The 121,896-nt window shown below is 39.9% G+C and overlaps 2 protein-coding genes across 4 annotated transcripts; both read right to left on the bottom strand.

Annotated features, from left to right (window-relative positions):
- Positions 1-44,672: 44,672 nt before the first annotated feature.
- LOC133558748 (cystatin-C-like) lies at positions 44,673-46,940 on the bottom strand. Of its 2 annotated transcripts, XM_061909907.1 has the most exons (4): positions 46,801-46,940; positions 46,525-46,678; positions 44,948-45,046; positions 44,673-44,863 (listed from the first exon to the last, which is right to left on the bottom strand). In XM_061909907.1, exons 2-4 carry the CDS (start codon positions 46,666-46,668, stop codon positions 44,774-44,776), a joined length of 333 nt encoding a protein of 110 aa, XP_061765891.1. In that variant the 5' UTR covers positions 46,669-46,678; positions 46,801-46,940; the 3' UTR covers positions 44,673-44,773. The 2 variants fall into 2 exon arrangements, with proteins under 2 accessions (XP_061765891.1, XP_061765890.1); XM_061909906.1 differs by lacking the exon at positions 46,801-46,940 and having other exon boundaries at positions 46,525-46,790.
- A 10,318-nt stretch (positions 46,941-57,258) lies between these two features.
- LOC133558915 (exportin-5-like) lies at positions 57,259-117,500 on the bottom strand. 2 transcript variants are annotated; one of them, XM_061910077.1, is made up of 34 exons: positions 117,246-117,500; positions 110,291-110,412; positions 110,151-110,223; positions 107,541-107,678; positions 105,923-106,105; positions 105,759-105,785; positions 103,442-103,627; positions 103,245-103,321; positions 103,145-103,177; positions 102,978-103,068; positions 96,175-96,258; positions 95,895-96,020; positions 95,734-95,824; positions 95,533-95,649; positions 93,518-93,633; positions 91,276-91,431; positions 85,489-85,530; positions 85,314-85,403; positions 85,027-85,226; positions 84,856-84,958; positions 84,598-84,779; positions 84,411-84,511; positions 82,197-82,421; positions 74,788-74,884; positions 74,573-74,709; positions 71,748-71,845; positions 71,627-71,673; positions 71,445-71,551; positions 65,837-65,896; positions 61,609-61,703; positions 61,416-61,523; positions 58,798-58,935; positions 58,570-58,734; positions 57,259-58,417 (listed from the first exon to the last, which is right to left on the bottom strand). In XM_061910077.1, exons 1-34 carry the CDS (start codon positions 117,345-117,347, stop codon positions 58,268-58,270), a joined length of 3,867 nt encoding a protein of 1,288 aa, XP_061766061.1. In that variant the 5' UTR covers positions 117,348-117,500; the 3' UTR covers positions 57,259-58,267. The 2 variants fall into 2 exon arrangements, with proteins under 2 accessions (XP_061766061.1, XP_061766062.1); XM_061910078.1 differs by lacking the exon at positions 82,197-82,421 and having other exon boundaries at positions 117,246-117,499.
- Between the last annotated feature and the right edge of the window lie 4,396 nt (positions 117,501-121,896).

The raw sequence follows: 121,896 nt of genomic DNA on the forward strand, positions 1-121,896 counted from the left end.
AGTTCGGCACAGCTAGAGCTAAATGCCATCTGTCCCAAAATCATGAACGCCCCCTTAGTCCCACCCCCCCCACACAAACTGTCTCTTCACACAGTTTAGCATAGAAATCATGTAAAACTGGAATCAAGAAAGTGGAGCACTGGTGGTTTACATCACTGAATAATCTTCTGAGTTGCGCAGACAAAGTCTTATGTGCGGTGAGATTGAACAGTCGGTAGGGGAAGAAAACTATCTCGAAAAGTTGGTAAATGTAAAGTTCATTTTTGATTTCACAGCCGCGGCCCGCTTGTCGCCCATGTGCCACACAAGCTTCAATGACGGTGGATAGTGAAGCGTGATGAGCATGTACAGTCCTCCAAAATACACTTCAAATATTGCGATTACTCTAAAGCAGGGGTCGGGAACCTTTTTGGCGGAGAGAGCCAAATATTTCAAAATGTATTTCCGTGAGAGCCATATAATATTTTTTAACACTGAATACAACTAAATGTGTGCATTTTTAAGCAAGACCAACATTTTTAGAGTGTAATAAGTCTCTTATTCTTTTTAATAACATTGTTATTATAAAGTTAACCAATAATAAATATAATACTTCTTACCAATAATGCGACACCTTGAACAGGTGCGATAGAAAACGGATGGTTGGATTAAAATGCATGAGAATGTTTTATAATTTGAACGTTATTTTTAACACTGTGATTACAAGTGGAATTAAAGCTGCAAGCAGCGTTGGTCGGGTCCGCCGTTGGCCGCCGCCGCCGCCGCCGTGTCCCGAGTCCCGATCTTAGTCCGACCAACATAGAGGTCTTTGTTTCATGTCTCTACGACATTCCTAACAGAAGTTACAAGCAGTTTTGTCTGGAAAAAGGTGACGGCTTTTTACAAAACTTTTATTTTGAAGGGGTGATTGCCAACTTCCTGTTGATTTTAACTGAAAGATGCCACCTATCAAAATGTAGGTCTAAATGAGACCTACATAGAGGTTTTTGTTTCATGTCTGTCCGACATTCCTACCAGAAGTTACAAGCAGTTTTATCCGTTTCCTCTTCCTAGGAGCAGTTTTTTCTGTGTTTTTTTTCAAAAATTGCAATAGAGCGCAATTTTGAGTTTTAAGGTTTGGTTTTTTCACTAGATTGCAATTTCTGCCAGTCCTGATGTGTGTGCCAAGTTTTGTGAGTTTTGAAGCATTTTAAGGGGGTCAAATTACAGCTCAAAGAGGCAAAAATAGCATTTTTTGCATAAATGTTGCTTTGAATGAGTTTTTGCAAAATTTCTGTTGATTTTGGGTATAGACGTTTTTTATTGGAAATGTAGGTCTAAGTCAGACCTACACAGAAGTTTTTGTTTCATGTCTTTACGACATTCCTAACGGACGTTACAAGGAGACCAAAGCAATCAGACAGAGCATGTGGTTTAGTATCGTGGCCACTGATTGGCTCAGCCTCAGACAGCATTACGATATTGGATTAGTAGAGTTTAAAAGTGACCAAAGGGTGTGATGCCATGTCTAGACCAGTGGTTCTCAAATGGGGGTACTTGAAGGTATGCCAAGGGGTACGTGAGATTTTTTCTTTAAATATTCTGAAAATAGCAACAATTCAAAAATCCTTTCTAAATATATGTATTGAATAATACTTCAACAAAATATGAATGTAAGTTATATATTCAGTATTGACAGCTAGATTTTTTGTGGACATGTTCCATAAATATTGATGTTAAAGATTTCTTTTTTTGTGTGAAGATGTGTAGAAATCTTTATTTATAATTGAATCACTTGTTTATTTTTCAACAAATTTAGTTATTTTTATATCTTTTTTTCCCCCAATAGTTGAAGAAAGACCACTACAAATGAGCAATATTTTGCACTGTTATATAATTTAATAAATCAGAAACCGATGACATAATGCTGTGTTTTACTCCTTTATCTCTTTCTTTCAACCAAAAATGCTTTGCTCTGATTAAATAAAATAAATGGGTTGTACTCGTATAGCGCTTTTCTACCTTCAAGGTACTCAAAGCGCTTTGACACTACTTCCACATTCACACACACATTCACACACTGATGGAGGGAGCTGCCATGCAAGGCGCTAACCAGCACCCATCAGGAGCAAGGGTGAAGTGTCTTGCTCAGGACACAACGGACGTGGCGAGGTTGGTACTCGGTGGGGATTGAACCAGGGACCCTCGGGTTGCGCACGACCGCTCTCCCACTGTGCCACGCCGTCCCTAATCCTTTATAAATATATGTATTGAATAATACTTCAACAAAATATGAATGTAAGTTCATAAAGTGTGAAAAGAAATTACAACAATGCAATATTCAGTGTTGACAGCTAGATTTTTTGTGGACATGTTCCATAAATATTGATGTTAAAGATTTCTTTTTTTGTGAAGATGTGTAGAAATCTTTATTTATAATTGAATCACTTGTTTATTTTTCAACAAATTTAGTTATTTTTATATCTTTTTTTCCCCAATAGTTCAAGAAAGACCACTACAAATGAGCAATATTTTGCACTGTTATATAATTTAATAAATCAGAAACCGATGACATAATGCTGTGTTTTACTCCTTTATCTCTTTCTTTCAACCAAAAATGCTTTGCTCTGATTAAATAAAATAAATGGGTTGTACTTGTATAGCGCTTTTCTACCTTCAAGGTACTCAAAGCGCTTTGACACTACTTCCACATTCACACACACATTCACACACTGATGGAGGGAGCTGCCATGCAAGGCGCTAACCAGCACCCATCAGGAGCAAGGGTGAAGTGTCTTGCTCAGGACACAACGGACGTGACGAGGTTGGTTCTAGGTGGGGATTGAACCAGGGACCCTCGGGTTGCGCACGACCACTCTCCCACTGTGCCACGCCGTCCCTAATCCTTTATAAATATATTTATTGAATAATACTTCAACAAAATATGAATGTAAGTTCATAAAGTGTGAAAAGAAATACAACAATGCAATATTCAGTGTTGACAGCTAGATTTTTTGTGGACATGTTCCATAAATATTGATGTTAAAGATTTCTTTTTTTTTGTGAAGATGTGTAGAAATCTTTATTTATAATTGAATCACTTGTTTATTTTTCGACAAATTTAGTTATTTTTATATCTTTTTCCCCCCAATAGTTCAAGAACACCTCAGTCACCTTGGACGTATCCTCGCTCATCCATGCAGACTGGACACTGGCCAAAAGTGGAGTCGGCTGTCTTGGTTGCTTTGTTGGGTCTGCTCCTGTCTCTGACCATGGTCCCTCCACCCCAGCGGACGATGGCGTGGAACACCGCAGAGGCCACCACAGTGGATATGTTTCTTTTACTTTTTATTCATAGCTGTATGTAGAAGTGTCTGCTTGTATCTGCTGCTTTAATGTCCTCTGTGTTGTTTGATGTTTGATGTTTCCCTCTTACATGTGTGCTATGGCTATGAGTTGTTGTTTTTTTCCCTTGGCCTCAGTCTGCACCCCCACTCCAGGGCCCAGGCTAAGACCGATTTTTTTTTATTTTATTTTAATCTGCTATTTTTTTCTCCCATTCCCCCCACCCCTTGTTCACCTGTATATCATATTTTTTTGTAAGGGGCGCTGGAAGCCGGCAGACCCGTCAGCGATCCTGTTCTGTCTCCCTTTAATGTTTGTCTGATCTTGAATGGGATTGTGCTGAAAATTGTAATTTTCCTGAAGGAACTCTCCTGACGGAATAAATAAAGTACTATCTAATCTAATCTAAGAAAGACCACTACAAATGAGCAATATTTTGCACTGTTATATAATTTAATAAATCAGAAAACTGATGACATAGTGCTGTATTTTACTCCTTTATCTCTTTTTTTCAACCAAAAATGCTTTGCTCTGATTAGGGGGTACTTGAATTGATAAAATTTTCACAGGGGGTACATCACTGAAAAAAGCTTGAGAACCACTGGTCTAAACGACAGGTAAAACATGTTTTTCGAAGTTTGTAGGCATTTTCCAAGTTGTAATGATTATTAATGATTCCTTCTTTGCCAATATCGATCATGGGGACCAATTAACAGCAATAAACGAGGGATTATTGTGTACCAAACAGTGGTGTACATTGGGTTCGAACAAAAAGATATGCCTCGGTATAGGGGCGGTATAGCTCGGTTGGTAGAGTGGCCGTGTCAGCAACTTGAGGGTTGCAGGTTCGATTCCCTCTTCTCCCATCCTAGTCACTGCCGTTGTGTCCTTGGGCAAGACACTTTACTCACCTGCTCCCAGTGCTTCCCACACTGGTTTAAATGTAACATTGATATTGGGTTTCACTATGTAAAGCGCTTTGAGTCACTAGAGAAAATCGCTATATAAATATAATTCACTAATTCACTTCATAAGTCAGATGAAACATGAACACCACACCAGAGTACCAGCGATGATAATCATAGAACATAAATACACTTCCAAAGCATTTGAACTGCAGCCATACCTATAAACAAGTTGCTTTTAACTCACCGTTATCTTTCTGTCAAAGCCTGAGTAGTTTTACTATATTGCAGTTTTATTACACACCCTGGACCTTTACTTATACTACTGGGAGAAGTGCCATGTTCCTTAAAACACTGGCTGGGACGTTTTATGATGGCGAGAGGTTGAATTGATACGATTGACATCATTTCCTGTGAAATTACTGTTTAAGAAATAGAAATGAAAAAGAGTTCAATGTTAGCTAAAAGAAAAACAAAGCTGTAGCCATAAACCGGGCTCTGGTTGGAATTGTTTTTTTAAGGTCTTAGCTTGTATTTTATTCTGTTTTATAATAGTATATTGATTGATTGTATGGTTTGGTAGATAATGTTATTTATTTAAAAGTTCCACTTGGGATGATAAATAAGCAATAGCTATAAACCAGGCGTGTCAAGCTGTTTTTCATTGAGGGCCACATCGCAGTTGGAGGGCCACTTTTAACAGTGAATAATGTACAGTATGAATATAAATGGGAACGCCTCGGGATCCCCCGGGAAGAGCTAGACGAAGTGGCTGGGGAGAGGGAAGTCTGGGTTTCCCTGCTTAGGCTGTTGCCCCCGTGACCCGACCTTGGATAAGCGGAAGATGATAGATGGATGGATGGATGAATACAAATGTGTATATATAAAACATGTGTATAATTGTGTGTTTTTTTTACGTACGCTGTACAAAACCAAATCTTTAGACAGTCGCCATAATTTTATCGTAATATTTGCAGGTTTTTGGAATTATTATTTTTTCGCAGCATATACAATAAAAAAACATATGGTATTAAAGTAAATGGAATGGATAAACGGTACCGCTGTTTGTTTGTTTTTATGTAAAAATGCATGCAAGTTTTTATACTGTAAAATCTATAGTTATGTTTTATAGCAGTGGTCCCCAACCACCGGGCCGCGGGGCCATGGCCTGATTAGTACCGGGCCGGGGCTCAATTGGTACCGGGCCGCAGAACAATTTTTGATTAAAAAAATAAATAAATAAAAAAATAAATTTTTTACTTTTTTTTATTTTTTATTAAATCAACATAAAAAACACAATATACACTTACAATTAGTGCACCAACCACAAAAACCTCCCTTTTTCATGACAAAAACGTCCCTTTTTCATGACAAAGAAGAAAAAAAAGAAAAAAAAAGGAATAGTATTGTAGTCTGCTAATTACAGTGGTAAGTAAAGTGTTTTTATATTATTTTTTACATTATTTACAGTCATTGAGTGAATAGTATTTTAGTCCGTTAATTACAGTGGTAAGTAAAGTGTTTTTATATTATTTTTTACATTATTTACAGTCATTGAATGAATAGTATTTTAGTCCGCTAATTACAGTGGTAAGGAAAGTGTTTTTATATTATTTTTTACATTATTTACAGTCATTGAATGAGTAGTATTTTAGTCCAGTAATTACAGTAGTAAGTAAAGTGTTTTTATATTAATTTTTACATTATTTACAGTCATTGAATGAATAGTATTTTAGTCCAGTTATTACAGTGGTAAGTAAAGTGTTTTTATATTATTTTTTACATTATTTACAGTCATTGAATGAATAGTATTTTAGTCCAGTAATTACAGTGGTAAGTAAAGTGTTTTTATATTATTTTTTACATTATTTACAGTCATTGAATGAATAGTATTTTAGTCCGCTAATTACAGTGGTAAGTAAAGTGTTTTTATATTATTTTTTACATTATTTACACTCATTGAATGAGTAGTATTTTAGTCCGCTAATTACAGTGGTAAGTAAAGTGTTTTTATATTATTTTTACATTATTTACAGTCATTGAATGAATAGTATTTTAGTCCGCTAATTACAGTGGTAAGTGTTTTTATATTATTTTTTACATTATTTACAGTCATTGAATGAATAGTATTTTAGTCCGCTAATTACAGTGGTAAGTGTTTTTATATTATTTTTTACATTATTTACAGTCATTGAATGAATAGTATTTTAGTCCACCAGTTACAGTGGTAAGTAAAGTGTTTTTATATCATTTACAGTCATTGAATGAATAGTACTTTAGTCCGGCAATTACAGTGGTAAGTAAAGTGTTTTTATATTATTTTTTACATTATTTACAGTCATTGAATGAGTAGTATTTTAGTCCAGTAATAACAGTGGTAAGTAAAGTGTTTTTGTATTATTTTTTACATTATTTACAGTCATTGAATGAATAGTATTTTAGTCCGCTAATTACAGTGGTAAGTAAAGTGTTTTTACATAATTTTTTACATTATTTACAGTCATTGAATGAATAGTATTTTAGTCCGGTTATTACAGTGGTAAGTAAAGTGTTTTTATATTATTTTTTACATTATTTACAGTCATTGAATGAATAGTATTTTAGTCCGGTTATTACAGTGGTAAGTAAAGTGTTTTTATAGTATTTTTTACATTATTTACAGTCATTGAATGAATAGTATTTTAGTCCGGTTATTACAGTGGTAAGTAAAGTGTTTTTATATTATTTTTTACATTATTTACAGTCAGTGAATGAATAGTATTTTAGTCCACTAATTACAGTGGTAAGTAAAGTGTTTTTATATTATTTTTTACATTATTTACAGTCATTGAATGAATAGTATTTTAGTCCGCTAATTACAGTGGTAAGTAAAGTGTTTTTATATTATTTTTTACATTATTTACACTCATTGAATGAATAGTATTTTAGTCCACTAATTACAGTGGTAAGTAAAGTGTTTTTATATTATTTTTTACATTATTTACAGTCATTGAATGAATAGTATTGTAGTCCGCTAATTACAGTGGTAAGTAAAGTGATCTTGTGCGTGCGGTTTTGTGCAATTGTGATGAGTGTCAATATAGCGATTTCACACATATTCAATTGATCGTTAAGAATTCTGTCAATGGTGTGTGTTATCACCTGTGTTGCTAATAGCAAAATGACTTGCTGCCACCATCAGAGGCACCGTTATTTAGCCACTATCTTGCAGCCTTGAAAAGACATGTCCGCTATGTTATTTCTACGTAGTTGCTTGTTCAAACGATTACAATGTCTTGCAATATATATCCAATAAATCATGCATTCCTTCAACCCCCAGTTATTCAAGAAAATGAAAACATTCCTAAAGTAGGGCGAACGCAAGCTATGAATGAACAAGTTCAAGTGTTGTTTGGAGAGGGCGCAGCTCCTGTAACTCATTCACCGACCCGTTCACATCATTGTCTCTTTCAGTATTTTTGGGACGAGTTCATTTACGCTTTGCTGACCTGGACGTACAGAGCTGAAACAATGCAATAACGATATCATCGTATGACGCGTTCATTCAAGAGCGGTGTCCGATCCGTTAGCTGTCATTTGACGTTAAGAGCAAAAAATGACCCTGGGTGCCCTGTGGGCAATGTGTGTGCTTTTAGCACTTCATTAAGACCTCCGCTGCACAAGCAATTGTCTCGCCCGAACAAAAAGACTGACGCATTGTATCAGCTGGAGGTAGATTTATCAAAGCGGGCCGATACAATGGACAGACCGGCCCGGATTATGAAACAGGTCTGTAAGGGGCCTCCTGGGGAGCCATATTGTGCTGTTTGTTGACGGTCCAGTTGTGGGCCGACATTCAGATGGACGGCTCATGTGAGAATATCCTAGACACTCCACGTCACAATGTATACATGCAGCTCTCGCCCCCCCCCCGGACTGAGTGGTGTGGCGTTTTAGCCAGACCCTGCTCAGACTCTGCGAGGTGCACGCTGGCTAAAAACAATCGGGATCTCCGTGAACCGATGTGACATTTGTATTAGCCTCGGACTCTACCGTTACGAGTACTGCTGCAGGAGTGAAAGGAGGAGGGGGGGGGGGAATGAATGGAGAAAGGGAGGGAAAGCAGGGCAAACTGAGTCTGACAGAAGAATTCCTCCGTGGGTTCACAAAGTTCCCTCTTCTATGTGTGAATGACTGGTGCAAACACCAATTATGCGCATAGGAGCACAGGTAGTCTGATCAGTGGTAGCACTCAACGTCTATATCAGGGACGTCTACACTTTTTCCACCGGGGGCCGCGTACAGAAATTTCAAAGCAGGCTATTTTTTTTTATTTTTGTTTAAAAAAAAAAAAGACATATGTATTTAAGGACAAAACGTTGTGTCAATGTAGCGTTAAAGACGATAAAGCCCATTCCATCCATCCATTTTCTACCACTTATTCCCTTTTTTGGGGTCGCTGGCGCCTATCTCAGCTACAATCGGGCGGAAGGCGGGGTACACCCTGGACAAGTCGCCACCTCATTGCAGGGCCAACACAGATAGACAGACAACATTCACACACTAGGGCCAATTTAGTGTTGCCAATCAACCTATCCCCAGGTGCATGTCTTTGGAAGTGGGAGGAAGCCGGAGTACCCGGAGGGAACCCACGCAGTCACGGGGAGAACATGCAAACTCCACACAGAAAGATCCCGAGCCTGGATTTGAACCCAGGACTGCAGGAACTTCGTATTGTGAGGCAGACGCACTAACCCCTCTGCCACCGTGAAGCCCAGACGATAAAGCAAATGTTTAATATCAGTATAAAAAAAAAAAAGTAGCTCTGTCTCAAACTTTATTGATCCACAAAGAAAATTGTTCCACACAGTACCTCAGTTACAAGTGAATTATATTTATATAGCGCTTTTCTCAAGTGACTCAAAGCGCTTTACATAGTGAAACCCAATATCTAATTTTTACATTTAAACCAGTGTGGGTGGCACTGGGAGCAGGTGGGTAAAGTGTCTTGCCCAAGGACACAACGACAGTAACTAGGATGGCGGAAGCGGGAATCGAACCTGCAACCCTCAAGTTGCTGGCACGGCCACTCTACCAACCGAGCTATGCCGCCCCCAAAAGATGGAAAGGGTAAGGATGGAAAGGATAATGCACACAAATGCACAAAAAGAGGGCGAAAACTAAAAGGTATGAAGTAGACTAAAAATGTACCATAGTAGCAATATAAAATATTTACATATTTTATATACAGTATATAATATATACTGATATATTATATTACAATACAGTGGTTCTCAACCTTTTTTCAGTGATGTACCCCCTGTGAACATTTTTTTTTTAATTCAAGTACCCCCTATTCAGAGCAAAGTATTTTTGGTTGAAAAAAAGAGATAAAGAAGTGAAATACAGCACTATGTCATCAGTTTATGATTTATTAAATTGGATAACACTGCAAAATATTGCTCATTTGTAGTGGTCTTTGTTCAACTATTTGGAAAAAAAGATATACAAATAACTAAAAACTTGTTGAAAAATTAACAAGTGATTCAATTATAAATAAATCTTTCTACACATAATCATCAACTTAAAGTGCCCTCTTTGGGGATTGTAATAGAGATCCATCTTTAACATCAATATTTATGGAACATGTCCACAAAAAGTCTAGCTGTCAACACTGAATATTGCATTGTTGCATTTCTTTTCAGTTTATGAACTTACTTTCATATTTTGTTGATGTATTATTCAATAAATGTATTTATAAAAGGACTTTTGAATTGTTGCTATTTTTAGAATATTTAAAAAAACAAAAACAACTCACGTACCCCTTGGCATACCTTCAAGTACCCCCATTTGAGAACCACTGTTATAATATATACAATATATAACAAATCTAAATTAGAATGTACAATATTACAGCATATGTAACAGCTGCAGCAAAAAAACAAAAGTAAAGAGTAGATCCAACAGCAAATATACATTACAAACAAAGAGGTAGCTAACATAAAAGGGGTCAAGTAATAAACAGAAATCATCTACTGCTATATGGTGAGTAGACTGTTTATTAGATGACATTGTTCTCTTACATTTTCACTGTTTTGTGTTTGATTTCATTCCAACAATTTCAGGCCAATAAAACTGGGCCGCAAATGGCCAGCGAGCCACACTTTAGACGCCCGTAAACACACCTGATTGCCGCATGCTCTGTATCCACATTCTCAACTCAAATATGCAGATGTTGACACATTGCCATCTTATTATCTGTAAATATATACTATATCCTACAGTTATGTACATGCAGTTGCACCTGTACATATTCCTACATTTGTATATACAGTAATACCTGTATATATTCCTACATTTATATTTACAGTTATACCTGTACATAGTCTTACATTGCTTGTATGTACAGTTATATCTGTATATACAGTATTCCAAGATTTTTTGTACATAGTTACATTGGTACATATTCCTACAATTGTATATAAGTGTTATACCTGTACATATTCTTACATTTGTATATACAGTAATATCTCTACATATTCTTACATTTGTATATACAGTTAAACCTGTACATATTCCTACATTTGTATATACAGTAATACCTGTACATATTCTTACATTTGTATATACAGTACTACCTGTACATATTCCTACAATTGTATATAAGTGTTATACCTGTACATATTCTTACATTTGTATATACAGTAATATCTCTACATATTCTTACATTTGTATATACAGTTAAACCTGTACATATTCCTACATTTGTATATACAGTAATACCTGTACATATTCTTACATTTGTATATACAGTAATACCTGTACATATTCTTACATTTGTATATACAGTAATACCTGTACATATTCTTACATTTGTATATACAGTAATACCTGTACATATTCTTACATTTGTATATACAGTAATACCTGTACATATTCTTACATTTGTATATACAGTAATACCTGTACATATTCTTACATTTGTATATACAGTAATACCTCTACATATTCTTACATTTGTATATACAGTTAAACCTGTACATATTCCTACATTTGTATATACAGTAATACCTGTACATATTCCTACATTTGTATATACAGTACTACCTGTACATGTTCTTACATTTGTATATACAGTAATACCTGTACATATTCTTACATTTGTATATACAGTACTACCTCTACATATTCCTACATTTGTATATACAGTAATACCTCTACATATTCCTACATTTGTATATACAGTACTACCTGTACATGTTCTTACATTTGTATATACAGTACTACCTGTACATATTCCTACATTTGTATATACAGTAATACCTGTACATATTCCTACATTTGTATATACAGTTATACCTGTACATATTCCTACATTTGTATATACAGTACTACCTCTACATATTCCTACATTTGTATATACAGTAATACCTGTACATATTCCTACATTTGCACCTCTGGTTAGTATTTGTATATACAGTAATATCTGTACATATTCCTACATTTGTATATACAGTTATACCTGTACATATTCCTACATTTGTATATACAGTTATACCTGTACATATTCCTACATTTGTATATACAGTAATACCTCTACATATTCCTACATTTGTATATACAGTAATACCTGTACATATTCTTACATTTGCACCTCTGGTTAGCTGCAAAACGCCTTCCGTTGGCCGTGTATACTGTACACAGACAGAGCACGATGACTCGACTATTACTGTACTTGTGGGCCGGGGTCCAACAAATTATAGTGAACCCCATTCTGGGACAGCTTGTCAGAAATTACATTTGAATATTTAATACACTGGTATGTACAATTATTTTCAAACTAAAATATTTGGATATTTTCCTCCTCAAATATACACAAATATGGGTCAAATATGTATTTTTGCACTTTTAATTAAAAGTGAATTTTACTTACATTTTAAGCATGCGGTATTTTAATCACATTCTTCCTCATTTTCTCAATAATGTGCTGTAAAATGGACATTGAGCATGTAAATATGTGTTTTTAAATGTGGGACCGTCTTTATTTTGCATCTCAAAAAATAGAGAAAAAGTAAACCTATACTTAAAATAAAAGGCTACCGTGCATCCTGTCGTCCGTTTGATTGAAAAGTTAAGAATGCGACGTACACTTTTACTAAAACCGGAGCAAGAACTCCAATGAAAAATCTAGTCTGTTGGCATAAGCCAAACTGCGTGGCCTGCAGCAATGACTCGTTAGTTCTCGCACTAATGGACGTGGCGCTGGACAGTGGCGAACATAAAACTTGAAGTAGAAGGACAAAAGTTAATGTGTGGAGTGGCTGCTATTTAGAACTTTGCATGTTTACGTCCCATCTCGGGTATCGACAACACATCATTTTGCGGCGTAATCTTGTATCGCCCGCACGGACAACCGCAATTAAGACTCCGTACGAACCAGTCCATCAGCCAAAGGGGCAATTTTGTGCCGTTTAAAATCAGAATTTATGTACGTCCATGCAAATGAGCGGGGCGTTCGAGTTTGGCCCGTCGGCAGGCTGGCCTTTTGTGTTGAAGGCTTGTGGTCATCTCAAGGTCTCTCTTTCTCAACGACTGCGTGAGTGAGGCCTCGCCATACAATCACCAGGAAAATCACAGCGTCTATAAGACTTAGGCTTCCTTTTATTGTCATTCAAATTTGAACTTTGCAGTACAGGTAAGAACACAATTGTGTTGCATTAGTAGGATAAAAGAGAACATTACTGCACACATCGTGATAAGAAGAACAATAAATGTGTATGCATTTCTTAAAAAGGCCGTCAAATGTGAAGTTTCACCATCTCAACAGAGAGGAAAAGCGTTCACAAACGTGCGCAAGCGCTTCCAGACAAAGGCAGTCCTATTCCTTCCACGTCTACGCCAGAGAGCACGTGGCTGGCCCGCTGCAGGCTGGCAGGAATCCCCAGCGTCATCGGAGGGCTGAGCGTTGTTTGATATTAACACGGCTTTTATTCCACATTGAATTAGTGCCGTTTGACGGGACCGGTCAAATGGCCGTTTTATTGGGCCCGAGCAGTAACTGCGTGACCTTTCCAAAGAGCATTTCTCCACCACAACGCGGGCTATATCACTTCAGCGAGCCGCCATTAAAAGGAGAGGACAACATATTGTCGAGGAAGGTCGACATTTTCCTTCGCATAAAGAGAGAAAAGACTGGCGTTTCTGGTCGGTGCGTTTAGATAGCTTTTTATCACTTTTTGGGCACTTTTTCCACGCTAAACGGAGTAGATAAAGTGAACCTCTCAGCTGCTCAAACTAAGTTGGAAAGACCTTGACCACACCATCCATCACCGAGCGCTCTTATCACGATATCGGCCCCACCTGCCGTTCATCGCACGCCCTCTTCTCGCCTCGCGACATTACGTGACGCCCCGACTCGGCAGCTCTACCTCATTCTCTTCTTATCCAAGGTTTTGACACGCACTTTCAGAACCAGATGGTCTTTACCCATAACGTTTACTGGGGGTGTCCAAAGTGCGGCCCGGGGGCCATTTGCAGCACATCGTTTTTTTTATTTTATTTACTGGCCTCTGGCATATTCTGCTTGGAAAACTAAACCTGGGCTGTATTAGAATGCTATGGAACAGAAAGATAAAAAAAAAAAAATGCATTTTGGGGAAATGCAAAAACTTAAAACCTAGAGGTTTTTCATATGAATAACAATTTTTTGCAGAACAATATATTTTGGACTAATTTGAGCTATAAAACATTACTTATTAGTCAACATTTGAGCTTTCTTCTTACATTGTTCTGCATTTGTTTAGTTGCACACCCCCGTCTTGGGAAATAGGGGCTCAAATCTGCAAACATTCCCTTAAAATGAGCAAACGAAACGGAAAGTTTGATTTGACAAACTTAAGTCATGCTAACTGGCCAAAGTGAGTCAAACTTTCTTGAATTGGTGGAAGATTATTTTGCTTATCTTTACAATTATAGCTCAGATTTGACAACAAATAAATTAAGCATATTAGTCCAAAACATAAAAAAAACATGGCAAGACTAAATATTAATCACTTTGGAGCATAATTTGAGGTATTTAATATATTAAACTGCTTTGCATATACTAACTTATAATGGATTGTTTTAACATGTGTAAAATATAAGGTAAATAAAGTCAAATTGAACCTTAAATCCTCCCATTTTCCTGTAAAAAAGGCTTCAGTGGGGAAAATATTTGGATTTGATTGCCATTACCAATTATGTGACCCCTTCCTTATCCAATTATGAAATGTTTTTATTAACGATGCCCGCCGATTGTGCGACTTATCTGTGTTGCTCTTTGTCTACGATTGAATCACATTTCATCGTTCGGTTTTATCTTTTGTCTTAGGAGTGGAGTCTAAACAAAACGAAAACGCAAGCTTTGCAGGTTAAGTGTGGTTTGAATCCCGCCATGAGAAACTACTTAGGGGGAACGGCGATTTTGTTTGTTTGATTGATGGTCTCTGTCTGCACAAATGCTGACTGGGCAAACACCAACATGCCTTTTTTAAGGCATGGCATACAGTGAGCTCAGCCTCCAAAAGACAGTATGGAGCATCACAAGCCCATTTAAGTGCATGTGGTGCTCACTTGGTGGTGGGCAAACATACCGTTTAGTGATGACATCCCGCGCTGGGGAGTAGGGGGGGGGTGACACTTCCATCTTGGCTCCTCTCCATGTACACACTGTTGAATCACACACAAAAAATCCAAATTAATGCCTAAGAACACGAGATCCGCAACACTTTAACGTCGAATCCCTCGATCTCGTGTTTCTCGTGGTCGAACGCCGGGATGACCGCCGTCGTTCCGGTCTGGCTTTCGGCCACATGGGCAGACGCAGCCAAGCTTAATGCTGACACACCGCTAACAGCGGCCAAGGAGGGGAGACCTCTGGAGACGCTGTAACATCAGCACAACAACACTTTCGGATGGGAGAGAGATATACTGTACTTCTGCAGTAAGAGGAGGCGTGTGTGTTGAAAATGAATCTTAACTGGAGGAAAACTGTACTCAAATAAGGCCCGAGCATTAAAACTAAACAAAATGATTGATACTTTCTTCCACCAGTGTGATCGGAGTTAGGAGCAGCTCATGTTTTTGAGGGGTTCCCTTTCAATGCACCATGCCACTGAAAAAAAAGGTGTGGCTTGTAAGATCTGCAAAAACAATCTCCATGTTGGACGCCTTTGGCATTTGGCATCATCTCAACACTATAAGACCATTTTGAACGCATATAAACCCTTTCACGCAGGCCGGACCGGTGCTAAAAGTCAACCCCCGAGCCTTTTTTTTTTTGTCCATATCATAACGTAGTGTTTAGCAAGTCATGCAAACGAGAGGTGCTTCGTCGATATATAAGCAGCAGGGGCCGACTGATTGATGATGCAAACGTTCTCCCTCTACAGCCCTGTTTGTGACCTTTGACTCCCTCGTCCCTCCAGGGGTTAAACTTATTACCCTTTGACTCGCCCGGCTCTCTGCTGTAAAAGAACAAGATTGAAGGATGACCGCAGCTCCGGCCCGTGTCCAGAGGGGGGCTTGACCGTCCAAAACCCAAGAGGGATGTGACCCCACTGATGCCACACACTCTGTGGATAACACCGTTAGCGGGTCGATACAGAGGGGGGTGTTTTTTTATTCAAGCTAGAATCTTGTTTGATACAGACAATCATCAGCGAAGTTCATGTAAAAAGCTGAACTTTGGAGAAATGGTCAAACTATTCCAAATATAAAGCCGCAGTAACTAATGCGAGAAAAAGACAGGTGGCATGCTGCATTGTAGTAGTAGGCATGTGTAGTAACCCAGTTTCTAATCTGGAGTAAGAGAGGGTGTGTTGGATGCTGGCCAATACAGCACGTTGGAGGCAGCTCAAAAAAAACAAAAAACACTCAAGCCATTGAAGGTCGTGTTTTTCAGCCAATTTCGGAATTGCAAACATGAAAGTACACTAAGACTGGGGATTATAACAAGTATTTTGTATTACCAAATATCCTGCAGTGAGCCACACATAATGACTATCACTACCATGAAGAAAGTATGTGAGGAATGCAACAAAGCACATATATATATACTGTAGTACATGTATTAGTACAATACTAGGATGTAGGTTCAAGAAAGTTAACAACCCACACAAACACATCGGCAGCGTTGGCGCATGGATTAGTCGAAGGAAGAAATCCCCAACAATCCCAGAAACGGGGGAGGCAAACTTTAAGGACGGAGTAGAATGGAAATGAGAAAGAGGATAGTACCGTCTTAAAGCATCCAAGAGGGCGGGACACCTGCAGAAGCTGGCGTGCTCTGGTCAGCAGATGCTCCCGCGTGGAGCAGAGCGCATGTATGAAGGCAGAAAGAGTGGATGTATGTGTGGTCGGCCGGGCTGAGGGAGGGGAATCTGACCCCTCCTCCGTCTTCTTCTTCTTCTTCTCCTTAGGACTGCCTCCTGAGCGGGGTGGAGGGGTAGGTGGGGCCACTGCAATAAAGCAAACACACACACAGAATTTTTCAATGCTTCATTTCCCCAATATTTCCTGCCTCTTTCAGGACTTCCTTCCAGACCCCCCCCCCTCTCTGCAATTTTAACACACTCTTAATAATCTGGAGTAAGACATATGTCGTTGCGTCTCGTCGGTGTCGTGATTCAGTAAAAGGGGAGTGGGTCGGGTCGGAGGGATGAATAGGGGAAAAAGATGGAAGTGAGATGCCGGGATGTACGGCGGCAAAAGCTTTTAGTAGTTCTGCAAGGGTCACACAGTGCCAACCTTCCCCCCACTGATTTTTTTTTCCCCCTCCACCCCGACATTAATCATTCCCCATATTCCGCGGCTACTCGTTACATTCAAAATATTGATTTTTCCCTCCCCTACCGCAGAGCTGATTGCAAGGAAACCCTTTCACAACGGTCACAAACAGGAAGTAGGTGAGGGGGGGGAACTAACCGCGGGGGTGTTTTTTTTGTCGGACCGCAATAATGGCGGACTTGGAAGCTTTCGGTGACAACATGGAGATGTCAAAGCATCAGCATCTCTGATCAGATTAATCACAGGTTTGCTGCGGATTGATTTTAATTAATCACAAGTATCCATCCATCTTCTTCCGCTTATCCGAGGGCGGGTCGCGGGGGCAGCAGCCTAAGCAGGGAAGCCCAGACTTCCCTCTCCACAGCCACTTCGTCTAGCTCTTCCCGGGGAATCCCGAGGCGTTCCCAAGACATAGTCTTCCCAACGTGTCCTGGGTCTTCCCCGTGGCCTCCAACCGGTTGGACGTGCCCTAAACACCTCCCTTGGGAGGCGTTCTGGTGGCATCCTGACCAGATGCCCGAACCACCTCATCTGGCTCCTCTCCATGTGGAGGAGCAGCGGCTTTACTTTGAGTTCCTCCCGGATGGCAGAGCTTCTCACCCTATCTCTAAGGGAGAGACCTGGAAACTCATTTGGGCCGCTTGTACCCGTGATCTTATCCTTTCGGTCATGACCCAAAGCTCATGACCATAGGTGAGGATGGGAACATAGATCGACCGGTAAATTTAGAGCTTTGCCTTCCGGCTCAGCTCCTTCTTCACCACAACGGATCGGTACAACGTCCGCATTACTGAAGACGCCGCACCGATCCGCCTGTCGATCTCACGATCCACTCTTCCCCCACTGGTGAACAAGACTCCTAGGTACTTGAACTCCTCCACTTGGGGCAGGGTCTCCTCCCCAACTCGGAGATGGCACTCCACCCTTTTCCGGGCGAGAACCATGGAGTCGGATTTGGAGGTGCTGATTGTCATTCCGGCCGCTTCACACTCGGCTGCGAACCGATCCAGTGAGAGCTGAAGATCCCGTTCAGATGTGTCAAGGCCAGAACAGGACTCTGAACACAGATGCAGGATTTTAAGAAAATATATTTATTTGGATAAGGGAAAGAGTCCAAAAGGGGAGAAACTAAACAGGCTATCAAAACAGAGCTTACCTAACCTCTAAACTAACAAAAATCTCAATAAACTCAAAACGCTCCAGCAGCGGAGGGAAAAAAGGTGCTAAGAATACCAGATGCAAAATACAACAAAAAGCGCTCCAACGGAGGCAATGCGAAGAAGCTAATCTTACCTGACAAAAGGTTTACAAACAAATAAACTCCCGTGGATCAAAAGGGTACAAAAACGTGGCAATGGACCGCTGGAGGTACGCACAAAAGATAGGAAAACACTCTGGCACAGGACAAGAGGAGGAAGAGACATTTACACACATGAGGGAGGGTGACACAGGTGGGCACAGGTGGGCAATCAGGAAGGACGTCAGACCAGTGAAACAGGAGGAAGGGCAAGTGATCTGAAACGAGAGGCAGAGTCAGCATTTCAAAATAAAAGAGGAAATGAAAAAACATGAAACCAGACGAAACCCAGACAAGACTTCACCCAGGTGTGACAAGATGAAGCCATCAGGACCACATCATCTGCAAAAAGCAGAGACCTAATCCTGCGGTCACCAAACCGGAACCCCTCAACGCCTTGACTGCGCCTAGAAATTCTGTCCATGAAAGTTATGAACAGAATGGGTGACAAAGGACAGCCTTGGCGGAGTCCAACCCTCACTGGAAATGTGTTCGACTTACTGCCGGCAATGCGGACCAAGTTCTGACACTGATCATACAGGGAGTGGACCGCCACAATAAGACAGTCCGATACCCCATACTCTCTGAGCACTCCCCACAGGACTTCCCGAGGGACACGGTCCAATGCCTTCTCCAAGTCCACAAAGCACATGTAGACTGGTTGGGCAAACTCCCATGCACCCTCAAGAACCCTCACAAGTAGTCTTTTGTTTTAATTTTGCATGACCAAAGAGGGGCTTCACGGTGGCAGAGGGGTTAGTGCGTCTGCCTCACAATACGAAGGTCCTGCAGTCCTGGGTTCAAATCCAGGCTCGGGATCTTTCTGTGTGGAGTTTGCATGTTCTCCCCGTGACTGCGTGGGTTCCCTCTGGGTACTCCGGCTTCCTCCCACTTCCAAAGACATGCACCTGGGGATAGGTTGATTGGCAACACTAAATGGTCCCTAGTGTGTGAATGTTGTCTGTCTATCTGTGTTGGCCCTGCGATGAGGTGGCGACTTGTCCAGGGTGTACCCCGCCTTCCGCCCGATTGTAGCTGAGATAGGCGCCAGCGCCCCCCGCGACCCCGAAAGGGAATAAGTGGTAGAAAATGGATGGATGACCAAAGAGACTCGAGAAAATAGGGAATATAAATCCACTTACCAAAACCCTTAATGTTAACAGTGAAGTGAAGTGAATTATATTTATATAGCGCTTTTCTCTAGTGACTCAAAGCGCTTTACATAGTGAAACCCAATATCAATCAATCAATCAATGTTTACTTATATAGCCCTAAATCACTAGTGTCTCAAAGGGCTGCACAAACCACTACGACATCCTCGGTAGGCCCACATAAGGGCAAGGAAAACTCACACCCAGTGGGACGTCGGTGACAATGATGACTATGAGAACCTTGGAGAGGAGGAAAGCAATGGATGTCGAGCGGGTCTAACATGATACTGTGAAAGTTCAATCCATAATGGATCCAACACAGTCGCGAGAGTCCAGTCCAAAGCGGATCCAACACAGCAGCGAGAGTCCCGTTCACAGCGGAGCCAGCAGGAAACCATCCCAAGCGGAGGCGGATCAGCAGCGCAGAGATGTCCCCAGCCGATACACAGGCAAGCAGTACATGGCCACCAGATCGGACCGGACCCCCTCCACAGGGGAGAGTGGGACATAGAAGAAATCTAAGTTACATTTAAACCAGTGTGGGTGGCACTGGGAGCAGGTGGGTAAAGTGTCTTGCCCAAGGACACAACGGCAGTGACTAGGATGGCGGAAGCGGGAATCGAACCTGCAACCCTCAAGTTGCTGGCACGGCCACTCTACCAACCGAGCTATACCGTACAAAAGTAAGTAATCTTCAACTATACGGATGAGTACAATATTTTTTGTGATTAATCACACAAGTTAAATGTTTATTTGCCACAGCCCAAGACATTTATTTGCCATTTTAAGATGCAAGTGCTTCTCTTGTAAGTGTGCACAACACTTTAGGTCGGGTGACTGTTGCATCGTGGGTTATTTGTACACACATTTCCTATCAAGAGGGAAAATGTGATGTTTAGCGTCCTCCATAGCCTGTCACTACGGCCTCAACTGCCCATTTATGCAAAACACTACTTTTGTCAGGCTTGTGTATTAGTTTTTCCTCGGTGTGTTTAGTATTTCCTGTCCTTAGTTCCTGTCAGCACTCTTATTTTGGTTCTGCTTCCTGTTTGTCTCCCTGAGTGCTTTGTTTCCCCTCAGCTGCGGCTGATTGGCACCTGGCCACACCTGGTGTCAATCAGCCCGCTCCCATTTCTACCTGCTCTGTCTTCCAATCAGTGGTGGATATTTGATTTGTCGATGTCACCTATTGCATGTCGCTTCTGTATTGTCGTTGCAGCGTAGCGGTAAGCTATAATTCATTAGATGTTTGTAGCTCACTGTTTTTTATTCCCTGCTTCCTATTTTGTCTTTGTACAACACATAATGACTTCTGTTCACTGTTTTGGGGCGGTATAGCTCGGTTGGTAGAGTGGCCGTGCCAGCAACTTGAGGGTTGCGGGTTCGATTTCCGCTTCCGCCATCCTAGTCACTGCCGTTGTGTCCTTGGGCAAGACACTTTACACACCTGCTCCCAGTGAAGTGAATTGTGAAGTGAATTATATTTATATAGCGCTTTTTCTCTAGTGACTCAAAGCGCTTTACAGAGTGAAACCCAATATCTAAGTTACATTCAAACCAGTGTGGGTGGCACTGGGAGCAGGTGGGTCAAGTGTCTTGCCCAAGGACACAACGGCAGTGACTAGGTTGGCAGAAGCGGGGATTGAACCTGCAACCCTCAAGTTGCTGGCACAGCCGCTCTACCACCCGAGCTAAACCGCCCACACTGGTTTGAATGTAACTTAAATATTGGGTTTCACTATGTAAAGCGCTTTGAGTCACTAGAGAAAAGCGCTATATAAATATAATTCACTTCACTTTTGTTTATGCTAGCCTCCATGCTAAGCCTTTTGTTTTTGCTAGCTTCCATGCTAAGCTCCTTTTGTTTGTTATCCGCCTAGTGCGCGCTTTTTGTTGTACCCCTTTTGTTTGTTTTTGTTTAGTTTTAATTAAATCCTGTTTTCTTACTCAATGCCTGCCTCCTTCTCTTCATCTTGGGGTTCGTCACAAACAAACTTTGACGAACTGGCCGAAAACGTCATTAAAGATGTTTCGATGATTTGCAGTTATTCTGCAGGGTGAAATGTTTTTAAAGAAATTAATGATTATTCTGCATTAATGAGTGGATTTTGAAAACTGACCAGTAGAGCACATTCTTATGCAACAATCTCAACAAGTAACTTCAGAGCACAGCAAGAGATACTTTAACAAGAAAATTAAACCTGTGTTTGAAAAAGCCCAAAAAAAAGGTGGTCACTGTCCTGAGATCTCAACTGACCATCAGAGTGATGAGCAACCGCTGCCGTTGCCATGACAGCACAGCTGAGGATACTTTGAACTCTGACCTTGGTCCGGCGCATGTGCTCTCAAGCGGTGAGCAAATCAGGGTCAATTAAAACCAAGGTCAGCAGAGGGCAAATGTTAATGACCCCTCTCTCTGGTTACGCAACCAAATGGTATCAAAGTCCCCCAAGACGCAGATCATTCATCCTAATCAGAGCGCTGCACCTTGCAGGAATAAGGGCGGCGCTCCCCTGCGTGCGTGCGATGGGCGAGTGACACTTTAGAAGACGTGGGAAAAGATAAATGGTGGAGGAATTGGAAGTGGATTGACAAACTCATCGAGAAGATAGTCCAACGTGGAACAACCGCTTTCAAAGGAGCGGTCTCAGATTCATTTTAACTTGGCATTGACAAAGATGGCTGATGTTTTTTTAGGACACATAGGAAGAGATATCAATCATCAATCAATGTTTACTTATATAGCCCTAAATCACTAGTGTCTCAAAGGGCTGCACAAACCACCACGACATCCTCGGTAGGCCCACATAAGGGCAAGGAAAACTCACACCCAGTGGGACGTCGGTGACAATGATGACTATGAGAACCTTGGAGAGGAGGAAAGCAATGGATGTCGAGCGGGTCTAACATGATACTGTGAAAGTTCAATCCATAATGGATACAACACAGTCGTGAGAGTCCAGTCCAAAGAGGATCCAAGACACAGCAGCGAGAGTCCCGTTCACAGCGGAGCCAGCAGGAAACCATCCCAAGCGGAGGCGGACCAGCAGCGCAGAGATGTCCCCAGCCGATACACAGGCGAGCAGTACATGGCCACCGGATCGGACCGGACCCCCTCCACAAGGGAGAGTGGGACATAGAAGAAAAAGAAAAGAAACGGCAGATCAACTGGTCTAAAAAGGGAGTCTATTTAAAGGCTAGAGTATACAAATGAGTTTTAAGGTGAGACTTAAATGCTTCTACTGAGGTGGCATCTCGAACTGTTACCGGGAGGGCATTCCAGAGTACTGGAGCCCGAACGGAAAATGCTCTATAGCCCGCAGACTTTTTTTGGGCTTTGGGAATCACTAATAAGCCGGAGTCCTTTGAAGGCAGATTTCTTGCCGGGACATATGGTACAATACAATCGGCTAGATAGGATGGAGCTAGACCGTGTAGTATTTTATACGTAAGTAGTAAAACCTTAAAGTCACATCTTAAGTGCACAGGAAGCCAGTGCAGGTGAGCCAGTATAGGTATATATGTATGTATATATGTATATAAAGGTATATACAGTATAGGTATATATGTATGTATATATGTATATAAAGGTATATACAGTATAGGTATATATGTATGTATATATGTATATAAAGGTATATACAGTACAGGTATATATGTATGTATATATGTATATAAAGGTATATACAGTACAGGTATATACTGTATGTATGTATATATGTATATAAAGGTATATACAGTACAGGTATATATGTATGTATATATGTATATAAAGGTATATACAGTATAGGTATATATGTATATAAAGGTATATACAGTACAGGCGTAATGTGATCAAACTTTCTTGTTCTTGTCAAAAGTCTAGCAGCCACATTTTGTACCAACTGTAATCTTTTAATGCTAGACATGGGGAGATGTCACCTATGACATCATATATAAAGTTTTTCTAATGATAGTTTTTCAACAAATAACATACACAGGTCCATAGAATTCAATTTCTTAAGAGGGAAGTATAAAGAATATAGAATGAGCGAGTTGAATGCCTATGAAAAACTATATTTTGAATTATATTCACGGGCTTCACGGTGGCAGAGGGGTTAGTGCGTCTGCCTCACAATGCGAAGGTCCTGCAGTCCTGGGTTCAAATCCAGGCTCGGGATCTTTCTGTGTGGAGTTTGCATGTTCTCCCCGTGAGTGCGTGGGTTCCCTCCGGGTACTCCGGCTTCCTCCCACTTCCAAAGACATGCACCTGGGGATAGGTTGATTGGCAACACTAAATGGGCCCTAGTGTGTGAATGTTGTCTGTCTATCTGTGTTGGCCCTGCGATGAGGTGGCGATTTGTCCAGGGTGTACCCCGCCTTCCGCTAGATTGTAGCTGAGATAGGCGCCAAAAGGGAATAAGCGGTAGAAAGTAGATGGAATTATATTCAGCCACTCTCTTACAAAAGCATTCATATCTGTCATACTGTTTAACAACACAACAGGGCGGGAAAAGTAAGTGTCAGGTGTTAAATGTTGATGTCTGATGTAAACGTTGACGTCTTGCCCCAGTTATGGATGCTCAGGTGTGTTTGTGCTCATTATTGTGTTGCAGTTCCCCATTGGAGGTAATCATTCTAGTGTTGCCCCAAAACCAATATCTTGGGGCGGCAGGGGTGCCCACACTTTTTCTGCAGGCGAGCTACTTTTCAATTGACCAACTCGAGGGGATCTACCTCATTTATATATATCATTTATATTTATTTATTTATGAAAGAGACATTTTTGTAAACAAGTTAAATGTGTTTAATGATAATACAAGCATGTGTAACACATATAGATGTCTTTCTTTCACAAAGACAAGAATATAAGTTGGTGTATTACCTGATTCTGATGACTTGCATTGATTGGAATCAGACAGTAATGATGATAACGCCCACATTTTCAAATGGAGGAGAAAAAAAGTTGTCCTTTCTGTACAATACCACATGAAAGTGGTTGGTTTTTGGCATCTAATTCATCCAGCTTCCATACACTTTACAAGAAAAACATTGGCGGCAAATTCCGTAGCTTGCTTGATTGACATTCACGGCACCCGAGGGTCTTGTGAGATGACGCTGGCTGCTGCCAGTTCATTATTATGAAAAAATGACAGAGAGGAAGGCGAGAAACACTTTTTATTTCAACAGACTTTCGCGCCGTCCCTTCCGTCAAAACTCTAAAGGCCGACTGCACATTTCCTATCTTCACAATAAAAGCCCTGCTTCATGCTGCCTGCGCTAACAAAATAAGAGTCTCGGAAAGCTGGCGTGCACAAGTGATGTGCACGCCAGCTTTCTGAGGGATCGCTTGTGCACGCCAGTTTTCCGAGACTCTGTATTTAGTTAGCGCAGGCAGCATGAAGCAGGGCTTTTATTGTGAAGATAGGAAATGTGCAGTCGGACTTTAGAGTTTTGACGGAAGGTACGGCGCGAGAGTCTGTTGAAATAAAAAGTGTTTCTCGCCTTCCTCTCGGTCATATTTTCATAATAATGATCTTGCAGCAGCCAGCGTCATCTCACAAGACCCTCCGGTACCGTGAATGTCATTTAAGTGACGTCTTGGTGAAGATTGATGATCACTCATTTTTAGGTCTATTTTTTTTAAAAGCCTGGCTGGAGATCGACTGACACACCCCCCGCGGTCGACTGGTAGCTCGCCATCGACGTAATGGGCACCCCTGGCGTAGTGGGTAGAGCGGCCGTGCCAGAAACCTGAGGTTTGCAGGTTCGCTTCCCACCTATTGACATCAACGTTGCTGCCGTTGTGTCCTTCAGCAGGACACTTCACCCTTTGCCCCCGGTGCCGCTCACACTGGTGAATGAATGATTGGTGGTGGTCGGAGGGCGCAAACTGGCAGCCACGCTTCCGTCAGTCTACCCCAGGGCAGCTGTGGCTACAGATGTAGCTTACCACCACCAGGTGTGAATGAATGATTGGTTCCCACTTCTCTGTGAGCGCTTTGAGTATCTAACAATAGAAAAGCGCGATGTAAATCTAATCCATTATTATTATTATTATTACTGGTACCAAAATGTATTTTGATAATTTACCGTACTTTGATACTTTTCTAAATAAAGGGGACCGCAAATTTGCATTGTTGGCTTTATTTCAACAACAACAACAACAAAAATAGTTAACATACAAGACAACTTGCCTTTTAGTAGTAAGTAAGCAAACAAAGGCTCCTAATTAGTCTGCTGACATATGCAGTTACATATTGTGTCATTTTCCATTCTATTATTTTGTCAAAATTATTAAGGACAAGTAGAACAAAATTAATTATTAGTCTACTTGTTCATTTACTGTTAAGATCTCCATACTTTCTCTTTTAACATGTTCTATCTTTGTGGTCTTTGATGTTTGATATTTCCCTCTGTGTACTATGACTATGAGTTTTTTCCCCTTGGCCTCAGTCTGGACCCCCTCTCCAGGGCCCAGGCTTAGACCGATTTTTTTTAAATTTTATTTTAATCAATTTTTTCTCCCATTGCCCCCCACTTGTTTACATGTATTTCACCTTTTTTTGTAAGGGGCGCTGGAAGCCGGCAGACCCGTCAGCCATCCTGTTCTGTCTCCCTGTAATGTTTGTCTGATCTTGAATGGGACTGTGCTGAGAATTTTAATTTTCCTGAAGAAACTGTCCTGACGGAATAAATAAAGTACTAATCTAATCTAATCTATCGACACTTCTGTTAAAAGTAATACAATGTAATAACTAATTACTTAATAACTTATGATGTGGTCCTGATGGCTTCATCTGGCCGGGATCTTCAGCTCGCGCTGGATCGGTTCGCAGCCGAGTGTGAAGCGACCGGAATGAGAATCAGCACCTCCAAGTCCGAGTCCATGGTTCTCGCCCGGAAAAGGGTGGAGTGCCATCTCCGGGTTGGGGAGGAGACCCTGCCCCAAGTGGAGGAGTTCAAGTACCTAGGAGTCTTGTTCACGAGTGAGGGAAGAGTGGATCGTGAGATCGACAGGCGGATCGGTGCGGCGTCTTCAGTAATGCGGACGTTGTACCGATCCGTTGTGGTGAAGAAGGAGCTGAGCCGGAAGGCAAATCTCTCAATTTACCGGTCGATCTACGTTCCCATCCTCACCTATGGTCATGAGCTTTGGGTCATGACCGAAAGGATAAGATCACGGGTACAAGCGGCCGAAATGAGTTTCCTCCGCCGGGTGGCGGGGCTCTCCCTTAGAGATAGGGTGAGAAGCTCTGCCATCCGGGAGGAACTCAAAGTAAATTCGCTGCTCCTCCACATGGAGAGGATCCAGATGAGGTGGTTCGGGCATCTGGTCAGGATGCCACCCGAACGCCTCCCTAGGGAGGAGTTTCGGGCACGTCCGACTGGTAGGAGGCCACAGGGAAGACCCAGGACACGTTGGGAAGACTATGTCTCCCGGCTGGCCTGGGAACTTCTCGGGATCCCCCGGGAAGAGCTAGACGAAGTGGCTGAGGAGAGGGAAGTCTGGGCTTCCCTGCGACCCGACCTCGGATAAGCAGAAGAAGATAGATGGATGGATTTTGTGACGCTAAAAAATATTGATGTAATCATAGTAGTATCGACTAGATACGCTCATGTACTTGGTATCATTACAGTGGATGTCAAGTGTAGATCCACCAATGGCATGTGTTTACATTGTGACACAGGTGAGCTACAGCCAGGTAGGGAAGCACGTTTAGCTATTCCTCGTCCTGCAGGGAAGATACTCGTAAGAAACTTTGTCGCCATGGAGGCGAGGATTAGTGATTTAGAAGTAGCTAAAACACTGCAGACTGCGGATGGAGTTTAGCCATGAATTGATTTACGTGGACCCCGACTTAAACAAGTTGAAAAACTACCATTTAGTTTTCAATTTTACGGAATATCTACCGTACTGTACAATCTACTAATAAAAGAGTCAATCAATCAATCAAAGCAGCTAGCTGGCTAGCCATGTCTTAAAGCACCGTAGGAGTTCCTCTGAACCACAGCTCCACAGTACTGGCAGCACTCGTGTAGCCACAGACCGAGACTCTGCCACCAGGTAAAAGGGGTCACCTGTACTGTGAAGTGAAGTGAAGTGTATTTATATAGCACTTGGTCCTGTAGTTACTCAAAGTGCTTTACATCGAGAAATCCATTTTCTACATTAAGCTACTGACATCAGAGGGTGGCACTGGGGGGAAAGGTGGGTGAAGTGCCTTGCCTAAAGACACAATGGAAGTGATTAGGATTGTGGAAGCTGGATTCGAACCAAGAACCTTCAAGTTTCTGGCCGGCCGCTCTATTATCTGAGTCAGGCTGCTCTGTAAAGTATGAACATTTTTTTTTTTCCTGCCATTTAAATATGAAATGTATTTCCAAAAAGCTTCATAAACATTAATATAAAACAGATATAGCTGTGGAAGTTTAGTAATAAGGTTGCTTGAATTCAATTAAAAATGGCAAATTTTACCTATCAAAAAAAATGTTAAATAGTTTGTTCCATTTCGCTCAACACCGACATCAAAGCTCACCTTTAAATGTTCACACACAGCACGAACATTTAGGAACAAGGAGAGGCGATAGGTAAAAATATATTAAATCCATCATTGTCATCAAAAGAGAAAGATATTTTGCAATTAATTGCCCATAACTGTTGGGCCTTAAAAGACCTTTGATTTAAGTTAGAAACAGAGATGTGGCTCGTTTTTAAAGACATGGGGAGACAACGCCAAAGACATAGTACTTTGATTCCTTCAGGAGAGATCCTTCAGGAAAATACATGCACTAATAATAATAATAATAATAATCATGATGTATTATGGTATCATATTTCTATTTGACACTTTGAAGTAAAGGAGAACTTGACATATTATAATCATATTTACGGTAGGTGAATAATGGTAGGTTTAAATTCATATTCTGGCCTTTTGATATTGGATTTTTTGGCAATTTTTGTAAAAAAAAAAAATACAATATATTTTTAAAAAGCCTAAAAAAAAAAATCAGATTTTTTTTTTTTTTTAACTTCTTATTTAGGGAGTTTTATCTAGTTATGTTCCAGATATGAAAATTACAAAACTATTTTTACATGTATTCTACATAGCTGCATGATTTCAACTGTGCTATTTCCCTCCACACTTGTGTTGCCAGTCATTTTAGGTGGATAGTAAAACTATACTGCTGTACAAGCTGTACACTGACTAATTTAACTGACTGTCACTTAGGAAGATATACTGTAATAAAAATTATTTTATTGAATGTAAATCTTGTATCAACTTCACCGTGCACCTGCTCTGTTCACAACTGATTTCATCAACAGAAAAGCACAAAAAAATTTGATTTTTCAAAATCTTATTTAGGGGTTTATCTAGGTATGTTCTAGATATGTTAATATTATCTTTAAAAAGTCCAAAACTATTGTTACATAGCTGCATGATTTCAACCAAATCCTGTGCTATTTCCCTCCACACTTGTGTTGCCAGTTGTTTGCCCAAAATGGCTGTCATTTTAGGTGGATAGTAAAACTATACTGCTATACAAGCTGTACACTGACTAATCTAACTGTCACTTGGGAAGATATACTGTAATAAAAAATATTATTTTATTGGATGTAAATCTTCTATCAACTTCAACGTGCACCTACTCTGTTCACAACTGATTTCATCAACAGAAAAGCACAAAAATATATTTAAAAAAAAATCTTATTTAGGGGTTTATCTAGGTATGTTCTAGATATGTTAATATCATCTTTAAAAAGTTCAAAACTATTTTTACATAGCTGCATGATTTCAACCAAATCCATGCAATAACTTTGCTATTTCCCTCCACACTTGTGTTGCCAGTTGTTTGCCCAAAAATGTCTGTCATTTTAGGTGGATAGTAAAACTATACTGCTGTACAAGCTGTACACTGACTAATCTAACCGACTGTCACTTGGGAAGATATACTGTAATAAACATAACTATTTTATTGGATGTAAATTTTGTATCAAATTCAACATGCACCTACTCTGTTCACAACTGATATCATCAACAGAAAAGCTTAAGAAATATGGATTTAAAAAAAAAAAAATCTCATTTAAGGGTTCATCTAGGTATGTTCTAAATATGTTAATACCATCTTTAAAAAGTCCAAAACATTTTTTACATAGCTGCATGATTTCAACCAACTTTGCTATTTCCCTCCACACGTCTGTTGCCAGCCAACAATGGCTGTCATTTTAGGTGGATAGTAAAACTATACTGCTGTACACTGACTAATCTAACTGTCACTTGGGAAGATATACTGTAATAAAAAATATTATTTTATTGGATGTAAATCTTGTATCAACTTCAACATGCACCTACTCTGTTCACGACTTTCACAGAAAAGCACAATAATTTTATTTTTATTTTTTATATTTTAAATCTTTTATACGGGTTTATCTAGGTATGTTCTAGATATGTTAATATCATCTTTAAAAAGTCCAAAACTATTGTTACATAGCTGCATGATTTCAACCAAATCCATGCAATAACTGTGCTATTTCCCTCCACACTTGTGTTGCCAGTTGTTTGCCCAAAAACGGCTGTCATTTTAGGTGGATAGTAAAACTATACTGCTGTACAAGCTGTACACTGACTAATCTAACTGACTGTGACTTGGGAAGATATACTGTAATAAACATTATAATTATTTTATTGTATTAAATTCAACATGCACCTACTCCGTTCACAACTGATTTCATCATCAGAAAAGCTTAAGAAATAGGGATTTTTAAAAAAAATCTCATTTAGGAGTTCATCTATGTATGTTTGTAGATATGTTAATACCATCTTTAAAAATCCTAAACTATTTTTACATAGCTGCATGATTTCAACTAAATCCATGCAATAACTGCTATTTCCCTCCACACTTGTGTTGCCAGTTGTTTGCCCAAAAATTTCTGTCATTTTAGGTGGATAGTAAAACTATACTGCTGTACACTGACTAATCTAACTAACTGTCACCTGGGAAGATATACTGTAATAAAAAATATTTTATTGGATGTAAATCTTGTATCAAATTCAACATGCACCTACTCTGTTCACAACTGATTTCATCAACAGAAAAGCACAAAAACTTTTTTTTTTTTTTAAATCTTATTTAGAGGTTTATGTAGGTATGTTCTAAATATGTTAATACCATCTTTAAAAATCCTAAACTATTTTTACATAGCTGCATGATTTCAACCAAATCCATGCAATAACTGTGCTATTTCCCTCCACACTTGTGTTGCCAGTTGTTTGCCCAAAAATGTCTGTCGTTTTAGGTGGATAGTAAAACTATACTGCTGTACAAGATGTACACTGACTAATCCAACTAACTGTCACTTGGGAAGATATACTGTATTAAAAAATATTATTTTATTGGATGTAAATCTTGTATCAACTTCACCGTGCACCTACTCTGTTCACAACTGATTTCATCAATAGAAAAGCACAAAAAAATTGGATTTTTCAAAATCTTATTTAGGGGTTTATCTAGGTATGTTCTAGATATGTTAATATCATCTTTAAAAAGTTCAAAACTATTTTACATAGCTGCATGATTTCAACCAAATCCATGCAATAACTGCTATTTCCCTCCACACTTGTGTTGCCAGTCATTTTAGGTGGATAGTAAAACTATACTGCTGTACAAGCACTAATATAACTGTCATTTGGGAAGATATACTGTATTAAAAAATATTATTTTATTGGATGTAAATCTTGTATCAAATTCAACATGCACCTACTCCGTTCACAACTGATTTCATCAGCAGAAAAGCTTAAGAAATATGGATTAAAAAAAAAAAATCTCATTTAGGGGTTTATTTAGGTATGTTCTAGATATGTTAATACCATCTTTAAAAATCCAAAACTATTTTTACAAACTGCATGTTTTCAAGCAATTCCATGCAATAACTGCTATTTCCTTTCACACTTGTGTTGTCAGTTGTTTGCCCAAAAACGGCTGTCATTTTAGGTGAATAGTAAAACTATACTGCTGTACAAGCTGTACACTGACTAATCTAACTGACTGTCAATTGGGAAGATATACTATAATAAAAAATATTTTATTGGATGTATATCTTGTATTAAATTCAACATGCACCTACTCTGTTCACAACTGATTTCATCAACAGAAAAGCACAAAAACTTTTTTTTTTTTTTAAATCTTATTTAGAGGTTAAAAATCCTAAACTATTTTTACATAGCTGCATGATTTCAACCAAATCCTGTGCTATTTCCCTCCACACTTGTGTTGCCAGTTTTTTGCCCAAAAACGGCTGTCATTTTAGGTGGATAGTAAAACTATACTGCTATACAAGCTGTACACTGACTAATCTAACTGATTGTGACTTGGGAAGATATACTGTAATAAACATAACTATTTTATTGGATGTAAATCTTGTATCAACTTCAACATGCACCTACTCCGTTCACAACTGATTTCATCAACAGAAAAGCTTAAGAAATATGGATTTTTAAAAAAAATCTCATTTAGGAGTTCATCTAGGTATGTTCTAGATATGTTAATACTATCTTTAAAAAGTCCAAAACGTTTTTTACATAGCTGCATGATTTCAACCAACTTTGCTATTTGCCTCCACACTTGTGTTGCCAGTTGTTTGCCCAAAAATGTTTGTCATTTTAGGTGGATAGTAAAACTATACTGCTGAACAAGCTGTACACTGACTAATCTAATTGACTGTGACTTGGGAAGATATACTGTATTAAAAAATATTTTATTGGATGTAAATCTTGCATCAAATTCAACATGCACCTACTCTGTTCACAACTGATTTCATCAACAGAAAAGCACAAAATATATATACGTTTTATTTTATCTTAATTAGGGGTTTATCTAGGTATGTTCTAGATATGTTAATATCATCTTTAAAAAGTCCAAAACTATTTTTACATAGCTGCATGATTTCAACCAAATCCATGCAATAACTGTGCTATTTCCCTCCACACACGTGTTGCCAGTTGTTTGCCCAAAAATGTCTGTCATTTTAGGTGGATAGTAAAACTATACTGCTGTACAAGCTGAACACTGACTAATCTGACTGACTGTGACTTGGGAAGATATACTGTAATAAAAGTAACTATTTTATTGGATGTAAATCTTGTATCAACTTCAACATGCACCTACTCTGTTCACAACTTCATCAACAGAAAAGCACAATAATTTATTTTTTATTTTTTTATTTTAAATCTTATTCATGGGTTTATCTAGGTATGTTCTAGATATGTTAATATCATCTTTAAAAAGTCCAAAACTATTTTTACATAGCTGCATGATTTCAACCAAATCCATGCAATAACTGTGCTATTTCCCTCCACACTTGTGTTGCCAGTTGTTTGCCCAAAAATGTCTGTCATTTTAGGTGGATAGTAAAACTATACTGCTGTACAAGTTGTACACTGACTAATCTGACTGACTGTCACTTGGGAAGATATACTGTAATAAAAGTAACTATTTTATTGGATGTAAATCTTGTATCAAATTTAACATGCACCTACTCCGTTCACAACTGATTTCATCAACAGAAAAGCACAACATACGTTTTGTTTTGTTTTTTAATCTTATTTAGGGGTTTATCTAGGTATGTTCAAGATATGTTAATACCGTCTTTAAAAAGTCCAAAACTATTGTTACATAGCTGCATGATTTCAACCAAATCCATGCAATAACTGTGTTACTTCCCTCCACACTTGTGTTGCCAGTTGTTTGCCCAAAAATGGCTGTCATTTTAGGTGGATAGTAAAACTATACTGCTGTACAAGCTGTACACTGACTAATCTAACTGACTGTCACTTGGGAAGATATACTGTAATAAAAGTAACTATTTTATTGGATGTAAATCTTGTATCAACGTCAACATGCACCTACTCTGTTCACAACTGATTGCATCAACAGAAAAGCTTAAGAAATATGGATTAAAAAAAAAAAATCTCATTTAGGGGTTCATCTAGGTATGTTCTAGATATTTTAATACCATCTTTAAAAAGTCCAAAACATTTTTTACATAGCTGCATGATTTCAACCAAGTTTGCTATTTCCCTCCACACTTGTGTTGCCAGTTGTTTGCCCAAAAATGGCTGTCATTTTAGGTGGATAGTAAAACTATACTGCTGTACACTGACTAATCTAACTGTCACTCTGGGAATATATACTGTAATAAAAAATATTATTTTATTGGATGTAAATCTTGTATCAACTTCAACATGCACCTACTCCGTTCACAACTGATTTCATCAACAGAAAAGCACAAAATACGTTTTTGGTTTTTTAAATCTTATTTAGGGGTTTATCTAGGTATGTTCTAGATATGTTAATATCATCTTTTAAAAGTTCAAAACTATTTTTACATAGCTGCATGATTTCAACCAAATCCATGCAATAACTGTGCTATTTCCCTCCACACTTGTGTTGCCAGTTGTTTGCCCAAAAACGTCTGTCATTTTAGGTGAATAGTAAAACTATACTGCTGTACAAGCTGTACACTGACTAATCTAACTAACTGTCACTTGGGAAGATATACTGTAACAAACTATTTTATTGAATGTAAATCTTGTATCAAATTCAACATGCACCTACTCCGTTCACAACTGATTTCATCAGCAGAAAAGCTTAAGAAATATGGATTTAAAAAAAAAAAAATCTCATTTAGGGGTTTATTTAGGTATGTTATAGATATGTTAATAGCATCTTTAAAAAGTCCAAAACTATTATAACATAGCTGCATGATTTCAACCAAATCCTGTGCTATTTGCCTCCACACTTGCGTTGCCAGTTGTTTGCCCAAAAACGGCTGTCATTTTAGGTGAATAGTAAAACTATACTGCTGTACAAGGACTTGACTGTCACTTGGGAATATCTACTGTAATAAACGTAATTATTTTATTGGATGTAAATTTTGTATCAACTTCAACATGCACCTACTCCGTTCAACAAAAAAGTAGGACATCTGTGTTTAAAAAAAAGACAAAAATGGATTTGACCGAAACAGGAATGATCCCATGATGAGTAAGACAGGCTGCATTTTTTTAAGAAACGATGACAGCGTCTTGCGAGTAGAGAAACTAGGTTGGGATGGATGGTAGGGGTAAGGACAGATGAAGGGGTGGAGGGAGCGATCAGAGGGGTGCCAGACACAAAGAGGCCAGGCCGTGGCCGGTGGCACGCGATGGGCAGATTAACCAGCGTTTCCGCCCCTAACTGAAGCATTAGGACACCTGACTGAGTCCCGCCAATGGCAGCCAGCCAAGGGTTTATATGAGTGTTTGAGAGTATGGGGGGGAGCTGGGGTTCGCCTTTCAGCAGCACTCTTCAACAACACAAAGAAGGGTGGGGAAGCTGTAGTCTTCGAGAGTGGGGAGGGGAGGAAAAAAAGGGGTAGCTTGGAGTAGAGAGGTGGGGGCTCCAAGCCTTACCCCCTTCACCATCTGCTGCCCAGGCTAAGTGAGGACAAGGGCAGGGCCCGGCGTGAGTGGCGAAAACACACACCCGTACTGTAGGAGCACCTGTTAGTGTGTCGGTGGGTGGGTGGGTGGGCCTACGCGGCAGATGGACCGGGCGCGGATGGACCTGGCACCCATCAACATCACATATTAAAGAGGGAGTATCCCCACCCCCTTCACCCACATTCCTAACCCGTGCCAGCCAATGCCAGCCAATTCTTTACGTTTTGACCCGTTTGATTAAGACGTCCATGATTAGAGACATTAGGGGCTGACTTGGAGGAGGAGGGAGGAAGGGTGTGTGTGTGTGTGTGTGTGTGTGAGATCACTTATCCATAAGGCTTTTACTGTAAACAAACACCAGCCCTTTTTCACTAATGCCACTTAGCGAGCCAACATGTTATCTAATTCAGACACAACTGATACCATATAATGTACATGCACTTGTCCGCAAAAAAAAAAAAAAAAAAAATTTGCATACCTGCACAATTTATCAATTAAAAAGATTAACTGTAAGCATGTTATGTGTAATATTAGTAATTATGGAGTTGGGTTTGATATCATATATCAGGAGTCACCGACGCAGTGCCCGCAGACACCAGGTCGCCCGTAAGGACCAGATGAGTCGCCCGCAGGCATCTTCTAAAAATAGGTCAAATAGCAGCACTTACCAGTGAGCTGCCTCTATTTTATTAATTTTTTTACGAGCAAGCTGGTCTCGCTTTGCTCCATCCATCCATCCATTTTCTACCGCTTATTCCCTTTTGGGGTCGCGGGGGGCGCTGGTGCCTATCTCAGCTACAATCGGGCGGAAGGCGGGGTACACCCTGGACAAGTCGCCACCTCATGCTCGACATTTTTAATTCTAAGAGAGACAAAACTCAAAAAGAATTTGAAAATCCAAGAAAATATTTCAAAGACTTGGTTTTCACTTGTTTAAATAAATTCTTTTTTTTTTTTTATCTTTGCTTCTTATAACTTTCAGAAAGACAGTTTTAGAGAAAAAAATACAACCTTAAAAATGATTTTTAGGATTTTTAAACACATATACCTTCTTATCTTTTCAATTCCTTCCTCTTCTTTCCTGACAATTTAAATCAATGTTCAAGTAAATGTATTGTTTTTGTATTGTAAAGAATAACAAATGCATTTAATTAATTAATTTAAATCTTCATTTTAGCTTCTGTTTTTTCGCCGAAGAATATTTGTGAAATATTTCTTCAAACTTGTGATTATAATTCAAAAAAAGGATTCTGGCATATCTAGAAAACCTTTAGAATCAAATTTAAATCTTATTTCAAAGTCTTTTGAATTTCTTTTTGGGGCGGTTTAGCTCGGTTGGTAGAGTGGCCGTGCCAAGCAACTTGAGGGTTGCAGGTTCGATTCCCGCTTCCGCCATCCTAGTCACTGCCATTGTGTCCTTGGGCAAGACACTTTACCCACCTGCTCCCAGTGCCACCCACACTGGTTTGAATGTAACTTAGATATTGGGTTTCACTATGTAAAGCGCTTTGAGTCACTAGAGAAAAGCGCTATATAAATATAATTCACTTCACTTCTTTTGAAATATTTGTTCTGGAAAATATAGAAGAAATAATGATTTGTCTTTGTTAGAAATAAATCTTGATCCAATTAGTTATATATTCTAACAAAATGCAGATTGGATTTTAACCTTTTTTAAAACATGTCATCAAAATTGTAAAATTAATTTTAATCAGGAAAAATTATTAATGATGTTCCATAAATTCGTTCTTTTAATTTTTTAAAAAAGATTCGAATTAGCTAGTTTTTCTCTTCATTGTTTCGGTTGAATTTTGAATTTTAAAGAGTCGAAATTGAAGAGGAACTATGTTTCAAAGTTAAATTTTCATTGTTTTCCTGTTTTCTCCTCTTTTAAACCGTTCAATTAAGTGGGTTTTTTTTCATCATTTATTCATTACAAAAAACTTTCCGTAAAAGGAAAAAAAATGTACGCCGAAATGACAGACAGAAATACCCATTTTTGTATATATAAATATAGATTTATTTATTAAAAGGTAAATTGAGCAAATTGGCTATTTCTGGCAATTTATTCAAGTGTGTATCAAACTGGTAGCCCTTGGCATTAATCAGTACCCAAGAAGTAGCTTTTGCTTTCAAAAAGGTTGCTGACCCCTGGTATATACTGTTCATGCACTTTTATTTTGTATACATACCTGCACAACTTATCAATTAAAAAGATGTACTGTAAGCATGTTATGTGTAATATTAGTAATTATGGAGTTGGGTTTGATATCATATATTGATAACTAATTATCTATTTTCCAAACTATCAGTATCTGCTTTGTCTTCTGTGTTGTACTGATACAGTATACTGGTAGGAAGATTTGGGGTTTCATGCATGACTTCTTGAGACCCAAATGAAAAATGTTGCACCCAAATTTACGAAGAGAGGTCATTTATTGGCGCAAAATGAACAAATAGTGTATATAAAGCACGGATGGTAAAGAACAGACTAAAATAACTAAGGATATCACCTGGTCTGGTTTTGGTCAACATGCTGATTGCCAAAATTAATTGGTTTATTGCAGTGGTTCTCAACCTTTTTTCAGTGATGTACCCGCTGTGAAATTGTTTTTAATTCCAGTACCCCCTAATCAGAGCAAAGCATTTTTGGTTGAAAAAAAGAGATAAAGAAGTAAAATACAGCACTATGTCATCAGTTTCTGATTTATTAAATTGTATAACAGCGCAAAATATTGCTCATTTGTAGTGGTCTTTCTTGAACTATTTGGGGAAAAAAAAGATATAAAAATAACTAAGAACTTGTTGAAAAATAAACAAGTGATTCAATTATGAGTAAAGATTTCTACACATAGAAGTAATCATCAACTTAAAGTGCCCTCTTTGGGGATTGTAATAGAGATCCATCTGGATTCATCAACTTCATTCTAAACATTTCTTCTCAAAAAACGAAATCTTTAACATCAATATTTAAAAAATATAGCTGTCACCACTGACTATTGCATTGTTGCATTTATTTTCATAGTTTATGAACTTACATTCATATTTTGTTGGAGTATTATCCAATAAATATTTATAAAGGATTTTTGAATTGTTGCTGCTCCTAGGAAGAAAACACAAACAAAACTGCCTGTAACTTCCGGTAGGAATGTTGGAGAGACCTGAAACAAAAAATTCTATGTAGGTCTCACTTAGACCTACATTTTAATAATTAACATCCTTCAGCAAAAATCAACAGGAAGTTGGCAATTACCCCTTCAAAACAAAAGTTTTGTAAAAACCCGTCACCTTTCTTCAAACGTTATCTCCTCTGAGCCCGTTTGTCGTTTCGGCTTCGAACTCGCACAGGAGAGAGTTTAAACCCTTCTGATTAAAAGTTATAGAAAGAGTTTTGATTACTGCTCCGGTTTTGATTTTATGACCCTTCAAAGATCAACTGCGCTGATGCTGCTGCGCTGCTGTTGTCTCAAGATGGCTACTACCACTGGATAAAAGTATTGGGACACTTATGGCTAACAGTAGACAATGACAATGTAAAATGGAATTAAATCTTTTTTGTCCTCAAAATTCTACACACAATACCCTATAATAATAATAGTAGCTACTATCCATGCTTCTACTGCTTATCCGGGTTTGGGTCGCGGGGGCAGCAGCCAAAGGTGGGCCCGACCAACGCTGCTTGTTAGAATATTTTTTTTAAATCTCACGTACCCCTTGGCATACCTTCAAGTACCCCCAGAGGTACGCGTACCCCCATTTGAGAACCACTGGTTTATTGTGTAACTTCATGTCTTATGTTACAGTACGTGTGTCGTTGTAATGGCCATACATTTCATATTTTCATTCACCGACCTATTTAGAGTAGACCCAAGCCTGATTTTTGACAGCCACCCGCCAAAGGATAATCAGAAGTTTGAGCTCTAGAACTAGGTGTAGTACGGACAAATGGGACGAATTACTGTATTTTCAATGTGTTTTTATTTTTGTACTTGTCTTAATCCTTTTGTATGTGTATTACACTTCTCTCATCTTTTTTTAAAAAGCCTAACCAGGTACAAGGGTTGCAAATTAGCCTGTGGCTAGAAGTCCTGTGTGCTTTGACATCGGCTACCTGTGGATAGCCACGTTTAATTGTACTGTCCCTGTCAAATAAATACAATAAATCAGGGGTAGGGAACCTATGGCTCCAGAGCCAGATGTGGCTCTTTTGATGACTGCACCCGGCTCTCAGATAAATCTTAGCTGACATTGCGTAACACGATAAGTAATGAATAATTCCGCTGGTAATCGCAGTGTCAAAAATAACGGTCAAAATATAAAACATTCTCATATATTTTAATCCATCCATCCGTCCGGTTTCTACCGCACCTGTTCAAGATTTCGCATTAATGGTAAGAAGTGTTTTATTTATTGTTGGTTAGCTTCAGAATAACAATGTTATTCAAAATAATAAGAGACTTATTATTCTCTAAAAATGTTGGTCTTACTTAAAAATGCAAACATTTGTGTTCAGTCTTAAAAAAATATTATATGGCTCTCACGGAAATACTTTTTACAATATTTGGCTTGTATGGCTCCCTCAGCCAAAAAGGTTCCCGACCCCTGCAATAAATGTTTTCATTGTTATACTTTATCATTATTGTATGACCAGCACATGTCAATATTATGGCCCAAAAAATACATATTTTCAGTTTGAGATCTAATTTTTTAAAAATCATGACTGATGCAACATTATTATGTGTTTATTAATTCATCCATCCATTTCCTACCGCTTATTCCCTTTTTTGGGGTCGGGGGGGGGCGCTGGCGCCTATCTCAGCTACAATCGGGCGGAAGGCGGGGTAGACCCTGGACAAGTCGCAGGGCCAACACAGATAGACAGACAACATTCACACACTAGGGCCAATTTAGTGTTGCCAATCAACCTATCCCCAGGTGCATGTCTTTGGAAGTGGGAGGGGCCTATCCCCAGGTGCATGTCTTTGGAAGTGGGAGGAAGCCGGAGTACCCGGAGGGAACCCATGCATTCACGGGGAGAACATGCAAACTCCACACAGAAAGATCCCGAGCCTGGATTTGAACCCAGGACTGCAGGACCTTCGTATTGTGAGGCAGACGCACTAACCCCTCTGCCACCGTGAAGCCCTTATTAATTCATGCAATGTATATTTAAATGTTATGGTAACATGAATACAAACTTATATTTGTGTATGTCTTGGTGCCAAAGTTCAAATAGAAATAAAAAACAAGCGGTAGCTCATTTTGGGTCAGTTTAGGAACCTTTTGTGTACTTTTGTTGTATTATGGTTACCCCGCCTTCCGCCCAAATGCAGCTCCAGCGACCCCGAAAGGGACAAGCGGTAGAAAATGAATGGATGGATGGTTATATATTTATTTATTTTTGGTAATTGTGAAACCAAGGGGAGAACCGCTATCCATTCCGGCCATGAACCCGATAGTAAACCTGGCACCATAAAATGGACATTTACTTAAGCATATTCTGCAGCATTTAAGCAAGATTTGCTTTTTATTAGGGAAGCTATTATGTCTGTCTTTTTCTAAAAAAAAAAAAAAAAAAAAAAAGGGGGTCAGAGCAGCAGACAGTTCAGTCTTGCTGAGCAGTAATCTGAAAATACCAGTAATCCTCCATACACACACACACACATCCCTTCTGGAGGGTGAGGTGGTACAGTATAGCGTGGAGAGGAGCGGCCTGGTCTCCGTTTTAGCAGAGCCATGTGTGTGTGCAGACTTGACACGCAAGCGGAGCCTTACAGCTGCCAGGACTCACACTGAGAGATGAAGCACAGTAAAGCTGCCCCCCGGTCACTCGCTGGAATAATTGCCACTTTTTTTTTTTCTTTCTTTTTTTGGGCAAGGCGCATACAATGCAGACTTTAGAGTGCAGGTCACTGGGCTATTGTTGATGCTCGAAGGCAGAGGTGGAAAGCAACACATGACTGTACATTTAGTGGAGTTACAGTATTTTTGTGTCTGTATGTGAAGGCCTACTTTTACTGATTTAAAGTATGTTTTCTTTACGTTATTGTACTTTACTAACTTTTTCGGGGTGGAATAGGGAACATTTAAAATGGAAGAATGACGTGTAGGACAATAGGCCAGCGATTCATCCAGTAATGGTTACTATAAGTACATTTCAAGTATCCCAGATCCACTGTACATTGAAGCTAGGACATGTGCACCATGAAACTTGTCTTGAGCTGTGTGGTGTTGGTTACACTTGTTGTAAAGATTTATTAATAGGGATGTCAAAAATAACAGTTAACTAATGTGATTTACCACATTTTCCACTTTGAATCAGTCCATCTTAGGTGGCGTTCCTGGGTGTTGTTGATAAATGGGTTTTGCTTTGCATAGTAGTTTTAACTTGCGCTTACAGATGTAGCGACCAACTGTAGTTGCTGACGGTGGTTTTATGAAGAGTTCCTGAGCCCATGTGGTGATATCCTTTACACATTGATGTCGTGGATCCACTGTACATTGAAGCTAGGACATGTGCACCATGAAACTTGTCTTGAGCTGTGTGGTGTTGGTTACACTTATTGTAGAGCTTTATTAATAGGGATGTCAAAAATAACAGTTAACTAATGTGATTTACCACTTTGCATCAGTCCATCTTAGATGAGCTCGGGCCCAGCGAAGCCGGCGGCGTTCCTTGGTGTTGTTGATAAATGGGTTTTGCTTTGCATAGCAGAGTTTTAACTTTGCACTTACAGATGTAGCGACCAACTGTAGTTGCTGACAGTGGTTTTATGAAGTGGTCCTGAGCGCATGTGGTGATATCCTTTACACACTGATGTCAGTTTTTGATGCAGTACCGCCTGAGGGGATCAAAGATCTGTAATATCGCTTACGTGCAGTGATTTCTCCAGAATCTCTGAACCTTTTGATGATTTTACGGACCGTAGATGGTAAAATCCCTAAATTCCTTGCAATAGCTCGTTGAGAAATGTTCTAAAGCGGTTCGACTATTTGCTTCCAAATGTATTGTATTATAATGTATAAAACTCATGAGTATGAGTTTATTTGTTTGTCATAATTCCTCATATTGACACGTTAATTATAGTGCAGCTCTAATAAAAACACAAAGTTGACAAATATATTTTTGCCTTAACAAAAATGTTATCACGTTTGCTTTGAAAAGAACATTTAAAAATCAGGCCCCCAAATTTTACAATTTTCCAATTTGCGGCCCTCAGGGGAAAGGTTTAGACACCTTTGCACTGGAAGGCTATTATGGAGATGATCTTAGATTATAAGATTTTTTTAAAAAACAGCATAGCGCTCCTCTGGCAAAATAGAACCAAATCAAATGTCTACTGCAGAGGACGCTTTTTCTCTATAGTAAAACAAAAAAAATAAGACTAATAGTGATGGGAGAAGTCCGGCACCCCTGTCCTGAGCTCAAACTTGTAATAAATAATTCACCCCTGTGCAATATCCTACCCTAATGTGCAATATTACCCTTGGAGTGCAATACATCTGACACTGATTATTACTTTATTACTCTGATACTCTTGTTGTGTTCTGTAGATTGTATAGTATTTTGTATATTGTACAGGATTGTTTTTATTAGATAGTAGTCTGTTTATTTCAATTCTTATTTTTTATCTTTTTTAATTCTGGTGTGATTTATTTTTATTCCACTACTGCACCTTAAATTGGTGTCCTTATACTCGTTATTTGCAAATATGACAATTCTGTTCTTCTTCTATGGAAATGTGGCCCTCAGAACAATTTAGTTGAAATAACGCCACTATAGACGCTTTGGCTCAGGCTGTTTTAAAATTAATGACTGGTTGTGTGTGTGTGTCTATGTTTATATGTAAATCCATTTTTTCATTTGTTACAGATTAACCATGCAATTTATTTGGAGCACACATACTGTACTCCTTTACCTTTACACGGGGCTTCTCGCTTATTTTCTGTTAGAACCCACCCTAGGGAGAAGAAGAAAACATTTTGTGGCCCCCCTCTCTCTCCGCCTCGACTACAAATAGTATAATTTGTCTTTAAAATTGTTAAAAGTAGACCTCTGCGTAACATTGTATCCTTTTAAACATCTAAGAGAGCAACTTACAACAAATAATTACTAACACTGTTATTAGTGTGAAAATATAAAACATTCTCCATCCATCCATCATCTTCCGCTTATCCGAGGTCGGGTCGCGGGGGCAGCAGCCTAAGCAGGGAAGCCCAGACTTCCCTCTCCCCAGCCACTTCGTCTAGCTCTTCCCGGGGGATCCCGAGGCGTTCCCAGGCCAGCCGGGAGACATAGTCTTCCCAACGTGTCCTGGGTCTTCCCCGTGGCCTCCTACCAGCTGGACGTGCCCTAAACACCTCCCTAGGGAGGCGTTCGGGTGGCATCCTGACCAGATGCCCGAACCACCTCATCTGGCTCCTCTCCATGTGGAGGAGCAGCGGCTTTACTTTGAGTTCCTCCCGGATGGCGGAGCTTCTCACCCTATCTCTAAGGGAGAGACCTGGAAACTCATTTGGGCCGCTTGTACCCGTGATCTTATCCTTTCGGTCATGACCCAAAGCTCAGGACCATAGGTGAGGATGGGAACGTAGATCGACCGGTAAATTGAGAGCTTTGCCTTCCGGCTCAGCTCCTTCTTCACCACAACGGATCGGTACAACGTCCGCATTACTGAAGACGCCGCACCGATCCGCCTGTCGATCTCACGATCCACTCTTCCCTCACTGGTGAACAAGACTCCTAGGTACTTGAACTCCTCCACTTGGGGCAGGGTCTCCTCCCCAACCCGGAGATGGCACTCCACCCTTTTCCGGGCGAGAACCATGGACTCGGACTTGGAGGTGCTGATTCTCATTCCGGTCGCTTCACACTCGGCTGCGAACCGACCCAGTGAGAGCTGAACATCCCGGTCGGATGAAGCCATCAGGACCACATCATCTGCAAAAAGCAGAGACCTAATCCTGCGGTCACCAAACCGGAACCCCTCAACGCCTTGACTGCGCCTAGAAATTCTGTCCATAAAAGTTATGAACAGAATCGGTGACAAAGGACAGCCTTGGCGGAGTCCAACCCTCACTGGAAATGTGTTCGACTTACTGCCAGCAATGCGGACCAAGCTCTGACACTGATCATACAGGAGTGGACCGCCACAATAAGACAGTCCGATACCCCATACTCTCTGAGCACTCCCCACAGGACTTCCCGAGGGACACGGTCCAATGCCTTCTCCAAGTCCACAAAGCACATGTAGACTGGTTGGGCAAACTCCCATGCACCCTCAAGAACCCTGCCCTGATGAAATATTAACATTGCAACAAATGACAGTTCTGCCGGTTTAGTTTACTAAATTACAAACTTTAAATTTCCCGCGGAGTTTTCCTATTGAAAACGTCACGGAATGATGACGCCACGAATTGTAGTGGACATCTTAGCTCTGCTCCACACACGGCTAAAAGTAGTCTCTGTTCATCGCGTAATTCCACAGTATTTTGGACATCTGTGTTGCTGAATCTTTTACAATTTGTCCAATTAATAATGGAGACTACGAAGAAGAAAGTTGTCGGTGGAAAGCGGTGCATTGCAGCGGGCTGTAGCAACAAAAACACTGCCGGTGTTTGTTTACATTCCCCAAAGATGGCGGTGAAGCTTTAAAACCTGTGCACCTCACTACATTTTACAGTAGACAATATAAATGCACACAATAATTAAAAAATTGTATACATTTTAATTCACCTTTTTTATTCTACTCAGATTTTTAGACTTTTAGTTAAGTACTGCTCATATAGGCATTATATTATTCCAGACTCCTTTACTTTAAAAAGCAGTAATCAAGACGTTCGAGGTTGACACTTGGTTTGAGAAAGCACGTAAGAACCCTGCCAGGGGATTTCTGTAACAATGAAGTTGCACTGAAGCCCCTGTAATTAAATCACAATAATACAAAGACATGTGCACAATTAAACTTGCCTTGACTCGGTTGCAACATTTTAGGTCAAACTTGCCTTGATTGAAAAGTGGTAAGGACAAGTTTGGGGCATGTTTGTGCAGACCACCGTGCGGACCAGCTCCACATCCAGGAAGTACTTCAAACCAACCACCACCTGCCGGAAAAAAGAACGAGGTATAAAAAGAACAAGCAGCGTTGGTCGGGTCCGCCTTTGGCTGCTGCCCCCGAGACCCACGTTAGAAGACGCCTTGGAGCCACTATTTTGAGAATCTAATGCATTGTGAAAGTAATGCAGTTGTTGTATTGAAGTGAAAATATCAAACTTCCTGTTGATTTTTGCTAAAGTATGTTAATTATTAAAATGTAGGTCTAAGTGAGACCTACATAGTGTTTTTTGTTTCATGTCTCCCTGACATTCCTACCGGAAGTTACAAGCAGTTTTGTCTGTGTGTTCTTCCTAGGAGCAGTTTGTCCGTGTTGTATTCCTAGGGGGGCGGTAGAGCGCAATTTTGAGTTTAGGTTTTTTTTCATCAGATCGCAATTTTTGCCAGACCTGATGTGTGTGTCAAGTTTGGTGAGTTTAGAGGCATTTTAAGGGGGTCAAATAACAGCTCAAAGAGACAAAAATGACATTTTTTAGGAGACTTTGCGCAGGGGTTCTTTGAAGGCGCGTAAAATCAAAACCTGAGAACTTATCATAACTCTGTTCTATACTTTTAATCAGAAGGGTTCAATCTCTCTCCTGTGCGAGTTTGAAGCCAAAACAACAAACGCACTCAGAGGAGATCATGTTTGAAGAAAGGTGACCGGTTTTTACAAAACTTTTGTTTGGAAGGGGGGATTGCAAACTTCCTGTTGATTTTTGTTGGGGGTTGTCAATCTATGAAATGTAGGTCTAAGCGAGACCTACATGGAGGTTTTTGTTTCATGTCTCTCCGACATTTTTACCGGAAGTTACAAGCAATTTTGTCTGTTTTCTTCCTAGGAGCAGTTTTTTCAGTGTTTTATTCAAAAATAGCGCTAGAGCGCAATTTTGAGTTTTGTTTTTTTTCATTAGATCGCAATATTCGCCAGTCCTTATGTGTGCGCCAAGTTTGGTGACTTTTGAAGCATTTTAAAAGCGGTCAAATTACAGCGCAAAGAGGCAAAAATTGCATTTTTTTTGCGAAAATTTTATTTTGAAGGGGTTTTTGCCAACTTCCTGTAGATTTTTGCTGAAAGAAGTGAGTGTATGAAAATTGGGTCTAAGTCAGACCTACATAGGAGTTTTTGTTTCATGTCGCTATGACATTCCTAACAGAAGTTACATGCAGTTTTGTCTGTAATTTTTTCCTAGGGGGCGCTAGAGCGCAATTTTCATTTTGGGGGATTGGTTGCTTGATATGTTGGGAAGGTTTGCTATACCGACGTGTGTGTCAAATTTGGTGAGTTTTGAAGCATGTTAAGGGGGTCAAATTACAGCGCATAGGTGCGGAATAATAATAAAACACAGCAGTTTCAATAGGGTGCTTGGCCCATGGCAAAGGACTACATTTCCCAGAATTGCTAGTTTAAGGAAAACCACGCCCACCCCGTCATAGAAACAGGCCACAAGCACCTGAAAAGTTACAACTTCTCCTCAACACTTTTTACCTGAACTTTGGCCGACGTTATATTGAAAATCCGGTAGAAAAAGTGCTCCTCCGGGTTGACTCTGTTGAATTCTGACACGGCGAAATGAGCCGCCGCCACCACGCCGGGGTCCGTCACCGGAACTCGGCGAGGCTGGCCGGTCATCGCGGCTCCACTGTTGACAATAAAAGTCACCAAATACAAAACACACGCCCAGACGAACATGGTGCGAACCCAAAGTGTGTCCGTGTCGGCGGAGGCGTGAATATAAGGTAAAAAGATGTGAAAGAGACTCACCTGTTTGCTATCAGCTCATTTGTGACAAGTTGAAACTGACCGCGCGACCGGAAATGCCGCGTTGCCCGGCAACCGACGTTGCTATGTTGCCATCAAGGTAGCACAAAGTGGCGTAAAAAAGAATTTTTTTTTTTTTGTTGTTTTTTTTTTTACATCCATCCATTCATTTTCTACCGCTTATTCCCTTTTGGGGTCGCTGGCGCCTATCTCAGCTACGGTTGAATAATAAAACAAAACTATCAAGTTTAATCAAGCTGTTTCCTACTTTTTTTTGGGTGATAGTTAGAGCAGTGTTTTTCAACCTTTTTTGAGCCGAGGTACATTTTTTTGCGTTGAAAAAATGCGGAGGAACGTCGCCAGCAGAAATTATTTAAAATTGAAACTCACTTAACAGTAAAATGTGGTTGTCGCAATACGAAGTTCCTGCAGTCCTGGGTTCAAATCCAGGCTCGGGATCTTTCTGTGTGGAGTTTGCATGTTCTCCCCGTGACTGCGTGGGTTCCCTCCGGGTACTCCGGCTTCCTCCCACTTCCAAAGACATGCACCTGGGGATAGGCCCCTCCCACCTCCAAAGACATGCACCTGGGGATAGGTTGATTGGCAACACTAAATGGTCCCTAGTGTGTGAATGTTGTTTGTCTATCTGTGTTGGCCCTGCGATGAGGTGGCGACTTGTCCAGGGTGTACCCCGCCTTCCGCCCGATTGTAGCTGAGATAGGCGCCAGCGCCCCCTGCGACCCCAAAAGGGAATAAGCGGTAGAAAATGGATGGATGGACCTTAAAGCAGATCAATCTTAGCTGACATTGCTCAACTTTATAAGTAATGAGTAATTTTGCTAATAATCACAGTTTTGATTTATTGATTGATTGATTGAAACTTTTATTAGTAGATTGCACAGTACAGTACATATTCCGTACAATTGACCACTAAATGGTAACACCCCAATAAGTTTTTCAACTTGTTTAAGTCGGGGTCCACGTTAATCAATTCATGGTACGCGTTAAAACAACGTTGAAAATATGAAACATTCTCCATCCATCCATCATCTTCCGCTTATCCGAGGTCGGGTCGCGGGGGCAGCAGCCTAAGCAGGGAAGCCCAGACTTCCCTCTCCCCAGCCACTTCGTCTAGCTCTTCCCGGGGGATCCCGAGGCGTTCCCAGGCCAGCCGGGAGACATAGTCTTCCCAATGTGTCCTGGGTCTTCCCCGTGGCCTCCTACCGACTGAAGGCGTTCGGGTGGCATCCTGACCAGATGCCCGAACCACCTCATCTGGCTCCTCTCGATGTGAAGGAGCAGCGGCTTTACTTTGAGTTCCTCCCGGATGGCAGAGCTTCTCACCCTATCTCTAAGGGAGAGAACAGTAATCTTGTCCTTTCGGTCATGACCCAAAGCTCATGACCATAGGTGAGGATGGGAACGTAGATCGACCGGTAAATTGAGAGCTTTGCCTTCCGGCTCAGCTCCTTCTTCACCACAACGGATCGGTACAACGTCCGCATTACTGAAGACGCCGCACCGATCCGCCTGTCGATCTCACGATCCACTCTTCCCCCAGGACTCCTAGGTACTTGAACTCCTCCACTTGGGGCAGGGTCTCCTCCCCAACCCGAAGATGGCACTCCACCCTTTTCCGGGCGAGAACCATGGACTCGGACTTGGAGGTGCGGATTCTCATTCCGGTCGCTTCACACTCGGCTGCGAACCGATCCAGCGAGAGCTGAAGATCCCGGTCAGATGAAAAACATTCTCATGCATTTTAATCCGTCCATCCGTTTTCTACCCCACCGGTTCAAGAAGTCACATTAAGAAGTGTTTTATTTATTATTGGTTAGCTTCAGAATAACAATGTTATTAAAAAGAATGAGAGACTTATTAAACTCTAAATATGTTGGTCTTACTTAAAAATGCACACATTTAATTGTATTCAGTGGTAAAAAAAATATGATAAGACTCTCGCAGAAAAACATATTAAAATATTTGGCTTTCATGGCTCTCTCCACCAAAAAGGTTCCCGACCCCTGCCTTAAACCATAACCAAGCATGCATCACTATAGTTCTTGTCTCAAAGTAGGTGTACTGTCACCATCTGTCACATCACACCCTGACTTATTTTCACTGTTTTCTTGTGTGTAATGTTTTACTTCTTGTCTTGCACTCTTATTTTGGTGGCTTTTTCTCTTTTTTTGTTGGTATTTCACCGTAAAAGTTTCATGTCTTCCTTTAAGCGATATTTCCCGATTCTTCTTTGTTTTAGCAATCGAGAATATTTCAGTTGTTTTCATCCTTCTTTGTGGGGACATTGTTGATTGTCATGTCATGTTCGCTTGTACATTGTGGACGCCGTCTTTGCTCTACAGTAAGTCTTTGCTGTCGTCCAGCATTCTGTATTTGTTTACTTTTGTAGCCCGTTCAGTTTTAGTTTGGCTCCGCATAGCTTTCCCTTAGCTTCAATGCCTTTTCTTAGGGGCACCCACCTTTTGTTTAGTTTTGGTTTAAGCATTAGAAACCTTTTTACCTGCACGCTGCCTCCTGCTGTTTCCGACATCTACAATGCAATCAGCTACCGGCTGCCACCTAGTGATATGAAAGAGTATTACACGGTTACTCTGCCCAGTTCTAGACAGCACCGACACTCAACAACAACACATCATTTGCAGACTATAATTACTGGTTTGCAAAAAATATTTTTAACCCAAATAGGTGAAATTAGACAATCTCCCATAGCACACCAGACTGTATCGCGGCACAGTGGTTGAAAAAACTGAGTTAGAGAATCACTTTATATTCTCTACTGCACGCTAGTGTTACCATATCTGAGTTATTGTGCAGAAATATGGGGAAATAACTACAATTGTGAGCTACGTTCATTAACTGTGTTACAAAAAAGATCAATTAGAATAATACACAATGTTGGATATAGAGAACATACAAACCCTTTATTTATTGAGTCAAAAATATTAAAGCTCGATAATTTGCTACCAAAGAGGAGAATCAATCATCAATCAATCAATGTTTATTTATATAGCCCCAAATCACAAATGTCTCAAAGGACTGCACAAATCATTACGACTACAACATCCTCGGAAGAACCCACAAAAGGGCAAGGAAAACTCACACCCAGTGGGCAGGGAGAATTCACATCCAGTGGGACGCCAGTGACAATGCTGACTATGAGAAACCTTGGAGAGGACCTCAGATGTGGGCAACCCCCCGATTCGAATACAAATCGTGATTCTCGATTTTTTTATTTTATTTATTTTTTATTTTTTTAATCAATCCAACACAGCAATACCATAACAATGCAATCCAATTCCAAAACCAAACCTGAGCCAGCAACACTCAGAACTGCAATAAACAGAGCAATTGAGAGGAGACACAAACACCACACAGAACAAACCAAAAGTAGTGAAACAAAAATGAATATTATCAACAACAGTATCAATATTAGTTATAATTTCAGCATTAAAAATCCCTCATTGACATCATCATTAGACATTTATAAAAAATAAAAAAAAAAGAACAATAGTGTCAGAGTGGCTTACACTTGCATGGCATCTCATAAGCTGGACAACACACTGTGTCCAATGTTTTCACAAAGATAAAATAAGTCATATTTTTGGTTTGTTTAATAGTTGAAACAAATTGACATTATTGCAATCAGTTAATAAAACATTGTCCTTTACAATTATAAAAGCTTTTATTTTTTTTTTTACATCTACAACTCTGCTAGCATGTCAGCAGACTGGGGTAGATCCTGCTGAAATCTATCTATTGAATGAATACAGAATACTTTTGAATGGGAAAAATATCGTTTTTGAATCGAGAACCGCATGGAATCGGAAAGAAAAAAAAGATATATAATCGAATCGCGACCCCAAGAATCGATATTGAATCGAATCGTGTGACACCCAAAGATTCGCAGCCCTACAAACTATAGTACAGACCTGGGCAAGTTGAGGCCCGGGGGCCACATGCGGCCCTTTAAGCTTTTTAATCCGGCCCGACGGAGATTCCCAAATAGTTTTTTTTTAGATATTTAAGATGGAAAGTGGCTTCACGGTGGCAGAGGGGTTAGTGCGTCTGCCTCACAATACGAAGTTCCTGCAGTCCTGGGTTCAAATCCAGGCTCGGGATCTTTCTGTGTGGAGTTTGCATGTTCTCCCCGTGACTGCGTGGGTTCCCTCCGGGTACTCCGGCTTCCTCCCACTTCCAAAGACATGCACCTGGGGATAGGTTGATTGGCAACACTAAATGGTCCCTAGTGTGTGAATGTTGTCTGTCTATCTGTGTTGGCCCTGCGATGAGGTGGCGACTTGTCCAGGGTGTACCCCACCTTCCGCCCGATTGTAGCTGAGATAGGCGCCAGCGCCCCCCGCGACCCCAAAAGGGAATAAGCGGTAGAAAATGGATGGATGGATGGATAGAATAATACACAATGTTGGATATAGAGAACATACAAACCTTTTATTTATTGAGTCAAAAATATTAAAGCTCGATAATTTGCTACCAAAGAATGTACAACAATTCTTCTCAACCAAAGAGGAGAATCAATCAATCAATCAATCAATCAATCAATGTTTATTTATATAGCCCCAAATCACAAATGTCTCAAAGGACTGCACAAATCATTACGACTACAACATCCTCGGAAGAACCCACAAAAGGGCAAGGAAAACTCACACCCAGTGGGCAGGGAGAATTCACATCCAGTGGGACGCCAGTGACAATGCTGACTATGAGAAACCTTGGAGAGGACCTCAGATGTGGGCAACCCCCCGATTCGAATACAAATCGTGATTCTCGATTTTTTTATTTTATTTATTTTTTATTTTTTTAATCAATCCAACACAGCAATACCATAACAATGCAATCCAATTCCAAAACCAAACCTGAGCCAGCAACACTCAGAACTGCAATAAACAGAGCAATTGAGAGGAGACACAAACACCACACAGAACAAACCAAAAGTAGTGAAACAAAAATGAATATTATCAACAACAGTATCAATATTAGTTATAATTTCAGCATTAAAAATCCCTCATTGACATCATCATTAGACATTTATAAAAAATAAAAAAAAAAGAACAATAGTGTCAGAGTGGCTTACACTTGCATGGCATCTCATAAGCTGGACAACACACTGTGTCCAATGTTTTCACAAAGATAAAATAAGTCATATTTTTGGTTTGTTTAATAGTTGAAACAAATTGACATTATTGCAATCAGTTAATAAAACATTGTCCTTTACAATTATAAAAGCTTTTATTTTTTTTTTTACATCTACAACTCTGCTAGCATGTCAGCAGACTGGGGTAGATCCTGCTGAAATCTATGTATTGAATGAATACAGAATACTTTTGAATGGGAAAAATATCGTTTTTGAATCGAGAACCGCATGGAATCGGAAAGAAAAAAAAGATATATAATCGAATCGCGACCCCAAGAATCGATATTGAATCGAATCGTGTGACACCCAAAGATTCGCAGCCCTACAAACTATAGTACAGACCTGGGCAAGTTGAGGCCCGGGGGCCACATGCGGCCCTTTAAGCTTTTTAATCCGGTCCGACGGAGATTCCCAAATAGTTTTTTTTTAGATATTTAAGATGGAAAGTGGCTTCACGGTGGCAGAGGGGTTAGTGCGTCTGCCTCACAATACGAAGTTCCTGCAGTCCTGGGTTCAAATCCAGGCTCGGGATCTTTCTGTGTGGAGTTTGCATGTTCTCCCCGTGACTGCGTGGGTTCCCTCCGGGTACTCCGGCTTCCTCCCACTTCCAAAGACATGCACCTGGGGATAGGTTGATTGGCAACACTAAATGGTCCCTAGTGTGTGAATGTTGTCTGTCTATCTGTGTTGGCCCTGCGATGAGGTGGCGACTTGTCCAGGGTGTACCCCACCTTCCGCCCGATTGTAGCTGAGATAGGCGCCAGCGCCCCCCGCGACCCCAAAAGGGAATAAGCGGTAGAAAATGGATGGATGGATGGATAGAATAATACACAATGTTGGATATAGAGAACATACAAACCTTTTATTTATTGAGTCAAAAATATTAAAGCTCGATAATTTGCTACCAAAGAATGTACAACAATTCTTCTCAACCAAAGAGGAGAATCAATCAATCAATCAATCAATCAATCAATGTTTATTTATATAGCCCCAAATCACAAATGTCTCAAAGGACTGCACAAATCATTACGACTACAACATCCTCGGAAGAACCCACAAAAGGGCAAGGAAAACTCACACCCAGTGGGCAGGGAGAATTCACATCCAGTGGGACGCCAGTGACAATGCTGACTATGAGAAACCTTGGAGAGGACCTCAGATGTGGGCAACTCCTCCGATTCGAATACAAATCGTGATTCTCGATTTTTTTATTTTATTTATTGTTAATTTTTTTAATCAATCCAACAAACCATTACACATCAATACCAAAACAATGCAATCCCAAAACCAAACCTGACCCAGCAACACTCAGAACTGCAATAAACAGAGCAATTGAGAGGAGACACAAACACCACACAGAACAAACCAAAAGTAGTGAAACAAAAATGAATATTATCAACAACAGTATCAATATTAGTTATCATTTCAGCATTAAAAATCCCTCACTGACATTATCATTAGACATTTATGAAAATTAATAAAAAAGAACAATAGTGTCACAGTGGCTTACACTTGCATGGCATCTCATAAGCTGGACAACACACTGTGTCCAATGTTTTCACAAAGATAAAATAAGTCATATTTTTGGTTCGTTTAATAGTTGAAACAAATTTACATTATTGCAATCAGTTAATAAAACATTGTCCTTTACAATTATAAAAGCTTTTATTTTTTTTTTTACATCTACAACTCTGCTTGCATGTCAGCAGACTGGGGTAGATCCTGCTGAAATCCTATCTATTGAATGAATACAGAATACTTTTGAATGGGAAAAATATCGTTTTTGAATCGAGAACCGCATGGAATCGGAAAGAAAAAAAGATATATAATCGAATCTCGACCCCAAGAATCGATATTGAATCGAATCGTGTGACACCCAAAGATTCGCAGCCCTACAAACTATAGTACAGACCTGGGCAAGTTGAGGCCCGGGGGCCACATGCGGCCCTTTAAGCTTTTTAATCCGGTCCGAAGGAGATTCCCAAATAGTTTTTTTTTAGATATTTAAGATGGAAAGTGGCTTCACGGTGGCAGAGGGGTTAGTGCGTCTGCCTCACAATACGAAGTTCCTGCAGTCCTGGGTTCAAATCCAGGCTCGGGATCTTTCTGTGTGGAGTTTGCATGTTCCCCCCGTGACTGCGTGGGTTCCCTCCGGGTACTCCGGCTTCCTCCCACCTCCAAAGACATGCACCTGGGGATAGGCCCCTCCCACTTCCAAAGACATGGACCTGGGGATAGGTTGATTGGCAACACTAAATGGTCCCTAGTGTGTGAATGTGAGTGTGAATGTTGTCTGTCTATCTGTGTTGGCCCTGCGATGAGGTGGCGACTTGTCCAGGGTGTACCCCACCTTCCGCCCGATTGTAGCTGAGATAGGCGCCAGCGCCCCCCGCTACCCAAAAGGGAATAAGCGGTAGAAAATGGATGGATGGAAGATGGACAGAGTAGCTGCCATAATGGCGTGCAATGATGTTTTTTGATGACCGTAAGTCTTCAACTGTATACAAAGTATTTCAATGGTTGGAATCTGCACTTTTGCATGATGTACTAGTTACTATGGTCATCTAATTAGTTACTATGGTCATCTAATTAGTTACTATGGTCATCTAATTAGTTACTATGGTCATCTAATTAGTTACTATGGTCATCTAATTAGTTACTATGGTCATCCAATTAGTTACTATGGTCATCCAATTAGTTACTATGGTCATCCAATTAGTTACTATGGTCATCTAATTAGTTACTATGGTCATCTAATTAGTTACTATGGTCATCTAGTTACTATGGTCATCTAATTAGTTACTATGGTCATCTAATTAGTTACTATGGTCATCTAATTAGTTACTTTGGTCATCTAATTAGTTACTATGGTCATCTAATTAGTTACTATGGTCATCTAATTAGTTACTATGGTCATCTAATTAGTTACTTTGGTCATCTAATTAGTTACTGTGGTCATCTAATTAGTTACTATGGTCATCTAATTAGTTACTATGGTCATCTAATTAGTTACTTTGGTCATCTAATTAGTTACTATGGTCATCTAATTAGTTACTATGGTCATCTAATTAGTTACTATGGTCATCTAATTAGTTACTATGGTCATCTAATTAGTTACTTTGGTCATCTAATTAGTTACTATGGTCATCTAATTAGTTACTATGGTCATCTAATTAGTTACTATGGTCATCTAATTAGTTACTATGGTCATCTAATTAGTTACTTTGGTCATCTAATTAGTTACTATGGTCATCTAATTAGTTACTATGGTCATCTAATTAGTTACTATGGTCATCTAATTAGTTACTATGGTCATCTAATTAGTTACTATGGTCATCTAATTAGTTAGTATGGTCATCTAATTAGTTACTATGGTCATCTAATTAGTTAGTATGGTCATCTAATTAGTTACTATGGTCATCTAATTAGTTACTATGGTCATCTAATTAAGTTACTATGGTCATCTAATTAGTTAGTATGGTCATCTAATTAGTTACTATGGTCATCTAATTAGTTACTATGGTCATCTAATTAGTTACTATGGTCATCTAATTAGTTACTATGGTCATCTAATTAGTTACTATGGTCATCTAATTAAGTTACTATGGTCATCTAATTAGTTACTATGGTCATCTAATTAGTTACTATGGTCATCTAATTAGTTACTATGGTCATCTAATTAGTTACTATGGTCATCTAATTAGTTACTATGGTCATCTAATTAGTTACTATGGTCATCTAATTAGTTACTTTGGTCATCTAATTAGTTACTATGGTCATCTAATTAGTTACTATGGTCATCTAATTAGTTACTATGGTCATCTAATTAGTTACTACAGTCATCTAATTAGTTACTACGGTCATCTAATTAGTTACTACGGTCATCTAATTAGTTACTATGGTCATCTAATTAGTTACTTTGGTCATCTAATTAGTTACTATGGTCATCTAATTAGTTACTATGGTCATCTAATTAGTTACTTTGGTCATCTAATTAGTTACTATGGTCATCTAATTAGTTACTATGGTCATCTAATTAGTTACTACGGTCATCTAATTAGTTACTACGGTCATCTAATTAGTTACTACGGTCATCTAATTAGTTACTATGGTCATCTAATTAGTTACTTTGGTCATCTAATTAGTTACTATGGTCATCTAATTAGTTACTATGGTCATCTAATTAGTTACTTTGGTCATCTAATTAGTTACTATGGTCATCTAATTAGTTACTATGGTCATCTAATTAGTTACTATGGTCATCTAATTCACAGCAGTTCAGACGAGGCACCAAGCAGTGTGGATGTGGAGCGTTTCCAGCCAGCCTAAAATGAGGGTGTCAGAGACAGACACGGAAGGATATTTTTTACAAAAAAAGTTCTCAAGCTTTGTGATGTATCAGATTGTAGGTGGGTTGTTGTTTTTTTTACCCCCGTGTTCATATTTCCTTGTTTGTTGCATTTTTATTGCGTTTCGCTTGATTGTATGTCAATCAAGAGGGGACGTGACGTTTATATTTGGTCAGTATTCAGTGTTTTATCCTTCATAGTTAATATTGTAAATCCCACATTCTTTATTTTCATGTACATTCTGGGTGTCTCATTCAGTAAAACAAAATACAATTTCATTCCATCATAACTATTTTAGCATTCAATCAGACATTATGAGGTTTTGTATTTGTGTTCCTAAAAATAGATATACCGGCTCCCAGACATTTTTTTCTCTAAATTTGACCCCCTGATTCAAAATAATTGCCCAGGCCTGCTAGTAGAAAGTGTTTCTACAGGAAATATGAATACATTGTGTCAGCTGCCATAAGTTCACTAGCACCCCTAAAGACTGGGAGTATTAAATAACATTTACTGTTTGACAATAATTATTTACCTGGCAAAAGGTGGCTTACTCTGTATTTGTCTACTCATGGATTTTTTTGTGTGTATAAATAAATTACTGTTATTGTGTTTTACAGTAGCTACCAGAAACAAATAGCTCACTTGTGCCCCCTAATATTTGGAGTATTATCGAACTAGCTAATTTACAAAAAATCAAATAGCACATTAAGTGGCTTCATATTAATATTATATACATACTGTGCATCAAAAACAGCAATGTTTAAAGGAGAAATAATAAAACACTTAAAGTTAACTTCACACATTATACAGTATTCAAATTCACCTCTAAAATAGGCTGTAATCGCAACATTTTATCCAAAGGTCTGAATTTTGTACCATGCACTTCAAAAATATCACTTTACAGTTTTTCAACAAGAGAAGTAAGATCATGAGACATTTTAAACAAATCATTTATTTTATTCAAAAGCAAAATACTAACAACACTACACTTAAAAATGTAAGCGTGAACAACTTTTCTTTGTGTGTTTTTTTTTTAAACAAAAAGTGGGCAATCTTCAGAGAGAGTGGAGGCTATATTATTGAAACTAATTTGAAAGTTTGTAGGAGGCAGAGGGACCTTTTTTGGTACATTATCTAAAATGCAAAGCTGCCTGCTACATGCAATGAAGAAGAGAAAACACAAAATATGCAGGGAAAAAACTAACTTAGGGCTAAACCTACATAACGGAAAGGAAAAAAACCTCAATTAGATTTGTAAACAAACATGGTAACTACCGGTAAAAACAATTACTTGGACCATAAAGGAATATAAACGTCGCGCCTTTAAGGGCACATGTCTATTTCCATGACACTTAGGCACATGGATAATATAGAAGAAAAGTTAAAAAATACTTGGACTTACTACAGGAAATTGCTCACTCATCCGACCCAAAGTCAGGACTTTGCATTTCTTACAACTTTAGCTTATTTCCACTTTTTAACAAGACGTTGAAATCTGGTTCCGTTAAATAGCTTTCATGGCAAATGTCCCGAATAACAGATGATCCACATTGAGAGTAGTGTCCATCCAGTTTAACAGAATCATATCAAAATAAGGAGTGTGAGCCTCTTAGTATTGATCAAAGGGGCTACCCACATTTTTTTGGAAACACCCTTTTCTTCCCGGGACTTTTCTGCTTTAAGTGAAGGAATACATCCTCAACAAAGATTTTGATGCAAAATATAATCAGGACCTTGATTTATAATTAGTGTGAATGTTATTCCCCGTTGAAAATAAAACACATGTGCTTATGATTTGAGGTTGAGTCTCCGGTTGGGAAGATGCAGTGTTATAATTAAAATAATAAAAAGAAGGAGAATGAATGAAGCAATGTTGACAGATATGTTGGTTACGGCACACCTCAGTCGCACTCGAGTCCCAGAATATGAAGTCGCTGCTCTTCACTTACAAGGAGTTTTTCTCTGGCTCCAAGAGTACGGCGATCCCCGAAATCTCCTCGCTGCTCAGCACATCCGTTTCTGGCTTCGCCTTCTTAAAAAGCGACGGAAGATTCTTGATATGGACTTCTTTCTTGAACTGGTGGCACAGAGCTTTCTGTTGGCAGGAGAAGAGATTTTAGTTGTTTTGCCGACTGCCATACAATTTGTCCAACAAACCCTTGAATCACTCTGCAGATTAAGCACAGAATGTGAAAGAATGCTTGAGTGTGACAGCAGTGACACCCGCTGGCCGTCGTCAGGCATTACCCCAACAGTTCCTGCGATGAGCTTCTTGAACTGGTCTTTCCTCTTTTTCTCGGCCACCTTTTGGGCATTGGGGTCGAGCAGCCGGCGGTCATAAAGCTCCAGAAAGTCGGTGTTAATGTTGGGGATCTGGTTCATCACTAATCTCAGCTCGGCGTAACGAGGGCGCTGAAGAAGGGAGAGGAAGATGTGGGCGTTGTCAGCAGAAAGATGTCTCTGTGTGAGGCTCACCAGGTTGTCGTAGATGTGCATGGCCAGCTGGGAGAGGCTGGCGCTGCAGACCTCGTGCTGCCCGTGAACCTGCAGGGCCTTGAGAACACTGATGTAGAACCAAGAGACTGCCTCGGGAAGAATGTTGCGTCCAATCACCTGCAAAGACAGCAAACAGGCGGATTGAAGACCTGAGAAGAAAACACTTTCAACAATAATAATAATTTGAGCCCGACATTTAAAACATGTTTAATATTGTTCTTGACAAATTGCACTTTAATTTTGTTTCTAATAGTGGCCAGAAACCTTTTATTAACTCAACTGTATAAAGTAACATACACTTATTAAAGAAGGCCTTTGTTTGTGCATTGGTATATATTATAGTATACATTATAAAATATATACCATTATTCATTATATTACATCATACCAGTAGATTTTGATTACCTGCAACATGTTTATTACAATGAGGCCTTTATTTGTATAAATTACTTTTATATTGATTTTAATTGCATCATTATCTTATATACTTACTGTATATAAAGTATTTCAACAATATACAGTATTTTATTACATTTTTTGAGTCAATATTGTGATTTTTTGTACCATAAAATGTTTTTTATTTTTAGAGGCTTTTATTTATTGAAATAATATCCAACTATGAGATGTTTTTATCCACTGTATCATAAAAAAAATGTTTAACGCCGTAGCGCAGTGGAAAAGTGGCCGTGCGCAACCTGAGGGTCCCTGGTTCAATCCCCACCTAGTACCAACCTCGTCAAGGACAAGACACTTCACCCTTGCTCCTGATGGGTGCTGGTTAGCACCTTGCATGGCAGCTCCCTCCATCAGTGTGTGAATGTGTGTGTGAATGGGTGAATGTGGAAGTAGTGTCAAAGCGTTTTGAGTACCTTGAAGGTAGAAAAGCGCTATACAAGTACAACCCATTTATTTATTTATGTACTATTCATTAAAAAAGACTCAAAGGTTTTGATATATACATATAAACACATATATATACTTATATGGGTGTGTATATAAGGGACAACAGGTAGAAATGGATGGATAGATATCTATCTCTATATCGATCGCTCTATAGATCTCTATAGATATATCAATCTGTTGATCTCTCAATCTATATATATATATATATATTGTATTACTAACATCAGTATGAGCCCGTTGACCTTCTAGAAACTTAAAACTGCAGCTCAGCTCACTCGCAGTTCTGGCTTGAGGTGAAGGCTAATTAGCTTTTAGCGTAACGTTAGCTCATTTTGCTGTGTGTATGTGTGTTAGGGACAGCAAAGCCCTGTCTATCTGTTATTTCACATGAACTCCATGGTGTTCAGGGATGAATAGTCTCTCCTATTGCTATTGTACTATTTTTTCAGCTATAGTTATATTAATCATTAGTAATGTAGCAGCCTAGTTTTGAATGGCAGGGTCCCTGCTATCAAATGTTGACAAAAATATAACATTTACATATCAAAAGTCAACTACAGGCTTCCCGATGCTGTAATAAATGAAGCATGATGAGTTGACTTGAAAATGTTTAATGTTGCACTTTTTATATGTAGAAGAAAGGTTTTGTCATTTTATTTCATCAAAGCAACAACTTGAGGCAGTTTAATGTGGATTAACTTCGGCAGAATTATTATAGTGTTCCCAATGTTAAAAGGATAAAGCCATTGTTTACAAATTTGGTAAATAAATAACCGAAAAATGTACATTTACTTTTCTTACTGTACCGAAAATGAACCGAACTGTGACCTCTAAACCGAGGTACGTACTGAACCGAAATTTTTGTGTACCGTTACACCCCTAATATATATATATATATATATATATATACATATATATATTGGTGTTGTCAAATGTATTTTTCTTATATTACATTAATCACCTATTAATTTATATTAATCAAGATTAATCACAGCTTATTACTTGCTTGTATAATTTAAATTTACTTTAAAAAAAGACTCAAATATTTGGACAAAAATGGCATTTTATCTTTAGAATGTCAGACAGGAAAAGGTTTTTAATGTTTTACTTGAATCCATGTAATTTGTTTGCTTATATTTGTATAATATTAAGTCAAGTCAGCATGTATTTTGTCTTTGTATTCTATGCATTGACTGACCGTATAACAAACAACCTGGGTAGTGAAGTGAAGTGAAGTGAATTATATTTATATAGCGCTTTTCTCAAGTGACTCAAAGCGCTTTACATAGTGACACCCAATATCTAAGTTACATTTAAACCAGTGTGGGTGGCACTGGGAGCAGGTGGGTAAAGTGTCTTGCCCAAGGACACAACGGCAGTGACTACGATGGCACAAGCGGGAATCGAACCTGCAACCCTCAAGTTGCTGGCACGGCCACTCTACCAACCGAGGTAAAAGAGCATGTGAGCTCAAAATTAGTTGTTTGATTAATCTGCGCATATACATGATTAATGCAATTAATTTTTGACATTCCCAATACATATAATATGTTCATAATTAAAAATTAGGATAGTTGAAATTCACCACTATATGCAATATTATACCTGTATTAAGTATTTCTATTAAGAGTGATGGGCCACTTTTGAAAGAAAAATGTCAAATATAAGACACGTGTGTCTTAGGACTGCGTTACCTGGCGCAGAAGTGTCCAGCAGATGATGGAAGCCGTGCGGTGACAGTACGTGGCGTCCTTCCATGACAGCGACGTGAAGGAAAAGGACAACAGGCTCATGTAGATATTCTGCGTCAAGAACAAAAACAGTTTAGCGGTTAAAGGTCGAAAAATATTCTCTTTTTTGTGTTTACAGGTAAGGCATAAGCGTGACCTCATCCTTCATCAGGGTTTTTCCCAACTCTGTTAACTCCTCTGTAGCCGATGCAGCAGAAGACACTGGTGTAGCATCCATCATCCCATCTTCCTCTGCACAGCAAGGGAACATTGAAACAAACACACTTAAAATATAGTCCAGTATTTAAAATATATCAATTAAAAGCATTACACATATTTATCTTTTACTATATACAGTAGAACCTCGATTTTACAAACAGGCATATGAGCCTTTTAATTTACAAGTCACAGACCAAATAAAAAAAATACCAGTATGCTGTATTGTACGAACATTTCCTGAGCGTTCAAATTTTTCATCCAAAATGCCTGCAGTGAAACCATTAATGTGCCAAGCAGCACATTTAAAGTTGGAGGGCTTATATATCTCTGTGAGCATTCACTCAGAAGAACCGGGTTGTTGTTTGCTGCTGTGCTAATTGCTACTTTGTGAGCTTCTTAAAGGCCTACTGAAACCTACTACTACTGACCACGCAGTCTGATAGTTTATATATCAATGATGAAATATTAAATGGGAACATTATCACAATTTCAAAAGGGTTAAAAACAATAAAAATCAGTTCCCAGTGGCTTGTTGTATTTTTTGAATTTTTTTTCAAAATTTTACCGGTCTCGGAATATCCCTAAATAAAGCTTTAAAGTGCCTTATTTTCGCTCTCTGCGAAGACACTGGCCATTTCCCTGTGACGTCATACAGCGCTGCCAATATAAACAAACAATGGGAATACCACAGCAAGATATAGCGACATTAGCTCGGATTCAAAGTCGGATTTCAGCAACTTAAGCGATTCAACAGATTACGCATGTATTGAAACAGATGGTTGGAGTATGAAAATATTGAAGAAGAAACTGAAGCTATTGAGCGAATAGCTATTGACGCTATTCATAGCCATAGCATGGCCGAATAGCTGCGTTAGCATCGCCGGTATAATGTGCGGACCAAACGATCAGGACTTTCGCATCTTTTGACACTGGAGCAACTTAAATCCGTCGATTGGTAAGTGTTTTTTTCGCATTAAATGTGGGTGGAAGGAAACGTAATATAGTTGCAAATGCATCTACAGGTTATCCATACATCTCTGTGCCATGTCTGTCTTAACATCGCCGGTCAAATGTGGAGACACTCTGGCACATTCAATGGGGATCTGGCGGCAGACATTTTGGCATCTTGGGGCCAGTGGTGCAACTTGAATCCCTCCCTGTTAGTGTTGTTACACCCTCCGACAACACATCGACGAGGCATGATGTCTCCAAGGTTCCAAAAAATAGTCCAAAAAAACGGCAAATAACAGAGCTGAGACCCGGTGTTTGTAATGTGTTGAAAATGAAAATGGTGGGTGTGTTACCTCGGCGACGTCACATTCTGACGTCATCGCCTCCAGCGCGATAAACAGAGAGCCGTTTAATACGCCAAAATTCACCCATTTAGAGTTCGGAAATCGGTTAACAAAATAGATGGTCTTTTTTCTGCACCATCAAGGTATATATTGACGCTTACATAGGTCTGCTGATAATGTTCCCCTTTAACATTGCAACACATGCCAATACGGCCTTTTTAGTTTACTAAATTGCAATTTAAAATTTCCCGCGAGGTATCCTGTTGAAAACGTCGCGGAATGATGACGCTTATGTTGACGCGTGCTTGTAAAGTTATTGGTTGGAGCGGACATTTTATCCCAGCACCACTCATGGCTAAAAGTCGTCTGCTTTAATCGCATAATTACACAGTATTTTGGACATCAGTGTTGCTGAATCTTTTGCAATTTGTTCAATTAATAATGGAGACTATAAAGAAGAATGCTGTTGGTGGAAAGCGGGGGATTGAGCTGCCTTTCGCAACCAAAACACAGCCAGTGTTTCTTGTTGTGAAGCTTTAATATGGAACAGAGCGGTCAAGCGAACATGTTTCTCTACCACATGTCAACCGGCAAGTCTTTGGATGAGAAAATTGTGATATTTGCGTCCATTTTTTGTTGTTGTAGTGCTTCACTCTAACTTTCCTCATCCACAAATCTTTAATGCTCGTTTAAATTAATGGGGAAATCGTCGCTTTCTCGGTCCGAATCGCTCTTGCAGCTGGTGGCCATGATTATAAACAATGTTCAGATGTGAGGAGCCCCACAACCCGTGACGTCACGCGCACATCGTCTGCTACTTCCGGTACAGGCAAGGCTTTTTTTATTAGCGACCAAAAGTTTCTAAATTTATCGTCGATGTTCTCTACTAAATCCTTTCAGCAAAAATATGGCAATATCGCCAAATGATCAAGTCTGACACATAGAATGGACCTGCTATCCCTGTTTAAATAAGAAAATCTCATTTCAGTAGGCCTCTAAGTGTTTGTTAGCCTTTTCCCCGCATTCAGTCAAAAAAAGCAGTGTTGGTTTGAAACATTCAGGTAGTATCCACAGTGTTGTCGACATTGACTCCTCCTCCCTCTTTCTTCGGCTGCACAGCAAGAGATTAACCAACAAGGTAAGTGTTTATTTTTCATTAAAATTCATTGTAGTGACCTCGTTATTCAAGTTAAGCAGTTTTGAGATTTCCAACTGAGTGCACCATGGTGCTAGTGACATTTTGTGTGTGTGTGTGTGTGTGTGTGTGTGTGTGTGTGTGTGTGTGTGTGTGTGTGTGCGTGTACGCCCGAATGCACGTCGGCTGCAAACTGTCAATTTAGCTAGTTAATGTTTAGGCTTTAATATTAAATAGAAAGTTGATCCATCACCCCTTTATAATGCTTGTTTGCTGTACTGCATAATGCTTTATTTTGTTTTCAAAGTGTACACTTTTTTACTGAAATATAGACTTTTGTCAATGCTTGAACCCATTGCTCATCCATCCATCCATTTTCTAACGCTTGTCCCTTTTGGGGTTACGGGGGGTGCTGGACCCTATCTCAGCTGCGTTCTGGCGGAAGGCAGTGTACGCCCTGGACAAGTCGCCACCTCATGGCAGGGCCAAGACAGAGAGAACATGCGAACTCCACACAGAAAGATCCCGAGCCCGGGATTGAACTCAGGACTACTTGGGACCTTTGTATTGTGAGGCATATGCACGAACCTCTGGACCACCGTGCTGCCCTCATTGTTCATACCGTATTTCCTTGAATTGCCGCCGGGGCGCTAATTAATTTAAAACCTCCTCTCACTCCTGCGCTTACCAAAGGCATGCGGTAAAAGTAAGCATGCGCTAATTATTTTAAAACCTCTTCTTACTCCGGCACTTACCAAAGGCATGCAGTAAAAATTTGAGTGTGATGTAAGGATACCATCATGAAAAGCACATTCAATAAAAAAAACTTTATTATGGTCTTACCTTTATGTAACGCACGAGTCAAATACATACATACATTTGTGGAGACTATTTGGCTCTTGCCTTTCTATTTACTCTTTGCGCGCTTCCTAGTCACGTGACTGCCACTGTCCAATCAGCTGTAGTTGTATGCCGGTAGCAGGAAGTGACTGGTATGCTCTTGCTCTATTTACTCTTTGGTAACTGGGTGCTCACGTGAGGAGGGAAAGAGCACCGAGTTCCCACACCGCCAACTCCAGCGTGCCCTGCCTGTCTGTCGGACCGTCGGCTCCACAGGTATATTAATAAAACATTTTAGCATAGCGGTATTCAATAGCTTGGACCTTAAATCCTACTGAATAGCTCTTAATCTTCTTCCCTTTATGCGATTTTAAATTACCGGTATTGAAATCAGCCTCCTCCATTTTGAAAATGATGACAGGGGAAGTGTCACTCGTGACGTCACGAGTTTGACCAGGCGGTAATACTAAGCATGCGCTAATTATTTTGGGAAGCGAGTTTGACCCGGCGGAAATTCAAGGAAATACGGTTTACATTTATTCTTTTGAAGAAAATATTCTTAAATGTACACACCTTTCTATTTAGGAACACGGTTTGCTCAAGCAGCGACCATCAGCATTCCTGTTCTGTTTACTCTGTTACGTATCGCTGCTCTTGAACAAGTCTGTGCTGACAATTTGGATGTACTTTTTAATTGCAATGAAAAGTTATCGATCTGTGGAAGAATCGAGGATCCACTTAAATGTTTTTTGTTTTTTCAATTAACCATATGGAAGAAGCCCAGTCTCTGAAATGTTCTAAACTCCTGTTTCCTATTGAACAGTTGCACCTTGTATGCATAATATAACCAGCAAGGTAAAGTACAATAGTTTCCTGAAACCAGACACCATTCTTACCTTCTATTTCTTCCTTATTTGGAGCAGGTTCGGGCAGTTTTCGTGAAATACAGCTTACAACTGGAAATGACAAAAATCGAAATTTATTACACTCACAAAATATGCAAAAATCGTAGGCATGACAATCGATGGATGAATTGGTTGTGTCAAATTTATGCAAAATGGACTGCAATACTTGCTGGCAATCAGCATAAGCGCTGCTGAGTCAATCTCAACATTTCAATCAGGGTTGTGCGATATAAATTGCATACATTTTTCCAATGACAAAACTTTTAATTAGGGCTGGGCAACGATTACAATTTTTAATCGAAGTTAATCGCACTATTTCTCTGATTAATCGCGATTAACTGCATTGTATACGCAAAGCCCAATAATGAATTCAAAAGTAGTGTGTAGTGCACCTTTATTGGAATATTCTCCCACATGAACAAAAGCGCCAAAACATTTGTTTTGGCACAATTTAAATCAGTCCTTGTTAAATAGCAAATTTTATGAAAATCAACTCAAAAAATGTAAATACAAACATTTAAGCTTATTGCCACTGCCAGGGTATTTAAGTTATCCTGTTTGTTATGGAAAATAAATATAATCTACATACAAATCTCTGAGCCACAATCATAACATCTGAACAGGCAATTTCTGAGGTAACAGCAGAAACATTTTTTTTATCAGGGATCTTATGTTTAAAAAACTTATATTATAGGTAGTGGGCTGTTTTAGGGAATTTTTGATCAAATTATCCGTAGTAGCAATATTAATAATGTTGTGTTTATTCTGCGTAGTGCACTTCAAATAATTATGACAATATCTAGAAATTGATATGATGGGAATTTTCCGATTGTTTGCTTGGTGCTTTGATAAACTGAACGCATCATATACATGGTACTATATTGTGATGTTATGAGCCAGGGAATAAAAGAACTACCCTACCCAGCATGCAACAGGAGTGACGAGCATGCGCGGTAGCCCGGTATAGGTTGTGTCGCCATGACGACATCTTGTATGTTGTGATATGCGTTAAGAACTCAGCCAACACGCCTGGTCTGCATTATTCATAAATAGACAGACAACACATATACTCCGCTGCTTCACAGGCCGCTGGATGTAGCCGGCAAAGTATTCCCATGCTAGCTAGCCGGTCTAGCAAGCACGCCTCATTCAGTCCAAAACGGCCCGATCTATCCACATTCAGAATTGTCTGGCGGTCGTAAGTGATCCCGGAGTGACCACGCTGTAAGCCAGCCAGGAAATTTGCAGAATTGTCCGGTATTTTTGCCAAATGTTCCATCTTTACCAAGAGCCCCTCCACGCCGAAGCGCATCGGGGCGCTGCCATCTTGTTGAGAAAAGGCGTTAACAAAATAAAAGCATGTAAACAACATACGCAAATGTGCGATAAAATAATTGTCGGCGTTAATAGATTGATGAGTTAACTCGTAATTAACGCATTAATTTGCCCACCCCTACTTTTAATACTATCGTTACATTGTGATAACGCATGTTGATGACACATTCTAGCTGTGTCCCCTGTATTTGACAGCCACAAGCAAACAAACGCGTCCTCAACACACTGGAACATTCTAGCTAGCAGCTAATATCCCTCCACAGTGCAAAGCCAATTCTAAGTTAGCCATCCTCGCCTCCATGGCGGCAAATATTATGCGTTTCTTACAAGTATTATCGCTGGAAGACGAGGAATAGCTAAACATGCTACATCAGGATATGCTAACTGCTAAGGTAGAGATCTTGAAAGTAAAAAGAGGTGGACAGATGGTTAAAAATATTGACAGTCAGGATACGAAGTATAGAACATTGTATATGATCAATACTACAGTGGATAGATCATTTTTCTAGAGATATATACAGCCGATATCAACGTCCGATAAATGCTTTAAAATGTCATATCGGAAATTATCGGTATCAAAAAGTAAAATTCATGACTTTTTAAAACGCTACTGTACACGGACGTAGGGAGAAGTACAGAGCGCCAATAAACCTTAAAAGCACCGTCTTTGCATGCCCCCCCAGTCACATAATACCTACGGCTTGACACACACACAGAAGTGAATGCAAAGCATACTTGGTCCACAGCCATACAGGTCACACTGAGGGTGGCCGTATAAACAACTTTAACACTGTTACAAATATGCGCTACACTGTGAACCCACACCAAACACGAATGGCAACCACATTTCGGGAGAACATCCGCACCATAACACAACAGAACAAATACCCAGAACTCCTTGCAGCACTAACTCTTCCGGAATGCTACAATATACACCCCCGCTACTCCCCAAATCCTCAACCCCGCCCACCGCAACCTCCTAATGCTCTCTCCGGGAGAGCATGTCCCTAATTCCAAGCTGCTGTTTTGAGGCATGTTAAAAAAATAATGCACTTTGTGACTTCAATAATAAATATGGTAGTGCCATGTTGGCACTTTTTGTCAATAACTTGAGTTGATTTATTTTGGGAAAAACTTGTTACATTGTTTAATGCATCCAGCGGGGCATCACAACAAAATTAGGCATAATAATGTGTTAATTCCACGACTATATACCGTATTTTTCGGACTATAAGTCGCAGTTTTTTTTCATACCACTTATACTCAGGAGCGACTTATGTGTGAAATCAACACATCACCGTAAAATATCAAATAATATCATTTAGCTCATTCACGTAAGACACTAGACGTATAAGATTTCATGGGATTTATCGATTAGGAGTGACAGATTGTTTGGTAAACGTATAGCATGTTCTCTTACCATAATATGTTACGTTAACATAGCAGGCACCTTCTCAGTTGGTTATTTATGCCTCATATAACGTACACTTATTCAGCCCGTTGTTCACTATTCTTTATTTATTTTAAATTGCCTTTCAAATGTCTATTCTTGGTGTTGGGTTTTATCAAATACATTTCCCCAAAAAATTAACCTTATACCCCAGTGCGCCTTATATGTTTTTTTCCTTCATTATGCATTTTCGGCAGGTGCGACTTATACTCCGGAGCGACTTATACTCCAAAAAATACGGTATATTGGTATCAGTTGATATCGGTATCGGTAAATAAGAGTTGGACAATATCGGGATATCAGATATAGGCAAAAAAGCCATTATCAGACAACTCTAAATTTTACTTATAAAAAAATATTTGATCATTTTTATTCTTGGTTACAAACTCAGGACATAATTTACTTGCACTGGATACCGAAATACTTTAACAGCAACAATTAAAGGGTAGATAATAAATTAAAGCCAATAGAAGGGCATCATTCAAAAATGTAATGTCCTGTGCTTCTGCTCAATTGTATTTTTGATAAAAAAAAATGTAACCAGTCCATTATCTTAAAAAATTGAAGTATCAGCATTGGTGTGTCTAATACTGCCTCTGTAACTACTTGGTATTTGATGACCCAAAATGAATGTTGCGTATTGAAAAGCCCAAAACTAATGTCACCTACTGATACAGAAGAATAAGTGCTTATTACATTTTAACAGATGTGTAAATAAAACAATGTTAGAGTAGAAAACTGTTTAAATAGAGTAATAATGGTTTTGAGAAAATAATACAACCGTGAATGACGCTATATGTTTCCACACACGACAAATTAGGAGACTTTGTAACACGCGTTGAAATGGTTCCAATATCATTTATATACAAGATATATTGTAATATCTTTCACGATATAGATCTTAGGCCAAATTGCCCAACTATAAGATTTATTTCCTCAAAAAAAAAAAGTCTGAAAAGACAGGTCTTCTTATATTAGGGATGTAAATATTTATACATGAATATTGTAAACTTTTCTTTACATTTCTAAAAAAAATTTGCAAAAAAAAAGTCGTTCTTTAACTGATGTTGAAACCTATATTCAGGTTAGTTTTATATTCAGTCTATACAGTATTTATTCAAACATGTAAATCACAAATAGAGGGGCAGGCCCTACTGGTGTGTGCAGCCCGGGGAACATGCTTTATCTTTATCATGCAGCATTATGCTTCAAACCCCGCTTCCAAAGCTGTCCACAACAAAACAAGCTCCTTGTAACCATTAAGCCTCACTTTCTAAATTCGATTTTAAAAATTTAGCACAAATTGTTTTGTTCATTTTTGTATAGTAGCTGAAAGTGTTGTATATATGGTGCTTCTGAGATAATATTGCTGATCAATTACAATTTTGTATTTATTGAGTTTATTTAATTGTATTTTTAGTATTAAATTGTTCAATTCTGTTACTTTTTAGAAGGATTTTTTTTTTTGATTTCAGGCAAAGTGTTGTACTTTAAATATTTTCTGTTGCACTTAAGAACAACAATCTATCCATCCATCCATTTTTTACCACTTGTCCCTTTTGCGCTCACGGGGGGTGCTGGAGCCTATCTCAGCTGCATTCGGGTGAAAGGCGGGGTACACCCTGGATGGACAAGTCGCCACCTCATCACAGGGCCAACAAAGATAGACAGACATTTCTCCCGTCCAAAGGCAAAACCTGGTAACTCACTTCTAGCTGATTTTGAGAAAACAAAGGAAAACCAATCTATTTTGATGCTGTCTTACAAAGACCTACAAAGTCATCAAACGTATAGAAGTTTTCTTGAGCTTTTATTTTCTTGCCGATTGAGCCATGGATTGAATCTGCTCTCATGAACGTGTGCCCTTTCTCCAGATATTTTATCACAATCTCGAATGGGCCCCATTCTGCGTTTGCACATTGGGCAGCGTCCAGTTTTTATTTTGACCCTCACAGTTATCTGCCCAAAAGAGTATGCAAGGAGAAGAATCAAGAAGAATACATTTAATGAAGGTGCTTGAAACGTCCTGGGCCGATCTTCCAAATATCCCCTCGTGCCATAATATCACATAATCAGCTTGACCGTCGGCCCCCATTCGTGCAAATGTCTCATTAAAGACAATAAGGCGACTGACAAAGAAGCTCCGATTGGTCCCTTGAGATACTAGGTTTTTCTGTTGTATCTACGCGGTTATGTGGTAGTTGCTAGGTCCTGCCATGCGCGCAACAGCTTACTCACGGAACAAATTACAATATCGCATACACTAATGTAAACCATATCACCTAGGAACTCCAAAATTATTATCAGCTCAGTTTTGACCAACATTGAGTTACTGGGTTTTGCCTTTGGACAGGAGATTTACAATCACATTCACACACTAGGGCCAATTTAGTGTTGCCAATCAACCTATCCCCAGGTGCACGTCTTTGGAAGTGGGAGGAAGCCACGCAGTCGCCGGGACAACATGCAAACTCCACACGGAAAGATCCAGAGCGCAAGATCGAATCCAGGACTACTCAGGACCTTCGTATTGTGAGGCACATGCACTAACCCCTGACCCACCGTGCAGAATGATTTTTTGTTGTAATTTGACCTATATTCTTTGCTTTCTTTAATGTTCATAAAGATACAAGGTTATGCAGAGGTGTACTAATAATTTTAGAGACAAATTATACTATTTATAGTTGCGGCCAAGAGTGCGCAAAATGATTTCTTCTTTCTAGGGGCGTAACAGAAAATAATTGAGAATCACTGATGTTATCCAAGCAAAAAAAAAAAAAAAAAAAAAAAAAGAAGGGAAGTAGAGAAACGTACTGATGAAATCCAGCACCTCCCTGGTGAGAAGGCGTACCAGCTGCTCCTCCAGCAACTCCTGAGTCTCCTGACTCTCCTGACACACCACCTCCTCATTTTCCTCGCCACTAAACAAAAAGGATCATGTAACCACCATGTGTGCTGCCTACATTATTGAGTAAGTAGCACACACACACACTTACTTGACAGCAGTCCTCTGGTTAATGACCTGCCACTTCATGTTTAAACTCTGGACAAACGAACAGGTCATGAGAAGGAGCAAGCTTAAAAATGCAGTGATGAGTCAATGCAAAAGGGCAATACCTGAAAGACGTAGCTGAACAGGGGGCCGAGCAGGGGGCAGAGGAGATTGTCGTGATATTCCACGGGACACGACAGTACCATCTGTTTTAGGAACATGCGTACAATGCATTAAGGAAATGTGTTCACAACCTTTTCAGGATAAATTATTAGATTTAATATTAGGTGCACATACACAAGGTAACACAATTGTAGATCTTTGTCAAGTTTTAAATGGAGAGGCAACAACTTAATCACCGATTCATCATTTGAAAGACCTACTAACCTATACTCATTTAAATATGCACATTAAGATCGTTTTTGTGAAATTAAATTGCTGCAAAATTAACTCCATGTAGCCTGCTTTATATACACATATATATATATATGTATATATATATATACACACACACACACACACACACCGTATTTTTCGGACTATAAATCGCAGTTTTTTTCATAATTTGGCCGCGGGTGCGACATACAATCTGGGGCGATTTATGTGTGAAATTATTAACACATTACCGTAAAATATCAAATATTATTTATCTCATTCGCGGAAGAGACCAAGAAAATGTCAGCAATCGTCACACAAACGTCAACCAATAAGAATTTGGCAGGGGAGGGTCATGTCAGAAGTGCATTGTGGGTCATGGAATGCTAACTGCTACATGCTACAGCCGTAGCTATTAAAATGGATCATTTCATCGTTGGCGGTAACTTATAAAAACTGAGAAGGGCTTAACAAAAATGGCACCGAAAAGGAAATCATGTACTGCAGATAACACAATATCAAATAATATTATTTACGGTATCTCATTCGTGGAATAGACTAAGAAAATGTCAGCAATCGTCACACACACATCAACCAATAAGATTTTGGCGGGGGAGGGTCATGGGATGCTAACTGCTATATGCTACTGCCGTAGCTATTAAAATGGATCATTTCAACGTTGGCGGTAACTTATAAAAACTGAACGAAAATGTCACCGAAAAGGAAATCATGTACTGCAGATTACAGATTATATATATATATATATATATATATATATATATATATATATATATATATATATATATATATATATATACACACACACACACACATATATATACATACCGTATTTTTCCGATTATAAATCGCTCCGGAGTATACGTCGCACTGGAGTATAAATCGCATTTTTGGGGGAAATTTATTTGATAAAATCTAACACAAATAACAGACATTTGAAAGGCAATTTAAAATAAATAAAGAATAGTGAACAACAGGCTGAATAAGTGTACGTTATATGACATAATTTTTATGGTATTTAAAAAAAAAAACATTGCAATATATATATATATATATATATATATATATATATAGGTTGCAATCTCTTTTTAAATATCATAAAAAGTAGGTATTACAATTATAATTAGACTTAACTTAAAAACAACAAAATACATGTACATACATACATACATATACATATAAGTATATGTATGTGAAGTATATATATATATATATATACACATATACATATGTATATATATATATATACACATACATATATATATATCTATATGTATATATATACATACACACATATATATATATATATATATATATAATATACACACAGACACATTTATAAATATATATTTTTTTATACTATACTAAATAAAAACTAATAAAGAGCTTCAATTTTTACAGCTTCACCCCAATTCAGATTTTTTTAAGCATATTCTATAAATTTTTGGGTCCCAAATTAAGGACTTTCAAACGTAAAAATGGCTAAATAAACTAAAAATACAAATACTACAGTAGTATCGGCCATTAGAGAAGACCAAACCAATCAAAGGACACTGATTGGATTAGCTTCAGGCAGATAAATAAAGGGTGTTATTGTGTCCTGAGGGCTTATATAACAGCGATATACGAGGGACAATTCTAATAAAACAATCTAATGAATAAATTAAAGAACTTGACTATAAAGTTAAATACACCCTTATATATCTAGTATATCTCCCGTCCAAAGGCAAAACCTAGTAACTCACTTCTAGCTGATTTTGAAAAAACAAGGGAAAACCAATCTATCTTGATGCGGTCTTACAAATATCTACAAAGTCATCAAACGTATAGAAGTTTTCTTGAGCTTTCATTTTCTTGCCGATTGAGCCATGGATTGAATCTGCTCTCATGAACGGATATTTTATCACAATCTCGGGTGGGCCCCATTCTGCGTTTGCACATTGGGCAAGAGCCGTGTACAGCGTCCAGTTTTTATTCTGACCTCCACAGTTATCTGCCCAAAAGAGTATGCAAGGGGAAGAATCAAGAACAATACATTTAATGAAGGTGCTTGCAACGTCCTGGGGTGATCTTCCAAATATGCCCTCGTGCCATAATATCACATAATCAGCTTGACCGTCGGCCCCCATTCGTGCAAATGTCTCATTAAAGACAATAAGGCGACTGACAAAGAAGCTCCGATTGGTCCCTTGAGATACTAGGTTTTTCTGTTGTACCTACGCGGTTATGTGGTAGTTGCTAGGTCCTGCCATGCGCGGAACAGCTTACTTACGGAACAAATTACAATATCGCATACACTAATGTAAAGCATATCACCTAGGAACTCCAAAATTATTATCAGCTCAGTTTTGACCAACATTGAGTTACTGGGTTTTGCCTTTGGACGGGAGATATGGCCGGACTAAAAAGTCTGTCATCATATAGACAGTGTCCTCCCAAGCAAAACTACCGTTTATCTTGTTGATACAGCTCTTGCTTTGGCTCTCTTCAGATTGTGCAGGTGCAAATGAATCATCAGCCTTTCACAAGCTTGAACAAAGCAAAAAAAAAAGGATATGAATCACAGGGCGAAGTCTGTGATCTGGCACATGTTCGAGGGAGAAGAAAGCAGAGGCAGCTATTTTTTCTGAAAGCCCGTCGATGTTGTAGAAGTCCTGCTGTAGGGAAAGCGCTGCATTTCCCAGCAGGTGGAAGCTGCAAAAGTGAAATATGTTCAAATGAAGTCACAGATGGAATAAAAAATGGAGGATTAGAAGGGAAAGTTGTCGTCACCAGGTGTCATAAGTTTGGCTGAAAAATCCCTGCATTCGTTCTAGGTTTGTTTTCAATGGGTGTGCATCATAAGTATCAGTTGGAGGCTGGGCCAGACCTGAAGAACATAATACATGGAGAAGTTTGGTCATGATTGCTTCATGGATGGGAATTACAGTTTTTCACTTAAGGCATTAAGAACACGCCTCACATTTAGCAACCAGTGTTTTTTATGATAGTATACCTTCTCAAAGGACAATACTATAGAAAGGAAACTTGGACACACTTCATACTTAAAAGTGGTCAGCATACAGCTTGTTGAGCAGTGTAGATTTACTATTTACTGAGAATGGTTCAACACATTGTCTAAATAGCTGGCGATTCAAGTAGTAGCAAAATACTTGTGTCCAGCCTAATGCCATTCATGGTGGCAATGGCAGCATCATAGTCTGGGGCTGTATGAGTGCTGCGGTTCATTGAAGGGAAGCAAGAATTGTGACATTCTCTCAATGGTTACTGTCCTGATTGGCAGTGTTTCAGCATAATAAAAGGAAAGCAAACAATTTAACAATACATTGCTGAGGAAGACGTAGAATATATCATCTACTCCAGACCTGAACCCGATTGTGTATCTGTTGGGCACCCTCAAGTAATGCAACATACTTTTTACCTTAAATATTTTTGCTAAATTTACTCATTCAGATCACTACATTTATTGATACATTAATTTACAATCTATTGATCACGTATTATTTTTGGCTCGTTAGAGATACTTCTTCCAGCGGGCATGGTCACATGACCATTTCACCAATCCAACGTAAGCACTCGGGACGTTTGACTCCATTTCACCCAATAAAACGGCGCCTTGTCGGTCAACTATGACCTTGGGTCCGTCACTCAAAGACGTCTGTGTGCAACATTAACAGAAGTAAAAATTCCTATGGTTACATGGCAAATGGGTTGTACTTGTATAGCGCTTTTCTACCCCTTTTTAAGGAGCCCAAAGCGCTTTGACAGTATTTCCACATTCGCCCATTCACACACACATTCACACACTGAAGGCGTTCACCAGGACCCATCAGGAGCAAGGGTGAAGTGTCTTGCCCAAGGACACAACGGACATGACAAGGCTGGTAGAAGGTGGGGATTGAACCAGTAGCCCTCAGATTGCTAGCACAGCCACGCGGTCAAGGAGGCAGCCAGAAGGAAAAAAAGGCCCGCCTCTTAAGGTAAAGGCGGTTCACTAGAACATTATGTCATAAAACTACTGTAGATGTTTGTAGTACCGGTACATTCTATGGCATGGGTGTCAAACTCTGGCCCGCCGTGTAATTTAATTTGGCCCTTGAGACAATATCAATTTAGCATTAGAGCTGGCCCGCCGGTGTTATACAGCGTCGGTGCCGCTGTAACACCGCATTCACCGCAAATACTCATACTTGCCAACTCTCCTAATTTTCCCGGTAGACTCCCGAAGTTCAGTACCCCTCCCAAAAATCCCCCGGGGCAACCATTCTCCCGAATTTCAACCGATTTCCAGCTGGGCAACTAGATTGGGGGCGTGCATTTAAGGCACTGCCTTTAGCGTTCTCTACAACCTGTCGTCACGTCCGCTTTTCCTCCATACTAACAGCGTCTCACATAATATTTGTGGCTTTTACACACACACACACACACACACACACACACACACACACACACACACACACACACACACACGCACAAGTGAATGCAAGGCATACTTGGTCAACAGCCATACAGGTCACACTGAGGGTGGCCGTATAAACAACTTGAGCACTGTTACAAATATGCGCCACACTGTGAACCCACACCAAACAAGAATGACAAACACATTTCGGGTGAACATCCGCACCGTAACACAACAGAACAAATACCCAGAAGCCCTTGCCGCACTAACTCTTCCGGGAAACTTCCAGCAAACTGACCAATAATTAACGTTTTATTCATGCATTTTCTCTTGCTACTTCAAGGCTTGAATGTTTGGTTCATTCATTATTGTTATTTTATTTTCAAATTTATTATTAGCCTGTTGATATTTACCTCAGAAAATTGCAAATAGATATGCCATTAATATTTTTTTAATTATTATTATTATTATTTGAAATTGGATTTTGCATGTCACTAAAGTTATATAAGCCTTGCTTGTTCAATATTTAATGCAAAACTTGTTTGGGTCCCTATTAAAAGGTTCATTTGTTCAACCTTGGCCCGCGGCTTTGTTCCGTTTAAAATTTTGGCCCACTCTGTATTTGAGTTTGACACCCCTGTTCTATGGTATCGTTTTAATAAAGAATATTTATTATCTAAAAGTTATTATTATTTTTTTTAATGGCAATGTTACATGTTGAAATTGTGCTGTTTTTTTGGGGGCGCAAGCAACGATTACCGCATTTCCTTGAATTGCCACCGGGTATATAGTATGCGCCTGCCTAGAATTACTGCCGGGTCAAACTCGTTTCGCAAAATAATTAGCGCATGCTTAGCATTACTGCCGGGTCAAACTCGTTTCGCAAAATATTATTCTTATTAGTGCATGTCTAGAATTTCCGGCGGGTCAAACTCGTTTTGCAAAAATAATTGGCATATGCCAAAAATTTCCGCCGGGTCAAACTCGTCACGCCACGAGTGACACTTCATCTGTCATCATTTTCAAAATTTTCAATAATTTGAAATCGCATAAAGGGATGAAAATTAAGAGCTATTCAATAGGATTTAAGGTCCAAGCTATTGAATATGCTAAAAAGAACAGTAAGCAGCTATGTTTTATTAATATACCGTAGCTGCGTGTGTCAAATATGACTCATTAAATGACTCCCGCCTCCTGGTGGTAGAGGGCGCTAGTGATCCTTCTTGCGACTACTCGGCTGCAGAAGAAGTGACAACAAGCAGCAAGAGTGAGCAGCGATCGTTTTTTTTTTTCATCTCGCTTGCACTTTTAACATGGAGGATTACATATCTAAAATAAAACCGTTTTCTAAACTGGACTTTCAATCGAAAATCTCCATCAAGACATGGAGACTTTTAAAACTGAAGAAAGATAAGGAAGACTTCTCTAAACAAGTTATCGATGCTTTTGATCAGAAGGAGCTGCGCATGGACTTAATTTATAAGTAAGACCATAATAACCTTTTTTTTTATTAAATGTGCTTTTCATGATGGTTTCCTTACATTACACACAAATCTATAAGCGCATGCTTGCCTTTACCGCATGCCTTTGGTTAGCGCCGGAGTAAAAAGAGGTTTTAAATTAATTAGCGCCCCGGCGGCAATTCAAGGAAATACGGTATATTAATTTCAAAAGGTGACAAAGATTTGAGATAGGAGTGTTTTGAACTTGGTCATGGAACCAATTGAGCTTGCAAGTTGCTGTACCAACGTGTCTTTTTTTAAGAGCTTTGCGGAAGTCTACTGCATTCCTGATATTGCAGCTCTTATGTGTATATCACTGATTTGGCAGTATTGTCGTATCTCTGGATTGGTGTTTTGTTGCTGAGGGAAGCATTGCAGTGTGTCCTGAGTGCTTTTCTGTCTCGTCTTGACTTCTATGAGCGGCAGTTAAGCCTGCGTGGACACACACGCGGAATATTGGCTGTGGAATTCAAATGAAAGGAAGCGGCCGCGCATCTTCTTGGGGCGAGCAATCAATCAATCAATCAATCAATCAATCAATGATTATTTATATAGCCCTAAATCACTTGTGTCTTAAAGGGCTGCACAAACCACTACGACATCCTCGGTAGGCCCACATAAGGGCAAGGAAAACTCACACCCAGTGGTACATCGGTGACAGTGATGACTATGAGAAACCTTGGAGAGGACCGCATATGTGGGCAACCCCCCCCCCCCCCTCTAGGAGACCGAAAGCAATGGATGTCGAGTGGGTCTAACATGATACTGTGAAAGTTCAATCCATAGTGGATCCAACACAGCCGCGAGAGTCCAGTCCAAATCGGATCAAACACAGCAGCGAAAGTCCCGTCCACAGTGGAGCCAGCAGGAAACCATCCCAAGCGGAGGCGGATCAGCAGCGCAGACATGTCCCCAGCCGATACACAGGCGGGCGGCCCATCCTGGGTCCCGTCTCTGGATGAGCAGTTCATCCTGTGTCCCGACTCTGGATAGCCAGTACTTCATCCATGGCCAACGGACCGGACCCCCTCCACAAGGGAGAGTGGGACAGAGGAAAAAAAGAAAAGAAACGGCAAATCAACTGTTCTAAAAAGGGGGTCTATTTAAAGGCTAGAGTATACAAATGAGTTTTAAGGTGAGACTTAAATGCTTCTACTGAGGTGGCATCTCGAACTGTTACCGGGAGGGCATTCCAGAGTACTGGAGCCCGAACGGAAAACGCTCTATAGCCCGCAGACTTTTTTTGGGCTTTGGGAATCACTAATAAGTCGGAGTCCTTTGAACGCAGATTTCTTGCTGGGACATATGGTACAATACAATCGGCAAGATAGGATGGAGCTAGACCGTGTAGTATTTTATGAGTAAGTAGTAAAACCTTAAAGTCACATCTTAAGTGCACAGGAAGGCAGTACAGACGAGCCAGTACAGGTATATATGTATGTATATATGTATATAAATGTATATACAGTATAGGTATATATGTATGTATATATGTATATAAAGGTATATACAGTACAGGCGTAATGTGATCAAACTTTCTTGTTCTTGTCAAAAGTCTAGCAGCCGTATTTTGTACCAACTGTAATCTTTTAATGCTAGACATGGGGAGACCTGAAAATAATACGTTACAGTAATCGAGACGATACGTAACAAACGCATGGATAATGATCCCAGCGTCGTTAGTGGACAAAATGGAGCGAATATTAGCGATATTACGGATATGATAGAAGGCCGTTTTAGTAACGCTTTTAATGTGTGACTCAAAGGAGAGAGTTGGGTCGAAGATAACACCCAGATTCTTTACCGTGTCGCCTTGTTTAATTGTTTGGTTGTCGAATGTTAGAGTTGTATTATTAAATAGAGGTCGGTGTCTAGCAGGACCGATAATCAGCATTTCCGTTTTTTTGGCGTTGAGTTGCAAAAAGTTAGCGGACATCCATTGTTTAATTTCATTAAGACACGCCTCCAGCTGACTACAATCCGGCGTGTTGGTCAGCTTTAGTGGCATGTAGAGTTGGGTGTCATCAGCATAACAGTGAAAGTTAACACTGTATTTGCGTATGATGTCACCTAGCGGCAGCATGTAGATGCTGAAGAGTGCAGGGCCAAGGACCGAACCCTGGGGAACTCCACACGTTACCTTAACGTAGTCCGAGGTCACATTGTTATGGGAGACACACTGCATCCTGTCAGTAAGATAAGAGTTAAACCAAGATAGGGTTAAGTTTGACATACCAATTCGTGTTTTGATACGCTCTAATAAAATATTATGATCGACGGTATCGAAAGCAGCGCTAAGATCGAGGAGCAGCAACATAGATGACGCATCAGAATCCATCGTTAGCAATAGATCATTAGTCATTTTTGCGAAGGCTGTCTTCGTAGAGTGATTTGCCCTGAACCCGGATTGAAAGGTTTCACATAGATTGTTAGACGCTAAGTGTTCATTTAGCTGCTCTGCAACAATTTTTTGAGGATTTTTGAAATAAAGGGAAGGTGAGACACCGGTCGGGAGTTTACCATGAGGTCAGGATCGAGGTTAGGTCTTTTAAGGAGGGGATGAATAACCGCTTTTTTGAATGCTAGGGGAACAGTGAAAGAGGAAAGTGATAAGTTTATAATATTTAGCACTGATGGACCTAATAATACAAAGAGCTCCTTGATCAGTTTCCCAGGAAGTCGGTCAAGTAAACATGTTTGTTTTATTCCATTTACACATTGTAACAATTCTTCAAATGTTATTTCATCAAAACGAGAGAAACTATTTTGGATATTTGCAGTATCCGCCGTATATAAAGTCGTATCTGTGTTAATAGAACCCAGTTGTAGCTGCGACGTATTGTCTTTAATCTCCTTTCTAATGACTTCACTTTTCCTATTAAAGAATATCATAAAGTCATCTGTTGAGTGGGTGGAGCTACTGGAAGGAGTCCGTTGTTGGGTTAGCGATGCTACCGTATTAAACAAAAATTTAGGATCGTTTTTATTAAGGTGGATGAGATTTGAGTAATTTTTAGCTTTAGCTAAGGTAAGCATGCGTTTATAAGTTATTAAACAATAACTCCATGCTTGATGGTGCACCTCAAGTTTAGTCGTGCACCATTTGCGTTGCAGCTTTCTACATAATAATTTCTGAGCTCTAGTTTCTTCTATAAACCATGAGGTACGCCTTTTTGGAGCCTTTTTTAACTTCAGCGGTGCTATACTCTCAATGGTTTCGTGCAGGGCGTCGTTAATGTTGTTAGTGAGGCTATCAATAGAGCCCACATACTTTGGGAATGGTGCCATTACCGAGGGCAGTAGGTCCGCAAGAGTTGTCGTTGTGGCAGCATTAATGTTGTGGCTGCTATAGCAGTTATTATTATTATTAGCTTGCCGAACATGAGTCTGAACCTCGAATTTTATAAGGTAATGATCAGACATTACTTTAGTATATGGGAGTATCATAACTTTGGAAACGGTGATACCCCTGACAAGCAGTAGGTCTATCGTATTACCGTTGCGATGCGTGGGTTCACTTATTATTTGTGTAAGACCACAGCTATCAATTATAGTCTGGAGCGCCAAGCATGGTGGGTTATTCATATGAATATTAAAGTCCTCCATTATAATTATAATATCGACGTGGATCACTAGATCAGCAACAAACTCTGAAAATTCACTGATAAAGTCCGAATAGGGCCCTGGGGGGCGGTAGATGATAGCCAGGTATAGAGGCAGCGGTGTGACAAACCTCATAGTAAGCACCTTAAACGATTTACATTTATTATTTATGCTAGGACTAAGGTTAATGTTTTCGTTGTATATTAGTGCGACACCCCCCACACCTTTTGAGGGGACAGGCAATATGCGCATACGTACTGTATAGTTAGGAGGACATGCCTCATTTAGTGCAAAGAAGTCGTCCGGTTTAAGCCAGGTTTCACTGAGACTGACCACGTTAAGATTGTTGTCTCTGATGATCTCATTAACTAATAAAGTTTTGGGAGACAATGATCTTATGTTTAAAAAGCCTATATTATAGGTAGTGGGCTGTTTTAAGGAGTTTTTGATGAAATTATCCGTAGTAGCAATATTAATAATGTTGCGTTTATTATGCGTAGTGCACTTAAAATAATTACTACCATATCTAGGAATTGATATGACAGGAATTTTCTGATTGTTTGCATGGTGCTTTGATAAACTGAACGCATCATAATTTGCCACCTCAGTAGAACGCATGTCCAACTCTAACACAGTCACAGCAGAAAAAACTTGTTCTAACTTAACTGACTCCTTACCCAGACCAGTAGGCTCGTGTCTTCCATTTGAATCCAGCTTCAGGTTGGAGGGAAGCGGTGTTCTTTGGGGATTAGCCTTTTGCTTTGCTGCTAGTCCCGCTCGGCATCCGCGTTTCCGCTTCCGATCACGCCGCTTGCGTGTGTTGCTTAGACGTTCTCCGCTGGTACTACACTCCGCTGCTTCACAGGCCGCTGGAGGTAGCCGCCGATGTATTCCCATGCTGGCTAGTAGGTCCAGCAAACACGCGTCTTTCAGTCCAAAACGGCCCGATTTATCCACATCCAGAATTGTCAATGCTGAGGCTAGCTATGTTTGCTTACTAGGGCTATATTGGTCCATATCAATAATTATTACGACCTATCAAAAATAGGGACTAAGAGAAAATATATTGAATGTAAAAAAAAAAAAAAAAAAAATTAAATGTAACCTTACACTGATCATAATCTATTCAGTCATCAAAAGAAAAGAAAGGAATTGTCAAACCACTATGGAAAACACTCAATTTAAAAAAATTCTAAAATCACATTGAACGCACTAACCTCTTAAAATGAAGTTGAAAAAATAAGTAATATGTAAATTATTTTGAACAAAGTGTAACAAAATAGTGCAAACCGTGGAAATGTAAACAGAGAAACCTGAAGATAACAATTTTTTGCAGGATTAGCGCCATAAAATTGTGAATGTGTAACCTTTAATTTGGTCTGTTATTGTTATTTAAGTATGCAAAGGGATTTATGTTATGGAGTAATTATTGGATAATAATAAAAGTAATAATTGGACCAAATTACTATGATTTCAAAGTAGCACATTTTTTATATTTAGTTCCACTTTAGTTCCTACTTGCTTCCGTATACCTTGCTTCCGTTTTTAAAATTTCCAAAAAACTGCCATCCTGTCGAGGTGACATTTGCTGTTTTATCAACAATTTATTCCTTCTCCGCAGCATTCCTTTTTAGTTTCTCTTCTCACTCCATGCAGAAAATTAACAGCAAGCTGGCGCTACCCAACTAGATACTGCTACGTGATTAATTGCTACCCGCGTTGCACAGTGATCACTTTCTGTTTTGCTTAGTTACCAGAGCACGAGTGCCTTTCTTCATGCTACCAACCTTGCTTCGTAACTTCTGGTTTCTTTAGATCAAAAAATATATATACAGTACAGTACAGGCCAAAAGTTTGGACACACCTTCTCCTCATTCAATGAGTTTTCTTTATTTTCATGACTATCACTGAAGGCATCACATCTATGAATGAACACGTGGAGTTATGTACTTAACAAAAAAAGGTGAAATAACTAAAAACATGTTTGATATTCTACTTTCTTCAAAATAGCCACCCTTTGCTCTGATTACTGCTTTGCATACTCTTGGCATTCTCTTGATGAGCTTCAAGCACACCTGTGAAGTGAAAACCATTTCAGGTGACTACCTCTTGAAGCTCATTGAGAGAATGCCAAGACTGTCCAAAGCAGTAATCGGAGCTAAGGCTGGCTATTTTGAAGGAACTAGAATATAAAACATGTTTTCGGTATTTCACCTTTTTTCCTAAGTACATAATTCCACATGGGTTCATAGTTTTGATGCCTTCAGTGACAATCTACAATGTTAATAGTCATGGAAATAAAAAATAAAAAAGCATAAAATGACAAGGTGTGTCTAAACTTTTGGCCTGTACTGTACATATTCGTTTTATCGAACACATTTTTTAATGGTATTGATGACATGTCTATGGCGATATATATTGATATTGTTTAATTGGATCTAGCCCTTTTGCGCACACTCGATTTGTAGTATATCCTGAGCACAAAATGACAGTTTCAATTCTTCACTCACAACCAGACAAATATGCTTCTATTAAAAAATAATGACTCTGTTATGCCTGCAAGACACCTTTTTCATAAGGGAGAAATATAATTACATTGTGATCTCGCAAACTCTTGTGCCACAAAATCTCGTCCCTAATACCGAGTCATTCTCAGTCGGTTGTAAAACTATTTTGCTGTCTCTAAAGTACTTTGTATCCAAGTTTCATTTCTATGGTCGCATTGTCTATGGAGATTGTCATTCATCCAGGTCATTGCGTTCTCAGGGCATTTAATCTATTGCAACTGGACTGTTGTGTTTGTCTTACAAAATGTTTTGCCTTTCATCCAAGCAGGCTGACATTTCTATAGTATTGTCCCTTAAGTAGTAGTAAAAATAGAAAACGCTTACCAAGAACCAGATTTCTCTCTGCGTCCATCAGGTCATGCACTCTGGTGAACGTCTCACTGAGACGAGCTCTGTTCTCTGGCATAAACAAACTGTTTAGAGTTCTGTGGAGAGATGGAAGCAAAAGAAAATAATGAGCAAGCAAAAAAAACTAGGTCAACAAGGGAAGTAAAGTGTGCCATTCGCATACCTGACAAGAGCCAGCAGGTTAGGCAGGAAGGCTAAAAACTGGGCAGCACAAGCGTTTCTAAAAATGGGGGCTGCTGATGAAGTGTAAGCCACTACAAAGCCTCCAGATTTGGCGGCCTCCAGGTCTGCAGGCCAGCGCGCCCGCTTCGCCACACCCAACACAGCGTTCAAACAGAAGCCCAGCTGAGAGAATGATGGCAAAAACTCAATCAATGCTCTTGTTGGGATGGAGTATTTATTTTCTGTCCCGTATGCTCACCCTCCCCCTGTTGAGGCCGGCTGTGTCGACCTCTGTGCGCTGCTCACTGACCACCTGATCCGCTCCAACAAAGGACATGAATGCAGCGGGGTCGCAAACCACCCTTTAAGGCGAAATACATGTCAAGTCGTGGCGTTACATTGAATGCTAAAAAACAAGCTATCAACTTACTCCTTCGTCGCGTCTGAGGTCCATTCTCCCATCACAGGGGCCAACAGTTCGTCTATAAAAGCCTTCTGCTTCTCAAAGTCCTTAAACTCGTTACTGATGAGCACCAGAGACTCCATCAGTGCACTTTTCTCCATGAAAGTCAGAAGGCCGTCGCTGGCAAACATCTCCTTTATGCGATTATAAAACATGTCGAAACTAGGCTGCAAGAAGGGCAGGAATACAAATAAATAAACATATTTGTCCTTATAGTTGCCATAAACTGTGATGCTTCCAATAGCATCCATTACCGAAAAAAATTGTGGGTAATCTCGGCAAATCTTGATGATGGAAGAACAGGCGTGCCTCCTCAGGTTATTTACAGCTCGGGTGCGTGGCGCCTGTGTAGGAAGAAGACAAAACAAAATGTTTGGTCTTGGTTGTGGAAGTACAGAGAAAAAAATTGATTTTCTGTTGGAGACCTGCCTTATTTTCCTGCACAGGCTCAAATGTAACAGTTTCAAACAGCTGCAGAAACACAAGGATGGGAAAAGGTTAAACTCTTACATAAATTATATCCAATACTCAAAGTTTATATTTGTTAGTGGGATAATACATATTTCACTTCCAAAGCCTCCATTCTATTTGATAAATGCATCACAAACGCCGCGCCTTAAATAAGTCACGTCCTACAAAACAAAAAACATGATACCTCAATCTGGCTCTTGTCAACTTCCCTATGTGACCATATGTGTTATACATTATTTATTACACTAAATAATAAATCAATATTGCGAGGTTGCATATGACGTCACATGCGTTTTTCTTCTTCGCAGCTTAATTCACACGATGGTCAACCAGCTTGAGCGTTGCATCAAAACAAGTGACAGTGAGTGTAAAGTTTGAGCAGAAAATGCCATTTTGCTGATCTGTTCTTGGGTGTTCCAATCGTTAGAATAGAGAGATAGAAAATACCTTTCATAGAGTCCCGATATAAAAATGTAATAAAGTCAGGGAAAAAAACGAAAGTGCGTGGAAGGAAATGGCTCTTAAAAATATCTCTTTCATCATCTTGTGAAATAAAATCGGACCTTGCACGCGTCTGCAACCATCACTATCTGAAATGTTTGTTTAAAACTTTGAACATTTGATTTGTGTTTCTCTGCTCAGTTAGTGTTTGAGAGCAAAACTAAACATTAAAAAGGACAATAGATCCCATTAGTTTGTGCTCCTTTGTAGTTTGCTATGCCTAAATATGACTACAAAGACCTGGTTGTGCAAATAAACTAACGTCACGTTAAGTCTAAGTAATAAATATTGTGATTGTTGTTCCAATCCACCGTATTTTTGTTGTTAAATAAAATTTGAGTTTTATTGTCATTATTACAGTGAAAAGGTTAAAAGAACAACGAAATTGGAGCAGATCCCCTAAGGTGCATACACAATTGTATAGTAATATAAATAGTAAAAAAGACAAAAAAGAAGATATAAAAGTGAAAAGTATAATAGTGACAGAGATTCGACAGCTGATTTTCATAACAGAAACTAAAAGCTTAATTGTTTATGTGCAGGAAAGACTCAACCTTGATATAGCAAGCAAACATTGCTGAACAACAGGGACATTTATAGCTAAATAATGAAATAAAATATGAACGTCATACCATAAAACAACTGCAGACAGAAATTATAGATTAGGCTGATATTTGTAGCAAAAATGAACAGCACAAAAATGTCACCTGTTTCCCAAAAGCGTCACAGCACTCGTTGAATACGGTTCTTAACGATGCACAAATGAGTACAACATTGTGTCTTATGGATTAATGCTTCATTTATGGACCCCTCCAGATGTAAAGACATGATGATGTGCCTCCTATCTTTTCTTCTTTAAGTCCTTGTATGTGAGGCTGAGTCAAGCAGTAACGTCTTAGTGATGATGAATGGTTTAAATCTTTCAAAAATTATTTTTCTTAAGCGTGTATAAATCCACTCAGTCCCCTTTTATTTATTTTTTTAATGGTCGCTTGTATATTTGCCTGTAAACCTTTCAAAATATGCCCAATATGCGGCATAGCTCGGTTGGTAGTGGCCGTGTCAGCAACTTGAGGGTTGCAGGTTCGATTCCCGCTTGTGCCATCCTAGTTACTGCCGTTGTGTCCTTGGGCAAGACACTTTACCCACCTGCTCCCAGTGCCCCCCACACTGGTTTAAATGTAACTTAGATATTGGGTGTCACTATGTAAGGGCTTCACGGTGGCAGAGGGGTTAGTGTGTCTGCCTCACAATACGAAGTTCCTGCAGTCCTGGGTTCAAATCCAGGCTCGGGATCTTTCTGTGTGGAGTTTGCATGTTCTCCCCGTGAATGCGTGGGTTCCCTCCGGGTACTCCGACTTCCTCCCACTTCCAAAGACATGCACCTGGGGATAGGTTGATTGGCAACACTAAATGGTCCCTAGTGTGTGAATGTTGTCTGTCTATCTGTGTTGGCCCTGCGATGAAGTGGCGACTTGTCCAGGGTGTACCCCGCCTTCCGCCCGATTGTAGCTGAGATAGGCGCCAGCGCCCCCCGCAACCCCAAAAGGGAATAAGCGGTAGAAAATGGATGGATGGATATGTAAGGCGCTTTGAGTCACTTGAGAAAAGTGCTACATAAATATAATTCACTTCACTAATTCACAAATCTGTACCAATGCATATTTTTTTATTTTATTTTTTTTTTTTTTCCCCAAGATGGCGCTGATGTAGTGGCTGCTGTTGGCAGGAGCTCTGTGCTCTTGTGTCATCCTTTTGTGTTTCCCTCTTGTTTTCATGTGTTATTATATTTTTTTGCCTCTTGGTCCGGGACCCTTTGGGACTGTGTGACAAGGAGTGGCACTTTCGTGACCTCTGTGGTGCTTTTTTTGTGGACTTCTGGAGCCTTTTGGCCATGGAGACCAGCTGCTGGGTCTCTGCCACACCAGAGTCGGTTTGGAGGGACTGGAGGAGATGCGGATGAGGGGACAGGACTGCGGAGCTAACACTGAGCGCTGGAACGGAGAGGCTTCGTGGTGTCTTGGCTGGGTGAGCAGGTGTCGGACACCTCAGTCACCTTGGACGTATCCTCGCTCATCCATTGGGACTGGACACTGGCCGAGAGTTGGTTGGCGGCCGAGAGTAGAGGGTCTGGAAGAGATGCGGATGAGGGGACAGGACTGCGGAGCTCGCACTGAGCGCTGGGACGGAGAGGCTTCGCGGTGTCTTGGCTGGGTGAGCAGGTGTCGGACACCTCAGTCACCTTGGACGTATCCTCGCTCATCCACGCGGACTGGACACTGGCCGAGATTGGAGTCGGCTGTCTTGGTTGCTTTGTTGGGTCTGCTACTGTCTCTGGCCGTGCTCCCTCCACCCCAGCGGACGATGGCGTGGAACACCGCAGAGGCCACCGCAGTGGATATGTTACTTTTACTTTTTATTCAGAGCTGTATGTAGAAGTGGCTGTTTGTATCTGCTGCTTTAATGTCCTCTGTGTTCTTTGATGTTTCCCTCTAACACACATGTAAGAGGGATGTGTTCTATGGCTATGAGTTGTTTTTTTCCCCTTGGCCTCAGTCTGCACCCCCTCTCCAGGGCCCAGGCTAAGACCGATTTTTTTATTTTATTTTAATCTTCTATTTTTTTCTCCCATTCCCCCCACCCCTTGTTCACCTGTATCTCATCTTTTTTGTAAGGGGCGCTGGAAGCCGGCAGACCCGTCAGCGAACCTGTTCTGTCTCCCTGTAATGTTTGTCTGATCTTGAATGGGATTGTGCTGAAAATTGTAATTTTCCTGAAGGAACTCTCCTGACGGAATAAATAAAGTACTATCTATCTATCTCTCTATCTATCTAAGCTATTAGACTCTAAACCAGGGGTGGCCACACTTTTTCTGCAGGCGAGCTACTTTTCAATTGACCAAAACGAGGGGATCTACCTCATTCATATATATCATTTATATTTATTTATTTATGAAAGAGAAATTTTTGTTAACAAGTTAAATGTGTTTAATGATAATACAAGCATGTGTAACACATATAGAGTCATTTCTTTCATGAAGACAATAATATAAGTTGGTGTAGTTGGATAAGCGATCGCTTGTGCACGCCAGCTTTCCGAGACTCTATTTTGTTAGCGCAGGCAGCATGAAGCAGGGCTCTTATTGTGAAGACAGGAAATGTGCAGTCGGTCTTTAGGCTTTTGACGGCAGGTACGGCGCGATCGAGAGTCTGTTGAAATAAAAAGTTTTTCTCGCCTTCCTCTCGGTCATTTTTTCTTTATAATGATCTCGCAGCAGCCAGCGTCATCTCACAACACCCTCGGGTGCCGTGAATGTCAATCAAGTGACGTCTTGGTGAAGATTGATGATCGCTAATTTTTAGGTCTATTTTTTTAAAAGCCTGGCTGGCGATCGACTGACACACCCCCAGCGGTCGACTGGTAGCTCGCGATCGACGTAATGGGCACCCCTGCTCTAAACCATTGCCTGAAACCCGAAAGTGCCTATTGGTCACGTGATTGCAAACCAGCAATTTAAAGGTTCATGTCATTATGCATTATTGTTAAAAATATATATATGCTTTCACGTAAATAAAAGCTTCCTCCCTTAATAAAAACCTGGTACTGTCTTCAGTTGAGTGTATTTGAAAACGTTTTTGTTTTTTTTCCCATACGTTAATTTTCTATACCGCTTATCCACATTAGGGTTCCGGATAAACTGGGGTCCATCCCATCTGAATTCAGGCGATAGGCGGAAGACATCCCAGATTCATCGCCAGCTTATTGACGGGCAAATATAGAAAAACAACTATTCACACTCACATTCATACCAGATGGCAAGTGTTTAATAACCATATGCATATTTTTGTAATGTGGGAGGGAACTTAAGTGACCATAGAAAAACCACATACATGTGGGGAAAAATGCCTCACAGAGAGATGTCTTCTATAATTCCATCCATCCATCTTCTTCCGCTTATCCGAAGTCGGGTCGCGGGGGCAACAGCCGAAGCAGGGAAACCCAGACTTCCCTTTCCCCAGCCACTTTGTCTAGCTCTTCCCGGGGGATCCCGAGGCGTTCCCAGGCCAGCCGAGAAACATAGTCTTCCGAACGTGTCCTGGGTCTTCCCCGTGGCCTCCTACCGGTTGGACGTGCCCTAAACACCTCCCTAGGGAGGCGTTCGGGTGGCATCCTGACCAGATGCCTGAACCACATCATCTGGCTCCTCTCGATGTGAAGGAGCAGCGGCTTTACTTTGAGTTCCTCCCGGATGGCAGAGCTTCTCACCCTATCTCTAAGGGAGAGACCCAAACTCATTTGGGCCGCTTGTACCCGTGATCTTATCCTTTCGGTCATGACCCAAAGCTCATGACCATAGGTGAGGATGGGAACGTAGATCGACCGGTAAATTGAGAGCTTTGCCTTCCGGCTCAGCTCCTTCTTCACCACAAGGGATCGGTACAACGTCCGCATTACTGAAGACGCCGCACCGATCCGCCTGTCGATCTCACGATCCACTCTTCCCCCACTCGTGAACAAGACTCCTAGGTACTTGAACTCCTCCACTTGGGGCAGGGGCTCCTCCCCAACCCGGAGATGGCACTCCACCCTTTTCCGGGCGAGAACCATGGACTAGGACTTGGAGGTGCTGATTCTCATTCCGGTCGATTCACACTCGGCTGCAAACCGATCCAGTGAGAGCAGAAGATCCCGGTCAGATGAAGCCATCAGGACCACATCATCTGCAAAAAGCAGAGACCTAGTCCTGCGGTAACCAAACCGGAACCCCTCAACGCCTTGACTGCGCCTAGAAATTCTGTCCATAAAAGTTATGAACAGAATCGGTGACAAAGGACAGCCTTGGCGGAGTCCAACCCTCACTATGATTCAAGGATCTTTATTGCCCTAAGGACTATGCATGCATTTTATTGGCTCTTTGGTCTGTGAGGAATAAGGTTAAACAGCTTTGCTTGCCTTGTGAAGCACTACAGCAAGGTCCTAGTCTGATGGCTCATCTGTCTAAATTATTGTGGAGCACTACTATCATCCATCATGCTGGTTTGACACCACACTGAGCAGAGGTCCACACACAGCAAGGGGGCTAAGGCTTTGATGCCTTGAATAAATGTGTGCTTCCTGATACATTTTATATCATATTCTTTGAGCTTAGCCTTCAAAATATCTCCCACAGGGATCAGATTGTACAGCATAATCACACCATAAATATTAATCGTATGCTACGTCAATTAAATAGCCACGACTGACCTTGCAAAGGACCCCAGGCAGTAATTGCAGTCTGTTTTTGATGAACGGAAAGAGAGCTGACACGTTGGTGAGCACGCAGGACATGATGACAGGATCTTTGGTTTTGTAGTTGAGCAAGCCCTGCAGCAGCTCCATGCTCTGATCCACAGGTAACTTCTACACAGGAAGAGAAGACACCAAGGTTAACATAGAGCTCTATTATCTATTCTTTGGTAGGTACCGTAGGTTAAATGGGAAATGGTCTGTATTTATATAGCAGATATATATCAATATACCATATTCACACAATGATGGCGGAAGCTGCCATGCAAGGCACTAACCACGACCCATCAGGAACAAGGTGGGTGAAGTGTCTTGCCCGAGGACACAACGGCTGTGACCAGGAGGGTGGAAGCTGGATACAAAACGTGGAACCCTCAAGTTGCTGGCATGGCCGCTATACCAGAATAGAATAGAAAGTACTTTATTTATCCCTGGGGGAAATTCAGCATGGGCGGTATAGCTCGGTCGGTAGAGTGGCCGTGCCAGCAACTTGAGGGATCCAGGTTCGATCCCGACTTCTGGCATCCTAGTCACTGCCGCTGTATCCTCGGGCAAGACACTTTACCCACCTGCTCCCAGTGCCACCCACACTGGTTTAAAAATGTAACTTAGATATTGGGTTTCACAATGTAAAGCGCTTTGAGTCACTTGAGAAAAGCGCTATATAAATATAATTCACTTCACTTCCCTCTGAGCCACGATTATCTTATAATCCTTGGGGTTTGCATGTTCTCTCTCTGTTTTTTTAAGCTCCCCTATTCTGCCCCTAATATCTGTTAAATAACCATTCAAAAAGCACCAACAATACTCAATTTACATTTTGTGACTTGAATATTAACCAAGTATTAGTGATATCATTATTATAAGCACTAACGCAGACAAACTATTTAAAGCGGCGCTGTGTTCACTTCCGAGTGTGCCTATGTTTACATCATAGACTGATCAGCAGCTTCCTCACTTCCTTGCTCCTTGTAAGTGTTATTCAACACATAAATCATGCATCTCACCAGGACAGAAGACGTTTGAGTAGGTATTCCAACAAATTAGGGACACTTTTGGCAGCCATATGTTTAATGTACCTTAAAATTTTCTGTTAAAATAAAGCCAATAATGAAATTTTTTGTGGTACCCTTTATTTTAAAAAGTATCTAAAAGTATATACGTTTGTACCGGTACCAAAATATTAGTATCAGGACAACCCCTACTAAAGTCTGCCTAGACATGATTTGGTGCTTCTAAGTTGGCCCTCGCTCAAACAAATTCGGAAACATGCTTCATATGCACCTGCTTTGCGGAAGACTAAGACGCAGCAGAAGGGGTCTGCGGTTCTAATTTGGCAAATTTGACGCTATATTTAGCGAGTAGAGGCATGCATTACAAGTCAAAGAGAACATTGTGCATTCATCCGGTATTTAAATATAGTACAAGCGGTCACGAAAGGCAAAGTATTCGACCACTTGAGCGGAGATCTGCCTCCATAAGCCTAAAGAACATGCATACAACGTGAAGAATGTTATGTTTTTTTCTTACTTCAATAACTCATGAACAACAATTTTAAGCAACACAGGACCTCTTTATTTATAAATCTGCAGGATACCCTTACTCCCTTCTCACCATTATTTCTGCTAGTACTACAGTCTAAACCAAGAGTCTTCAATGTTTTCCAGGCCAAGGACCACAAACTGATAGAGATGGAGCGGGGACCCCTTGCTATACATCCTAAATTAAAGCAAACTTGTCCTAAAGGTAACTTGCTATTTTGCAATACTAAGATACTAAAATAATACTTTATAGAGGGTTGCTAAACACTACCTATCTAAAATGCTAACATGAATATAATTATTATTAATGTTATTATTTTAAACCTGCAAGATTCATTGAGTAGGGTGAACATGCCACTGTGATTTATGAGCTAAACTACAGTGTGTCTGATATATGTTATTGAGTTTAAATTTGAGGAAAAACTGTGGAGGAGAACACAAAACATTGATTCTTACAATATATTATTTAGTATAAAAATGATCATAATAATCATAACTTTAATAATCATAACTTTATTGATCCGAAGGGAAATTCAGAAGTCAAAAAGTTTGGGGGCGCCTGATCTAGAACCTCAATTCATAAAACAATCCATCAAACTATCATCCTAATGTTATGTTCATACTTAATAGGGCTGAAAATGGTTTAAATTGCCTGTTACCTCCTCCTCAACGCTCCTCAAGATCTGTGAAATTACACAATCCATGAAGATGGTCACAGCTTCCCACTGGAGCGCTGGGGGAAATTGCTGGGAGCCCAGGCCATCGCCGGTCTCAGCTGGAAAAAGATGAGCGTAAAATAAGCCGGCATCAGGACATGTAAGTTTATGTTATCTAACTGGAGCTTCCCAACAGTAGGGAAATTCAAGTACTTTTGCAAAAGGCTATTTGTAAAAAGAAAGGAAGACGCTATGAGAATAAAACTGGAACAAAAAGGAACAAAAAGCAATTTTCAAAATTAAACTTGTAATTTTACAAGACAGATGTCACCATTTTATGAACAGCGTATAACATATATGAAAAATGTAATAGTATAATACAATTTTATTTTTGTAACATATCGATTTTTTGGACAATTTACTTTTTTTTTTCCTTTTTCCAGTTCAAAAAACAACTTTATTTTGTTCTAATTAAAAGGAATGTTTTGACAGTGGAACGGTTGAAATGCGTCGAAAAATGTGGAAGGAATAGTCGCCAGAATAAAGGGTGGAAATAGGGCTTTGGAAAATCCTGGAATTTTTTTTTTAACTTGGAAAAAAAAGTAATTTAAATTTCCAGAATGGTGGAATGTGTTGAAGGTGGAATGGTTTGAATCCGTTGAAAAATGTGGAAATGGTGGAAGTTTGAAAAAATGGCCAATTCATTTTGAATGGGAAAAATGTCCCGGAAAACCTGGAGTTCTGAGAAATCTGGGAATTTGTCAATTTAATTGTCAAGGGAAAGCCTGCGACAATCGAGTGAAAAATGTGTAAGGTAGAGCGCGCCAAAATAGAACAGAGTTTTATTGTCGTTATTACAGTGAACAACAAAATTGGAGCAGATCCCCGAAGGTGCATACACAATAATTTAGTAATATAAATAGTAAAAAAGATAAAAAAGATATGTATCTATATATATATATATATATATATCCACACACATGCACATATCAATAAATATGCATATATATACATATACACATAACAATATTGCACATTATAGTTCGAAAAAATAAAAAGACATGACCCATGAGGACATGATGGACACATAGTGCTCACTCAGTGCCTGTTTATTGCTACTATGGCTCTTGGGGAAAAACTGTTTTTTAGTCTATTTGTGCCCGCTTGTAGCACCCTATAGCGCAGGGAACCGATTTGGCTGAGAGAGCCATGAAAGCCAAATATTTTAAAATGGAGCCATATAATATTTTTTAACACTGAATACAACTAAATGTGTGCATTTTTAAGCAAGACCAACATTTTTAGAGTAATTTAAGTCCGTCTTTTTTTTTTTTTATAACATTGTTATTCTGAAGCTAACCAATAATAAATAAAACACTTCTTTAGTGTGTGAATGTGAGTGTGAATGTTGTCTGTCTGTCTGTGATGGCCCTGTGATGAGCTGGTGACTTGTCCAAGATGTATCCCGCCTTCCGTCTGAATGCAGCTAAGATAGGCTCCAGCGACTCCCCCCCCGCATCCCCGTACGGGACAAGCGGTAGGAAATGGATGGATGGATTGACCATTAATGCACTTCTTGAACAGGCGCGGTAGAAAACGAATGGATGAATTAAAATGCATGACAATTTTTTGTATTTTGAACTCTATTTTTAACACCGTGATTACCAGCGGAATTGTTCATTACTTATCGTGTTAAGCAATGTCGCCTTAGATTTATCTGAGAGCCAGATACGCATCTGGCTCGAGAGCCATAGGTTCCCTACCCCTGCTATAGCGTCTGCCCGTCTGGAGAACAGAAGTTTTGCTTTAGAGCATTCACACAATTAAAATAATTACATTTTTAAATCAACAAAATATTTATTAACTATTTTTTAATGTCACCTGTGTGTAAGCAGACTTTTTAAGCACTTTATCAAAAATTCACACATGTTCAATAGGAACCATACAGTATGATTTGAAAGTCTTCTATGGGCACTGAGACATTAAGCTCACAAAGAGGGACAAGGAGTGATACGTACTTGTGGTATTGCTGTCGTTCAGCTGGTATTTTAACCACATGGCTGCCATCAGAAAAGCCTCAGATGGAACTAGTTTACACGCACATCTCACGCCCTCTCCCAGCCGCGCCCGGAAAGCTGCAGGGGTTTGCAGGACCAAAACATTTAATGAAACTAATAGAGGGATACAATTAGGAACATTTTAAGAGAAAAACTGCTAACAGTTAAAGGAAGGGTTGAAATCCTCATCATTGTCAAAATCCACCCGGGAGTACTGACAGCTTGGGTTATCATTTCTGGATGGAAAGCCCGTCTGTGCAGAAAGACAACGTGAATAGACATCCTGTTTGCCTTTTAAGTTCTAATGCAATGACAAAGCTCACCTTGAAGAGGATGGTAGTGGATGTTTTGAGGTATTTGACGGCCGCCTCCAAAATGACGGGGTCGCGGGAGAGCGTCTCATGTCTGAAGATGGACGCCCAAGTGGCCAGAGTGGACGTCTTAAGAAACTGTGAAGAGGAACAAGAAGAACATTGAGCTAGTAGGCTCACACTGGTTTAGCATAAAGAAGCTGCTCTAGTGCTAAAAAATAGACATGCTAACAACTACAAAGGTCACTGCCTTGCTAAAAAAAAAAAAACAGAGGTTGTCAATAGTTCTTACCAAGCTGGAATGTGTGGTGAAGGCCAGCAAAGCTTCCAAATACTTGTTCAGGTTTGGAGGAACCTCCACTTTGACTTCAGAACCCTGTGGGGAAAATTTATAACGTATATGCTTTGGATACCATATTTGAGCATTAAAAAGCCTCTCTTTCAGCAAGTGGCTGTATCACTTTGTTATTAGCGTTGTTTTCCATACCAGAATGAATGAGACAATGTGGGTATTCAGCATTATGTGACAGTACAAAAATGACAGAGCTCAGTTGAGCCTAGTGGACTTTTGTATGCTACCTTTTTCCCCATTAGCCTATTGCAGGGTATCTGCAGGTTTCAGCAAGTCAAAGTTAAGACTTTTTAAAGACCTTTTTAATGCCACCTTGAATGAAATTTAAGACCGAAAAAAATAATAAAAAATCTATAAATATAAGCAATGGTTGGGGATCCCACTGTACTACAACCTCAATGACAATCAGTCAAGTTTACTTTTTGTATGTTTATTAATGAACAAACTGATAAGCACCACTCTGCCAAACAGCTTATCAAAAATCTTGAGAGATCCAAAAACTTTGACATCCAAAACAAACAAACCAACACCAACGCCAGTAAAAACATAATAACCGAGGTGAGGGTAAAAATAAATTACATTTGGTCAATAATAGTGCAATAATAGTGCAAAACAGTATTATAACAACAACAAAACACTTAACACACACTCAAATGAGCCTCAGTTGAGCTTCAGCTGGCTGTTCTCATTCACGAGTTCTGCCTCTATTTTTTTTTAGTTCACTCATTTTTTATGACAACAGGACATCTGCTGATTAGAGTAAGCGTTGTATCTTCAAGAGATACAAAGAAAAAATGAGTGAGCTGTAATCACTCACTTTTACTCAAGGACGTGCCGTAACTTTTACTCAAAGACAAGCCCCGAAAAGAAAAAAAAAAAAAAAACTGGCCCGACAATTTAAGACCATTGAGTACTGAATTTAAGACCATTTTGGGAAATTCTAATAAATGTAATACTTTTTAAGGCCTTAATTTTAGATGCATGAATTTAAGACTTTTTAAGGATCCGCGGATACCCTGTTTGGGCTGTTATGCCAGTCACTAAACGAACGGTACCGGAAGACCTGATCAGTCTAAGCATGCGAGAAGACTACGTCACTTCTTTTCGAGCAGTTTTTTTACGACATCACGCACTGTGTTTATTTTTGTATTAAAAAAATAGCTTACCCAGTAGTAAAAAAGAACAAGACTATACAAATGAACAAGGGATAGATTTAAAAAATTAAAAGATATTAGCGTATTTTTCGGGCTATAAGTCGCAGTTTTTTTTTTGTCTGGCTGGGGGTGCGACTTATACTCAGGGGCGACTTATGTGTGAAATTATTGACACATTACCGTAAAATATCAAATATTATTATTTAGCTCATTCACGTAAAAGACTAGACGTATAGGATTTCATCGGATTTAGCGATTAGGAGTGAAAAATGGTAAACGTATAGCATGTTCTATATGTTATAGTTATTTGAATGACTCTTACCATAATATTTTATGTCCAGGCACATTCTCAGTTGGTTATTTAAGCTTCATATAACATACACTTATTCAGCCTGTTGTTCACTATTATTTATTTTAAATTGCCTTTCAAATGTCTGTTCTTGGTGTTGAGTTTTATTATATAAATTTCCCCCAAAAATGTGAGTTTTACTCCAGTGCGACGTACGTTTTTTTCTTCTTTATTATGCATTATCGGCAGGTGCGACTTATATTCCGAAAAATACGCTACTGCCGCAATTTTAACCACTTTAACTCTCTTTTGAACTGCTAATGATTACCACCATTGTGTAATTCATCTTTTAAAATTTAGATTTTTTTTAATATATATATATATATATATATATATATATATATATATATATATAGTAGGGGTGTAACGGTACGTGTATTTGTATTGAACCGTTTCGGTATGGGAGTTTCGGTTCGGTACGAGGGTGTGTCGAACGAGTTTGTAATCTAAAGTTTTAACAAGCTGCTCTGCTTTCTGCCTCTGTCTGAGCAGTGAGCACCCAGCATTGTCCCGCCCACACAACCATCTGATTGGTTACATACAAAGCCAATCAGCAGTGCGTATTCAGAGCGATTTAACAGCCAATCAGCAGTGCGTATTCCGAACGCATGTTTTAAATGCTTCGTTGTCGAAGCAGATATGTGCGTTTAGCAGCGGACATCGTACACTCCCCAAATTATACAAAACACTTTCCAGTCACAACTATTACAAACATCACTGTGAGCCCGTAGACATTCTAGAAACTTAAACTGCAGCTCAGCTTGTTCACAGTTCTGGCTTGAGGTGATGTGAAGGCTAATTATCTTTTGGCATTACGTTAGCTCATTTCGCTGTGTGTGTGCGTGTGTGTATTAGGGGCAGCAGAGCCCTGTCTGTCTGTTATTTCACATGAACTAACATGAACTCCATAGATATCAGGAATGAGTAGTCTCTCCTATTGTAGTTGTACTATTTTTCAGCAATATTTACATTAATCAGTAATGTAGCAGCCTAGTTTTGAATGGCAGCGAGCCTGCAATCACAAAGGATTAAAAGATAAAGCCATTGTTTACAAATTTACAAATTTGGTAAATAAATAAATAATGACCCACTGGGTCATTATTGTCACCGATGTCCCACTGGGTGTGAGTTTTCCTTGCCCTTATGTGGGCCTACCGAGGATGTCGTAGTGGTTTGTGCAGCCCTTTGAGACACTAGTGATTTAGGGCTATATAAGTAAACATTGATTGATTGATTAACCAAAACATTTATATTTGGTTGTTTTCTTACCGTACCAAAAATGAACCGAACCGTGACCTCTAAACCGAAGTACGTACCGAACCGAAATTTTTGTGTACCGTTACACCCCTAATATATATATATATATATATATATATATATATATATATATATATATATACACATACATACACACACACACATCACACTTAACTTAAATTTATATCTTAGACTTAGACAAACTTTAATGAGCCACAAGGGAAATTTTTCCACACAGTAGTTTAGTTACAAAGGGTGGAAAGGATTGTGCATACAAGGGCACAAAAAGGTATAAAGTAGACAGAAAATGTACCATAGTAGCAATATGAAATATAACATATGTAATATTTACATATTATGTATACTGATATATTATTTGATTATACAATATACACAATATATAACAAATTCCAGTAGTAAAAGTAGTAAAAGCCAACTACGGACAGATATAAGCTGGCTTCTACATCAGCACGAAACACATTTGAGTTTGTAATGCACAACACAATGCAATACAACAATCTGTACTGACTGAAAAACATGAACAATCATATTACTTAGACAAGCTTTATTGCCTACTCAGTGGCCTAGTGGTTAGTGTGTCCGCCCTGAGATCGGGTAGGTTGGGAGTTCAAACCCGGCCGAGTCGTACCAAAGACTATAAAAATGGGAGCCATTACCTCCCTGCTTGGCCCTCAGCCTCAAGGGTTGGAATGGGGGGTTAAATCACCACAAATGATTCCCGGGTGCGGCACCGCTGCTGCCCACTGCTCCCCTCACCTCCCAGGGGGGGAACAAGGGGATGGGTTAAATGCAGAGGACAAATTTCGCCACACCTAGTGTGTGTGTGACAATCATTGGTACTTGGTACCAATCATTGGTAAGGGAAATTGGTCCACACAGTAGCTCAGTTTCAAAGGATGGAAAGGGTAAGGATAGAAAGGATAATGCAGTCTACTTAATACCTGCATTATCCTTACCCTTTCCATCCTTGGAAACTGAGCTACTGTGTGGAACAATTTCCCTTGTTGATCAACAAAGCTTGATTAGTAATATGATTGTTCATGTTTTTCAGTCAGTTTAATGATCCACAAGGGAAATTGTTCTACACAGTAACTTAGTTTCAAAGGATGAAAAGGGTAAGGATGGCAAGGATAGTGCAGGTATTAAATAGACTGCATTAACCACTAGGCAACAAGGGAAATTGTTCTACACAGTAGCTCAGTTTCAAAGGATGAAAAGGGTAAGGATGGCAAGGATAATGCAGTCTACTTAATACCTGCATTATCCTTACCCTTTCTATCCTTTGAAACTGAGCTACTGTGTGGAACAATTTCCCTTGATCAACAAAGCTTGATTAGTAATATGATTTTTCATGTTTTTCAGTCAGTTTGTTGATCCACAAGGGAAATTGTTCTACACAGTAAATTAGTTTCAAAATATGAAAAGGGTAAGGATGGCAAGGATAGTGCAGGTATTAAGTAGACTGCATTAACCACTAGGCAACAAGGGAAATTGTTCTACACAGTAGCTCAGTTTCAAAGGATGAAAAGGGTAAGGATGGCAAGGATAATGCAGGTATTAAGTAGACTGCATTATCCTTGCCATCCTTACCCTTTTCATCCTTTGAAACTGAGCTTCTATGTGGAACAATTTCCCTTGGAAAGGATGGCAAGGATAATGCAGGTATTAAGTAGACTGCATTATCCTTGCCATCCTTACCCTTTTCATCCTTTGAAACTGAGCTTCTGTGTGGAACTATTTCCCTTGTGGATCAATAGTGTGTCTAAGTCTATTAAGGTACCTGTAAAGTATTAGCCCACATTTCATGTTGTTTGTACCTAAACCCTGAGTGTATGTTCTGTAGTTCTAATAACAAGCATGATGTGCTGCGTGTATCATGATCAATATAAAGTGTGACTCACCCGATGGACAGTTTGGTCCAGCAGGCCTGAGACATTTTTTCTAGTGAATTATGGGTAAGGACGCCATTTATGTAGGAATAGCTTAGCTTAAAGTTCAATATTGCTTTGTGGTAGTTTTGATTCAATTTCACCTCACTCTCTCGGCTTCCGTCTCCTCCAATGTCTCACTCTTGCTTTGTGCTCGCTTCTAGAAGCAGTAGTTCATCCTCCATTAATTCAGATTAAAAAAGATAGGGTTGTGACTCCTCATTTGTCCAAAAATAATTGTCTTCGTTGTTTGTTAGCAAATCTGCCATGATTAGAACACACTCGCGTGTTTGAATCCGGAAGGCGTTGTTGCCAGAAGTCAAACGTGCATATTAAAAGCATTATTTATGTACAAGAAATAATACAAGAATTAGTGTGTATACAAAAAGTTGGAGGGTTTTGAAGGTAGCTTGGAGGGCTTTGAAGGCTACGATGACTCCCATTACCTGCATCTTCCAAGCGTTTTTATTTATCATCTTTAAAATATATATTTTCTTAAAAAGGACTTGTCTTTTTTTGTCTGTCAAAATGATTGTGAACAATAGGAAAAAAAATCTAAAAAAAGTGCAGGTCCGCTTTACACGTGTTCAATATCTAACTCTTCATGTCTGTGGGGAACACCAATGCCTCACATGTCTTCGGTCTGTGAATTTTGATGTAGTATAGAAAATAGGCCATCAGGATGCAAAAAAAGCATCGTAGATACTTTGAGAAAATACTTTGCTCTAGCTCACTCAGTAGATTATGAAGACTGTTTAAGCTGTCTCCATGACTTTTTAGTCTTTTTTTTCATAAATACCATCTCCTATGTACTCTTCTCTATTGCCTGTGTATTCTTCTCTATTGCCTGTGTAGTCTTCTCTATTGCCTGTGTATTCTTCTCTATTGCCTGTGTACTCTTCTCTATTGCCTGTTTTTCCACTGGTTGCTACAGCAGTTGGTTAAGAAGCTTCTTCTTTGATATTGATAGAACACCAGCGTGGGTGATACTGTAAATTATCATTAGTCTGTAAATACAGAGCTAGTATCGCCAATACTGATACCAATCACTGAATAATTTTGTAAAAACACAGGAAAAATATATTCTTCAAATAAAAATATTATAAAACCCTTCCATCCATCCATTTTCAACCGCTTGTCCCTTTCAGTGGTTGCAGGGGGTGCTGGAGCCTATCTCAGCTGCATTAGGGCGGAAGGCGGGGTGCAATGTAAAATGTAAATAAAACCACTAAAATTACTGACATGACAAGCAGATATGTGGAAAAAAACGCAGTTGGCATCAACAGGACCAGACGAGGCCGCACAGTTGCAAAAACTGAGGATAATAAAGTCAGTTGCTGGACGTAAAAAAAGAGAAATTAAGATAGAAGTATGGATCCCACCATACTAGTATGGATCCAATACCAATACCCACTTTGGTATCAATACTATCTATATTTACAACGCCCACCCTTTTAGTTCACATTTTTTTCACGCGAGATTTCAGACTTGGAGGACTACTCTGTCGACGTGTGTGCTGTGCTGTGTAGATATTATCCTAGCACACCACACAAATAAAGATAAAAACTGCTCAATGCCTGCTTTTTGCCTTTATATGTAGGGTCTGTAACAGATAAAATAGATAGATAGATAGATAGATAGATAGATAGATAGATAGATAGATAGATAGATAGATAGATAGATAGTACTTTTTTGATTCCTTCAGGAGAGTTCCTTCAGGAAAATTAAAATTCCAGCAGCAGTGTACAGGGTTGAGATCAATTTAAATAAAAGTAAAAAGTAAATAATGGGGGTTCAAATGGAAACAAAATAGAGAAATATTACAATAGGAATAAAAACTAAAAAGCAACAATGGGAATTAAAATATACCAGTAAAATGAGAATATAACAAGACAAAGTAGGCAGTAGTGACCATGTTATGAAAACGTATTGCACTATTATTGTTTTGCATCCCCTGTCATCCTAGTAAACATCACTCTTTGTGTGTACCAGCCTTAAAAAGCATGACTCAACATTAAAGACTTGCAAACTTACCACCAGAGAAACGAACTGACTTCCCAGAGCACACAGCACCTGACAAAGCCTCTTCAGGAACAAGTAGCGCCGCTCCACGACCTGAACTGTTCTACAAATGCAAAAACATTAACTGATGTATTGACACCTCACCAAGGCCAACATCTGTCCTTGTGACATCTACTTACTGGCTTTCAGAGGATGTGGGCCCATCTGCTGACCTGTAAGAAGACATATTGAAACATTCCTAGGCATGACGGAGGGATGATGTTTGATGAAAGTACTCACTGGGCTGCAGAAAGAATGTAATTGATGGCGACGTCATCAAAAAGCAGCATGAAAGGCTTCCTCTCCTCCAGCTTGCCCTGTGGAACCAATGACACACACACAGACAAACACAATCAGAATGATCAGCTCCAACTACACTAAACATCTCATAAGATCTAATACAGGAGCTGCATCAAGAGGACGCAACTGTGACACACCTTGCGGCTGATGGCGATGAGGAGGCACTCGGCGGCCTCCAGCTGCAGCTCAGGCAGGCCCAGCAGCAGACACAAGCTCTCCAGCAGACGGCAGTTTCCCGAGGTGATGTACACCAGGGACACCCAGTCGATGTAGCCGGCCAGCGTGTTCAAGGTCGCCACGGCAACTTTGCAGTGGGCTCTGGCCTGACATAAGATGAGATGGGGACAGTCGTTTGACATTTTTTACACACGACACCATTTTGACAGACAGGAGATCATCTAAAAATAAAGTACAAACATGCTTGAAATTTCAATAAGACAAAACTATGCAATAAGTGTTACTTTGCAGTACTGTAATTTCCGGACTATAAGGTGCACTTAAAATCCTTTTTTTTCCTCAAAACTCAACAGTGCGCTTTATTACCCGGTATGGCATAATTTGGGTTTTGCTTACTGACCTCGGATCAATTTTATTTGGTACATTGTGTAATAATAGGACTAGGAGATGGCAGTCAAACATAAGAGATACGTGTAGACTGCACTATGATGGCAATATGACTCAAGTAAACAACACCAACATTTTATATGTTCCATTGAATATATAGAACTTTACACACGGCGCTCAATGATCTATAAAAATGTTTGAGTATGACTTTGGTAACCTATGAAGCCGTACCGCTTGATGAATTGTACTGTGCTTCAACATAAGCGTATGCTTATGGTGTGTGTATAAGGTAAGACCTCATCTGGCGTTTTGTTTCGCAATATTATGCGAAAGAAACTTTTCTTACCGTTTGGTACCTGCTGATCTGTATTTGGGATCTGCATAAATCCTGTAAAATTACGCGAGTCCGCCTCTGACACTGTAGTCGATAAGCTTCTTCTTTTTCTCTATGTTCTTGTTATGGGGCATTCGCCTTCCGCTGTTGCCATTTCTAATATAAAGTAGTGTCAAGTTCTTACTTATATCTCAAGGTTCATGGTTCAGTTCAAGTTTGTCACATGCAGACTACACCACAGTGAAGTGCTTTTTTCCATGCTCTTCAGATATTGCGTACAGTGGGATACAAACACTAGTTGCAGAATCTAATACACTAAATACAAAAAAATACAAAAAATTGAATAGCTCTGATGTACATTAATTACAAGACAATTAAGTTGCACAATAAGTCACAGAAGTTATGGTAGAAGAATCAGTACAAGTAGAAGTACGGCAGTCAAATACAGTACCCGTGCAATATCTAATAGTGTAACAGTATATACAGTATAGGAAGGAACAAATATGAAAGGTGTCAACAGTTATTTGGCAGTTGAGTAGTGACGGTAGTATATCTGTCAGTAAACTTGTCATGAAAGTGCTAAAACATACCCGTGTAGTGAGTTTACGTTATTCAGCCAAGGAACTTTAGTCATTAGAGAGTTCCGGCCGGACAGTTTTTCACTAGACACATTTCCGGCCTTGTTTTTGTTTCCGGATGAGGAGATGCTGCTCCGTTATTGATTTAAGTAAAGTCTGAATGTCATTAAAACAGTTAACGCCATCTTTTAACACTTCTTCCACTCCCGTCCTTGCACGCTACACCGCTACAACAAAGATGACGGGGAGAAGACGCTGTCGAAGGTGATCCACGTAAATAAGACCGCGCACAAAACCACGGATCCAGGAGCGACTGTCAGAAAGCGGCTTGAAGATGGTCTGTAAAACATAATCTACGCAACATTTTGACCAAAGAACCACAATTATATGTTATGTAGACCATAAGAAAGTGTTTTCAATTTAGAAAAAAAAAGTCTTACTCCTTTGATGCGCCCTATAATCCGGTGTGCCTTGTATATGAAATAGACTATAAATCGGCAGTGCACCATATAATCCGGTGTGCCCTATGGTCTAGAAAATATGGTAAATTAGTATTCACATACTAATATTATTTAGTCAAGTGTACAATATAATTTACCCTACATCATAAATTGTACCAGTACCATTAAAGATACACATATGCAAGTCTAAGGTTTGTTCTAATTACAAATAAGTTGGTAAATAATGATTAAATTATAGAATAACGTGCCGAAAATTAAACAAATAATATTATAAATGACCCTACCTTAATGTCGGTAAACTAATAACATTATCATTAGCAACAGTATGTCAGTGTTAAATTATATATCCATTCATGTGATTAATCACAGAACAATTATCACATTAATCATGCATAAACAGATAAGTAAAAATGTGCGGGTAAATTGTGGGCTTTAGACAAAATTGCGGCGCAACGCATAATTCACCGGGATGGTTAATGCGCCATAAATTGGCCAAACGTGACAGAAATGTACTCACCTTCATTTCATGTTCTGGCGACCCTTTCTGCAAAAAAATTAAATAAAATTATATAGATACACACACACTCACATATTTATACACATTATGCCTTGTTTTGTTCATCCATCACCCATCCATCATCTTCCTTGTTTTGTTGTTATATACAAATATGATTTAAATACCAGTGCTTGGTAATCGTCAATGTTAAGTTGGAGAATGGCCATCAGGAAGCTGAAGATGCTCTCCATGTTCTGTGAGAGTGTCTGCTGGATGTCTCGTCGCCGTTGATGGGGAAGCGTATGGAAGGTGATCACGTCCTCCGCCAGCCTCAGCAAAATCAGCATGACCAATTCCGTCTGTGTCGCCTGTGGTTGAATCCAACAACAATAACTATACAGTACTTTCATTGTGCATTTGACAACTGGAAGTATTTGGTCAATTCCATTGTAATTCAGTGTGCATGCTCAAAATAAGGTAATTCTATGACCTAGGCACACATGGTAACACTTCTAATAGGGAGTGTTATTCGCTTTTTCTTTGGCTGTCCATGTTTTTTTGCAGCATGTGATCCCACAGATTGGCTTGTCATCATGGAATTAGATATCTGACATCAGTAATCGCATCAAAGGACTAATTTCTGCTTTTCACAATATAATAAGGCGTTTTAAGATAAAAACAGGACAATTTATTGTTTCTATAATAATTTACCTTAAAAACTAGGGCTGTTCCGATCAGGGGTTTACGCTGGTGATTCAATATCAATCATCCATGAGTAAAACTGGCCGATACCATTACTGATCACATGTATTAATTGTAAATAATTAAATGTATTCATGAGTGCTACTGACATTCTGACAATATCAGCATAATATTTAAACTAGTCCCTTATTCTCTTTTATTACATACAATTGTTTGAGCAAAAAACAAATGAATAGTACAAAGTAACTGAAGAAAAGCAAAAACTACTATGTAGTACTCACTTAAATCTTTTTTGCACTCAAAGTTCTCCTGTGTCCAAGAATTCATTCAATGAATTTTTAAACATTACTGAAAACAAATAAATATTGAGGAAAAGAAAAGATTGGTCCAATCCCTCTAGTATTGATCAAATAGTAATACTAACCTTGGTGTTGATACCACAAATTTAGGGATGGATCCACACTCTTACGTGTTGTGTACTGACTGTGACTGTGATATTATCCTCTTTCTAACTTGTATTAATCTACTTGTACATTACATACATACATCATGTACATAAAACCCGAATGGGAGGATTTTGAATGTTCTTTGTGGCTTTATAGCCAGAATTGACCAGCTACCATAAGCTCCATGATAAGCGGACTTTTGATCGAATGTATTTAATATTTAGAATGCATTAAAAGATATCCATCCCTTGTCATGATTGTTGAACGATAAGCAAAATTCCAAACAAGGTATAGTTCCCCTTTAAAGACCTGACTGTTTTGGTTGTTTGTACGTTGTACTAGTGGTTAACTTACTTTTGCACTTGAATGACAATTCAGGATATTAGAATAGAATAGAATAGAGTTTTATTGTCATTACTGCAGTGAACAGGTTCAAAGAACAACAAAATTGGAGCAGATATTGACTGTACAGTTGATCAAGGTTTTATGACGACCACAGATTGACACTGAAATTGAATAATTCGGTTTCCATTTTTTTCTGTTTCAAAATACACACCAATCAGAGTTTGACCAGGTTTCCAGTAACATTCTAATAAAAGGTAAAGGCACCCAACATATAGACAGAACATAACAGCATGAATAGTAACGGACTCACCCCTTCGCCAGACAGACTTTCCATCTCTTCGAGCATGTTTGACCAATTCTGAGGCCATTCTCTCTTGATCATTTCCACAACCACTCGTGAGAGGACATCTTTAATGTAGCTTTCCTCCTCCAGAATAGAATGTGTACCCTGAGAACAAACAGGAGTCAGACCAAATCCTATGGAGCATGTACTGACAGTGAAAGTGCTTCCCATACATTCATATATTAATTGATTTTGTGCTACTTCTTCTATACATATTTATTTTCATGCATTTTCACTCACTTGTTCAAATGTTTTATTGGCCAATTATGTATATTTGACACTTCAACATTCGCCTCCCAACAAGCCGTTGTTTTTTTCCTCGTCCGTTTTTGCATTAAAGCCACGTGCGATTGGTCAAAATGTGTGGTGCCGTACAAGAGAGAGTGAGAGAAGGTTGCTACATAATTTGAGACGACAAGGTGGAAAGGTGAAGAAAATAAGCTACAGGAAACAAAAGCAGAGAAAGTTTGTTTCTGAATGCCAATCTTTGCTAGAGACTATCAAAACTGTAACCTCAATAATGCTTTTTCTTCCAGTTTTGCACATTTTGATTTACATCGTTGTAGGGCTGGGTGATATGACTAAAAAATGTATCACGATATAATTGTTTCATATCAGTCGATATCGATAATTATTGATTAAAAAAAATAATTATATTCTAAATAAAGACCAGGAGAAAAAAGGCTGAATTTAAACACTTTTATTTTAAAGAAAACCTTTAACCTTTAAAACGAGGTCAGCATTAAGAGAAACAGTCAAATAAATGAAAATACTGGTCGATGTGCAAATATTGACATTAAATAAATGCTTAACCAGACTTCTCAACGATGCTGAGCGGTAGCATGTCCTTCGCTAATTGATGCACCACTGCATCCCTTATTTCTTTATAACGTTTTGAATTTTTGTCGCATGGCACTGCTGCCGAGTGCCTCTCGATGGTGGTCTGTTGTTGCCGCTTCGGTGCTGTTCCACTTGTTGTGGCTGTTTGCTGCTGTACTCCAGCGGGTGAGAGCGGCTCAGCTGGTAAAATAAGTTTGTCGTGTTCCAAGACTTGGTCGGGACGACGACCTTGCAAAGTTTGCAGACAGTATTACTCTGATTCGTATCGGACTTAAAAAATCCAAAATACTGCCAAACTGGTGTGACGTTTCCTTTTTTATTTACAATTTCCTCTCGTGCTGCCGCACTCATATTCCCGTTTCGTTGATTAACGTGGACCCCGACTTAAACAAGTTGAAAAACTTATTGGGGTGTTACCATTTAGTGGTCAATTGTACGGAATATGTACTGAAATTTACAATCTACTAATAAAAGTATCAATCAATCGTTGCTTTTTTTTTTTTTTTTTCCTGTTAGCATTTCCCAGAATGTCTTGCGGTTCAGACTCGGCCGTGATAGGTCGAGAGGCTAAAGCCCTTCCTTTGCCTACACCCCCCAGAATGACGTGCGGTTCCGGCTCTGAGTTTCTTACTATTTTTTTCTAACAGAACTCAGTGAAATTATCAAACGTTCTATCAACCCCATTTTCTATTGATATCGATCACATGTCTATCGCGATATATATTGTTATTGTTTTATCGCCCAGCCCTACATCGTTGTGTAACGTGTTGTTGACGTTGCAGAGTTTCACTGTAAATAGTTGGATATTTACAAATACACAAAATTAAATTTGACATATTGCTTTAATAGCAATCTGCATGTTGAGTACATAAATAAAACCATGTAATGATATAATTGGATATAGCCTATTTATATTTTAACATGAAAAATTACTTGACACATTCTGATAATAGAGTCAGCTCTATGAACCCTTTATATTAGAAATGGCAACAGCGCATTATGAATGACCCATAACAAGAAGATAGAGAAAAAGAAAAAGCTTATCGACCATGGACTACAAAGGCGGACAAGCGCAATTTTTCAGGATTTATGCAGATCCCAAATACGGATCAGCAGGTACCAGAAGGTAAGAAAAGTTGCTTTTGCATAATATTGCAAAACAAAACGCCAGATAAGGTGTCTATCCTTATACACACACCATAATAATACTCGTATGTTGAAGCACAGTACAATCAATCAAGCGGTGCGGTTCATAGCTTACCAAAGTCGTACTAAAATATTTTTGAGTGCCGTGTGTAATGTTCTATATTTTTAATAGAACATATGAAATGTTGGTGTTGTTTACTTGAGTCCTATTGCCATCATAGTGCAGCCTACACATATCTATTATGTTTGACTGCCATCTACTTGTCACACTTATCATTACACCATGTACCAAATAAAATAGCTTCGAGGTCAGTAAGCAAAGCCAGTTATTTCTCACATTAGGCACACCGAGTTATAAGGCGCACTGTCGACTTTTGAAGAAAAGTCCGGAAAATACGGTAAATGTTTTTATCCATCACAAAAGTATCAGTTAATTTTCCACACTAAAGCACTTTTTCCGAGTTATCTTTTTTCTTGACATTATGATAATAATATCCTACCGTGGCCTTAATACCGCGGTCATATTGTACTGTGAGATTTTGACATTGTTACGTCCCTACTGATAACCATGGCACCGAGTATCATACTTACATTTAGTAACAGCTGCATGGTGCAGTCTTTTACTTGGACTTTTTCTTGTTGCTGCATGTCATTCCATCGGTACCTGCAAGGAGTAATAATGACCAGGTGAGTAAGTAGTTATCTCATCACATAAATATTAACACACTTACTTGATGACATGCTCCAATATTTGCAACCCGAGGTGCCTGATGACAGCGGCGTGAGCTTTGTCTGCTAAATTCAAGCCACAGGGGACACACAGGTCGCTTTTCTCTTTAAATTCCTCAAAAAACTACAAAAGGAGACAACACAGTTACAGTGAATATACATTACGTTGGACACCTGAGTGTAGAAAAACAGCTAAATGACATATGACAACCAGTTATTTATATGAACGAGGTAGATCCCCTCGATTTGGTCAATTGAAAAGTAGCTCGCCTGCAGAAAAAGTGTGGGCACCCCTGTTCTACAGAAACCATATAAACAAAAAAATATTTTTCACCCCATTTTTTTTTTCATTTCCATACATTTTTGAAACAGCTCCATGGAGCCACCAGAGCGCCGCTAAAGAGCCGCATTTTTGCAACTCAACGCCAAAAAAACGGAAATGCTGATTATCGGCCCTGCTAGACACCGACCTCTATTTAATAATACAACTTTAACATTTGACAACCAAACAATTAAACAAGGCGACTCGGTAAAGAATCTGGGTATTATCTTCGACCCAACTCTCTCCTTTGAGTCACACATTAAAAGCGTTACTAAAACGGCCTTCTTTCATCTCCGTATTATCGCTAAAATTCGCTCCATTTTGTCCACTAACGACGCCGAGATCATTATCCATGCGTTTGTTACGTCTCGTCTTGATTACTGCAACGTATTATTTTCGGGTCTCCCCATGTCTAGCATTAAGATTACAGTTGGTACAAAATGCGGCTGCTAGACTTTTGACAAGAACAAGAAAGTTTGATCACATTACGCCTGTACTGGCTCACCTGCACTGGCTTCCTGTGCACTTAAGATGTGACTTTAAGGTTTTACTACTTACATATAAAATACCACACGGTCTAGCTCCAGCCTATCTTGCCGATTGTATTGTACCGTATGTCCAGGCAAGAAATCTGTGTTCAACCTTGGAGAGGACCGCATATGCCAACATATGCGGTCCTCTCCAAGGTTTCTCATAGTCAATCAATCAATCAATCAATGTTTACTTATATAGCCCTAAATCACTAGTGTCTCAAAGGGCTGCATAAACCACAATACAAACCACTACCACATCCTCGGTAGGCCCACATACGGGCAACGAAAACTCACACCCAGTGGGACGTTGGTGACAATGATGACTATGAGAACCTTGGAGAGGACCACATATGTAGGCAACCCCCCACCCCTAGGAGAACCGAAAGCAATGGATGTCGAGCGGGTCTAACATGATCCTGTGAAAGTTCAATCCATAGTGGATCCGACACAGTTGCAAGAGTCCAGTCCAAAGCAGATCCAACACAGCAGCGAGAGTCCCGTCCACAGCGGAGCCAGCAGGAAACCATCCCAAGCGGAGGCGGATCAGCAACACTGAGAGGTCCCCAGCCGATACACAGGCGAGCGGTCCATCCTGGGTCCCGAATCTGGACGAGCGGTCCATCCTGGGTCCCGACTCTGGACAGCTAGTACTTCATCCATGGCCATCGGACCGGACCCCCTCCACAAGGGAGAGTGGGACAGAAGAGAAAAAGAAAAGAAACAGCAGATCAACTGTTCTAAAAAGGGAGTCTATTTAAAGGCTAGAGCAGGGGTCAGCAATTTTTTTGAAACCAAGAACTACTTCTTGGGTACTGATGAATGTGAAGGGCTACCAGTTTAATACACACTTAAATAAATTGCCAGAAATAGCCAATATATATATATATATATATACATATATATAAAAAATGGGTGTTTCTGTCTGTCATTCCGTCGTACATTTTTTTTCCTTTTACGGAAGGTTTTTTGTAGAGAATAAATGATGAAAAAAATACACCTAATTTTTAACGGTTTAAAAGAGGAGAAAACACGAAAAAAATTAAAATACAATTTTGAAACAGTTTATCTTCAATTTCGACTTTTTAAAATTCAAAATTCAACCGAAAAAAATTGAGAAAAACTAGCTAATTCGAATCTTTTTGAAAAAATAAAAAATAGAATTTATGGAACATCATTAGTAATTTTTCTTGATTAAGATTATTTTTAGAATTTTGATGACAAAATCCACTTTTGAAATAAGATTTAAATTTGATTCTACAGATTTTCTACATTTGCCAGAATTTTCTTTTTTTAATTTTAATCATAAGTTTGAAGAAATATTTCACAAATATTCTTCGTCGAAAAAACAGAAGCTAAAATGAAGAATTAAATCAAAATGTATATTTATTCTTTACAATAAAAAAAAAATACTTGAACATTGATTTAAATTGTCAGGAAAGAAGAGGAAAGAATTTAAAAGGTAAAAAGGCATATGTGTTAAAAAGTCCTAAAAATCATTTTTAAGGTTTTATTTTTTCTCTAAAATTGTCTTCGGAAAGTTATAAAACGCAACGTAAATAAATAAATGATTTTATTTAAACAAGTGAAGACCAAGTCTTTAAAATATTTTCTTGGATTTTCAAATTCTATTTGAGAATTGTCTCTCTTAGAATTAGAAATGTCGAGCAAAACGAGACCAGCTTGCTAGTAATGAAATAAAATGTAAAAAAAATAGAGGCAGCACACTGTTAAGTGCTGCTATTTGAGCTATTTTTAGAACAGGCCAGCAGGCGACTCTTCTGGTCCTTATGGGCTACCTGGTGCCCGCGGGCACCGCGTTAGTGACCCCTGGGCTAGAGTATACAAATGAGTTTTAAGGTGAGACTTAAATGCTTCTACTGAGGTAGCATCTCGGACTGTTACCGGGAGGGCATTCCAGAGTACTGGAGCCCGAACGGAAAACGCTCTATAGCCCGCAGACTTTTTTTGGGCTTTGGAATCACTAATAAGCCGGAGTCCCTTGAACGCAGATTTCTTGCCGGGACATATGGTACAATACACTCGGCAAGATAGGATGGAGCTAGACCATGGGTGTCAAACTCTGGCCCGCCGTGTAATTTCATTTGGCCCTTGAGGCACTATGAAATTAACATTAGAGCTGGTCCGCCGGTTTTATACAGCGGCAGTGCCGCTGTAACACCGCATTCACCACTAATACTCATACTTGCCAACCCTCCCGATTTTCCCGGACTCCCAAATTTCAGTGCCCCTCCCGAAAATCTCCCGGTGGATAAACATTCTCCCGAATTTCTCCCCATTTCTACCCGGACGACTATATTGGGGGCGTGCATTAACGGCACTGCCTATAGCGTCCTCTACAACAGTGGTCCCCAACCATCGGGCCGTGGCCCGATTGATACCGGGCCGCAGAATCATTTTTTATTAATTTTTATTTTAAAAAATTAAAATAAAACAATAAAAAATGTGTTTTTTTTTTGTTTTTTTGTTAAATCAACATAAAAAACACAATATACACTTATAATTAGTGCACCAACCACAAAAACCTCCCTTTTTCATGACCAAAACGTCCCTTTTTCATGACAAAGAGAAAAAAAAAAAAAAAAAAAAAGGACATCCCCCCACCCGGGCCGCGGGACAAATTATTAAGCGTTGACTGGTCCGCGGATACAAAACGCTTGGGGACCACTGCTCTACAACCTGTCGTCACATCCGCTTTTCCTACATAGAAATAGCGTGCCAACCTAGTCACATAATATATGCGGCTTTTACACACACACGCACATAAGTGAATGCCAGGCATACTTGTTCAACAGCCATACAGGTCACGCTGAGGGTGGCCGTATAAACAACTTTAACAATCTTACAAATGTGCACCACACTGTGAATCCACACCAAACAAGAATAATCAATCAATCAATCAATGTTTACTTATATAGCCCTAAATCACTATTGTCTCAAAGGGCTGCACAAACCACAACACAAACCACTACCACATCCTCGGTAGGCCCACATAAGGGCAAGGAAAACTCACACCCAGTGGGACGTCGGTGACAATGATGACTATGAGAACCTTGGAGAGAAGGAAAGCAATGGATGTCGAACGGGTCTAACATGATACTGTGAAAGTTCAATCCTTATTGGATCCAACACAGTCGCGAGAGTCCAGTCCAAAGCGGATCCAACACAGCAGCGAGAGTCCCGTTCACAGCGGAGCCAGCAGGAAACCATCCCAAGCGGAGGCGGATCAGCAGCGCAGAGATGTCCCCAGCCGATACACAGGCAAGCAGTACATGGCCACCGGATCGGACCGGACCCCCTCCACAAGGGAGGGGGGGACAGAGGAGAAAAAGAAAACAAACGGCAGATCAACTGGTCTAAAAAGGGAGTCTATTTAAAGGCTAGAGTATACAAATGAGTTTTAAGGTGAGACTTAAATGCTTCTACTGAGGTAACATCTCAAACTGTTACCGGGAGGGCATTCCAGAGTACTGGAGCCCGAAATGAAAACGCTCTATAGCCCGCAGACTTTTTTTGGGCTTTGGGAATAACAAACACATTTCGGGAGAACATCTGCACCGTAACACAACAGAACACATACCCAGAACCCCTTGCAGCACTAACTCTTCCGGGACGCTACAATATACCCCCCCCCCCAAGCAATAATTAATGTTTTACTCATGCACTTTCTCTTGCTACTTCAAGGCTTGAATGTTTGATTAATTTGTTATTGTTATTTTATTTGCAAATGTATTATTAGCCTGTGGAAAAAGTTTATTTTGATATTTACCTCAGAGGGCTGCATATAAAAAAGGGGCATTCAATTTTTATTTAAATTTTATTTTACATGCCATTGATATTTTTTAATGATAATTATTTAAAACTGTTTTTTGCCTGTCACTCTAATGTTATATAAGCCTTGCTTGTTCAATATTCAATGCAAAACTTGTTTTGGGTTCATTTGTTCAACCTTGTCCCGTGGCTCTGTTCAGTTTTACATTTTGGCCCACTCTGTATTTGAGTTTGACACCCCTGAGCTAGACCATCATTGTCGATGTCCCACTGGGGCAGGGGTAGGGAACCTATGGCTCTAGAGCCAGATGTGGCTCTTTTGATGACTGCATCTGGCTCTCTGATAAATCTTAGCTGACATTGCTTAACGCGATAAGTAATTAATAATTTCGCTGGTAATCACAGTGCTAAAAATAACGTGCAAAATTAAAAAAATTCTCATGCATTTAAATCCACCCATCCGTTTTCTACCGCACCTGTTCAAGAAGTCGCATAAATGGTAAGAAGTATTTTATGTCACGATGGGGGGTCGTTCTCCCAGGAAGGCAGACAGACTACTCGGGACATGGCATTTAGGTAAAAACATGATTTAATTTTAACAAAAAAATATACAAACAAAAATCGCTCACAGCGGAGGAGCAACTTGGGCTAAAAAACGAAGCTAACGCATAAACAGACTATGAACATAAATCAAACAAAACTTACTCGGCATGGCATGAAGCACGAAACTATGGCAAGGCATGAAACAAGTCAGCACAGGGCGACTGACTGGCAAAGACGAGCTTAAATACTGCCTCTGATTAGTGCTCGGGAAGCAGGTGAGCGGGCATTTTGTCCACCAGAGACAGGTGGACAAAATGAGTAACCAGGGAAACCAGACAAGGGAGTGGAAAAAAACAGGAACTTAAAGAGTCCAAAGGACAAACAGCACATGGCCGAACAAAAACATGATCAACAGACATGACAATTTATCTATTATTGGTTAGCTTCAGAATAACAAAGTTATTAAAAAGAATGAGACTTACTATACTCTAAAAATGTTGGTCTTACTTAAGTGAAGTGAAGTGAAGTGAATTATATTTATATAGCGCTTTTCTCTAGTGACTCAAAGCGCTTTACATAGTGAACCCCAATATCTAAGTTACATTTAAACCAGTGTGGGTGGCACTGGAAGCAGGTGGGTAAAGTGTCTTGCCCAAGGACACAACGGCAGTGACTAGGATGGCGGAAGCGGGAATCGAACCTGCAACCCTCAAGTTGCTGGCACGGCCGCTCTACCAACCGAGCTATGCCGCTTAAAAATGCACGCATTTAGTTGTATTCAGTCTTAAAAAAAATATGATATGGCTTTCACGGAAATACATTTTGAAATATTTGGCTTTCATGGCTCTCTCAGCCAAAAAGGTTCCCGAACCTTTAAATAGCCATTAAATAGACTCCCTTTTTAGACCAGTTGATCTGCCGTTTCTTTTCTTTTTCTCCTATGTCCCACTCTCCCTTGTGGAGGGGGTCCGGTCCGATCCGGTGGCCATGTACTGCTCGCCTGTGTATCGGCTGGAGACATCTCTGCGCTGCTGATCCGCCTCCGCTTGGGATGGTTTCCTGCTGGCTCCGCTGTGAACGGGACTCTCGCTGCTGTGTTGGATCCGCTTTGGACTGGACTCTTGCGACTGTGTTGGATCCATTATGGATTGAACTTTCACAGTATCATGTTAGACCCGCTCGACATCCATTGCTTTCCTCCTCTCCAAGGTTTCTCATAGTCATCATTGTCACCGACGTCCCACTGGGTGTGAGTTTTCCTTGCCCTTATGTGGGCCTACCGAGGATGTCGTAGTGGTTTGTGCAGCCCTTTGAGACACTAGTGATTTAGGGCTATATAAGTAAACATTGATTGATTGATTGATTGATTGATTGATTGACCCCTGCACTAGGGTGAGTTTTTCCTTGCCCTTTTATGAGGCTCTACCAAGGATGTCGTTTGAGATTTAGTGCTATATTAATAATGATAGATTGATTGATTGATTGATTGATTGATGTGGCCTTAGAGACCCGAACGAGGTGGACATAACGCTAGCGTTTGAATGAATGCAAAGCAGCGGTGCGAGCTAACACGCTAACACCTGCACACAACACTGCTCATTTAGCCGAGATTAAACAGCCGATAAAGTAACATTACGAAGCTCCTACTAAAACTCAGACACTATTTTTATTCGTCTAAAACATAATTTTGTGGTATAATTAACGAGTCTCGCAATAAATGCCAAGTTGAGCCTGCTAGCGCGGCAGCTAGCATGGGAATAAGGACGCTACCTTGAGGGCCTCCAGTCGGTAAATTTGCGTGGATTCTGCGTCCATGGTCACATTCAGAGCCTTGATGAGCTGCTCGCACATCGCCGCTATATGGTCAGCCATGATTCAACGGAGCGTCGGGCACCCTCAGGTAACAATACAAGCCGCAACGAACCACCTGCTTGTCGGATATTTCGTCCAACCTCAAAGGCTTTAGCCAACGTGCACCGAATCTGTCTTTTTTTTGGGCCCTTCGGCTTGCCGTAGAATGTTGCATGCTGGGAATTGTAGTTCTGTGTAAAGATCGTCTATAACAGGGGTGGCCACACTTTTTCTGCAATTGACCAACTCGAGGGGATCTACCTCATTTATATATATCATTTATATTTATTTATTTATGAAAGAGACATTTTTGTAAACAAGTGGAGGAGTTCAAGTACCTAGGAGTCTTGTTCACGAGTGGGGGAAGAGTGGATCGTGAGATCGACAGGCGGATCGGTGCGGCGTCTTCAGTAATGCGGACGTTGTATCGATCCGTTGTGGTGAAGAAGGAGCTGAGCCGGAAGGCAAAGCTCTCAATTTACCGGTCGATCTACGTTCCCATCCTCACCTATGGTCATGAGCTTTGGGTCATGACCGAAAGGATAAGATCACGGGTACAAGCGGCCGAAATGAGTTTCCTCCGCCGGGTGGCGGGGCTCTCCCTTAGAGATAGGGTGAGAAGCTCTGCCATCCGGGAGGAGCTCAACGTAAAGCCGCTGCTCCTCCACATCGAGAGGAGCCAGATGAGGTGGTTCGGGCATCTGGTCAGGATGCCATCCGAACGCCTCCCTAGGGATGTGTTTAGGGCACGTCCAGCTGGTAGGAGGCCACGGGGAAGACCCAGGATACGTTGGAAAGACTATGTCTCCCGGCTGGCCTGGGAACGCCTCGGGATCCCCCGGGAAGAGCTAGACGAAGTGGCTGGAGATAGGGAAGTCTGGGCTTCCCTGCTTAGGCTGCTGCCCCCGCGACCCGACCTCGGATAAGCGGAAGATGATGGATGGATGGCATTTTTGTAAACAAGTTAAATGCGTTTAATGATAATACAAGCATGTGTAACACATATAGATGTCTTTCTTTCACAAAGACAAGAATATAAGTTGGTGTATTACCTGATTCTGATGACTTGCATTGATTGGAATCAGACAGTAATGATGATAACGCCCACATTTTCAAATGGAGGAGAAAAAAAGTTGTCCTTTCTGTACAATACCACATGAAAGTGGTTGGTTTTTGGCATCTAATTCATCCAGCTTCCATACACTTTACAAGAAAAACATTGGCGGCAAATTCCGTAGCTTGCTTGATTGACATTCACGGCACCCGAGGGTCTTGTGAGATGACGCTGGCTGCTGCCAGTTCATTATTATGAAAAAATGACAGAGAGGAAGGCGAGAAACACTTTTTATTTCAACAGACTTTCGCGCCGTCCCTTCCGTCAAAACTCTAAAGGCCGACTGCACATTTCCTATCTTCACAATAAAAGCCCTGCTTCATGCTGCCTGCGCTAACAAAATAAGAGTCTCAGAAAGCTGGCGTGCACAAGTGATGTGCACGCCAGCTTTCTGAGGGATCGCTTGTGCACGCCAGTTTTCCCAGACTCTGTATTTAGTTAGCGCAGGCAGCATGAAGCAGGGCTTTTATTGTGAAGGTAGGAAATGTGCAGTCGGCCTTTAGAGTTTTGACGGAAGGTACGGCGCGAGAGTCTGTTGAAATAAAAAGTGTTTCTGGCCTTCCTCTCGGTCATATTTTCATAATAATGACCTTGCAGCAGCCAGCGTCATCTCACAAGACCCTCCGGTACCGTGAATGTCATTTAAGTGACGTCTTGGTGAAGATTGATGATCACTCATTTTTAGGTCTATTTTTTTTAAAAGCCTGGCTGGAGATGGACTGACACACCCCCCGCGGTCGACTGGTAGCTCGCCATCGACGTAATGGGCACCCCTGTTCTATAATGACGAAAGCACACTCGTGAATAGACTCCTGGTGTGACTCGACACCACCGCAGTTAGGGAAAAAGGGGGTTAGTTGTCACACCTTTTTACTTTTAATATGAATTGTTCATCTTTAAAACCTGTTTAAAGTCATTCCTACATATAATCGAGGTTGTTGGCTTGAAACACTGCCTATTGCCTTCTTACAATAAACTATCAAACACACGCCAGTGGTTCTCAAATGGGGGTACGTGTACCCCTGGGGGTACTTGAAGGTATGCAAAGGGGTACGTGAGATTTTTCAAAAATATTCTAAAAATAGCAACAATTCAGAAATCCTTTATGAATATATTTATTGAATAATACTTCAACAAAATATGAATGTAAGTTCATAAACTGTGAAAAGAAATGCAACAATGCAATATTCAGTGTTGACAGCTAGATTTTTTGTGGACATGTTCCATAAATATTGATAGAGAGATAGATAGATAAAATCAGCACCTCCAAGTCCGAGTCCATGGTTCTCGCCCGGAAAAGGGTGGAATGCCATCTCTGGGTTGGGGAGGAGACCCTGCCCCAAGTGGAGGAGTTCAAGTACCTAGGAGTCTTGTTCACGAGTGGGGGAAGAGTGGATCGTGAGATCGACAGGCGGATCGGTGCGGCGTCTTCAGTAATGCGGACGTTGTACCGATCCGTTGTGGTGAAGAAGGAGCTGAGCCGGAAGGCAAAGCTCTCAATTTACCGGTCGTTCTACGTTCCCATCCTCACCTATGGTCATGAGCTTTGGGTCATGACCGAAAGGATAAGATCACGGGTACAAGCGGCCCAAATGAGTTTCCTCTCCCTTAGAGATAGGGTGAGAAGCTCTGCCATCCGGGAGGAACTCAAAGTAAAGCCGCTCCTCCTCCACATCGATAGAAGCCAGATGAGGTGGTTCGGGTATCTGGTCAGGATGCCACCTGAACGCCTCCCTAGGGAGGTGTTTAGGGCACGTTGGGAAGACTATGTCTCCCGGCTGGCCTGGGAACTTCTCGGGATCCCCCGGGAAGAGCTGGATGAAGTGGCTGGGGAGAGGAAAGTTTGGGCTTCCCTGCTTAGGCTGCTGCCCCGGCGACCCGACCTCGGATAAGCGGAAGAAGATGGATGGATGGGACTTGTTTAAGTCAGGGTCCACGTTAATCAATTCATGGGGACATAAATGATGGTATTTTGAGAGGTAATAATTGAAGTCGGACATCACTGAAAGCCTAAGTAGGAAACGCACGGCCCTCCACTGTAAAACGTGTATGGCTTATGTTGAGAATATTTCCGTATGTAGAGGCCGGTATAGCTCGGTTGGTAGAGCGGCCGTGCCAGCAACTTGAGGGTTGCAGGTTTGATCCCCGCTTCCGCCTTCCTAGTCAATGCTGTTGTGTCCTTGGGCAAGACACTCCCAGTGCCACCCACATTGGTTTAATTGTAACTTAGATATTGGGTTTCAGTATGTAAAGCTCTTTTTCTTAGTTTATTTCAAAAATGACATACATACAACATTATACATCAGTTAATTTCATCATTTCGCAATACACAATACATCATGTCCGAAAAGGAGTAGGAAGAAGCAAAGCTTATTCAATCCTACCCCTTTTCCACTTCAGAGCGCCCACAAATATATACATTCATTCACTGACCTTCTTTACAGCAAAATGACATCTGTGAGTGAGTAACACAGCAGTTTTCTAACATGTACTTAATTATTTCAGTCATTATTAACATACCAAGATGAAGAATATCTTATTTTCAATAAGTTTGAAAGTGTTTCTCATAATACTTCTTCTTTGTACTTTGTAAGCACTATTAATTTGAACATCCTCTTAAACTGGGTCATATCAGTACAATGTTGAACTTCTTTACTTAATCCATTCCATCATTTAATTCCACATACTGATATGCTAAAAGTTTTAAGTGTTGTACGGGCATACAAATGTTTTAAGTTAGATTTTCCTCTAAGGTTATATTTCTCCTCTTTATCAATCAATCAATCAATGTTTACTTATATAGCCCTAAATCACTAGTGTCTCAAAGGGCTGCACAAACCACTACCACATCCTCGGTAGGCCCACATAAGGGCAAGGAAAACTCACACCCAGTGGGACGTCGGTGACAATGATGACTATGAGAACCTTGGAGAGGAGGAAAGCAATGGATGTCGAGCGGGTCTAACATAATACTGTGAAAGTTCAATCCATAATGGATCCAACACAGTCGCGAGAGTCCAGTCCAAAGCGGATCCAACACAGCAGCGAGAGTCCCGTTCACAGCGGAGCCAGCAGGAAACCATCCCAAGCGGAGGCGGATCAGCAGCGCAGAGATGTCCCCAGCCGATACACAGGCAAGCAGTACATGGCCACCGGATCGGACCGGACCCCCTCCACAAGGGAGAGTGGGACATAGGAGAAAAAGAAAAGAAACGGCAGATCAACTGGTCTAAAAAGGGAGTCTATTTAAAGGCTAGAGTATACAAATGAGTTTTAAGGTGAGACTTAAATGCTTCTACTGAGGTGGCATCTCGAACTTTTACCGGGAGGGCATTCCAGAGTACTGGAGCCCGAAATGAAAAAGCTCTATAGCCCGCAGACTTTTTTGGGGCTTTGGGAATCACTAATAAGTCGGAGTCCTTTGAACGCAGATTTAGTTGAGAAGAATTGTTGTAC

Source organism: Nerophis ophidion, linkage group LG09 (genome assembly GCF_033978795.1).
Source record: "Nerophis ophidion isolate RoL-2023_Sa linkage group LG09, RoL_Noph_v1.0, whole genome shotgun sequence".
NCBI classification, from domain to species: domain Eukaryota; kingdom Metazoa; phylum Chordata; class Actinopteri; order Syngnathiformes; family Syngnathidae; genus Nerophis; species Nerophis ophidion.

Excerpts from the sequence above, each read along its gene's own strand:
- LOC133558748 (XM_061909906.1), bottom strand. The coding sequence starts at position 46,728 with ATGTTCGTCTGGGCGTGTGTTTTGTATTTGGTGACTTTTATTGTCAAC. Across the intron at positions 45,047-46,524 it reads TAACGTCGGCCAAAGTTCAG|GTGGTGGTTGGTTTGAAGTA; the intron begins GTAAAAAGTGTT and ends TTTTTCCGGCAG. Across the intron at positions 44,864-44,947 it reads CTTACCACTTTTCAATCAAG|GGGCTTCAGTGCAACTTCAT; the intron begins GCAAGTTTGACC and ends ATTTAATTACAG.
- LOC133558915 (XM_061910077.1), bottom strand. The coding sequence starts at position 117,347 with ATGGCTGACCATATAGCGGCGATGTGCGAGCAGCTCATCAAGGCTCTG. Across the intron at positions 110,224-110,290 it reads ATATTGGAGCATGTCATCAA|GTACCGATGGAATGACATGC; the intron begins GTAAGTGTGTTA and ends TACTCCTTGCAG. Across the intron at positions 84,512-84,597 it reads AACCTGCTGGCTCTTGTCAG|AACTCTAAACAGTTTGTTTA; the intron begins GTATGCGAATGG and ends ATCTCTCCACAG.